This window comes from Salvelinus fontinalis, chromosome 41 (genome assembly GCF_029448725.1).
Source record: "Salvelinus fontinalis isolate EN_2023a chromosome 41, ASM2944872v1, whole genome shotgun sequence".
Taxonomy (NCBI): Eukaryota; Metazoa; Chordata; class Actinopteri; order Salmoniformes; family Salmonidae; genus Salvelinus; species Salvelinus fontinalis.
Window position 1 is genome coordinate 7,561,606 of NC_074705.1, and position 141,725 is coordinate 7,703,330.

General features: G+C 44.9%; 9 protein-coding genes across 12 annotated transcripts; 6 read left to right on the forward strand and 3 right to left on the reverse strand.

The window, feature by feature from the left end:
* Positions 1–18,880: 18,880 nt before the first annotated feature.
* crlf1a (cytokine receptor-like factor 1a) lies at positions 18,881–25,256 on the forward strand. Its single transcript, XM_055908430.1, has 8 exons — positions 18,881–19,204; positions 21,713–21,991; positions 22,497–22,626; positions 22,847–23,016; positions 23,710–23,942; positions 24,097–24,190; positions 24,316–24,497; positions 24,655–25,256. The coding sequence occupies exons 1-8, from the start codon at positions 19,147–19,149 to the stop codon at positions 24,676–24,678; spliced, it is 1,170 nt and encodes a 389-aa protein (XP_055764405.1). The 5' UTR covers positions 18,881–19,146; the 3' UTR covers positions 24,679–25,256.
* An 885-nt stretch (positions 25,257–26,141) lies between these two features.
* odf3l2a (outer dense fiber of sperm tails 3-like 2a) lies at positions 26,142–28,863 on the forward strand. Its single transcript, XM_055908652.1, has 6 exons — positions 26,142–27,003; positions 27,230–27,340; positions 27,559–27,672; positions 27,818–27,944; positions 28,032–28,218; positions 28,391–28,863. The coding sequence occupies exons 1-6, from the start codon at positions 26,961–26,963 to the stop codon at positions 28,547–28,549; spliced, it is 741 nt and encodes a 246-aa protein (XP_055764627.1). The 5' UTR covers positions 26,142–26,960; the 3' UTR covers positions 28,550–28,863.
* On the reverse strand, positions 28,863–29,593 carry LOC129840317 (interleukin-27 subunit beta-like). Its single transcript, XM_055908119.1, has 3 exons — positions 29,568–29,593; positions 29,178–29,331; positions 28,863–29,024 (listed from the first exon to the last, which is right to left on the reverse strand). Exons 1-3 carry the CDS (start codon positions 29,591–29,593, stop codon positions 28,875–28,877), a joined length of 330 nt encoding a protein of 109 aa, XP_055764094.1. The 3' UTR covers positions 28,863–28,874.
* A 1,730-nt stretch (positions 29,594–31,323) lies between these two features.
* On the forward strand, positions 31,324–37,857 carry LOC129840491 (splicing factor YJU2-like). Its single transcript, XM_055908408.1, has 8 exons — positions 31,324–31,468; positions 31,920–32,020; positions 33,814–33,958; positions 34,058–34,192; positions 34,313–34,494; positions 35,559–35,706; positions 35,791–35,962; positions 37,362–37,857. Exons 1-8 carry the CDS (start codon positions 31,445–31,447, stop codon positions 37,481–37,483), a joined length of 1,029 nt encoding a protein of 342 aa, XP_055764383.1. The 5' UTR covers positions 31,324–31,444; the 3' UTR covers positions 37,484–37,857.
* Positions 37,858–41,686: 3,829 nt separating this feature from the next.
* LOC129840729 (SH2 domain-containing adapter protein F-like) lies at positions 41,687–46,840 on the forward strand. The gene is made up of 9 exons (XM_055908856.1): positions 41,687–42,072; positions 42,873–43,119; positions 43,302–43,403; positions 43,565–43,817; positions 43,941–44,107; positions 44,179–44,284; positions 44,618–44,780; positions 44,898–45,017; positions 45,624–46,840. The coding sequence occupies exons 2-9, from the start codon at positions 42,877–42,879 to the stop codon at positions 45,808–45,810; spliced, it is 1,341 nt and encodes a 446-aa protein (XP_055764831.1). The 5' UTR covers positions 41,687–42,072; positions 42,873–42,876; the 3' UTR covers positions 45,811–46,840.
* Positions 46,841–46,931: 91 nt separating this feature from the next.
* On the forward strand, positions 46,932–51,682 carry LOC129840732 (testicular haploid expressed gene protein-like). Its single transcript, XM_055908859.1, has 7 exons — positions 46,932–48,689; positions 48,758–48,819; positions 48,943–49,009; positions 49,081–49,207; positions 49,323–49,479; positions 49,680–49,879; positions 51,116–51,682. Exons 1-7 carry the CDS (start codon positions 48,628–48,630, stop codon positions 51,122–51,124), a joined length of 684 nt encoding a protein of 227 aa, XP_055764834.1. The 5' UTR covers positions 46,932–48,627; the 3' UTR covers positions 51,125–51,682.
* Positions 51,683–51,885: 203 nt separating this feature from the next.
* LOC129840730 (phospholipid phosphatase 2-like) lies at positions 51,886–71,382 on the forward strand. Of its 2 annotated transcripts, XM_055908858.1 has the most exons (8): positions 51,886–52,136; positions 52,240–52,339; positions 65,085–65,236; positions 65,334–65,420; positions 65,551–65,726; positions 65,811–65,868; positions 66,004–66,180; positions 66,895–71,382. In XM_055908858.1, exons 2-8 carry the CDS (start codon positions 52,273–52,275, stop codon positions 67,048–67,050), a joined length of 873 nt encoding a protein of 290 aa, XP_055764833.1. In that variant the 5' UTR covers positions 51,886–52,136; positions 52,240–52,272; the 3' UTR covers positions 67,051–71,382. The 2 variants fall into 2 exon arrangements, with proteins under 2 accessions (XP_055764833.1, XP_055764832.1); XM_055908857.1 differs by having other exon boundaries at positions 51,886–52,339.
* A 3,410-nt stretch (positions 71,383–74,792) lies between these two features.
* On the reverse strand, positions 74,793–84,741 carry LOC129840362 (TLE family member 5-like). 2 transcript variants are annotated; one of them, XM_055908178.1, is made up of 8 exons: positions 84,043–84,741; positions 82,250–82,347; positions 82,020–82,083; positions 80,284–80,328; positions 79,712–79,774; positions 79,509–79,583; positions 79,258–79,431; positions 74,793–77,638 (listed from the first exon to the last, which is right to left on the reverse strand). In XM_055908178.1, exons 1-8 carry the CDS (start codon positions 84,067–84,069, stop codon positions 77,552–77,554), a joined length of 633 nt encoding a protein of 210 aa, XP_055764153.1. In that variant the 5' UTR covers positions 84,070–84,741; the 3' UTR covers positions 74,793–77,551. The 2 variants fall into 2 exon arrangements, with proteins under 2 accessions (XP_055764153.1, XP_055764154.1); XM_055908179.1 differs by having other exon boundaries at positions 79,258–79,428; positions 84,043–84,740.
* Positions 84,742–85,297: 556 nt separating this feature from the next.
* Positions 85,298–119,324, reverse strand: LOC129840361 (guanine nucleotide-binding protein subunit alpha-11-like). 2 transcript variants are annotated; one of them, XM_055908177.1, is made up of 8 exons: positions 118,176–119,324; positions 99,262–99,446; positions 98,939–99,093; positions 95,317–95,445; positions 94,647–94,775; positions 91,011–91,140; positions 90,571–90,724; positions 85,298–90,467 (listed from the first exon to the last, which is right to left on the reverse strand). In XM_055908177.1, exons 1-8 carry the CDS (start codon positions 118,309–118,311, stop codon positions 90,277–90,279), a joined length of 1,209 nt encoding a protein of 402 aa, XP_055764152.1. In that variant the 5' UTR covers positions 118,312–119,324; the 3' UTR covers positions 85,298–90,276. The 2 variants fall into 2 exon arrangements, with proteins under 2 accessions (XP_055764152.1, XP_055764151.1); XM_055908176.1 differs by lacking the exon at positions 95,317–95,445.
* Positions 119,325–141,725: the final 22,401 nt, after the last annotated feature.

Below are 141,725 nucleotides of genomic sequence, written 5' to 3' on the forward strand. Positions count from 1 at the left end.
ACTTTCTCAATTTTTATCGGCTTCAAGGGCCCCCTACGGGCTTGAACAACGAGGCTTCAGACCCTGTAAGCACCTGCATTAATCAGGCCCTGAATACACACTATGGAGCTGTTGCTAGAGCTCATTTCACAGGCTGTCCACTGGTGGCAAAAACAACGATTGATAGGCAGCTTAAACTTCTTCAATTCAACCATTATTGCAATGCAATTCAACGTCAGCTTTCCAGGCAAGTCTAGATTGAGATATATGAGCGGGAGTTAGTCATATGTGGAGCTCATCTGCTTTTTAATCAGTTTTCACTTCCTTTTAGACTGCAGTGCATTCAACAACAATAGGACATGTCAAAGGTAAAATATTACACACATCAGAGACTGATGTAGCCTAGCCCATCTGCTCAAATCAGTAGATACTCACCTCCCCTGCTATATTATATTTTAGGCTACAGGGATTTATTCCAAAATAGTAGTTTCCAACTAGTGTTCTTTTCGCGGTTAAGGACACAGAAAACAATGTGGCTACGACACATTCGGCTCACTGACTGTCAGTATGGAAATCAGGCTGTCAAACTGCCGATGCAGTTGTCCTTTGATGACGCAACCGCGCAGGCCTTATGTCAGCACAAAAATAAAACTTGCCACTTCACTTAATAAATGACATCGCACCTATTGAATAAAACGAGTGATATTTTTGGATACATTTTAGACACATTCAGATGAACAATACCTCGTTTGAAGATGGCTCCTGTGCTGTGTGCGCCTAAACGCGCATTGAATCAATGTCTATCCCACGTTGGTTCAACGTCATTTCAATGAAATGACGTGGAAACAACGTTGATTCAACCAGTGTGTGCCCAGTGGGAAGAATGACAATTTATTCTGAGAGCCACATACACAGAGTGTACAAAACATTAGGAACACCTTCCTAATATTGAGTTGCACCCCCTTTTGCCCTGAGAACAGTCTAAATTCATTGGGGCATGGACTCTAGAAGGTGTCAAAAGCATTCCACAGGGATGCTGGCCCATTCTGTCATCATGAAGTGCTTTGAGAGGCTAGTTAAGGATCATATCACCTCTACCTTGCCTGACACCCTAGACCCACTTCAATTTGCTTACCGTCCCAATAGTTCCACAGACAATGCAATCACCATCGCACTGCACACTGCCCTATCCCATCTGGACAAGAGGAATACCTACGTCAGAATACTGTTCATTGACTTTAGCTCAGCATTCAACACCATAGTACCCTCCAAGCTCATCATTAAGCTCAGGACCCTCGGTCTGAACCCAGCCCTGTGCAACTGGGTCCTGGACTTCCTGACAGGCCGCCTCCAGGTGGTGGAGGTAGGAAACAACACCTCCACTTCGCTGATCCTCAACACAGGGGCCCCACAAGGGTGGGTGCTCAGCCCCCTCCTGTACTCCCTGTTCACCCATGACCGTGGGGCCACGCACGCCTCCAACTCAATCATCAAGTTTGCAGACAACACAACAGTAGTAGGCCTGATTACCAACAATGGCGAGACAGCATACAGGGAGGAGGTGAGGCCCCTGGCGGAGTGGGACCAGTCAAACAGCCTCTCCCTCAACGTCAACGAAATTGAAGGAGCTGATCGTGGACTTCAGGAAACAACAGAGGGAGCACACTCATATCCACATCGATGGGGCCGCAGTAGAGAAGGTGGAATGCTTCAAGTTCCTCGGCATAGACATCACTGACAATCTGAAATGGACCAACCACACAGACAGTATGGTGATGAAGTCTCAAAAGCATCTCTTCAACCTCACTAGGCTAAAGAAATTTGGCTTGGCCCCTAAGACCCCCAGAAACTTTTGCAGATGCACAATTGAGAGCATCCTGTCGGGCTGTATCATCGCCTAGTATGGCAACTGCACTGCCCACAACCGCAGGGCTCTCTAGTGGGTGGTGCGGTCTGCCCAACACATCACCGGGGGCACACTGCCTGCCCAGCCAGGACACCTACAGCACCCGATGTCACAGGAAGGCGAAAAAGATCATCAAGGACATCAACCATCCAAGCCACTGCCTGTTCACCCCGCTATCATCCAGAAGGCGAGGTCAGTACAGGTGCATCAAAGCTGGGACCGAGAGACTGAAAAACAGCTTCTAGCTCAAGGCCATCAGACTGTTAAGTAGCCATCACTAGCTGGCTACCACCCTGTTACTCAACCCTGCACCTTAGAGGCTGCTACCCTCTATACATAGACATGGAATCACTGGCCATTTACACTGATCCAGCATGACAATGCTTTCAGCATGACAATGATCCCAAACACACCGCCCGGGCAACGAAGGAGTGGCTTCGTAAGAAGCATTTCAAGGTCCTGGAGTGGCCTAGCCAGTCTCCAGATCTCAACCCCATAGAAAATCTTTGGAGGGAGTTGAAAGTCCGTGTTGCCCAGCAACAGCCCCAAAACATCACTGCTCTAGAGGAGATCTGCATGGAGGAACGGGCCAAAATACCAGCAACAGTGTGTGAAAACCTTGTGAAGACTTACAGAAAACGTTTGACCTCTGTCATTGCCAACAAAGGGTATATAACAAAGTGTAACAGTCCTGACCTATTTATGTTAGTTTTTATGTGTTTATGGTCAGGGCATGTGTTTTGGGTGGGCAGTCTATGTTATCTGTTTCTATGTTGGTTTCGGTTTGCCTGGTATGGCTCTTGATTAGAGGCAGGTGGTTTGCATTTTCCTCTAATCAAGAGTCATATTTAGGTAGGGCATTATCACTGTGTGTTTGTGGGTGATTGTCTCCTGTGATGTCTTCGTGTCGTTATCGATGTATATTCACAAACGGGACTGTTTGGCTGTTCGTTTTGTTTCGATGTCGTCTGTTGCCTGTTCGTGAGTTTACGTTTCAGTTATGTAAGTTTATGTTCAGGTTTTCGTTCTACGTCGTTTTGTTATTTTGTAGTTTGAAAGTGTTTTGTTTAGTTTTCGTGTTGCCATCTGCATCGTTGTAATTTATAATAAAGATGGCATATTTCCCAGACTCCGCATTTTGGTCAGAAGATCCTTCTCTCCTCACCTCATCCGAGGATGAGGAGAGCGACAGCTATTACAGAATCACCCACCAAAATACAGAGACCAAGCGGTATGGGAAAAATCGACGGAGCAACAAGGATTTTTGGACTTGGGAGGAGATCCTGTCTGGTAGAGGACCCTGGGCGCAAACTGGGGAATATCGCTGCTCTCGTGAGAAGAGTGAGGCAGTCACAGCCCAGGAGCGCTGGTATGAGGAGGCAGCTAGGAGACGTGGATGGAAGCCGGAGAATCAAGCTCGTAACCGGAATTATGAGGGAACGCGTCTGGCACGGAAGCCGAGAAAGCCTGTGAGTAACTCCCAAAAATTTCTTGGGGGGGGGCTAAAGGGTAGTGGGCCAAGGGCAGGTAGGAGACCTGCGCCCACTTCCCAGGCTAACCGTGGAGAGCGGGAGTACGGGCAGACACCGTGTTACGCAGTAGAGCGCACGGTGTCTCCTGTACGTGTGCATAGCCCAGTGCGGGTTATTCCACCTCCCCGCACTGGTAGGGCTAGATTGGGCATTGAGCCAGGTGTCATGAGGCCGGCTCAACACGTCTGGTCTCCAGTGCGTCTCCTCGGGCCGGCATACATGGCACCTGCCTTACGCATGGTTTCCCCGGTTCGCCTACACAGCCCAGTGCGGGCTATTCCACCTCGCCGCACTGGCAGGGCGACCGGGAGCATTCAACCAGGTAAGGTTGGGCAGGCTCAATGCTCAAGAGAGCCAGTACGCCTGCACGGTCCGGTATTTCCGGCGCCACCTCCCCGCCCCAGCCTAGTACCTACAGTGCCTACATTACGCACTAGGCTACCAGTGCATTTCCAGAGCCCTGTTCCTCCTCCACGCACTCTCCCTATAGTGCGTGTATCCAGTTCAGTGCCTCCAGTTCCGGCCCCACGCACTAAGCCACCTGTGCGTCTCCTAAGTCCTGTACACACTGTCACTTCTCCCCGTACTAGTCCTGAGGTGCGTGCCCTCAGCCAGGTGCCACCAGTGCCGGTACCACGCACCAGGTATAGAGTACGCTTTGAGAGTTCAGTGTGCCCTGTCCCTGCTCCACGCACTAGTAGGAAGGTGCTTATCATTAGCCCGGTGCCTCCAGTTCCGGCACCACGCACCAGGTCTACAGTGCGCCGTATCCGGCCAGAGCCATCCGTCTCCCCAGCGCCATCTGAGCCATCCGTCTCCCCAGCGCCATCTGAGCCATCCGTCTCCCCAGCGCCATCTGAGCCATCCGTCTCCCCAGCGCCGTCTGAGCCATCCGTCTGCCAGGAGCCTGCAAAGCCGCCCGTCTGCCATGAGCCTGCAAAGCCGCCCGTCTGCCATGAGCCTACAGAGCCGTCCACCAGACAGGAGCCGCTAGAGCCGTCAGCCAGACAGGAGCCGCTAGAGCCGCCCGCCAGACAGGATCTGCCAGAGCCGCCAACCAGACAGGATCTGCCAGAGCCGCCAACCAGACAGGATCTGCCAGAGCCGCCAACCAGACAGGATCTGCCAGAGCCGCCAACCAGACAGGATCTGCCAGAGCCGCCAATCAGACAGGATCTGCCAGAGCCGCCAGAGAGCCATGAGCAGCCAGAGCCGTCAGAGAGCCATGAGCAGCCAGAGCCGTCAGAGAGCCATGAGCAGCCAGAGCCGTCAGAGAGCCATGAGCAGCCAGAGCCGTCAGAGAGCCATGAGCGTCGAGAGCCGTCAGCCTGCCATGAGCGTCGAGAGCCGTCAGCCTGCCATGAGCGTCGAGAGCCGTCAGCCTGCCATGAGCGTCGAGAGCCGTCAGCCTGCCATGAGCGTAGAGAGCCGTCAGCCTGCCATGAGCGTAGAGAGCCGTCAGCCTGCCATGAGCGTAGAGAGCCGTCAGTCTGCATGGACCTGCCAGAGCCGTCTAAGCAGGACCTGCCAGAGTCCTTCAGCCGGGATCTGCCCCTTGTCCCGGTGTTGCCCCTTGTCCCGGTGTTGCCCCTTGTCCCGGTGCTGCCCCTTGTCCCGGTGCTGCCCCTTGTCCCGGTGCTGCCCCTTGTCCCGGTGCTGCCCCTTGTCCCGGTGCTGCCCCTTGTCCCGGTGCTGCCCCTTGTCCCGGTGCTGCCCCTTATTCCAGTGATGGTCCTTATCCTGGTGCTGCCCCTTGTTCTGGTGCTGCCCCTTGTCCCGGTGCTACCCCTTGTCCCGGTGCTGCCCCTTGTCCTGGTGCTAGCTGTTTATTTAGGGGAAGGTAGTGTTAGGGTGGGCATTAGAAGGGGTAGAAAGAAGAGGGGAGTGACTATGGTGGTGCGGGGACAGCGTCCTGAACCGGAACCACCACCGTGGTCAACTGCCCACCCGGACCCCCCCCTGGACTTTGTGCTGGTGCGCCCGGCGTTCGCACCTTGGGGGGGGGGTACTGTAACAGTCCTGACCTATTTATGTTAGTTTTTATGTGTTTATGGTCAGGGCATGTGTTTTGGGTGGGCAGTCTATGTTATCTGTTTCTATGTTGGTTTCGGTTTGCCTGGTATGGCTCTTGATTAGAGGCAGGTGGTTTGCATTTTCCTCTAATCAAGAGTCATATTTAGGTAGGGCATTATCACTGTGTGTTTGTGGGTGATTGTCTCCTGTGATGTCTTCGTGTCGTTATCGATGTATATTCACAAACGGGACTGTTTGGCTGTTCGTTTTGTTTCGATGTCGTCTGTTGCCTGTTCGTGAGTTTACGTTTCAGTTATGTAAGTTTATGTTCAGGTTTTCGTTCTACGTCGTTTTGTTATTTTGTAGTTTGAAAGTGTTTTGTTTAGTTTTCGTGTTGCCATCTGCATCGTTGTAATTTATAATAAAGATGGCATATTTCCCAGACTCCGCATTTTGGTCAGAAGATCCTTCTCTCCTCACCTCATCCGAGGATGAGGAGAGCGACAGCTATTACACAAAGTATTGAGAAACTTTTGTTATTGACCAAATACTTATTTTTCACCATAATTTGCAAATAAATTCATTAAAAATCTACAATGTGATTTTCTGGAGAATTTTTTTTCTCATTTTGTCTGTCATAGTTGAAGTGTACCTTTGATGAAAATTACAGGCCTCTCATCTTTTTAAGTGGGAGAACTTGCACAATTAGTGGCTGACTAAATACTTTTTTGCCCCACTGTACATAGCAAACCTAGCTAAAAAAAAGTCTGAAGAAAATCAGGTGGCACTAACTCTGAAAGCTCCCACCATTGAAAGTGAATGCTACTGTAATGTTACCAAAGGATATGCGTACTGTAAGTTGTTTACATCAGTGGAGGCTCCTCAGAGGAAGAAGGGGAGGACCATCCTCCTCAGTGAATTTGATAAAAATATATTTTTTAAGTTATCATTTTCATATCAAACTATACTAAATATATTCACATGTCACCAAATAATTTATTAAAACACACTATTTTGCAATGAAGGTTTACAGTAGCATCAACAGCACTCTGTAGGGTAGCACCATGGTGCAGCCAGAGGACTGCTGGCTTCCGTCCTCTTCTGGGTACGTTGACTTCATTACAAGGCCTAGGAGGTTCATGGTTTTCACCCCCATCCATAGACTTACACAGTAATTATGACAACTTCCGGAGGATGTCCTCCAACCTATCAGAGCTCTTGCAGCAATTAACTAACATGTTGTCCACCCAAACAAAGGATCAGAGAATGAATCTATTACTGAAAGCAGAAACTACAGCTAGCTAGCATTGCAGTTCATAAAATGTGGCGAGTAGTTTACTCAAATAGAGAGAAAGACAATAGTTGGACAGTTTTGAACAAATTAATTTATTCCAAAATGAAGGAGAAGCAAAAGAGAGAGAGTATTTTTTTAGCTAGCTGGCTATGACTATCCAACACAACACTGGAACTCTTCCAAGTCAAGGTAAGCTTTTGGTTTTACTTATTTATTGCTACCATGGCCCGCCGGTGTAAGGGCTAAACGACTTACTAACTGTAGACAAACTTTACTGAATGATTGTAGGGGGTTTCCTAGTGTGTTAGTTCTATCAGCTATGTTGACTATGATGTTACTTTAGCTAAAATTGTGACAATGATGTAGGCAGTGTCGTGACTTTACTTTCATTAATCTGATGACTGTTATTTATCTAATCAACTAACTATGTTTAATTGTTACCTGATTAAATTAATTATGTAACAATTAACTCATTAGGATTTGGGGCACCACGAGAGTGGTTCATTAAAAAGTTTCCATCTCCCGAATTAAACTCCAAAGGTCTTAATCTATTACATCCATAAACAGTCAATTTATTAATCCTAACCTCGTATCATATCATCATTCTGAACAGTCGAAACCTCCTGCATCTACAAAAACCCCAGTCTTACTTATGATTCAGAACTACACAAATTGGTTTAATTATTTATTTACTAGCTAACTAAATGGTAACACAGGATAAACATACACACTTAATACATTAGAAACAGGTCCCTAGTGGACTGACACAACATGGTGGCTTGTTACAAAAGTCAAAAGGGAGAGAGAGAGAGAGAGGGACAGAGACATAATGTTTTGGTACATCTAGAAACTGCTCTCACAGTAATCATATACTTTGCACATGAACCACCACCCGTTTGAAGTAAGAAATCAAATTATGTATTTACGTGTAAATGTCTTGGCTCGTCGTGGTTTTCTGTCAGAACTAGGCCTTCTTGGAAAGTGTTTTGGGCATTTTTTCTGCATGCTTGTAAGGCTCTGATTGTCCAAAAGAGGTCCCCACCCATCTTCTATTGTTGTTCTTCCATTCCTTCTGGAAGATGATTATTTGAATATAGGCTAGCCAGCCTTGCCAATGGATCCCAGTGGGGTGATGAGAGGAGTATAATACGATGGTTTGAAGAGAGTAATAGAATAGTCCCACTTAAATTTGCTTATCTAGATACTTTACTTAGGACAGTTAATCAGCCGTACCAGTGATTGTCCGCGAGGTGACGTTATCGTCTCTACCTCGTGTTGAGATTGAGTTCGAACCACTTTGGACGTGAGCTGCAGCTACACGTCTCTCTGGTCTGATATGTTAAATTCTCAACCCATTGTTTTATACAGTTCGTTGAAAAGGGGCGGTTTGTGAGGCTGACCGCAATCAAGGGGGCAGTGACTACTTACTTGTACAAAGTTATAGAAACAATTTCCTCTAATACTTTCTAAGATCACACCCCTCTCTTAACAAAAACACTTTAATATTTTTTTCATATTTCATACACAACATTGTATGAAACCTTGTACATATATTGTATATACTGTTCAAATTACAGTATTTTCTTTATAACATTTTAATGCAACAAGAAGAAAAAATAACAACCGAAGTGACATTATTATTCTTTAGATCGCCACTGACCATTCCTCACATTCTATGTTAGAAAAATTGTTCCAGTATTCGCTTTAGAACATGTTAGGGTTTTGGCGGGAAAATGTCTGTGAAACAAAGGCACATTCCTGTGTGAATTTGGAGAGGGAGATAGCTGAATGTTCTAATCCTTGATTTACAACAGAGTGTGAACTGTCAACCCTCCACCAGCTCCCTTTTCCACCCTCTGCGGGTGAGAGGGGGTCTGGCTGAAGTTATTTATTGCAAAGCTGATCTGACATATCTGGATCCCTACAGGACAGTCATGACAGATGGGTGTAGTGGTTATGATATGGTTTGGCTTAGAAAGGTTTTTTCGCCTGGTCAAATCAAATTAAATTGTATTTGTCACATACACATGGTTAGCAGATGTTAATGCGAGTGTAGCGAAATGCTTGTGCTTCTAGTTCCGACAATGCAGTAATAACCAACGAGTAATCTAACCTAACAATTCCACAACTACTACCTTATACACACAAGTGTAAAGGGATAAAGAATATGTACATAAAGATATATGAATGAGTGATGGTACAGAACGGCATAGGCAGGATGCAGTAGATGGTATACAGTACAGTATATACATATGAGATGAGTAATGTAGGGTATATAAACATAAAGTGGCATAGTTTAAAGTGGCTAGTGATACATGTATTACATAAAGATGGCAAGATGCAGTAGATGATATAGAGTACATAGTATATACATATACATATGAGATGAGTAATGTAGGGTATGTAAACATTATATTAAGTGGCATTGTTTAAAGTGGCTAGTTGTCACGTTCCTGACCTTATTTCCTTTGTTTAGTCTTGTTTAGTTGGTCAGGACGTGAGCTGGTTGGGCATTCTATGTTATGTGTTTCTATGTTTGGTTTAGGGTTGTCAACTAGCCTGATATGGTTCTCAATCAGGGGCAGGTGTTTTACGTTTCCTCTGATTGGGAACCATATTTAGGTAGGCTGTTCTCACTGTTTGTTTGGGGGTGATTGTTCCTGTTCATTGCGTTCTTCGTTGTCTGTATGTTCACATGTTCAGGTCTGTAGCGTTGTTAGTTTCATCTTCTGTTTATTGTTTTTGTTTGTGTTAAGTGTTTCCAATAAATATGGAAACATACCACGCTGCGTTTTGGTCCTCCTCTCTTCCACCTAACGACGAGCGTTACAGAATCACCCACCAAAACCGGACCAAGCAGCGTGGTAACAGGCAGCGGCAGCAGGAGCAGCGCAAGGAGGAATGGACATGGGAGCAGAGTCTGGACTACACTACGTGGGAGGAGATCGACAGGTGGGCGATCGACCCAGGGAGAATGCCGGAGCCCGCCTGGGATTCTCTGGAGCAGTGTGAGGAGGGATACCGGCGAATGGAGGCAGCACGGCGACGCGGTAGGAAGCCCAAGAGACAGCCCAAAACATTTCTTGGGGGGGGGGGGGGGCTAAAAGGGAGTGTGGCGAAGTTAGGTAGGAGACCTGCGCCAACTTCCCGAGCTTACCATGGACAGCGTGAGTACGGGCAGACACCGTGTTATGCGGTAAAGCGCACGGTGTCTCCTGTACGTGTGCTTTGCCCGGTGCGGTACATCCCAGCTCCACGTATCGGCTGGGCTAGATTGGGCATCGAGCCAGGTGCCATGAAGCCGGCTCAACGTATCTGGCCTCCAGTACGTCTCCTCGGGCCGGCATACATGGCACCAGCCTTACGCATGGTGTCCCCGGTTCGCCAACACAGTCCAGTGCGGGTTATTCCACCTCCCCGCACTGGTCGGGCTACGGGGAGCATTCAACCAGGTAAGGTTGGGCAGGCTCGGTGCTCAAGGGAGCCAGTATGCCTGCACGGTCCGGTATATCCGGCGCCACCTCCCCGCCCCAGCCCAGTACCACCAGTGCCTACACCACGCACCAGGCTTCCAGTGCGTCTCCAGAACTCTGTTCCTCCTCCACGCACTCGCCCTGTGGTGCGTGTCTCCAGACCGGTACCACCAGTTCCGGCACCACGCACCAGGCCTACTGTGCGCCTCAGCCGGCCAGAGTCTGCCGTCTGCCCAGCGCCGTCTGCGCTGTCCGTCTGCCCAGCGCCATCTGAGCTTTCTGCCTGCCCAGCGCCATCTGAGCTGCCTGCCTGCCCAGCGCCATCTGAGCTGCCTGCCTGCCCAGCGCCATCTGAGCCGTCCGTCTGTCCCGAGCCGTCAGAGCTGCCCGTCTGTCCCGAGCTGTCAGAGCCGTCCGTCAGTCAGGAGCCGCTAGAGCCGTCCGTCAGTCAGGAGCTGCCAGAGCCGCCCGCCAGACAGGAGCTGCCAGAGCCGCCCGCCAGACAGGAGCTGCCAGAGCCGCCCGCCAGACAGGAGCTGCCAGAGCCGCCAGCCAGCCAGGATCTGCCAGAGCCGTCAGTCAGCCAGGATCTGCCAGAGCCGTCAGTCAGCCAGGATCTGCCAGAGCCGCCAGCCAGCCAGGAGCTGCCAGGAGCTGCCAGAGCCGCCAGCCAGCCAGGAGCTGCCAGAGCCGCCAGCCAGCCAGGAGCTGCCAGAGCCGCCAGCCAGCCAGGAGCTGCCAGAGCCGCCAGCCAGCCAGGAGCTGCCAGAGCCGCCAGCCAGCCAAGAGCTGCCCCTCAGTCCGGAATTCCCCCTCAGTCCGGAGCTTCCCCTCAGTCCGGAGCTGCCCCTCAGTCCGGAGCTGCCCCTCAGTCCGGAGCTGCCCCTCAGTCCGGTGCTGCCCCTTAGTCCGGTGCTGCCCCTTAGTCCAGTGGGGTTAATATGGAGGGTCGCCATTAAGAGGAGGCCACGGAAGCGGGGATTAACCACCTTGGGGGGGGGATGGTACTGTCACGTTCCTGACCTTATTTCCTTTGTTTAGTCTTGTTTAGTTGGTCAGGACGTGAGCTGGGTGGGCATTCTATGTTATGTGTTTCTATGTTTGGTTTAGGGTTGTCAACTAGCCTGATTCTCAATCAGGGGCAGGTGTTTTACGTTTCCTCTGATTGGGAACCATATTTAGGTAGGCTGTTCTCACTGTTTGTTTAGGGGTGATTGTTCCTGTTCATTGCGTTCTTCGTTGTCTGTATGTTCACATGTTCAGGTCTGTAGCGTCGTTAGTTTCATTTTCTGTTTATTGTTTTTGTTCGTGTTGTTAAGTGTTTCCAATAAATATGGAAACATACCACGCTGCGCTTTGGTCCTCCTCTCTTCCACCTAACGACGAGCGTTACACTAGTGATACATTTTTACATCAATTTCCATCAATTCCCATTATTAAAGTGGCTGGAGTTGAGTCAGTATGTTTGCAGCGGCCACTAAATGTTAGTGGTGGCTGTTTAACAGTCTGATGACCTTGAGATAGAAGCTGTTTTTCAGTCTCGGTCCCTGCTTTGATGCACCTGTACTGACCTCGCCTTCTGGATGATAGCGGGTTGAACAGGCAGTGGCTCGGGTGGTTGTTGTCCTTGAGGATCTTTATGGCCTTCCTGTGACATCGAGTGGTGTAGGAGTCCTGGAGGGCAGGTAGTTTGCCCCCGGTGATGCGTTGTGCAGACCTCACTACCCTCTGGAGAGCCTTACGGTTGTGGGCGGAGCAGTTGCCGTACCAGGCGGTGATACAGCCCGACAGGATGCTCTCGATTGTGCATCTGTAGAAGTTTGTGAGTGCTTTTGGTGACAAGCCAAATTTCTGCTGCTGCGCCTTCTTCACAATGCTGTCTGTGTGGGTGGACCAATTCAGTTTGTCCGTGATGTGTACACCGAGGAACTTAAAACTTACTACCCTCTCCACTACTGTCCCGTCGATGTGGATAGGGGGGTGCTCCCACTGCTGTTTCCTGAAGTCCACAATCATCTCCTTTGTTTTGTTGACGTTGAGTGTGAGGTTATTTTCCTGACACCACCCTCCGATGGCCCTCACCTCCTCCCTGTAGGCCGTCTCGTCGTTGTTGGTAATCAAGCCTACCACTGTAGTGTCGTCCGCAAACTTGATGATTGAGTTGGAGGCGTGCATGGCCATGCAGTCGTGGGTGAACAGGAAGTACAGGAGAGGGCTCAGAATGCACCCTTGTGGGGCCCCAGTGTTGAGGATCAGCAGGGTGGAGATGTTGTTACCTACCCTCACCACCTGGAGGCGGCCCGTCAGGAAGTCCAGTACCCAGTTGCACAGGGCGGGGTCGAGACCCAGGGTCTCGAGCTTGATGATGAGTTTGGAGGGTACTATGGTGTTAAATGCTGAGCTGTAGTCGATGAACAGCATTCTCACATAGGTATTCCTCTTGTCCAGATGGGTTAGGGCAGTGTGCAGTGTGGTTGCGATTACGTCATCTGTGGACCTATTGGGTCGGTAAGCAAATTGGAGTGGGTCTAGGGTGTCAGGTAGGGTGGAGGTGATATGGTCCTTGACTAGTCTCTCAAAGCACTTCATGATGACGGAAGTGAGTGCTACGGGGCGGTAGTCGTTTAGCTCAGTTACCTTAACTTTCTTGGGAACAGGAACAATGGTGGCCCTCTTGAAGCATGTGGGAACAGCAGACTGGGATAAGGAATGATTGAATATGTCCGTAAACACACCAGCCAGCTGGTCTGCGCATGCACTGAGGACGCGGCTGGGAATGCCGTCTGGGCCTGCAGCCTTGCGAGGGTTAACACGTTTAAATGTTTTACTCACCTCGGCTGCAGTGAAGGAGAGCCCGCAGGTTTTGGTAGCGGGCCGTGTCAGTGGCACTGTATTGTCCTCAAAGCGAGCAAAAAAGTTATTTAGCCTGTCTGGGAGCAAGACATCCTGGTCCGCAACAGGGCTGGTTTTCTTTTTGTAATCCGTGATTGACTGTAGACCCTGCCACATACCTCTTGTGTCTGAGCTGTTGAATTGCGACTCTACTTTGTCTCTATACTGGCACTTAGCTTGTTTGATTGCCTTGCGGAGGGAAGAGCTACACTGTTTGTATTTGGTCATGTTTCCGGTCACCTTGCCCTGGTTGAAAGCAGTGGTTCGCGCTTTCAGTTTCACGCGAATGCTGCCATCAATCCACGGTTTCTGGTTTGGGAATGTTTTAATCGTTGCTGTGGGTATTATGTCGCCGATGCACTTTCTAATGAACTCTCTCACCGAATCAGCGTATTCGTCAATGTTGTTGTTGGACGCAATGCGGAACATATCCCAATCCACGTTATCGAAGCAGTCTTGAAGCGTGGAATCAGATTGGTCGGACCAGCGTTGAACAGACCTGAGCGCTGGAGCTTCTTGTTTTAGTTTCTGTTTGTAGGCTGGAAGCAACAAAATGGAGTCGTGGTCAGCTTTTCCGAAAGGAGGGCGGGGGAGGGCCTTATATGCGTCGCGGAAGTTAGAATAACAATGATCCAGGGTTTTACCAGCCCTGGTAGCACAATCGATATGCTGATAGAATTTAGGGAGTTTTGTTTTCAGATTAGCCTTGTTAAAATCCCCAGCTACGATGAATGCTGCCTCACATACAGCTGATGTGTTGTGCATTGAAGTCCACAAGCGAATGGAAAAGGTGAGAGGAGGGGAGGGCATATTTGCAAGAAGGAATACAACGTGGCTGTTATGAAAGTGAACCGTGTTTACGTGTGATCAGGGGTGTATTCGTAAGTAGTCGATTCTGTAGATCTTTTTTTTCTTAAATGGAAGCAAATGGAACAGGGATAAACATACCAGAATTTGTCCAATACTAACTCTCGTTTGCAAATGTTGGACTAATGATTACACACTAGATCAGCTAGATGCAGGAAACGTTGTGCAAGGCGCTATTGATGTGTTACTGTCTGTCACCTCAAATTTTTCTCTCGACCTGTATGCACCTACGTTGTAAACTTTCATTCATAGGCTAGGTTGTAGCAACCTCACGATAGGTATTGGGAAAATTTGAGAATCATGTAGTAGCCTTAACCTATTGCTGTTACATTCAACTGGGTGAATGGAATATGAATGACAGTCATCCGATATGTAGCCTCTGAATTCAATGTATGAAAACCTTATGGTAAGAAAACTGTGAAAAACTTTAAAAATCACATCAAAATGAATCCAAATCATTAACATGTGATGTAAAATCTTGTCTAATGTTAGATAGTACATTTTAGCTAGATAGTTAATGAAATTTGCTAGCTGAATAGCATTTACTAAAATGGGCAATAACTTAACCTTGGTAATGTTAGCAGATTGCATGATATTTTAGATCTCAAAAACGTTGACAGTTCTCTTACCTATGCTAGAGCAACTGTACTGTAACTTTACTGAAACGTCACCGTTAACGTTACCATGCAGGCTAGTTAGCTTGCCAGGCATCTAAGCTTCGCAGCAACTATTGATAGCCACAAGTATGCAGCTGCTACATAAATTATACTGTTGGAAAACACGTTGGCTCTGATTAATATCACAATTGCAGTATCATTCATGTTTTTAATCTTACCTCGTGGTATGAAAAGTTGATATTTCAGAAGGTTGGCTAGCTACAGTTCTGTCTCAATCGTGCACTCTCTGGATGCCGCTCTTTTTTCCCAGGTGGTTGTCAACCTATAACTCCTCCATCTTTTGCACCCCTCCATAGGGGGGCGACGCTATAGGCTGTGTCCTTCTCCCAAAGAATGAGAAGCTATACATTGATTGGCTTTTTGAACATGGACATGGAGATGGTGATTGGACATGGTTGACAGCCTAACGTGAGTAGAATGGCGCCAACGCCATGCTCTCTCAACTGAGCTACAGAGGACCACGCTGAGTATGATATGCACTGTTATAAACTGGGTGGTTCGAGCCCTGAATGCTGATTGGCTGACAGCTGTGGTATATCAGACTGTATACCATGGGTATGACAAAACATTTATTTTTACTGCTCTAATTACGTTGGTAGCCAGTTTATAATAGAGATAAGGCACCTCGGAGGTTTGTGGCATATGGCCAATAACTACGGCTAAGGGCTGTGTCCAGGCACTCCACGTTGTGTCGCGCTAAGAACAACCCTTAGCCATGGTATGTTGGCCATATACCACACCCCCCCGGGCCTTATTGCTTAAATATACAGCCATTGACACATACAGAACAAGCTTGTAGGTACTGCCCTCCAATGGATAGAAATGGAGCAGCAGGCCCTCCCAGTCGTACTGTAGCTCCACATTATTGGGTTGGGGTGAAAGCCTACGGGGGAAAGCAGCCAGTATCCAATCTATCCAACCCAGCTAGTTCAAATGAACATGCACTTCACATGTACTTGTAATTCAGGCCATAAAACCAGAGGGATTTACAGACAAAACCTTGATCCCCGTCTCCTCAATGTAGTGTTTTGCTTTTTTTGATTGTTGATGGCATAGAGTAGACCAACACATTGGGTCCAGATGGGAACAGAGGGAGAGAAGCTGAGAGAGAGACGTAGGGAGACAGAGAAGGAGAAACATAAGTTACGTTGGCATGTTTTAGAGGCCCTGCCATAAGAGAGACAGACAGACAGACAGAGGGAGAAGAAAGAGGTTGACATACATCTGTCATGCATTATTTCGAGAGAGAGAGAGAGAGTCTGACTGGTTCTCTCTCTTACTTTCCATCTCTCCCTTTCTCTCTCCAACTCTTTGTCTCTCTATCCCCTTCACTTTCTTGCTCCATCGCTCTTTCTTCCTCCCTCTTGTTCTTTCTGTCTCTCCCCTGGTACATCATCTTGTACTCAGATAGAGTTGGAGTGGTTCCCAGTCCTGATTAGAGGGCTCTAGCTGCAACCTCTCCTAAAACCTCCTGCGGGGTCTATACACAGAGGAGAATAATACACGTATCATCACAATATATTATACTCTATTGTACTGGAATCTACAGTACTGGATTCATTTTGATGTGCCCCTTAATGGAATCATCTGTCCCCTGTGAGACACAAGCATAGAACCAAATGAGGACAGCATGTTATTCCCCTTCAGAAATACTTGTAATAGTTGTAATTAAATACTTGTAAATAGTTGTAATACTTGTAATTTTCAAGTTTATAGAACAATTTTCTGGAAACTTTGCAAAAAGCCACATTGGGCTTCAATGTATGAAAACTTTACGTTAAGAAAACTGTAAAAATCTATAAAAAATCACATTTAAATGAATCTAAAGCATTAACATGTGATGTATTATGATATATGAATCTGAAATTAAGTAATTTGATCTAAAATAGCAAATTTGAACATATATTTTTGAAAGGATCAACTATTTAGTGTTTTTAGTATGTATGAAGAACATCTAACCTACTTTATTTAGTTGTCCTTTCTGGCTGAACTTGGAGCGATAACCTCCTATCTTACTCCTTTACAACAAAATTAATGGTTGTCAACGGCAGTATTTTGACCTCATCAACCACACCTTTTGGTTTGTCTGTTCTTTTGATGTGTAGAAGGAACATCAAAGTAGCTATTGAAGTTTTTGGTTGTCCATATTTTTAGAATTTGGAAGAGAAACAATCTATCATACTTTTCTGTTACTAAACTGAACGCAGCCCTATGTCTCAGGTTTGTAACCCTTTAAGCCCAATGTTGCATTTTTGCATCACTTGCAAAACTACCTTTATCTCTGGCTCAGAATGTTTGTTTCTTGATTTATTTATATATATTTTTTACAGAATCAGAACACAGAAAACAATATTTCAAGTAATGTACTTGCATGGATGGCTACCAACATACACTATGCTTGTGTAGGGGACCAGTGTGGTCTCAGTCGAGTGGACAGGTTTCTAGTGTTTCAGAGGCTACTGATGCCACAACGATGCTACTGACACAACAAATACTAGTACGACATGAATCTGGGTCTAAGGAGATGCACTAGGTAGTGTTTGACATCATTGTTTTAGTTTAGGACCTGTACATGCTGCAATTATTTTTTTCAACCACATGCCACATGGTTTTGCCATCTGCCATGTTCCCATCAGCGTGGTCTGGTTTAAAGGGAATACGCTTGTCTTCCCATGTCTGTTACAGTAGTACTGGATTGAACCATCTCCATGTGTGTGTACGTGTGTGTGTGTGTGTGTGTGTGTGTGTGTGTGTGTGTGTGTGTGTGTGTGTGTGTGTGTGTGTGTGTGTGTGTGTGTGTGTGTGTGTGTGTGTGTGTGTGTGTGTGTGTGTGTGTGTGTGTGTGTGTGTGTGCGCGCGCATGTGTGCCAACTAACAGACCTTTTTTTTTTTTGCATTGATGAGGAACATTCTCCTTTCAGTCCCTTCCGATCAATCGACACCCCCTTTAGCAAATCTGTTTCATTCTTACAGTCTTAGAATGGCGTATAAATGACACAACACGGGGTTCTTGTTCATTCAACAACAACAAATCACACTTACGGGATGCCCGGACACAGTCGCCACACCACGAGCGGGAATCACCTCGAGAACAACGGGCGCCTCCCGGAGTCGAGAGAAAGCATGGCATTGTGGGACATTTGCCTCTGAATCAGTTAACATTCTTAGTCTCTGTTACACTAACTGACTCAAAAAAGAGAGGGAGAGAAAGAGAGAAAGCAAGAGAGAGAGAGCCAGAGGGGGGAAGAGACAGAGAGAACGACTGAAAGAGAGAAAGAAAAAGAGGGGGATGCCAACTTCAAACATTAGTCATAGTCATAGTGTCATAGATGTTCAACTTGAACAGTGTTTTTTTATCCTACAAGACAATGCAGTAGGATTGAGTAGACTGGATGTCGTGACTGTAGTCTGCCTTACATCACCGTCTCTCTCATGTGAATTAAGACATCTAGTGAGTTATCCAAAGCATCAGATGACACCCACTGTCACCAATCCTACAATGTCAAATCAGTGATTACTTCAAAGGGAAGGAATGTAGGAATAAAAGAAGAACTGAAGGAAGGAATGACTGATGGAAATATTGATGAAATATTTAATATAATTGGGAAAAGTGACAAGTTCCAATCACAGCTAGTTGGTGGGGGAGGGAGGGGAGGGGTGTAGACTCAGAATGTACTACTGTAAGACATAATATGTATTGTTCCCTGCAGCCCAAGGCATTGGGTATGGGTTATGCAAGATACCACAATACATCCCTTTCTCCACCTGTCACCATAACGTCAAAACAAACACAAACACAAATCCAACCACCAAACCATCTCAGATATCACACACATGCACAAGCATGCAAGCATAGACACACAGACACACTGCATGTATGCACATACACACAGACACACACACACTGTGTGGGAGTCAAAGTCATCATGAGGAAGTTTCCTATAATAATCTGTGACTCAACACTCAACAGCCCCCCAGGCAGAAAAGAAGGAGGGAGAGAAAGAAAAGAGGAAAAGAAAAAGGAAAAAAGGAAAAAGAAAGAAGAGTGATTCGGTGAAAGTGAATGGATCTGACTCCTTGACGCATCACAGGCCAAGAGATGGGGAGGGGAGGGGGGATGAAAAAAATAGGAAAATACTGGGGGAAAGAAAAAATGACTGGCGTTTGTGTGGGAAGAGAGAGGAGGAGCTTGAAAAGTATGAACTTGTGTGTGAAGACGCAGACAGACAGAAGTTGAAGCACTAGAATACTAAACGGAGGTTGGAAAAGCTCACGACTACCGATGGACTCTTTAGAACCGGAGATGGTTTGCTATCAACTGATCAAATAATAGGTTTGGACCGAGCTTGGGCATGAAAGACTCCTCTTCTCGCATCTTCAGACTGCGGTGCAATTCAACTTGAACCTGTGCAGTTTCTCCCCTCCTAACCTGTGTAAATTATACTCTATTAATAGAAGCGTACAAAGTGGAGAGTTTACCGACTGAACGAAAGAAGATACAAGTTGCCATAAAATGTTGTCATTCTTCTTCTTGATTCTGTACATTCCTGCTGTTATGTCCTCATCGTCACGTAAGTACAGCAGCTCTTCCATGTGATAACACCCGTTGTCTGTAAATCTGGTTTGGTAGGATATATCCTACTGTTAGATAATAGCCTACTGTCCTAAACCTTGTTAATGGGCTAAACGGTATTGTTTATGCGGGTTTCATAGGGAATGAGTGTACAAAATAATTGCTCTAACAATGGCAAGTCCTACATATTTTGAAATGATTATCCATAAAATTGTAATAATAATTTGAGGTAAATATTAAGTCATTTGAACGCAGGGAATTAGATTTAGTAGGCTACTTTATTTTTCTAACCATTTCAAATTAAATGAACAGGCTAAACTTAATTATAATGCATTTCATAAATAAATAAAATAACATTTGAGATCTGTATCCAGCATCAAACATTATGTAAAATAATGCAATATTGCTTTATGTAAAATATTGCAATATTAAAATAAAAAGTCAGTTCCATGAACATTCACTAGCCCTTCTAGATTTGATGAAATGGTGAAATATTAGTCCTAGCTAGACACAGATCTCGGTATTCTTGACCATGCTATTGAAAAACGGTGTCCCAAGATGGATTTCAACAGGTCGGCTCTTAATTCGTTTAACACATGTAGCACTGGGCTTTACAGAGGCAACACCACGGTGACATCATATGGTCGGGTCTCATGGATATTAACCGCCAGCTTAATACAAAGTCAAGTAAATCAATCACAGTGATGTGCTGCGGTATGTCGGCTAGATTTTATGTCTGTGTCCAGTTTATTTGTATAGGTGAGGTCATAAAACTACGTAGGCTAGATTATTATTGTCCAACCGTGAACTTTTTATGTATTTTCAGTTGTTTCGATTAATGAAGAAATGAATGTATGCGACAGTAGTGAGCTACTGCCTCTATAGCAAGAAGTATTGGACTTTTATGACACAGGAGATTGTGCATTGCACTTTCCACAGAGTTGCTGGTTGAAGAGCAAGACCCACTGCTGCCATCCCCCCAATTACTCCAGTGATAGATTCATAACAAAGCAATACACGTTTTCTGAAAGGTTATTTTTCCTGGTTTGGATGTGCATCAGCATTCTCCTCATCACTGAAGACCTTTAGGTTGCCTTGTGAACGGGTCTCTCACCTTCCTTTCAATGTCATGTTGATGCTCTCTAGTTGAGGTTCTGTTCTTGTTGTCAAAGTTTCCAGTGAAAACCCCCACTCACTCATCATAGTCAAAGTAACTGCCATTCAGAAAACATCACATGGCTCGATATGGCTAAATGTTGCATGACTTCTTGTTTCAATTCACTCACATACAAGGCCTCCATCAAATGTTCCATATGTGGCTCCTTTGTCCTGTAGACGGACAGAAACACAGACTACCTTTGAACTGTTCCGTGCAGGAGCGAAAGGTAAACAGTGTTTTAGAAACCAGGGGATTAGTCGCTTTCCAAGCATCCTTGAAGACTGTCGTCCAGAACCAGGAGGGTCTAAAACCAGAGGCCATTTTTCATCTTCACAACACCAGTGCTGTAATACAGGGCTTTAGCTCGGCAGCTTGTGTGTTTACTTAGATTCAAAGCAATGCTTTTCACCCCTGAGAAACAAACAGGGTGTTGCAGACTTTTCTTCCATCCAAGCATTAAGCACACCTGATCTAACTGACCACCATCTTGGCTCTGTGCCTGGATGGAAAGAAAACCCTGCAGAAATGGTCAATGCTCAGTCTCAGACATGAACGAAAACAAACATTCTGTACAAGCCGTCTAATCAGTGCACAGAACACTCTTACCAGAAAAAAAACGCATTTGCACCTTTAAACCATCATCTATATGAGCAGCCTTACCTCAGGGGACCTCCTTTCTAGAAACAAATACTATTTTACAGCCCATAGTTACTTCTTCAGAACCCATCAGGAGAGTAAATACACAAGTGTAATTGCAATCTGTCGTTGAGGTCTTTAGAATGAATGTTCTGCTGCTTAATTCAGGGGCATTCCCTCTGCCTAGCCCTTCCTGTAATACTGCGGTGATGAGACCATGATTGTTATGGAGCTGGATCGTTGTTTGATTGGCTAATCACGTCCTGGCTTCCTTTCCACGATGATACATTTATAGCATCAGCGTTGCCAGTGTTTTGGTGTAAATAGTGTGTGTGTGTGTGTTGTCGAGGAGGAGTTTTGGTCAAATTAACGTCTTCATAAGAGCTTCCTCAAAGCACAACACAGCCTTTATCTGACGCAGCTGTTCAACACTCGTGGCTTGAGGATGAGACTTATAGAGGTCTGACGACGTGATAAACACTCTGGGTCTATGGAAGTGGAAATCTGGGTTCACCACTGACCTGGGAGTTACTGCTGTGTTCTAGAATACAGTAGCCTATTTGTCGGATATTCTCTTCTGAATCAGTAAAAACACATCTCTCTCTCTCTCCCCTCTCGTCTGTCTCTTTCCCTCTGCTTACTGGGAATCAACAGTTCAATCAACCATTCTTTAATCCATGTGTTCACTCATCCCATCTCTCTCCCCTCCAGAGATGGCAGGGATCTTACCCCAGGACCCAGCCCTGCCCATCGGCTCCACCCTCACTGCCACATGTTCAGTCAGCCCTGATCTGGGCCTCCACGCCAGCTCTCTGTTCTGGAGCCTGAATGGCCGCCGGCTGCCCAGCTCTTCTTACAGCGTGTTGAGCCCTACGGCCCTCAGTGTCACCCTGCCGGGCCTGCCAGCCTCTAGGCAGAGGTCAGGGGACAACCTGGTGTGTCACAACCATGGAGGACATGTTCTGGCCGGGTCCTGTCTCTACATTGGGAGTAAGTGGAGCAAAACACACACACACACACACACACATCTAGCAGCAGCATCTAGCTCACACACATAGCTAAAAGTTAACAGTGTTATACCAGTCTTATATCAGAGTACTCTGGTGGATGAGTAACTGTAGGGTCTTTAGTGCTGTTAACTCCTGTGTTATTACACCATGTTGTGGTGCATTACTCCCTTTACTACTCCCTGGACATGGAGTCTGACACACACACACATACACACACAGGTCTGACAGACACACACACATAAGCACACACACACAAGCACACACACACATACACATACAGGTCTGACATACAGACACACGCACACAAACACACACACACAGTGTTGTCACAGTGCCCTAATCTCAGCATGACGTTCCTGTTCAACACCTTGTGTTCAGAAAGGGCTGGAATCTTGGCAAAGTCCCAGAATTTGAACCCCAGACAGACAGAAGAACATTCTGGACTAAAATATATCCTCTCTCCCGCCACCCACCTTCTCCCTCAGTGCCTCCAGTGAAGCCAGTCAACTTGACCTGCTGGTCCAGAAACACCAAAGACCTGACCTGTCGATGGGCACCGGGAGGACAGGGAGAGACCTTCATCAAGACCAAATACACACTCAAATACAAACTCAGGTACACACTCCTTACACACACTTAATACACACACATACACACACATTCTCATTCTAATACAGTCTGAGTCTATTATACGTGTGTGTGTGTGTGTGTGTGTGTGTGTGTGTGTGTGTGTGTGTGTGTGTGTGTGTGTGTGTGTGTGTGTGTGTGTGTGTGTGTGTGTGTGTGTGTGTGTGTGTGTGTGTGTGTGTGTGTGTGTGTGTGTGTGTGTGTGTAGGTGGTATGGCAGAGAGAGAGAATGTGAGGAGTTGAATGCCGCCCAGCCGTACTCTTGCTACATACCTCGTGACCTCGCCCTCTTCACGCCCTACGAGATCTGGGTGGAAGCCACCAATCAGCTCGGCTCAGCCACCTCTGATGTCATCACCCTGGATATCTTAGACGTGGGTGAGTGTGTGCGTACGTGCGAGTGTGTGTGTGTGAGAGAGACAGAGACAGATAGAGAGACAGAGAGAGAGTAAGTGCCTGAACTTTGACCCTCTGGCTTTAGAGCTTTACATCTTGCCCCAGTTAAAAGTTGCCCTGGGGCACATATCCAGGATCAGCTTACCTAGCCCAAGACCTAACAGTAACCATTAATGGAGAATTGTAAAACTGACCTAAGATAAACATCTAGGACCATCTTCATCCTACTACTTAGATCCCAACCCAGGATTTTGGGGGTGAGGGTGAACACACACACACACACACACAAATGGGGGAGGACGGGCATTTTGTAGAATGGAAGACCAGACACACCCTTCCTTTTGATGAGCTCATTTTCCTTTTACTCACGCTGGGTGGTCACACACACACACACACACACACACACACACACACACACACACCCTGCGGATGGGGCAGGGCTAGGAAGGTGGGCGATTGACGCTTTACACCACTCGAGTTACTACTCGCTGCTCCCTCATTTCCCTCCACACTGAAACTAATAACACACACTAACAGTACCTGTGCTGTATGACTTACTCTTACGGTCAGATCCAATTAACTCAGAGAAGAAAGAAATAACCATTATTTTAGACGGATCTTGCTGTTTTAAAGTAGTTCTGAGTTTCGCTACCTCTTTCCCCTCCCCGTCCACAGTAACAACGGACCCGCCGTCAGGTGTGAGTGTGAGTCGTGTGGGTGACCTGGAGGACCATCTGAGTGTTCGATGGGAGTCTCCCCCAGCTCTCAAAGACTTCCTGTTCCAGGCCAAGTACCAGATACGCTACCGGCTGGAGGACATCTCAGACTGGAAGGTCATGGATGACGTTGGGAACCAGACATCATGTCGTCTGGCAGGCCTGAGACCGGGTACTGTGTATTTTGTCCAGGTACGGTGTGTGTGTGTGTGTGTGTGTGTGTGTGTGTGTGTGTGTGTGTGTGTGTGTGTGTGTGTGTGTGTGTGTGTGTGTGTGTGTGTGTGTGTGTGTGTGTGTGTGTGTGTGTGTGTGTGTGTGTGTAGTAATCCCGGTGTGTTCTATGCAGGTGCGCTGTAACCCAGTAGGGATCTATGGGTCTCGTAGGGCTGGTATCTGGAGTGAATGGAGCCATCCTACTGCTGCTTCTACACCTCATAGTGGTGAGGACGCACACACACACACACACACACACACACACACACACACACACACACACACACACACACACACACACACACACACACACCCAAACACACACTCTAACCCCCTTTCTCCCCTCCTACAGAGCGTGTGTTATCAGGTTCGTGTGACTCCAAGTCTGGAGACTCCAATTCTACGTTACGTCGAGAGCTGAAGCAGTTCTTCGGCTGGGTACGGAATCATGCGTATGGCTGCGGCGGCATGTCAATCAAACTCTACGACCAATGGAGAGTCTGGATGCAGAAGTCCCACAAAACACGCAACCAGGTAGGTAAGGATCTAAGTAGAACTCACCAGCACTCGCGTACAACAACCACACACACAGGCATGCACACAGGTCTCATTGAATCATTTGTATCATCATGTTTGAATCGTTCAGCTTTTCTTGTGCAGGGAAATCCTCATAAGTTTTTCTCTCTCTCAGGTCCTACAAGGGGATAAGTCATAATACGCATCACCCCTGCCTTTAAACAACCAGCAACAAAGTCAAGACAACATGTGTGTGAAAAATGGTGTCCCCTAAATGCTGTGGTTTTGCATACACCATTCAGCGACAGAAGAAGGGGGCAGAAATACAATTTTGGGGACAGTGTCTCTACAACAGCTGCCCTAGATAGCCAATGCTGTAATTATTTAACAAGACATGGAGGAATAAGACATGGAGGAATAGTGATCTTCTTCCTACTGTGGGAATACTGGCAGCTCTGAAAAGCTAGAGATCCACAGCACCCTCTAGTGGAAGCTAACATACTGGGAGGAACAGTAGAGATGGAGGACCATGGTAATGTTTCTAGTCACATCCCAGTCTTAAACCATGACGACCCAATCGGAACTGTCTGTGACTCACTATTTGGGAACCCTGGTCTGCAGGGGGGGGCACCGTTACAAGACTATAGACTGACATTGTTGTCTGTAACAGTGTGGAGATCTGTCTTAATAATAAGTAGGGTCAGGAGTTTTCCCTGATCATATGGCTCTGCCCAGGAAAACCTCCTGACCATAATGCTAATGTATTTTTCTACAGAATTGTACTATCATATTTAAACTATTATGTTTTGTTACTAAGTTATGTTTGGTTACTGATAATGTTATTGACTTAATTATGAATTATAGTTTGGTTTGAAAGAGTTTGGAAGTCATTCTATTCACACACACTCGCACACACCCCCATGACCCCCCCCCCCCAGACACCCCCTCCCGCCCACACACACACACACACACACAGACACATAACCCAGACACACAGCTGTGTTCCTCTATGCACTTCTAGCCTGTCATGTTTATGTTACTGATGTTTCACTGGGGGAGCAGGAATGATGTTCTCTATATGTCATCTATACATGACTCCATTAACCCAGTTTATACATGGCTGGTCTTACATCACCAATGACTCCTGTGCCCTGTTTTATTCTAAAAGTACTTTGTAACAGAACATTTTACGAGTCCAATTTTCATGTTCACTACAGTGGCAAGCTTGTGGTGATACATAATCGGTAGCAACCCGACTCTGTTTACCCAGCATGTTTAGGGTCAACGCCCGTGTTGTCTGTCTGATTTTGATGACATGGCTGCAGGGTCCCGTTACTGCCGCCTGCGGTTGCCTGTTAATAATTAACCCGTGTTTGTTGGTCAGGGCTCTGCTCACAGTCTTTAGTTACCTCTCTCTGCCTCCCAGCACCCTTTATGTAAAGATACCCTATACAGTAACTTAAAGCAAGACTCAGCAATATGACATCATTATGCACTGCGGGTCAGATTTCTGCTTACAGAAACAGCAGCAATGCAAATTAGGAAGTGACAATAGTGGCAGTCTTGGTAAATCTGAATTCTGTTGTTGTTTATGTATGTATGTTATGCGGGAAGTTGCCCCAATATGTGCGATGATATCATATTGCTGAGTCTCCCTTTGAAGGCTCAGACTTGAAATACCTCCTGCAACACAGTGTGTACCAGAAAGACAGAGGGGCCATGTGACGATTGCTGCAGGTGGGAAAAGTGTAGCCAATTGTCTATGTGTGACTAAATGGGTTTAAACCTCGGTCATCTGTGTGCCACAACGTTGTTAACCAGCTGAGCTAAAGCCTGGAATAGCTGCCGCAAATCTTCAGTCGCCAGGGAAGCGTACTCATCACATGAACATGGAGTCACGTCTATGACACATGAACTCTAAGAAGAGAAGTGAGATGGTGATTTAGGTGTACCCAGGGCTGCAGAATGGAGATAACGTTTCCTCAGCTTGTAAAGACCATCTATAATTCAGCCTTTGAGGCTGTGTTTTTCCTGAAGAGGCTGGATGGTGCCGGGAGTGAATCAGTGACAGAACAGCGAAGAGAAGGAAGAAGAGAGGAAAGCGAGAGAGAGAGAGAGATCTGTGTGCACGGAGTAGAGTTGTCAATTTATTCTGGGATACCTTTTGAGTGAAGTGGTCTAAAAACGTTTTGTCTATAGACGTGGAGCAGGAAGGACAGAGGATATGTTTGGACTAACAGACGATCAAAACCAGACCAAATCTCTTCTCCTGCTTGTTATTGTTGTGCTGATTGGTGATTGCATTTCTAGCTGCCAGCGAATCACAGGGCTGCCCACACAGACACAACTGACTGCTCTAGGAGAAAGTCCCTCAGCATTCTCTGAGGGTTGGCAACACTAGCTGGGAGTGACAGAAGAACAACGTGTAAAATAGGAAGAGAGGAGGGGGTTGGAAAATAGAGAGAGAGAGATCGACAAATCATGGAGGTTAAGAGACGTCCGATAATCGCTGGCAGGGAGAAAGGTTTGTTGAAGACATCTATTATGTAACATGTTTACATTAAAACATTTATTTAGTTGGCAGGGACAGTATTCAACACTGTCATATTTCTGTTTTAACATCAATGAAAAAGTGAAATGTAGAAGCTCTAGAAACGAGTAGGAGGTGTATGGGAAAAAAAAATATTTTTGTTTTACATGACTGGAAAATAAACATGATCATTATCATCACCATCATTACTTGTTGCTAGGGCCAGGCCCCGGTCGCTATGCTCTCCCTCCAACCATTGGCTACATCAACCATGACCTCACCAAGCCCAGTAGCCCCGCCTACACCTTCCACAGACGTATGAGCAGCAGCAGTAAGTCTCTGAGGTCAATCTCAGTCTCTTTGCCTATTTCTCTTGTATGGTGAGTAGTAGACCTTATTCACACCGTTTCCATAAGGATTCACACTCCAGGCTAGTAGGGCAGGAAGCAGAAGTCTATGGAAAGTACTGCTGACATTTTCCTCAAGTTTGACCTTTAAATTCACCTTTGATCTTTGTTATTATGAATTATTGTGTGTTCTTCTCCACAGTGGTCTCTGTGGATTGCAGTCCAGGACCCCAGTACCACATCGATGCCAAGATGACCCGGTTCGGCCGCGTCGGTACCCCTTCTTACTCCATGCTAGGCAGGGCAAGACGCGCCGGTGAGACTAGCTATTCCCTGAATCAGAAAAATTGTTCAATCAAACTCTATTACCCCAGTGGGCATTTGTTGCTGGACATTCTTTACATTCTCTCTACCTCACCCCCCCTCTCTCTGACCCCTCTCTCCATCACTCTCACTCCTAGCTGAACTCTTCCAGACTCCAGGTCCAGGTGCCTACAGCCCAGAGAAACCTCATCTCAGACCTCCCTCCTACACTATTGGCTCTCGGTCACGCTACCGTATAATGGATTCTGTGCCCGCCCCTAACCGGTATAAATGAAAGAGAGACAGTGAGAATAGGGAGAGGGGGTAAAGAGGGACCCTATATCATTCATATCATTCTAATCATCCTCCCAGGTACACCCTCCCTAACCTGCTGGGTTCCCAGGTGCCCCACAAGCCGTCCAGTGCCAGCTACAGCCTGGCGGGACGCAGACAGGTTGGCGCTCCATCAGAAGACCTGTCCATGACCCCTGGACCAGGACGCTACAACAGTACTGACCCCAGCGTCTACCTCACACGACAGCCGTCCTTCTCTATGCAGGTTTATAGCTTTATCTTATATTTATGTAGGTATTTAATTCGCTTTTTAGCTATTTGTTTATTTACAATTGAATATTTTGTATAGCATTTTCTTGCATATATCTTCCTCTAAACTAGAGTATTGGGATGTTTCCCTTAAAATAAAGTTGGATGTGATTTTAATTTTGATTCAGAGCCGGACCACCCGGCCCAACGATCAGTCTCAGAAGCCTGGGCCAGGGACCCACAGCCCGGAGAAGGTCCTGCTCCACCTCCCCAGACCTCCTGCCTTCTCCCTGGGCATCAGACACTCGGAGTTCATTACTCCTCTGGTGGTGGTTGTTTCCGACTGATTTTTATTGTTTGTGTTTGTGGAAATGCTGGAGTCAGTTCTGAGTGAAATACCACTGTGTTGTTTTAATGAGCACATTTAGCACAATGTTGGAAACATGCTTTACAAATAGAGTGTTTTTATTATCCTTGTTAAGCCAAGTTGTGGATCTATGGGTGTGACCTGTGTTGATCTCTGTGTGTGTGTGTGTGTGTGTGTGTGTGTGTGTGTGTGTGTGTGTGTGTGTGTGTGTGTGTGTGTGTGTGTGTGTGTGTGTGTGTGTGTGTGTGTGTGTGTGTGTGTGTGTGTGTGTGTGTGTGTGTGTGTGTGTGTGTACATGTGGTTGTTCAGTGTGCAGGCATAGTGACAGTGATAGGTAGGCTCCAGTCACTGCTCTGTCCCAGCCCCATCAGTTCCATGGAACACACCTGAACTAGATAAGACCTCCCAGGAGACAGGCCTGGTAGAACTTTCTTGGTGTCCTCAAACGGATCGAACTACAGAGAGAAGGAGAGAGAGAAAGGGAGCCAGAGAGATCGAGAGAGAGAGGGGGGAGGAGAGAGAGAGCGTGAGAAAAGGAGAGAAAGACAGTGTCACACACACACACACACACACACACAGACAGACACATTATAAGAGTCTGCACTCACAGTGATCTCATGTGGGGTATCCTTGTTGTTCCAGTGGTATCTGACTTGGTACTTCAGGGGGAAGAGGGTGTGGTCAGACCAGGAAGGGGGAGGGGCCCACTTCACTAACAGCTTCCCTGGAACGGCTTGCAAGGTCACATTCACGGGGGTCTGGCTTCACAGCTGGAGTTTGATACCAAAGACTCTATATTCTATCCTCCCTGTGTAAATAGTGACTTGGATTAGGGGGACCCACCCCAGCCCTCACATCTTGACCAAACCCAAACTGTGGAGTACAGGGAGATGAACACTCTACCTATCATCATAACTGAAGAAATCAAAACAGAAGCTGATGGAGAGGGCTACAGAGTACCAGAACCAACTAGTGACTCACAGCCTGTCAATAAATACAGACTGTTCTGCAAGGGAGAAACCATGTCGATGTAAAGACTGTGGTAGAGGCTTCTACAATAATATAGGCTTGACTAATCATATGAGGATACACACAAGGGAAAAATTGTTTCGCTGCGAAGCCTGTGGCAAATGTTTCAATAACAAAGGAATCTTAAATTGGCCATGCAAGATCTCACACAGGGGAGAAATCTTATTGGTGCAAAGACTGTAGCAAATGGTTTGGCAACAAAGGAAACTTGACCATGCATATAAAAAGTACACACGGGTCTAGAGAGGAGAAGTCTTATCAGTGTAAAGAATGTGGCAAATGCTTCAACAAGAAGGCAGAATTTACTAGACATAAGAAATTACATGCAGCGAAAATGTATCGGTTTAAAGACTGTGGCAAATGTTTCAGCACAAAGGTTTACTTAGTCAGACATACAAAGCTACACTCAGGAGAAAATCCTTATCACTGTAAAGACTGTGGCCAATGTTTCAACCGTAAGAAAAACTTGACCCTCCATACAATGTCTCCCACGGGAGAAATCTGACAGTTGTAAAGAATGTGGCAAGTGATTCAACAAGATGGGAAATTTGACCGTGCACATGAGATCTCACACAGGGGAGAAATCACATCAGTGCAGAGACTGACAAATGTTTTCCTTAAAGGACAGGCTTGATAATGCATACCATGATACACAAAGGGAAGAAATCATTTTGCTGTAATGACTGTGGCAAATGCTTCAGACAGACAGCAGCTCTGGGGAGACGTATTAAAGGTTGTCACAGCAAGTAGAGAAAATGTTTTAACTGTAAGGATCACTTGACTGACCGTACAGTATTGCACACACGGGTGAAATCATATGGATGCATAGTCTGTGGATAATGCTTGAATCACAGTGTGTTCTTTCGGGCTCCCGAGTGGCGCAGTGGTCTAGGACCTGCATCTCATGCTTGAGTGTTTTTTTTTACAGCAATACAATTCATTTCCTGTATTTAACATCATATGCTTGGTCAATTTTATTTATTTGGTTCGATTCCAGGCTGTATCACAACTGGCCGTGATTGGGAGTCCCGGGTTTGGCCAGTGTAGGCTGTCATTGTAAATAACTATTTGTTCATAACTGACTTGCCTACTTAAAGTTTAAATAAAAACATGTAAATAAAATTGACCAAGCATATGATGTTAAATACAGGAAATGAATTGTATTGCTGTAAAAAAAAACACGCTGGCAAATGTTTCAGTTGCTCATTAGCTTTCAGGTATCCTGTATGAAATAAAAGCCTTATCACAATGAGCCATTTAAAAGATCTTCAGGTTTTTATTCACGCTATAAACAACATTTATATTGTATTGCAATCCTCGCTAATGAGCCACCTTACAATTCCCACCAAGTAGGTTAACCCTGTTGGAAAAATGCAGTAGCGTGATTGCCTTTCACGCCAGCAACTCAGGTTCTATTCCCGTTCCCTCAGTTCACAAAAATATTTTATTACGTTTTTCTTATTAATGGATGTCATTCTGAAATCCTCTCTCTTATGATGGCAAATGTAATCCATAATTTATAATATTGCTGTGATGCAGATCCATGTTGACACTCTATTCCTTAGATAACGTAGTAGGGACTCAACCCCACGTTCATGGACACAATAATATTTTTACATTAAAATATAAATCATTAAACAATATTTATAGATTGAGTAATATTAAATGCGTGTTTTTCTACATGAGCGACTTTTATTATGAAGGCTGGAGCTACCCCGGAAGCGGAAAGGATTTTTTGCTTTTCTCAAACATCGCTTTACAGCAAGCTAGCGATCTCTTTAGCTAACATTATCACAGTTTATCCTTCCATTTCGTCGCTAAAGTCAGGTTTTATTTCCAATTAAGAATGTCAGAAAGAAAAGTTTTAAACGTAAGTACAATTCTTATTTACTATGTCTTGATTTATTCTCAATTCGCTAAAAACGGGCAGTTGTTTAGCGAATGCAATGTTTGCTAGCAAGCTGCGTGTTGCTAATCAGGCTTGGCCATTGAAGCAAACACTTTTTGCTTCAATGTTACACAATAGTAGTAGCACAATAGTAGTAGCTAGCTCAATACGCTTAGCTAGCTATGTAGCTAGTAGTCGTACTCATTGTAGCTAACTAGCTATGTTTCCTGTCTATCGTTCCTTATGAGGATAAACTGATATAGAGCAGGCTCTTTCTGTAAACGTTGAATGTTGTCATCTCTTTATGTGAATTGTGTTTGTCTAATTGTTGTATGTTTTCCTCTCGTTGTTGTAGCTACTGACTGATAAAGGCAATGTGAATCAGATATTTCGTAGTTAAATTACACTGCTGACTGTGTTCGTTCTCCTGTAGAAATACTACCCGCCAGATTTCGACCCGGCTAAAATACCCAAACTCAAGCTCCCTAAAGACAGGCAGTATGTGGTCCGGCTGATGGCTCCCTTCAACATGAGGTATGTCAACACTCTACAACCCTGCCCAGAAACAGCTACCATGAGGTGTGAGTGAATGAATGCGTGTGTGTGCTCTGACCCTGTCCCTGCGTGTGTGTGTGTGCTCTGACCCTGTCCCTGCGTGTGTGTGTGCTCTGACCCTGTCCCTGCGTGTGTGTGTGCTCTGACCCTGTCCCTGCGTGTGTGTGTGCTCTGACCCTGTCCCTGCGTGTGTGTGTGCTCTGACCCTGTCCCTGCGTGTGTGTGTGCTCTGACCCTGTCCCTGCGTGTGTGTGTGCTCTGACCCTGTCCCTGCGTGTGTGTGTGCTCTGACCCTGTCCCTGCGTGTGTGTGTGCTCTGACCCTGTCCCTGCGTGTTTATTTTATTTTATTTATTTCACCTTTATTTAACCAGGTAGGCAAATTGAGAACACGTTCTCATTTACAATTGCGACCTGGCCAAGATAAAGCAAAGCAGTTCGACACATACAACAACACATAGTTACACATGGAGTAAAACAAACATACAGTCAATAATACAGTGAAAATAAGTCTATATACAATATGAGCAAGTGAGGTGAGATAAGGGAGGTGAAGGCAAACAAAATATATGTATAAATAAATAAAATAAAAATATATAAAAAGGCCATGGTGGCGAAGTAAATACAATATAGCAAGTTAAAAAAATAACACTGGAATGGTTGGTTTGCAGTGGAAGAAGGTGCAAAGTAGAGAGAAATAATGGGGTGCAAAGGAGCAAAATAAATAAATACAGTAGGTAAAGAGGTAGTTGTTTGGGCTAAATTATAGATGGGCTATGTACAGGTGCAGTAATCTATGAGCTGCTCTGACAGCTGGTGCTTAAAGCTAGTGAGGGAGATAGGTGTTTCCAGTTTCAGAGATTTTTGTAGTTCGTTCCAGTCATTGGCAGCAGAGAACTGGAAGGAGAGGCGGCCAAAGGAAGAATTGGTTTTGGGGGTGACCAGAGAGATATACCTGCTGGAGCGCGTGCTACGGGTGGGCGTTGCTATGGTGACCAGCGAGCTGAGATAAGGGGGGACTTTACCTAGCAGGGTCTTGTAGATGACCTGGAGCCAGTGGGTTTGGTGACGAGTGTGAAGCGAGGGCCAGCCAACGAGAGCGTACAGGTCGCAGTGGTGGGTAGTATATGGGGCTTTGGTGACAAAACGGATGGCACTGTGATAGACTGCATCCAATTTATTGAGTAGGGTTTTGGAGGCTATTTTGTAAATGACATCACCGAAGTCGAGGATTGGTAGGATGGTCAGTTTTACAAGGGTATGTTTGGCAGCATGAGTGAAGGATGCTTTGTTGCGGAATAGGAAGCCGATTCTAGATTTAACTTTGGATTGGAGATGCTTGATGTGAGTCTGGAAGGAGAGTTTACAGTCTAACCAGACACCTAGGTATTTGTAGTTGTCCACATATTCTAAGTCAGAGCCGTCCAGAGTAGTGATGCTGGACAGGCGGGCAGGCAGGCGGGTGTGTGTGTGCTCTGACCCTGTCCCTGCGTGTGTGTGCTCTGACCCTGTCCCTGCGTGTGTGTGCTCTGACCCTGTCCCTGCGTGTGTGTGCTCTGACCCTGTCCCTGCGTGTGTGTGCTCTGACCCTGCGTGTGTGTGCTCTGACCCTGCGTGTGTGTGCTCTGACCCTGCGTGTGTGTGCTCTGACCCTGCGTGTGTGTGCTCTGTCCCTGCGTGTGTGTGCTCTGACCCTGTCCCTGCGTGTGTGTGCTCTGACCCTGTCCCTGCGTGTGTGTGATCTGACCAAGTCCCTGTGTGTGTGCCTTGCAGGTGTAAGACTTGTGGGGAGTACATTTACAAGGGGAAGAAGTTCAACGCCCGTAAGGAGACTGTGATGAATGAGCTCTACATGGGACTGCCCATCTTCCGCTTCTACATCAAGTGTACACGATGCCTGGCCGAGATCACCTTTAAGGTAAATTTGTTTCTGCACGTGTGTCTGTAAACTGAGTCATAAAACACAAACTACGTCTTAGAACAGTGTGTGTACTCACCCAGTGTGTGTCGTCTGCAGACTGATCCGGAGAACACAGACTATGCCATGGAACACGGAGCCACAAGGAACTTCCAGGCGGAGAAACTTCTAGAGGAGGAAGAGAAGAAGATAACTAAGGACAGAGAGGAGGAAGAGTTGAACAACCCTATGAAGGTAGATCTCTAGAAACAGTGCTGGAGAACCTGACAGACTGATGATATGTTCTCTACCAGGTTTCTGGAGAACTGTACCGATGTTGTGTTGAAGAGCCATGCTGATGATGTTACGTTCTAGGTGTTGGAGAACCGTACGCGGGACTCTAAGATGGAGATGGAGGTTCTGGAGAATCTTCAGGAGCTCAAGGAGTTGAACCAGAGGCAGGCTTCGGTGGACTTTGAAGGAATGCTGGGAACATACAAAGAGCTGGAGCAGAGGACCAAAGAGCAGGAGAAGGAGGAGGACGAAAGGGAGACACGGTGAGTACAGACAGAGAGAGAAGGAGGATGACGAGAGGGAGACACGGTGAGTACAGACAGAGAGGGAGAAGGAGGAGGACGAGAGGGAGACACGGTGAGTACAGACAGAGGGAGAAGGAGGAGGACGAGAGGGAGACACGGTGAGTACAGACAGAGGGAGAAGGAGGAGGACGAGAGGGAGACACGGTGAGTACAGACAGAGGGAGGAGAAGGACGAGAGGGAGGCACGGTGAGTACAGACAGAGGGAGGAGAAGGACGAGAGGGAGACACGGTGAGTACAGACAGAGGGAGAAGGAGGAGGGCGAGAGGGAGACACGGTGAGTACAGAGAGGGAGGAGGACAAGTGGGAGACACGGTGAGTACAGAGAGGGAGGAGGACGAGTGGGAGACACGGTGAGTACAGACAGAGAGGGAGGAGGACGAGTGGGAGACACGGTGAGTACAGACAGAGAGGGAGGAGGACGAGTGGGAGACACGGTGAGTACAGACAGAGAGGGAGAAGGAGGAGGACGAGTGGGAGACACGGTGAGTACAGACAGAGAGGGAGAAGGAGGAGGACGAGAGGGAGACACGGTGAGTATAGAGAGGGAGGAGGACGAGTGGGAGACACGGTGAGTACAGACAGAGAGAGGGAGACACGGTGAGTACAGAGAGAGGGAGGAGGACGAGATGGAGACATGGTGAGTACAGAGAGAGTGAGAAGGAGATGGATGAGAGGGAGACACGGTGAGTACAGACGGACGAGAGGGAGAAGGAGGAGGACGAGAGGGAGACACAGAGAGAAGGAGGAGGACGAGAGGGAGACACGGTGAGTACAGACAGAGAGGGAGAAGGAGGAGGACGAGAGGGAGACACGGTGAGTACAGACAGAGAGGGAGAAGGAGGACGACGAGAGGGAGACACGGTGAGTACAGACAGGGAGAAGGAGGAGGACGAGAGGGAGACACAGTGAGTACAGAGAGAGGGATGATGAGGAGAAGAAAGAGGGAAATTGTTAAGCAATTTATTTTTTGGAATAGTTCAAGTATAGCAAAATAACAAAATGGTTATGTATGTGTTACAGGGAGATGCTGGAGAGAGCTCTAGTGAAGAGGTTAAGAGACTCCGACTCTGACTCAGACCAGGAGAGCGAGAGCAGCAGCAGACCAAAGAAACCCAGCACAGACAGACCTACTGACATCCTCACCACAGACAGACTCACTGACACACAGGTAACACACACACCAAACACACACAGGCCTCACAATACATGTTAACCAACATGCCTACTTATGTCCTGTGTATTGTTTCTGCAGGGCATGTCAGTGGGGGGGGTGAAGAAGGCCAAGGTGGAGAGCTGGGAGAGAAGTGTGGGGGGGCTGGGAGGTGGAGGGGCACTGGGATCACTGGTGGTGAGAAAGAAACCAGTGACCTCTGTCCCTAAACCTGATACCACAGTAACTCCTGCAGGCTCTAACACACAGACAGGTGAGCTATGGAGGCTTTAACAGAAGCTTTATGGCAGAAACTGCAATATCGAAATGACTTCGTATACACCGAGGTGATTTCCTGCTTAAGGCGTCAGCATGCTTCAGTTCAGGAGGCGCCTAGCCGAACTAGTGTGCTTGCATACATACTCCTTTAAAAGACCTTCGCTTGAAAAATTAGAAAAAAGCAGTAATAGTACTTTGTGCATTTTGAGACATTGTAGCCAGTGTACACTTCCTCAAAATAGAACTCAAGAAATCTGGCATACATTTTTTATTTTGTTGTACTTTTTCTCCCCAATTTCGTGATGAATCCAATTGGTAGTTAGTCTTGTCCCATCACTGCAACTCCGTATGGACTCGGAAGAGGCAAAGGTCGAGAGTCATGCGTCCTCCGAAACACGACTCCACCAAGCCTCACTGCTTCTTGACACGCTGCTCGCTTAACCCGGAATCCAGCCGCACCAATGTGTCAGAGGAAACATTGTACAGCTGGCGACCAAAGTAATTTTGACGAGGAGATCTTAGTCGCGCAATTTTTTTATTTATTTATAATAAATTATCCCCTTTTCTTCCCAATTTTCGTGGTATCCAATCGCTAGTAATTACTATCTTGTCTCATCGCTACAACTCCCGTACGGGCTCGGGAGAGACGAAGGTCGAAAGCCATGCGTCCTCCGAAGCACAACCCAACCAAGCCTGCACAACCCAACCAAAACTGCTTCTTTAACACAGCGCGCCTCCAACCCCGACGCTAGCCCAATTGTGCGTCGCCCCACGGACCTCCCGGTCGCGGCCGGCTGCGACAGAGCCTGGGCGCGAACCCAGAGACTCTGGTGGCGCAGTTAGCACTGCGATGCAGTGCCCTAGACCACTGCGCCACTCGGGAGGCCCTTAGTCGCGCAATTTTACATCTAACTAAGATGTTTGGTGCAGTATTTCTCAATGAAAACATTTGCATTAAAAAACGAGTCGTCTCTCGTTGAATAACAACAAAAACTTTATTGAAGAATCTCTACTGTTGACCAATCACTGACGAAGGGGCGTAGAATTAGGCTCTGAACCTCAACTGTTCGGGCGCACACAATGTTTTCCTGGGGGCAACCCTCACTGAAAACAGACCAAAACATAGCCATAATATATGCAAGAATTCTTCCAGCTGTAAAGCATGCGGACGCCTTTTACAGCAGTCAATAACAACAGGATTCATTACTGTCAACGCTGTCATTATTGGCTCTTACCAATGCCTCAATGGACAGTGCAGCCTGAGAAGAGACAATTGTAGCAGTATTTTATCTGTTAGCACCGCAGGAAGTCACTCTGCTCTACGTGTTGTATGGGTTGAAGATACTTTTACTGCTATTTCTGTCAATATAACTTCGGTACTTCCTGCTTTGCAGTTTCAAAGGCAGCTGCTATCGTACTGACGGAGGCTAAGCCAATCACAGCACAGAATGGGTCGTCGTCGCTGAGCCTCCTGGGGGCGTATTCCGACAGTGATGACAGCAACAACAGTGAATGAGAGAAAAGCTCAGTCTGTCTGAACTTCGTGATATGGAATTGTGTTGATATTATGTTGGGCAATTCACCTGTTACACACAGCCCAGAACAGTTTGGGATTTTCAAGATCACAACACAAGGATGGTTATTAGGTGTAAGAAAGGGGTAAGCAATTTGATGCCTGTGATTTAAAACTACTGTATTTGTTTCAGGGTATATAGGAGAGTTAAAGGGCTGAATTCATTCTGCTTTGTGACCCTACCCCCAATGTAATTAGTTTTCACCTGTGATTTTAGAAAATACATTTTGAAATGTCCATCTACCAACTACCCTCCTCCAACTTTGTAAAGGTGTATGTCATGTTTTGACTTTTCATTAAATACATATTTTACTCTACATCAGTGGTTCACTAAATGTTTTCTTGCACTGTGGCACATTCTAAACTATTTTCTTTTGTGCCCTACCCAATCTGGGAAAAAAAACGGATTTGAGTACAATGTCTGACTTTTCTGGAGTCATAAAAAGGTACTTTAGGTCCTAGCTAAGTGTTTTTTTTTTTACAGTTGTGTGTTATTGGGCAGGGGTCACTGAACTGGTCCTGGAGAGACACTGGGTGTGGAGGTTGTAAATGTAGGCCTGTACAAAAATACAAATGTTTATTTTTATTTAACCTTCATTTAACTAGGCAAGTCAGTTAAGAACAAATTCTTATTTACAATGACGGCCTAGGAACAGTGGGTTAACTGCCTTGTTCAAGGGCAGAACAACAGATTTTTACCTTGCCAGCTCAGGGATTCAATCTAGCAACCTTTCGGTTACTGGCCCAATGCTCTAACCACTAGGCTACCTGCCACAAAGAATAGTTTACTTGATCATTTCATGTACACACGACTTTACCCAAAGACCAAAATTCTCAGCTGTAGTAGGCTGCTTTTGTGAGTTTTTAGAACATGAAATCAATGTGACAGAAGCATAACTTTTCCTAAAATGCTCCTTGATTGAACTTCAAGGTATCACACTAAATTGGCTACTAAACAGGCACTGGTGTGTACTTGACTCAACAACAATCAAGTGATTGTAACAATGGCAACAACAACAAAAACTGCTCTCTCACACAGTCATACTCCCCACTTGTCCTGAGGAACTAGAAAATTCAGATGTTCTCTTCCACCTCATCTGGCATGGAAAAGGAGATCTGGCCCCCGTCTCCAATGCTGTACAGCATGTCAACTCTGCCTGCACATTCATTGTGACACGCTTGCATCGTGCCGTGGCTCTGTTGAAACGGATGTGGTTGGGGCAGTTCAAATGTATTGCTGGCTACTAATGCGTTTGGAATGAAAGATGACACTCCATGCCAGATCAACATTGTCATCTGCCGGTATGGTAGGGTACATTTCCGAAAGGGGCTTGGCATGCTCTTTATTTGAGCTGCTGAGCTCTCCTGGCAGGCTGGCACGTTCCCTGTAGGTGGAGTTTTTGTTAAATGTGTATATATATATATATATATTTAGCTAAAACATTCAAAGACAGCCTGCGTTAAATATTAGAAATATACGGCAAAGTTTTTGTTTTTTTGTCAGTAAAGAAAATATGAAATGTTGGCCCATTCATTCTCAGTTTCGCTCAGATATCACTTATCACTATGTGGTGAAGATCTCTGAGCCCTTGCCTCACACTGATTGTCATGATAAAGATGATTCTGGTCCAGTAGAAGTGACATTTTTGGATAAAGTGGACCCCTGCCTTTTGGCTGACCCATATGTGGTTTCTTGTTGGGTGAAAATGGAATTGGGTACTGTTGAATCAGTGAAGGTAACCCGAAGTGGACTTGTGATGATTTTTTTGTGTTTCTTCCACCCAGAGGGAGCTGGGGACAAGACTTGTTACTAGTTTTGCTCTCAGAAACAGGGTGTCGTTGAAAGGTGTGATTACTGAGGTAAGGGCGGAGGTGGAGCAACTGAAATAGATGATTCCCGGTGTCTGTGACGCCTGCGATTTGGTGCAACGCAGACCGGTGGCGAGCATGGTGAAACAGAAGAGTCACTGTCTGTCCTTTTGAGTTAATTTTGAGTCGTTACCCGACAAAGTCATGTTAGGCTATATCAGTTATCCCGTAAGAGCTTTTGTGCCGAACCCACTACGGTGTTTCAGGTGCCAAGCTTATGGTCATGTTGCAGCAGTGTGGAGAAGGGAGATTCCTATGTGTGCAGGAGGGCATGGGACAAAGGACTTTGTAGCATTAGTAAAGCAGCATGTGTTAACTGTAGGGTAGCCCTTGGTCATGACTATCAGTTCCATTACACATAAGTCATTAGACAAAGGAGTCTTCTGTAGGGGGGAGTTTTGTTAAGGACGACAAAGCTCGGTCTGAACATTAACACGCGTCGCTTGCGGTATGGTTTTGGAAGCATTATCTTTCATATTAAAAAAAAGAGGTTTAATTGATACAACTTTATAGAGCTAGGGTTAAGATTCCCACATGGCGATGTGATACAGCTCTTGTTTATGGAAAACAGACAGATGACAGAGTGGACTACGAACACCCGTGTGTCAACAGAAGACACAAATACTGTCAGCTGCAACTGTGTTAAAGATACTTTTTTTTTTTTACCTTTATTTAACTAGTAAAGTCAGATTAGAACAAATTCTTATATTCAATGACAGACTAGGAACAGTGGGTTCAGGGCAGAACGACAGATTTGTACCTTGTCAGCTTTGGGATTTGAACTTGCAACCTTTCGGTTACTAGTCCAATGCTCTAACCACTAGGCTACCCTGCCGCCCCACACAGGACAATTGTATGGTTAAACAGTACAAATACGGCATACACTCAAAAAATTAGGGGTTCAACAAGGGTTCTTTTAAGATCCTCAAAGTTCTTGGAAGAACCTTTGGGTTCTTGGAACTCAAAATGGCCCCCAATAGGTTCTTCCAAGAACCCCATAGGAGGTCGGGTTCATGGTGGAACCTCCTTGTTGGTGGGGGTTATTGCAGGAACCTAACTGCCCAACAACATTTTTAAGATTTCCTACATTTTTAGGTAAAGTTTGTCCCTGTATGATCTAAATTGATATTGTTTTATGATGATACCATCTATCTTTTCATATTTGTGCAAATCTTTATAAAACAGAAAATGGACACAATTCAATGGATATCAATCCACAGAGGTAAGAATATGTAGTCTATAAGAATATGCTGAATATAAAATAACTTTTGATAATGCTTTTCACACACATACCGTGTCCATAATGTAGAGGCCTATGGGATATTTGTTGAAGAAGTAAGGGAGGAGGATGGTAAATGTGATCTGCACAACATACCAACACCAATTGACATATCTTTGTATGCCTCCTTGTCTGTATACTTACAGACACAAAAGTGAGCATTTCACTGTACCCTGCAATTACAAATGCGACCCTGTGCATGTGACAAAAAATAATAATCTAACTGGTAAAACAGTGGACAGTAAGTGTATATTTTGCATTTGTGATATGAAAGTAGAAGTATTTATGTTTCTAGAACAATACTGCAATTGAGAATCGATTCACATTTAGATGGAGTATTTGTCTGTTTTGGCTTCCAGAGCCAATTCACCAATTTAACAGAACATGTAAGGTCCTTGTACTAATGAGTAACGTGAGGCTCCTTTAGTCCAATATTGGGCTAACTGTAGGGGTGCTCATGTTACTGGGGATCAGAAGTCTCCAGTGTCAGAGAGGCAGGTTGAAGTTGCCAGGGTCAGAGTTGTACAGAATGTGTCGTATGCTGAGGCAGTGAAGAAAGTAGAGGAAGATGCGTCAAGGGTAAGGGATCCTAAGAGGCTCCAGGTGAGTTGTAGAATTTTGCCAGTGCAGAGTGATAGGCCTACGAATGCAATGTGCTTCAGTAAGGTTGGCTTTTTAGTGTTTATTGCTATGGTTGTCAACTGTCCTGCAGGAATGGAATGGAAAATCACAGAAAATAGGTGTTGTGGTGGCAGCTGCAGAGACATACTTGGGTTTACAAGATTTTAAAGCAGAAGAGGGTGTGTTGAACGGTAGTGTGGCGTCCTCCCAGACCATCTGCCTGGTATAGGATCAGATAGGTTCAAAATAGTGGAATGGAGTGGTGGGTTTTTAATGAGTGAAGGGTTGGTTGGCAAGACTTTTTTTGTATTACGAAGTATAATGAATTTATACTCCAGTCCATTTGGTGGCGGTAATGGGCCATTAATATTGGATGCCAACCGCCGTTAAACCCCACAGAAGAATACTTTCTTGTAGCTAGCTAACCGTTGTTTTTGTAGCTTGGTGAGCTAACCATTTCTGGCTAAAATAGTCGAATTAGTTAGCTAGATAGAAATTGTAACGTTAGCCAACTAGCTAGCTAGCTAGCTTGTTAACTGAAATACTATCCTACAAAATGCATTTAATCTTTGTTTTAAACGGACTGACTGACGTAGTGTAGTTAATTTACGTTCGTGGCAGGCAAACTTGTTTTATTCAGCTCAAGACGAGGGAAGTTAACTAGCTAACGTTAGCTAGCTACAATGACATTTCTGTGAATTCATGGGGGGTGGACACACAATTAAATACGTCATTGGCTAACGGCCCCGATTTCCATCAAAACGTAAGTATTGACAGTGTATCGTTTTTTATTATGCAAATATAAGCTGCATAGCTAACGTTAGCTAGTTAACGTTATGTCTTCAATGTTGCACCAAACATTACTAACGTTAGTAATAATGTTAGCTAGCTAACATCAGCTGATTATAGCTAGCCAGACAATAGCCAAACATTCGTAGTAGGTAACGTTAGATCCATGACTGACTAGCTTGTCTGTCGCTTTCCAGGTTCAAACGACATATAGCCTTGTAAATAAAATTATCTGGAAATACAGTACAATATCTAGCCAGCTAACAGTTGCTACTCTCTCAAACGTTAGTTTGATGAATGCATTCCAGTTCGGCTACCTAGCTTTATCTAGCTCCGATCCTCCTGTCACAAAGCAAAGGTTACATAGGTAACGTTAGCTAGTGTGATTGAAAAAGTCATTTATTTTGCTCAATATGTTATATATATATGGGCCTTTAAACAACTAGGGTCCAGAGTTTTTCCTGCTCAGGTCTATCATGCCAGTCTTTCCTCCTTTCATGTCCACTGCACCCATACCAAGCAAGTTATGTAATTAGTTACATTAGAACGTTAATATTCCTCTTAGATAAATTGTCTGACCTACCCTGATCACTTACATTGTCCAATGACTGACTGCCAGACCCAGTGTTTTATTCCCTCACACACCCAGCCTGATACGCGTCCACTGAATGCCAGTGTGTATTGTTTTTACTGATTCCATTGTCACAGTAAGCACATTATTGGAAGTGTTAGTTAGATATGATGTAATCTTCTGCTTTATTCTCCTTCCCTCAGACCCATGGCAAAGTGGTTAAAGGACTACCTGAACTTCGGCAGCCGTCGTGACGCCCCCCAGCTTCCGCGTCCTGACTACACAGAGAGTGAGATCCTGAGGGCCTACAGAGCCCAGAAAGACCTGGACTTTGAAGACCCCTACCAGAGCGCAGAGAAACCACAAAATGGCTGCTACGGTGGCTGCAGGGGGACAGTAAGCCTGCATGCATTTCCCGCCTTCGCTTCTGTCCTTCCCAACGATGCAGAGGTGGGAAATGTTATATCTTCTGCTGTTATTACAGCAGAGGGGGCTGGTTGGCAGAGATATAGGAGGACTGGCTCAATGTAATTGCTGGAATGGGGTGGATCTAACAGTATCAAACACATGGCTTTACAGGTGTTATGACCATGTTATTACAGGTCTTTAAAGGTTGTTATAATGTGTTCCAGGTGAAGGTGGTGTCTCCCAAACACAGGCTGATCAAGGTGGATTCTCAGGAGTTCAGTCGCAGTAAGATCCCCCTGAGCCCCGTCACCATCCACCAAGAACCGGTATGGCTTGACAGTTGTTGTTTTTATTGTTGATCTCCCTCTTTCATGTTCTTTGTATCCACATGATTCTCCTCATTATGGCTTTGACTCTTTAGTATTTTTTTAAATTCTTTTTACCCTTTTTCCTCTCTAACCCACCCACCGTCCATCACTCTCTCCAGGTGCTTCCCTCTGCTCCTGCAGCAGTAGGGAACTCCGACACTGACTACTCGGACCCGTTTGATGCCAGACCAGTTCCACGGCTTAGAGCAGATTGGGAGCCTAACCCTAGCCCACACCTTATCTTGGGCCTCAGCCCCATCACCAGTCCTACCCTGGTAGCCTTCAGCCCTAACCCTATCCTAGGTCTCAGTCTCCGTCCAGGGGACAGCAGCAGCTACATGGAACCCTTTGAAGCCCAGAGGGTCATCACAGGTTGGTTCCTTTTAGCTGTTGCCTACACACCCACACATTGGACTTCACGCCTGGCTGTCTAAAATGACTGACGTACTACTGAGATGCATAGACTCACAGTTAATGAATTGATTGTGTGTGTAGAGCTCCAGCAGGGCCCAGAGCGGGGCCAGCCAGGAGTGGGCAGTGAAAGGGTTGTGGTTGGGATTGGAGATCAACTCTATGATGACCCCTACGATGAGAGGACTCGACATCGCCACCGGGGGGCGCCACCGCAGCAGCAGGGGAGAGAGTTCCTCAGGGACAAACAGGTAACAATCTTCTTCTTCTCTGTTTTGATTTCATCATCCTCCTACATCCTCTCCTCCTCCTCCTCTTCCAGATTGAGGTCAGAGAGAGCAGGCTGCCCCAGGACGATGAGAGACCAGCAGAGGAGTACGACCAGCCCTGGGAATGGAAGAAGGACAACATCTCCAAAGCTCTAGCAGGTAGATATCTAATAGAGGAAAGCATCACTGAATTGTTGGGCTCTAAAATACATCTCTAAAGCTCTAGCAAGTAGACCAGTGCTCTGATCTATTCTGTTGTAGGAGGCACTCAGTAGATGCTGCAGTTTGACATTTTATTCATTTAGCCGACGCTCTTATCCAGAGCAATTTACAGGAGCAATCAGGGTTCAGTGCCTTGCTCAAGGGCACATTTTTCACCTAGTCTGCTCGGGATTCGAACCAGCGACATTTCGGTAACTGGCTCAACTCTCTTAACCACTACCTGTTGCCCAGGTATTTAAGTAGTTGGCTAATAAAACTCTCCATTTGTAGTGAAGTTTGAGGGGGCAGAGTGGGAGAAGTCGTTAGCCCAGTCAGACCAGGCCAAACTACCCAGGACCAGCCCCACAGCCCCAGCCAGCCTTCGGAGGCCTGGTGACACCCCCCCTATCCTGGGTGAGAGAGTGGACCCCTGCCTGCCCCTGGAGAGACAGGTGTAAGTTCCTCCCCTCAACCACTGACTCTCAGTATAATTTAAGAAGCTCCCCCTGGCCGTGTGTCACAATTTTGTGTCCCTTGCTATGCGTCACACAGTAATATGTCCCCCTTGCAGGTGGTACCACGGTGCTGTGAGTCGTGCGGAGGCAGAGACTCTACTGACGTTGTGCAAAGAGAGTTCCTACCTGGTGAGGAAGAGCCAGACCTGCCCACAAGACTACTCTCTCTCCCTCAGGTACCTTTACACACTCTCCCTCTCTCATTCTCCTGGTGTTATCTTTTTGGTTAGTTTGTTTTTCTCCACAATTTTGTGGTATCCAATTGGTAGTTAGTCTTGTCCCATCGCTGCAACTCCCATACGGACTCGGTAGAGGCGAAGGTCGAGAGCTGTGCGTCCCCCGAAACCCAGCCAAGCCGCACTGCTTCTTGACACAACACCCGCTTAACCTGGAAGCCAGCCGCACCAATGTGTCGGAGGAAACACCTGGCGTTTCAGCGTGCACTGCACCCAGCCCGCCACAGGAGTCACTAGTGCGCGATGGGACAAGAACATCCCTGCCGACCAAACCCTCCCCGAAAACGGACGATGCTGGGCCAATTGTGCGCCGCCCCATGGGTCTCCCGGTTGCGGCCGGCTGCGACAGAGCCTGGACTCGACCCAGGATCTCTAGTGCCTTAGACCACTGGACCACTCAGGAAGCCTTCCTGATGTTCTACATTATACCAATCACATCATCGTAAATGTGTTTTCCATGGGTTTTCCATATTTATCTAGGCCCTAATAAGGTGTTAAGGATTTTATAACGCTGCTCTCTCTTTTTCTCTCTCCTCTGTCTTTCAGGAGTTGTCAGGGCTTCATGCATATGAAGTTCACTCGGAGTTCAGAGAGTCGTTACGTCCTGGGAGAGAACAGTCCTCCATTCTCCTCTGTACCAGAGGTCATTCACTACTACACCAAGCACAAACTACCTATCAGAGGAGCTGAACACCTGTCTCTGCTCTACCCTGTCATAGTACAGACCCTCTGACCCTTCTCCACTCATTAGTTGCATCCCAACTGGCACCCTATTCCCTATGTAGTGCACTCTGATCAAAAGTAGTGCACTATATAGGCAATAGAGTGGGACACGGCTATTTGTGATACTAATACAGAAGGTGCTGTCGTCTGCGGAGATGCTGACAGGGCTGCTGTGGAACTGTGTGATGTTATTCTTAGCGCGTCAACATGGTTCTGGTGGAAACCACAATGGTTACTGTATTATATGGCCAAAGGAAAATGCTGTAACAGAGCAGGTTACTGTATGTCAATAGAGTGTTATCGATCATCCGTCTGGCACATTGATTAGCTAGCTGTACCAGGGTGGGAGTTTCATCCAATAGTGCTATACAGTAGAACGCTACATCGCTATAGTGGAAAGCTATTATAGAAATGTGTGCTTGAAAGCTTTTTCAGTACTTATATGAATGAATGCTGGTATTATACCCTGAGTGTACAAAATATTAGGAACACCTTCCTGATATTGAGTTGCACCCCATTTTGCCCTCTGTACAGCCTCAGTTCGCCGGGGATACTGGCCCATGTTGACTCCAATGCTTCCCACACTTCCCAAGTTGGCTGGATGTCCTTTGAGTGGTGGACCATTCTTGATACACACAGAAAAGCATTGCAGTTCTTGACACACTCAAACCAGAGTGCCTACTACCATATCCTGTTCAAAGGCATTTAAATATTTTGTCTTGCCCATTCACCCTCTGAATGGCACATATACACAATCCATGTCTGAATTGTCTCAAGGCTTAAAAATCCTCCTTTAACATGTCTCCTCCACTTCATAGACACAGGTGACATCAATAAGGGATCATAGCTTTAGCCTAGTCGGAATGTAATGGGAAGAGCAGGTGTTCCCAGTGTTTGTGCACTCAGTGTAGTTGTGTGTTAAAGTGTGAATGTTTTTTGGACTTTGATCATGAAAGCTAAAGAATAATAGGTAGGTTTGTTACTGTGGTGCTGTTTGTAAGGTTTTCTCGTGTTCTCTGAAAATAAAGTGTGATTTTGTTTTTAAAAAACTTATGTCTAACCGCATATACACAGGTAGAGGGAAGGGATAAGGGTTGTTCAGATAAATATATTTACTACTTTCCATTGTCCATACAAATATCATTGCTTCGTTCTAATTGGTATGCTAGTGTTTAAATTGAAATTGCAAGAGAAATCGAAAAAATACCAGCATGTGCGTTCAATAATGTCCTCATTATGAAAGGCTTTCACATCACTCTGCGTGACATGACGGATGATATTGACGCTGGCGTCACCATAGCAACCACCAGGGGTCAGTATCAGCGCAAACAAGGATAAACATCAAGGGTGCGTTCATAAATTCACTTTGGCTAGTTAGGGTCTGGTTGTAAATTCAATCTGGAGTGCCAGTGGGCGCTCAGACTGCGTTCTGGGCGTTCATAAATTTGTTTCGCTCTCGGAGTGTCCAGAGCTCACGCTGGACGCTTTGGCTAGCTTGGGTGCTTGACTACTAACAGGCTAAAGTTGGCTAGATTGCTAGCTACTTCCAGACACATGAAAGAACACCTCACTCGCCATAGCAGAGCAAATTACGTTTTTTAGATGTCATCTCGAGCGTTTGTGACTAACTGCTACTGGCAACAATTTCATAGTTTTTTTTGCCAACGTCTACCAACCGGTAATATTCAATGGGTGTTGCGCGTTCGTAAATTCATCAGTTATTCAGTGCGCTGGCACAAACGAGAGTGCTCTGAAATTGGAGTAGATAGCCAGAGTGCATTTACAAACGCACCCCTACTCAGATTTCAGCGCACTCTAGTCTGAGTGTATCAGAGCGCAGAATAACTAGCAAAAAAGTTCTTAAATTGTTGCCAGCAGCAGTTACAGTCACCAACTCTCTAGATGACATGAGCCTAGCCTGCTCTGCTTGGGCGAGTAAAATGGTCAGAGTGAGGTGTTCTCTCATTTATGTCTGGAAGTAGCTAGCAAGCTAGCCAACTTTAGCCAGTTCGCTTGGGTGCTCGACTGCCGTTGTGAGGTCAGAACGCTCGGATCAACCCTACTCCTCCGCCAGAGTGTCAACTGTGCGCTCTGAATTTACGAATGGACAATCTGACATTTCTCGAAATTTACGAACGCGCACTCTGGCACTCCAGAGCGATTTTACGAATACACCCCAAGTTGATCGCGTGGCAGCGGCAGGTAGGCGACGTGATAAAATAACGTGATGTGTGCAAATATTTTAGGCTGCTAATCGTGGATATTGCGTTTACTTTATAAAAACGTATCTGATTAATACTGTGTACTCATGAACTGACTCACTAGCCTATAGTATCATTGTTCAAGGTGAATTATTCCTACTGTAGTAGTAAATAAAGTCGTTATAGCAACTTGGCATCCAGTGCATAGTTGACAGCATATTTGAGAGAAAGTTGAAAATATTTTCTTACTAGTGGTCATGACAGCTCTTATGTCATGTTTATGCCATTGTTAGCCTATTTACATGTCATAATGAGGTGTTATTGTTATCCCTTTGACTTTGTACTTGTCTCCCATTGAAGAAAATGTGCTGTGTTCAGAGACATTTAAAGGAAAATACAATCAACCAGTGGAGGCTGCTGAGGGGAGCACGGCACATCATAATGTCTGGAAAGGAGCTAATGGAATGGCATCTAACACATGGAACCCATATTTGATGTATTTGATACCATTCCACCTATGCCGCTCCAGCCATTACCACGAGCCCGTCATCCCCAATTAAGGTGCCATCAACCTCCTGTGCAATAAACAGCCATCTTTTTGTTAAGGTTCAGCAGCTCAAGTATCCATGACTTCCCGGATGGTGCAACTCGCTCAGCCCAAACCCAACCTGCTCCGATTCCCTGACCGGTACTGCCACACAAACAAACACACACACACACACACACTGACAGACTGACTGATTCTTTTCCTTCCAGACGGTCAGTCTACTGGCTAGATGAACTCCCACCTGAAAGAAATGGCTCCACCACCACGTTTGGTAAGATCACCCCATTCTCTTTCTGTCCCTATCCCTTTTTCACTCTCTCTTTCTGTCTCTATGTTTGTGTTGTGGATAATTGACTTCATAATGACCTTTTTAATGTTACTGTTTTTCTTGTAGAGTTGACGCCCCACTGGTCCCAGCTGTGTGGTAGGAAGCAGCTTCATTCTGGGTTCGAACAGAGCAGGTAACACTTCATAACGTTGTACAGTATGTTAATGATGTGTATAATGCATGATGACTCTCCTCCCTCTCCAGATCATCTCCCCAATGGGAGGTCAGTGTAGCAGCTCTGAGTGCCTATCCATCCAATAGAGTGTGTTCTCTGGCTTTGCCCCGCCTCCCCACCGCAGGCTGGGAATATGACCGCCCCCTACTGGCCTCCGTGAGCACCACACACACACACACCTCAATGTATAATCCTCTCTATCTGTCTCTCCATATCTAGCTATCTCTCTTGTTTCCTCTCTTTGTGTGTGTGTGTCTCTCTCTCTCTCTAGCTGAGCACAGCGGTGCAGACTGCAGTAGCCAGTCCTAGGGTCTGCCAGTTGGCCTGTCCCAAGCGGAGGCAGGGTCTCTATTCGCCCCATTCATCCAAGACCTCACTGGCACCCCCCCACCCAGCTGCAACCTCCTCCCGACTACAGCTCCTTGCCAGTAAGACACTTAAGATACCTCGTATTTACCTCAGACAGTAACGTTTAATAACGGCCATCCAACTACATTGCAAAGTAAATGTGTTCATTTTTAGACTGAAAATTGTTGCTACTCTATCTACCTGTCTCGCACACACGCTCTCTTTTTCCATTACTCTCTCCGTCTCCTTCCTCCTCCCCATCCCACCTCCCCTCTCCCAGTCCCTAAGTCTGTCCACCCCCAGTATGCCCAGGACCGTCCAGTCATCTGGCCAGTGCCTGGGCCAGTGAGGAAGGCAGTAGCCAGTGAGAGGGTGCAGGTCCTCTCACAGCCCAACCAGCGGAAGGCGCTGTTCCAAGGCTACAACCCGTACACGGTTACGCTAGCTGCACGCTCCGCTAGCGCCTCGCCGCGCCTACAGGTGAGCTGTGTTTCTCTTATTTACTCATTCATTTAAATAATTTAATAAAAATGTCATTAGTTTGTTTATCACAGGAGCTTTGTCTGCCCCTGCCGCGGAAATGCAAGGGCAAATAGACGAATGCATCTCATCTCACACCTCTGCAGTACCTCCAGCCGCCTCTTCTTCAGATACTCTGTCTCCTATACAGCATGTCCCTGATCACCACTGCTCCATAATAAAACCCATCTACGATATCATTGAGACATGTTGCTGGGTCTTTGTTCTGGTCCAGTGGGACCGCTGGCTTTAGAAGGTGGATTGTTTAGTGCTGTGACGTTCAACAGCGGGCTGTTCATTCAACTGAACTGAAGTGACTTTTACTATCACCAAAGGGGAGTTGTCACGGACCGAGAACATTACAACGCACATTACAAACATAAAGCGAAAACCACCTGAATGTAAAAGTCTACCTTATATCTTTTAGTGTGCAATTGTAGTAGGTGACAGATGTAGAAAACCTGAAAAAGGATGTGATATCCTTAATGAATATTCCCTCTCCTGTTAACCCTCTACTGCACATAGTCAGGCAGCAGAAAGCCGTTTTGCCCCTACAACCTCCCATGTGAATTCTTTTAAATTCAACAATCCAATGAGGTGCAGAGGTTGGTATGGTGTATCAATTTGGGCAGGGAACTTCTTCCAGGAAACAACAAAAACATGTGAGCACATGGTAAGAAACATTTCTTCTTTTTTTACCCCTTTTTCATGGTATCCAATTGGATACCATGAGTTGTTACAGTCTTGTCTCATCGCTGCAACGCCCGTACAGACTCACACAGGGACATTCTATGAGCAAAGGGAGCCTAATGGAGCAGTTGGATCATACCCTCTGATAGTAAGGACAATCAGCTTGAGGACAGTGACAGCGAAGAAGAATGGATCCCAGAATCTGGTTGGATAGGCAGTGAAATACCCAGGTTATGCCCAACTTGTATTTTCTTTGGAAAAGAGTGCTCTACTATATTTCACTTAATACATGTTCTGTTTCTGATTTTCCTTTGTGTTTTAGCCTACCTTTATGGCACAGCATTGCCCTGAGGAAACAAAAACAATGATTCATTTATGCTGCAATAGTTTGTGTCGGGGGGCTAGGGTCAGTCTGTTATATCTGGAGTATTTCTCCTGTTTTATCCGGTGTCCAGTGTGAATTTAAGTATGCTCCCTTTAATTCTCTCTCATTCTCTCTTCTCTCAGAGGACCTGAGCCCTAGGACCATGCCTCAGGACTACCTGGCATGATGACTCCTTGCTGTCCCCAGTCCACCTGGTAGTGCTGCTGCTCCAGTTTCAACTGTTCTGCCTGCGGCTATGGAACCCTGACCTGTTCACCGGACGTGCTACCTTGTCCCAAATCTGCTGTTTTCAACTCTCTCTCTACCGCACCTGCTGTCTCTAACTCTGAATGATCGGCTATGAAAAGCCAACTGACATTTACTCCTGAGGTGCTGACCTGTTTCACCCTCTACAACCACTGTGATTAGTATTATTTGACCCTGCTGGTCATCTATGAACGTTTGAGCATCTTGCCAAGGTACTGTTATAATCTCTACCCGGCACAGCCAGAAGAGGACTGGCCACCCCTCAGATCCTGGTTCCTCTCTAGGTTTCTTCCTAGGTTCCTTCCTTTTTAGGGAGTTTTTCCTAGCCACCGTGCTTCTGCATTGCTTGCTGTTTGGGATTTTAGGCTGGGTTTCTGTACAGCACTTTGTGACATCGGCTAATGTAAAAAGGGCTTTATAAATAAATGTGATTGATTGATTTATATGGGTGCGGGGGTAAAAGTCGTTTATTTATACATTATCAGAAAGCCTACATCTTCAATGACCCATCTCAATTATCTTGCATGTTTTTTCATTGTTTTCTGGATGTTGCTGCAACACTGCTTTATCTCTTCATCTCTTAAAAAAATCTGTTCATCCTCTGACTCCTCCCTGCGGTCTGGTTCACTTTTCTTTTCACAAAACCTCTGACGTCAGCTCTGGGTAGTGGAGAGTGTAAACGCACACACGCCTTTAGTTGGGAAAAGTAGCCCATCAACTTTCCGTAGAGGAAACGATTTCAGACGTTTTTTTTTTCTTCCGTTATCTCTGCTTGCGAGTGGACAATGCGCGACCCACACATGTCCGTGTGTTGACAGCGCAGGACACTCCGTGTGTTTAGTGTATACTACAGTTGTGGTTTTGCCTGACTCACCTATAGAACGTAGGCCTAAACAGGTAGGCTACGGGAGCGAAATCCGGAAGAACAAGCACATCTAATTGTTCACACTATTTTCCTCTTACCTCTGCAACTGAACTTCTCCCAATAACGTTTATGCAGTTTTGATCATTCTTCGGAGAGAGAAGTGTGAAGATGACGGAACTACCAGTTCACAAGAAAAATATGCTGATTCTAGTTGATGTTCTCTGTGTGTTTGTCGGTAAGTGCCTTGTTTCTCTCTCCAACAACATGGCTGATATAACACTATTTTTTGTATTACCCAAGGACCCAACTCGCGCTCTCTGCCGTCTATACATGCTCAAAGCAATAGGGTAGCACTAGCCACCGATAAATCAATAAAATAGTTTATCTATAATTGTTTATTGGGTAAATGCTGGATAAGACTGAGATGGTGGGGGACTTTGTAAACAATGATAGGCAGGCTACACACACACACAAGTCACAGGCCAAAGCCCAACATGCAGGACACTTTCCATGGAAGGCCAGTCACACAGACAGACACACCGCAATAGTATTGTAATAGGAAGAGAGTCAGCATTGCTCGTGTTATAGCTTGTTTAATGGATTCTTTCATTGTCAGCACATTACAGGTGGTCACAGTGCCTGGTGGAGTGGTGTAGCATTGATCTTTATTGATTCAAATACTGTAGATTGTAGGTTAGTCATCAGTCAGCATGGGTTAGTAACACAAAATGCATAATCACATTTACCATGATTTTAAGTTCACTATTTCACAGTTACAATTAATTTATGATGACCATTTAAAAAAAGAATCTGAGTGTGTGGTGTGCACTTGTAACAGAACACCTGTTCTTTTGACTGACATTCCATGGAAAGTGTCCTGCTTGTTGGGCTTTGCCCTGTAGCTTCCAGTGTGGTTGCTGTGTTTGTGTGTGTGGAGCCTAGGTTTGCATGTTCGGACTTGTACTGGACTCTCAATACTACAGGATCTGTAGTTGAGAATAGACATTTGGGTGGACAGTCTCCTTCCCCCTTTATCTCCCACTCTCTCCACCTCTTTGTCCCTTTCTTTCTTTCTTCCCCCTATCCCCCACTCTTTATCTTCCTCCCCCACTCCGTTGCTCTCGTGGTATTTAGTGAGTGAGTAGAGTTGTTTAACAGTTAAGTGGAGGTAAGATGGTCCTTGTTAACAGACGACATCACCTTGTGGCATAACCATGTTTGTTGACAGTCTCAGAGGGCTGCGTGTCTGGGTCTGACGACAGTAACCATGTTTGTTGACAGTCTCAGAGGCCTGTGTGTCTGGGCCTGGGGTCTGACGACAGTAACCATATTTGTTGACAGTCTCAGAGGGCTGCGTGTCTGGGCCTGGGATCTGACGACAGTAAAATCACTCTTTATTCTTTCATTATTTCCTCCCTCAATCTCTCCAGTTGGTTATTTTTTCTTTCATCTCTCCTGCCTCCACCCTCTCTCTCCTCTCTCGATAGTTAGATAAATAGATAGTGGTCTCTGGGGGTAGCAGTAATTAGCGACAAGAAAACTACTGGGATTTTTTAATTCCCAGTTCAGATAAGAGTGATACAGGGTTGTGTGTGTGCATACTTGTGTGTTTTGTTAGCGTGTGTGTGTGTGTGTTAGCCCAGCTTCCTCACTGTGTCATTAATATAGTAGGAATGTGCCGAGTCGACAAACTGGATCTGATCTGATCTGACAAAGCTTTTCCTCAATCCTCTTTCTTTCTCTCCCTCTCTCCTCTTTCTTTCTCTCCCTCTCTCCTCTTTCTTTCTCTCCCTCTCTCATTCACCCATCCCTCTTTTACTCACTCTCTCATTCTCCTATCCCTCTTTCTCTCCCTCTCTCATTCTCCCATCCCTCTTTCTCTCCCTCTCTCATTCTCCCATCCCTCTTTTACTCACTATCTCATTCTCCTATCCCTCTTTTACTCACTATCTCATTCTCCTATCCCTCTTTTACTCACTATCTCATTCTCCTATCCCTCTTTTACTCACTATCTCATTCTCCTATCCCTCTTTTACTCACTCTCTCATTCTCCTATCCCTCTTTTACTCACTCTCTCATTCTCCCATCCCTCTTTCTCTCCCTCTCATTCTCCTATCCCTCTTTCTCTCCCTCTCATTCTCCCATCCCTCTTTTACTCACTCTCATTCTCCTATCCCTCTTTCTCTCCCTCTCTCATTCTCCTATCCCTCTTTTACTCACTCTCATTCTCCTATCTCTCTTTTACTCACTCTCTCATTCTCCCATCCCTCTTTCTCTCCCTCTCATTCTCCTATCCCTCTTTCTCTCCCTCTCTCATTCTCCTATCCCTCTTTCTCTCCCTCTCTCATTCTCCTATCCCTCTTTTACTCACTCTCTCATTCTCCCATCCCTCTTTCTCTCCCTCTCTCATTCTCCTATCCCTCTTTCTCTCCCTCTCTCATTCTCCTATCCCTCTTTCTCTCCCTCTCTCATTCTCCTATCCCTCTTTCTCTCCCTCTCTCATTCTCCTATCCCTCTTTCTCTCCCTCTCTCATTCTCCCATCCCTCTTTCTCTCCCCCTTTCTCCCCTCTCTCCCTCTCTTTCTCCCCTCCCCCTCTTTCTCCCATCCCTCTCTCTCTCCCTCTCTCATTCTCCCATCCCTATTTTACACTCTCTCTATCCTCTTTCTCTCTGTTTTACTCCTCTCCTTTGCCTCTTGTCCTTTGCCTTGTTATCACTGCAGATAAAGAAACCTCACACACACACACACACACACACACACACACAGGGGCACATTGAGTTTTTTCTGCAACACACTCCTTTAACAAAAATACCAACCAAACTCCACCCAAACCAAGCACTCTGCTGTTATATGCATAATAACAAAAGGGCCTAACATATCCATAATTTCATTTGGACCTTTAGATCGTTCAATATTGACTGGTGATTGTGTGAATGGGACAGATTACTGTTGTAAAACCTGTACACACCCTCTGGAAGAATCTGATTGGCAGACAATGATCATGTTCATTCTAAGGTTCATTCTAAGGCAGGTGCCGTTGCTCTAAGTTCTTACTGTTATTTATGTGACTTGGGGTTAGAAGAGCATCTGCATCAAACTATAGACTGATACCAACTGTTGGGTTAGTTTGTTATTTATCTGTTTGATTTTCTGGGTTTTGCGCACAACTAGTTAGAGAAGATAGTCTGCTGCTGTTTTACTGTCTCTCACACACACACCATCTCTCTGTGTGTGTGTGTGTGTGTGTGTGTGTGTGTGTGTGTGTGTGTGTGTGTGTGTGTGTGTGTGTGTGTGTGTGTGTGTGTGTGTGTGTGTGTGTGTGTGTGTGTGTGAGAGAGAGAGGGAAGGGGGGGTTGACCTTTCCTGTGTGGAAAATAACCAGGATTCTGACAGTACAGCGGGATTACTACAGCCATAGAGTACTGATCCTCTTCCTGCACTGTCTCCCTATTGGCATCTCTATTGTCTAGATTTAATCAGTGTGTGTGTGTGTTGTAGCTTTTGGATGTGACAAGTAGGACAGTGGAGTTTTTTGGCGTCTAGTCTGGAGAATAACAGGAACACTTCTTAGGTTCCTCCTTCCTGTGAGGTCAGAGGTCAGGAGGAAGTTGATCATGTGTCATATCTCACCAGACATTCCTCCATGTTTGTTTTCTCTGGGAGGAATCTGGGACTTTCTGTCAACCAGATGAGATTGTGAAACAATGTTATCCCCTGTTCTTCTTTCTCTCTGACCGTGCTGTCCATTCTGTTACTGAAGACCGACCCCCCTCTCGGCCCAGATAAATGTGTGGCGGGGGTTAAAGAAGACAGACTATGGACTCTGCTTCCTGTATCTGCAACTGAACACACAAACGCACAGCCCTCTGAGTCTGTGCAACACCGCTGTTCTTTCTACATCTCTGAGGAAGGTCAGATGTGTGCTACAAACTAACCTCTTCCCGAAGATACTGAAGAGAAGTCTTGAATCAGTTTTCCTTTGGGTTCATTAAAACATCTCCAGTACCACTGGATCCCAGGTACGGGTCGTCACCAGTTCTGTTACAATATATGCCATTCCGCAAGGTTCCAGATTCACTGTTACCACATTGTCTTAATAGTGTTGGTTTTCAATCTATTTATTTATATCTATTTATTCACACACTCCCCTTTCTCCTTCCTTGTTTTATCAAATCCAGCTCAGCCCACTCTCTGGAGAGAGGAACAATAATGATCTTGGTTCAACTCAACCCTTGGCTACAATAACACTGTAGCAGAAACCTTACTGGAATAAAACTGGAGATTACTACAATTCTATGTTTCTGTGTGTGTTTATTTCTCTGGCACTGCAGCAGAGTGCTACACACATGCACACCTCATCCTCACCCTAACCACTACTCTCCAGAGAGCTGTCTTATCTAACTGTTATCCTAGCACCCTACAAAGTCAACATGACTTCAAAGTAAATACCAGTTAGCACACTTCAAAGTGGCTGAGTGAGTGCTTGCCCTAGCGAATTAAGGTTGACCAAATAGTCACGATGTTCATAAGCCGCTAATGAGTGACAATTAGTGGTGGGTCGTTCGCGAACGAGTTGGCTCTAAGAGCCGGCTCTTGTAGGTGAACGTTGGGTGCCGGCTCGCATATCAGAAGAGCCGAATCTATTTATAAAAATATACAAAAATTAAGAAATGAATAATCAAAAGAATTAAATGAATATAATTAACTAATTCAAAGAAGGAAAAATATACATAATAAAGGCCTAAATGCTCAAGCGCACACATTCGTTCTGACTGTCTACTCAGACTAACAGCCTCACCTGTTGTTCATGTCAATCAGACACGCAGTGTCAACCAATCAACCAAAAATGTGTGAGGGGGGGCTGAGCCAACTCACTCAGTCACACACTTAGCAGCCGATGAGAGAGAGGAAGGACAGCTGTGAAAACAACAGCTGGAAAATGAGTCGGAAGCACAGTAGCATTTGGATGCATTTTAATAATGTAGACAATGTTAGAGTACAGTGTAGAATTTGCCAAAACAAAATCTCATATAAAGCCGGTTCTACGCACAACCGACACTGGCATATGAGAACTGTGAAGCTAGCTGTAGCGGAGCTTTGAGAAACTAGCGGGCCTGCTAGTGATAGTGGTGGAGCCAGAACCTCCACACGTGGAGATGTAGCCACTCAGTCAAGTAGGCCTACTCCGCGACCCACAGCAACACAGTCTTCTATGGACCAGTTTATGCCAAAGTCTATGTCTGTAGCAAAACAAGGCCAAATTGATATTGAATTGGCTAAAATGATTGCCACCGATTTCAAGCCATTTTCGATCGAGGAGGAAAAAGGTTTTAGAAATTATAGCAATAGTCTAAATCCAATGTACACAATTCCAATCAGGAAAACACTTTCAAAATCACTTATTCCACAACTTTACGAGAGCACACAGGCTTCAGTGCGGGAAAGAGTCCGAAAAGCTAGTGAAGTTTGCCTTACCACTGACTGCTGGACATCACCTCTTACATGTCGGTTACATGTCACTTCATTGAAGATCTTTTGATGTCTAGCTGTCTTCTGGGCTGCTTTAAGTTCAGCGACAGACACACCTCAGAGAACTTGGCAGAGGAACTGTTGAGTGGTCAGAGAATGGCAAGGAGATGGAAAAGTGGTCTGTTGTGTTTGTGACAATGCAGCTAACATAACCAAAGCCATGAACATGTTAAAATGGACCCATCATCCATGTCTTGCCCACACAATCAACCTGATTATAAGAGATGCTCTGAAGTGGATGAAGCCCACCGTGGACAAAGTGAAAGCAGCTGTGGAATACTTCCACAGGAGCACAGTAGGTGCTGAAAAACTCAAGTCTACACAAAGCCAGATGGGGATGCCTGAGCTGAGGCCTAAATAAGACTGCACTACAAGGTGGAATTCAACATTTTATATGTTGAAGCGGTTTCTTGAGTCAAAGGATGCCATCATCTCTACCCTGGCCATTGTTAATGCACCTGTTGATGCTCTGACCCAAGAGGAATGGGAGGTGGTGGAGGAGGTGTGCAGAGTCCTGGAACGCTTTGAGCAGGTCACTGTGGAGATCAGTGGAGCGAGGTACAGTAAGCAGTTATTACTACATCATTATTTAATCCAGTATTATATATGTATATGAGCAGTAGATGAGAATGTAGTATCAGTCGACAAAACATGAACCTGAACTAATAAGTTACTGTTCTGTCTTTTCAGCTGTGACAGCCTCAATAAGGATACTCCTGTGTAAGGGTCTGCAGCGAATCACAGCCAGCCGCCAGAGAGAAGCAAATGTAACCACAGGACATGTGACAGAGTTGATGGACACCCTATGTTCATCAACGGACAGAAAGCTACACCGAATAGAATATAATTACGTGCTAGTAGAAACCACTGCACTTGATCCTAGGTTTAAGAAGTTACACTTCAGTGATGCCAGAGCGATTGGTGAGGCTCTTCACAGAATAACATCAGCAGCAGGGAGGGACAGCCCCAGCAGTCAGCTGGCTCAGGCACCAGGGCAACAGGAAGAAGAGGGATCAGATGGAGCAGAAGCACCAGCAGTAGTGCCACAAACGTCTGCTGTTTGGATGCTGTTTGACGAGAGAGCAACTATGGATGCAACACGAAGGAATCCCTCAGCAGATGCCATAATGGAGGTCCGATCCTATTTGGAGGAGCCCCTCCAAAGATCTACAGATCCTCTGAGCTGGTGGAAGAACAAGGCCTCTGTCTACCCACGGCTTACTAAAGTCATGACACGGAGACTGCATAGTAGCCACCTCCAGTCCCTCTGAGAGGGTCTTCTCGAAAATGGGACAAATAATTACTGAGAGAAGAAACCGCATCAGCCCCTCGAAAGTGAGGCAGCTTGCATTTCTGAATGCAAATCTCTCATAAAAGCTAAATATGGTCAGCATTGCTGTGTGCTTGCTGCTAGATATAACATGGCAATAAAGAAGAGAGAGAAAAGAGGAATGAGTTTAATGTTTTAAGTGGGATGCTGCAGTTTTGCACATTGTTCTTTATTTTTCATTGATATGGTGCAATATTCTATTATTATGCTGTTCAGATTGTATTGGTTTTGAATTGTTACATTTATATGCACTTTGTTTATATACATTAAAAAGTTATACTTTAAATGCACATGTGTAATAGCATCCTTCTTTTTTACATTTATTTAAATTTATGTGATGCTGCAGTTTTGCAAATTCCTATTTTAATTTTCTTTGATATGGTGCAATATTCCATTATGCTGTTCAGATTGTATTTGTTTTGAATTGTTACATTTATATGCAGAATTGTTTTAACACCAATCATAGTCAAACTATCGCAAACTGTTTGACTTGAAAAAATACAAAACATATTTTTTTAAAGAGCCGAAAGAGCGGGCTCACCGAAAAGAGCCGGAATGCCCATCACTTGTGACATTGTGAGCAGGGCGGGCGCCAGAAGGAATCAGTTGGACTGGCGTTGGATTTTTGTAGGCGGGCCCGTTTTTTTCACGGGACCTCCTGTGTGCACGCACTTGCGCCTTCACACATTTTGATAATGGGTGTTATGATAAAGACAGCTTGTGAGTTTCAAGTTTGGGGAAGCTTACAAGTTATCCTACCATTTCTACCAGTTCTGCATATTTTAATACGGTGTACATTTTCGTGGAACAAGTTTCATTTCAATAATAACGTTTTTCGTTTCTCTAAAATTATTGTCACATTCTCAATTTAAATAATACAAATCTAGAAGTTAAAATTAAATTAATCCAAGAGCACCGGCCTTTGCATTATGGACATAGCCTACACCGTGATCCATTGGAATACATGAGCGCATGGAACTAAGAGTGAACCTATAGGCCAATGCTGCAGTAGGCTTATTTTATTTAACTAGGCAAATTATTTAATTACAAATTCTTATTTACAATGACGCCCTACCCCGGCCAAACCCGGACGACGCTGGGCCAATTGTTCGCCGCCCTATGGGACGCCCAATCATGTTCGGATGTGATGCAGCCTGGATTCGAACCAGGTACTGCAGTGACGCCACTCGGGAGCCCCTATAACTTCCATCATCAACTAAGTAAAATACAGAAGCCTAAATCTGACAAAGAAAAGTAGTATAAAATATCCTGATAAATTCAGGTTATTTCAATTGCATTGATCTCTACTCTGCCTGTCTGCCTCCCTTTCTATCTGTCTTGATTTGTGCTATGGGTAATGAAGTGTAACGTTGTATCAACTCAGCATGTTGGTGTGCTCAGGCGTGCACGCTCCCTCCATTATCAGGACAGAAAATCAGCATTGCTCACAAAGAGCACTCAAAACAAAAGACAATGAAAAAATTGAAAAAACTCCTAAATTATGGTTATGAAATAAACCAAAACTTGTTTCTCACTGCCTTGGTGGAAGAGTGGGGTAACATCTCACAGCAAGAACTGGCAAATCTGATGCACTCCAGTACTTAATGCAGCTGGTGGCCACACCAGATACTGACTGTTACTTTTGATTTTGACCTCCCCTTGTTCAGGGACACATTATTCCATTTATTTTAATCACATGTCTGTGGAACTTGTTCAGTTTATGTCTCAGTTGTTGAATCTTGTTATGTTCATACAAATATTTACACATTTTAAGTATGCTGAAAATAGACAGAGTTGACAGAGTTGCTGAGTTTATATGTAGTGGTAAATTGATACAAATAAACAATCGAAGGGCAAACAATTGTGGAGAGCTGATTGCATGGATTCTGGAGAGAGACCTGGGGAAGGGTACCATACCTCCGTCACACACTCCTCCCCTTCTTCTTGTCTCAACATTTGAAATTATACTCAAGACACATTATAGATGCTTTACGCTAAGCCTATTGCCACACGCGCTGCCCAAATTGCTTGCTTCTGAAATAGGCATTGGCCTATGCACTTGGGATGTGAAACAATCCACTGTTGTTTAAAAATAAAATATTATCATCATCTATGGCTAAGTCAAGCTGTCTGGTAAAGTATTTTGAATTATTTTATTTAGACAGAAGTAATTATCATTTTACTTTAGGGGAAGCCAGAATCTGAGCAGTGCGCTGTGCACCCGCCAATTTCCCCTTCTAATTCGCAAGTGGATGAAACCAGATATCTGAATATAATGACGAGATGCTCGTGTTTCCGTCCTAACAATTTGAGTCATTGTCCCAAATGCAGGAATGCAGGCTCAGCTAAGTCTGCATAATACAGAAAGTATTCAGACCCCTTCACTTTCTCCACATCTTGTTACATTACAGGTTTATTCTAAAAATTGATTACATGTAATGTTTTTCCTCATCAATCTACACACCATAATGACAAAGCGAAAACAGGTTTTTGAAATTTTTGCAAATGTAATAAAATTGTTTAAAAACACTTTTTACCTCCAAATTGAGCTCCGGTGCATCCTGTTCCCATTGATCATCCTTGAGATGTTTCTACAACTTGATTGGAGTCCACCTGTGGTAAATGCAATTGATTTGGACATGATTTGCGAAGGTACACACCTGTCTATATAAGGTCCCACAGTTGACAGTGCATGTCAGAGAAAAAAACAAGCCATGAGGTCGAAGGAATTGTCTGTAGAGCCCCGAGACAGGATTGTGTCGAGGCACAGACCTGGGGAAGGGTACCAAAAAATGTCTGCAGCATTGAAGTTCCACAGGAACACAGTGGCCCCATCATTCTTGAATGGAAGACGTTTGGATCCACCAAGACTGTTCCTAGAGCTGGCTGCCCGGCCAAACTGAGCAATCAGGGAAAAAGGGCCTTGGTCAGGGAGGTGACCAAGAACCCAATGGTCACTCTGACAGAGCTCTAGAGTTCCTCTGTGGAGATGGGAGAACCTTCCAGAAGGACAACCATCTCTGCAGCACTCCACCAATCAGGCTGTTATGGTAGAGTGGCCAGAGGGAAGCCACTCCTCAGTGAAAGGCAAATGACAGCCCACTTGGGTTCAGAATCTCTGGTCTGATGAAACCAAGATTGAAGTCTTTGGCCTGATTGCCAAGCGTCACGTCTGGAGGAAATCTGGCACCATCCCTACGGTGATGTATGGTGATGGCAGCATCATGCTGTGAGGATGTTTTTCAGTGGCAGGGACTGGGAGACTAGACAGGATCGAGGGAAAGATGTATGGAGCATAGTACAGCGAGATCCTTGATGAAAACCTGCTCCAGAGTGCTCAGACTGGGGTGAAGTTTCACCTTCCACCAGGGCAACAACCCTAAGCAGACAGCCAAGACAACGCAGGAGTGGCTTCGGGACAAGTCTCTGAATGTCCTTGAGTGGCCCAGCAAGAGCCCGGACTTGACCCTGATCGAACATCTCTGGAGAGACCTGAAAAAAAAATTGTACATTTATTTTACCAGGTAAGTTGACTGAGAACACGTTCTCATTTGCAGCAACAACCTGGGGAATAGTTACAGGGGAGAGGAGGGGGATGAATGAGCCAATTGTAAACTGGGGGATTATTAGGAGACCATGATGGTTTGAGGGCCAGATTGGGAATTTAGCCAGGACACCGGGGTTAACACCCCTACTCTTACAATAAGTGCCATGGGATCTTTAATGACCTCAGAGAGTCATTACACCTGTTTAACATCCCATCCGAAAGACAGCACCCTACACAGGGCAGTGTCCCTAATCACTGCCCTGGGGCATTGGGATATTTTTTAGACCAGAGGAAAGAGTGCCTCCTACTGGCCCTCCAACACCACTTCCAGCAGCATCTGGTCTCCCATCCAGGGACTGACCAGGACCAACCCTGCTTAGCTTCAGAAGCAAGCCAGCAGTGGTATGCAGGGTGGTATGCTGCTGGTAGCTGTGTAACATAGCTGTGTAGTGACGCTCCCCATCCAACCTGACAGAGCTTGAGAGGATCTACAGAGAAGAATGGGAGAAACTCCCCAAATACAGTTGTGCCAAGCTTGTAGCGTCATACCCAAGAACACTTGAGGCCCTTTATCGCTGCCAAAGGTGCTTCAACAAAGTACTGAGTAAAGGTGATATTTCAGTTTTTTAAATATTTAATACATTTGCAAAAAAAGAAAAAATAGCTGTTTTATGCTTTGTCAGTATGGGGTATTGTGTGTAGATTGATGAGGAAAACAACTATTTAATCAATTTTAGAATACGGCTGTAATGTAACAAATTGCGGAAAAAGCCAAGGCGTCTGAATAATTTTCGAATGCACTTTATTATACCCATAGAAACACAGCCATGCGATCTCCATAGACAAACATTGGCAGTAAAATGGCCTTACTGAAGAGCTCAGTGACTTTCAATGTGGTTCCAAAAAGTCAGTTTGTCAAATTTCTGTGCTGCTAGAGCTGCCCCGGTCAACTGTAAGTGCTGTTATTGTGAAGTGGAAACGTCTGGGAGCAACAACGGCTCAGCCGCAAAGTGGTAGGCCACACAAGCACACAGAACGGGACTGCTGAGTGTTAGAGGCATAAAAAAATGGTCTGTCCTCTATTTGCAATACTCACTACTGAGTTCCAAACTGCCAGCACCAGAACTGTTTGTCGGGAGCTTCCTGAAATGGGTTTCCATGACCGAACAGCTGTATTTCTGTCTGTAATAAAGCCCTTTTGTGGGGGAAAACTAATCCGGATTGGGAGGCCACGCATGGCTGTTCCATTGCCCACTCTTGTGAAATCCATAGATTAGAGCCTAATTTATTTATTTCAATTGACTGATTTCCTTCTATGAACTAACTCAGCAAAATCTTTGAAATTGTTGCATGTTGCGTTTTATATTTTTGTTCAGTATATGACTGGTGGAAGTTCAGTTTGCATCAGGGGAGCATGTTGTCTAGTGTCAGGGTTCATGAAAACAGGGGGAAAAAACATCAGGGTGTATAAAACCATTGTCCTGTCAGATTTGAGTGTGTGTGTTTGCACACCATTGTGTTGTCAGTTGAGACAGTTTTATAGTCTATCCTGGTGCCAGTCTCTGCTCCAGTCTGTGAGTCACTGAACTATGGGGAGAGAGCGAGGGAGTGAAAGAAAGAGGGAGTGAGGTTTGAGTGCGGTAAAGAGGAGAAAGGTTAAAAGAAAAGTCCATGGTCTCTTCTGTGAGAGATCAGTTTAAGGGAATTTCTCATGGTAACTTTGGGACATTCATCTCTCTGTGTGTGTGTGTGCTTGTGTGTCGTCCGGGTAGTCCGCTCCCTTGTCAGCAGGGCTCAGTGGGGAAAGTTTAAGGCTGTTACGCTGTTAGGCGTATCTATGGTGATGGATGTGTGTACGTGCATGAGCATCAGAGCGCACACAGTATCTAAACCCAGAGGCCCAACGACGCAAAACTTCCAGGAACGCTTCGTGAAGCAGACTCGACAGACCAGACAGGGGTTTGGGAAGTCAATAGAAGTGAAAAATTCTTCCTTTGCTGCTAATATTCTCTAAATCGAAAGGCACAACCTAGATGTCTTAAGTAGCTGAACATGTTACTCCAACCTTGTGTGGAAGTGACAAACTGACATGTTTTCATTTTGGTGTAAAATAACTTTGTCTGAGGAGGGCTTTTGATTTGACGGCCTGCTCATGCGCAGTTCGGAGCGAGACGATCGTTAGACCCGATGAAGTTTCTGAGCTTAGCTAGCCAACGTTGCCATGACATCGCCTACAACCGTGATTTGGGATTTCTATTGGAGAAGCAGTTTCTAGGCATGGTCAACTATACAATCTTTGGAGCGTGTGTGTGTGTGTGTGTGTGTGTGGCGATAGCAAGCAGCTTCCTCCCCAGGGGACGGAGGTCACTGATATACTGCTGACCAATAAGTGCCTAGATGTGCCTTCACATGCCCATGTATTGTTCACAGTTCCTGTCCAGCTGATAGATTTAAACTTGTCGGTCAGAGCCTGTTCAGCACCATGTTGATACTGTCTCCCTTGACCCACTCCGACACCCCTCCTCTCTCTCCCTCTACCTTGCCCCTTCCTATCGCTCTCCCTCCTTCCCAGCGGCCCTTCCGTCAGCGGTCTTGACGTTAATGTTCAGCCCGTACCAGAGGGGTATCTACTGTGATGACGAGAGCATCAGATATCCTTACAGAAGAGACACCATTTCCCACAGGGCAATGGCTGCAGTCACCATCCCCTCCTCCATAGTCATAGTAAGTTTGATGAACAACTTGATGGTTATGTACAAAATGGCACACTATGGTATGAGTTTACCTCTGCTATGCTATGAGTTTGCCTCTCTCTCCATAGATAACTACAGGAGAAGCGTATCTGGTGTACTCCAAGCGTCTCCACTCCAACTCTAACTTTAACCAGTACATGTCAGCTCTCTACAAGGTCAGTAGGAACACGGGCCATAGGTTTGGGCTGACAATATGTGGTCTTAGCTCGGATAGGCTAGCTGCCTCTTCCCAATTTCATTGGTTCAGGAAAGGGGTTAAATTGGCCTGTGCTGTGCCTCTACTAGGTGGTGGGGACCTTCCTGTTTGGAGCAGCTGTGAGCCAATCACTGACTGACCTGGCCAAGTTCACCATTGGCAGGCCACGCCCTAACTTCCTGTCTGTGTGTAATCCCACGGTGTGTTCTGGGTACATGCTGCAACTCAACTGTACCGGCAACCCTCGAAACGTCACTGAGTCCAGGTGTGTGTGTCTTTCTGTCTGTCTGTCCGTCTTTCTTCTCTTGCTATGTGATGCAATGTCAACATGTTTCTCTCTGTGTTCCAGATTGTCGTTTTACTCCGGACACTCTGCCTTCGGGATGTACAGCATGCTGTTTCTAGCAGTGAGTGTTTTTTATTTGTGTGAGTTTCATACACACGTGAGATGACGATTAATGTGTGTGTGTGTGTGTGTGTGTGTGTGTGTGTGTGTGTGTGTGTGTGTGTGTGTGTGTGTGTGTGTGTGTGTGTGTGTGTAGTTGTATGTGCAAGCACGTATGCAGGGGAAGTGGACTCGTCTGGTCAGACCCACAGTGCAGTTCTTCCTCGTGTCGTTTGCGGTGTACGTTGGATACACACGGGTTAGCGACTACAAACACCACTGGAGCGACGTACTGGTGGGACTGCTGCAGGGAACTCTCATCGCTGTGCTCAACGTGAGTTTGTGTGTAGGGGGTTGTAGGAGGTGTGTGTGTTTGTTCATGTCTGACTATTAATGCTGAGCAATTAAACCGAAATGTTTGTAATATTTCGGTTTAGGAACAACTAATTGACCGATGTCAGTTCAATTATTTTAATTCCAATTCGGGGTGTTTTCTGTGAGCTCAATGCGCACATTACTCAGTTTCTATAGAGATAAATCAGATCAAGCCCGAACTGTGCGATGTAGTAGGGAGTTGTAGTTTCCAGAAAATACATTATCTAAGTGATTGATAGTTGGTATTAAGCAGTCATAAAAGTATGCCTTCTTAACATTGATGAACTACTAAAATAGTGATTTTGTCAGACAGCATAGGCAGCAGCTCTATAGAGATGAGATGATGACTTGGCATAAAATAATAAAGTAATAAAATTAAACAAATGTAATATACACAACAACCAAGATATTTTATTAAAGTAATGTGAATAAATGATGGTTAATAAGTGATGAGCAGTAATGGGCAGTCACTAACATCATGGGACTTGTATTGTTTTATTCTGTGTAATAACATTTAACCCACAATGCATAATGCATTTTATGTAAAATAATAATAATTGTGACCGAAATCGAAAACACATTTTTTTTCTTCATAATCGAACTGAAACAGAATCGACCTCAAAAAGCACTAATCGCTCAGCACTACTGACTATAAATTAACCTTTTCTCTCAGGTTTGCTACGTCTCAGATTTTTTTAAGCTCCGCCCCCCTCCTCGCTGCCCACGATTGGAGGCGGCTGAAGACGAGCACCTAGAGGCCAAACCTGGCCTGGATCCAGACACACAACTACACGACAATCACTACAACTACACAACTACTTCAGCCTGAACACAGACTAACAACTACAAAACAACCACTGCAACTACACAACAACCTCTACACAACAATCACGGTAACTGTGGGGAAGTGGCGTAGACAGTAATTTGTTGGTGGGTGAGCCTGCAGAAATTTTGGTGGGCAATTATTATTATTTTTTTTTATGTTTTTGTTTTCGGGGAAAGGAGCTAACTTCCTGCAATGTTGCCATTGGGCCAAGAGAGAAATGTACAGTTTTATAGCTGTCTATGAATTCTATCTGATTATGTTTGCATGTTTAAGTAAAAAGACGGCAAATAATTATAGCCCGACCCGTATTGGATTTTTGGGTCCGATACCGATTTTGAGGGAGGGAAAAGTCACAGATTACCGATATATCTGCCGATATATTGTTTTTTAGAGGTTGAATGAAAAACAGACCAAATTGTGCTTCAAAGGATCAACAGATACTCTAAATGATGATTTATTAACTAAATATTATAGTTAACATTATTTAAGAACATTTTATTTCTGGTTACAGGAGATCCACGAAAAAGCAATTATATTCTCTATAAATACGACAGTGAATACAAAGCTTGTTTAGTTGACCTTCTTAGGTGCAACTTAAAAATGTCTATGGCAGTGGAAAAGAGGTATGAAAAAGTGTTTGTGCTAAACAACCATAAGGGTGAGTAGATTTACTAGTGTTTTACAACAGTCAAAGGTCATGTAAACAAACACTTTATGGCAACCTTGCAATGAGAGTACGTTATGACAAGCACAAGCTAGCTGTTCATTACGACAATGTTTTCTTACAGAAACCATATTTACATAACACTGTTATTCAATACAAAATGTATTGGCTATACATTTCAACTGCAAATGGCATGCGCTGATGACTGAAAATGTTTATGCATGCAAATTCTTGCTGCACTGGTTTTTGTCACACGTTTTAATTTCGCGAGCTAACTAACATTCGCTACTTATCTCATAATGAATGCAAGCGCGTGGCCTGAATGATAGACCTGCGCCAACTGTCTTGTTTATTGCAGATTGCATATTTCGGAAAACAAACTAAATTAGCCCACCAGCTAACATAATATGCCCTGACAGTATCGGTCTTCTTTTTGTATCAAGGACGAGTGTTCACTTTGGTGCCAGTCCAGTGTTGGCACATACGTAGCACAGATTGCTAGCTAGGTAGCTAAGTTTACTACCTTGCTGGCTAGATAGCTAAGCTAACTACCTTGCTGGCTAGCTAGCCAGCTAACGTTACAAAGTGAGAATGTGATGAGGACAGGGCTGCTTGCTTGGTGAAGTGTACTTTTGATTATTTACTCATGCTGGCAAGCTACTCACCGTCAAACCACCATGTCTACTTTCTCTCACATTGTGGACTAGGGCTGAATGATGTTCAATGAGCAGCTGGTAGAGTGCCCTCTTTAGGCAACCATTGAAAATGGAGCAGACATATTTGTTTGTTCTATGTATATAATATGGGCACTTTATCCGTGGAATAAAGGCAGATAAAAATATTTCTGTGCAAGGCTAATATCGCCGATAATATCGGTCTACCGATTTATCGGTCGGGCTCTACAAATAATGTCCCATTTGGAACACTGACAAGGAAAGAACAGTAAAAATAATATCTAGAAAGAAAATAGGTTTTTGCTCCCAGTGGGGGGGCCCACCCATGCCTACGCCCCTGCCGTGGAGCTGTCTGTGTGAGAAGTGTGTATATCAGTGTAGGCTCATTGTATTGGTTGGAATGGAATAAATGAAACGGTATCAAACACATGTTTGACTCTGTTCCATTTATTCCAGTCCAGCCATTACAATGATCCCGTCCTCCGATAGCTTCTCCCACCAGCCGCCACTGGTGTTTATGAGAAGATGTGTATAACCACTCACGTGCACATGCATTTTAACTTTGCATTTTATTTTAATACAATGTACTAAAAGTATGGCGGATGAAACAGTTTTAGCAGAGAGAAAGACTTACTGTGTAGTTCCCTAGATTTCAATTATGCTAACAGGAAACACTGAAACAACAGTTTTACATTTTTTTATGATTCATTTATATTTCCTTTGTGCAGCAGCATCAACCAGGTCTTCCTGGGGTTTGTAGTTTTTTGAGTGTCCCGTAGTTCTTTTTAACACCCTCTATTCTAGTTTGTATTTGTAAATGAGTTTTTTTTTTGTGTTTGTAATGCTTTGATCCCTTTGTTACCTACACTGAAGCTAACCTTCTCACACTTCATCCATCAAGACAGCGGTCTCCAAGCCTCGTGCTGGGGAGCTACTGGGCTGCGGGCTTTCGCCCACCACCAACCTACCTGATTGAACTAGTTGTTAAGACCATGAATAGCTGAATCGGGTGGGTTAGTGTGCTCACCCTGTAGTTCTCCAGGAGGGGGGAAGACCAATGGTCTGTGGAGTTCAGTGTTAGGCCTACTGATACATAACATGTCTGTAGAAGACATGCATGTACAGTATATGGAATGTAAAACACAGTGTTGCATAAATAATTACTTTCTAACTGTTTATTTCTGTCGTATCTCTAAGAATGTAATACCACTACTAGCCCACTGTGATGTTTTTTTAATGTTATTGACGCAACTTGTATTAGTTACTCCAGTTTATTATATATAAAGCTGTGTATAACCTGCCTACCTGCATGCGCACACAATAGGTCCTGTGAGATCATGATGCCATGTGCTGCCTTTGAAATGTTATTGATAATCGTCAGTGTGTCAATGATCGAGTCACTCACTGAGATGTTCTCTGAAAAACACATTACACTTCTGCAAAGGGTTAATATATACACTATATGTCCAAAAGTATGTGGACACCTGCTCGCCGAACATCTCATTCCAAAATCATGGGCATTAATATGAAGTTGGTCCCCCCTTTGCTGCTATCACAGCCTCCAATCTTCTGGGAAGGATTTCCACTAGATGTTGGAACATTGCTACAGGGACTTGCTTCCATTCAGCCACCAGCATTAGTGAGGTTGGGCACTGATGTTAGGCGATTATGTCCGGTTTACAGTCGGTGTTACAATTAATCCCAAAGATGTCCGATGAGGTTGAGGTCAGGGCTCTGTGCAGGCCAGTCAATTTCTTCCACACCGATTTCAATAAACCATTTCTGTATGGGCCTCGCCTTGTGCATGGGGGCATTGTCATGCTGAAACAGGAAAGGGCCTTTCCCAAACTGTTACCACAATGTTGGAAGCACAATCGCTTAGAATGTCATTGATTTCCCTTTACTGGACCTAAAAAAAACAGCCCCAGGCCATTATTCATCCTCCACCAAACTTTACAGTTGGCACTATGCATTGGGGCAGGTAGCGTTCTCCTGGCATCTGCCAAATCCAGAATCTTCCGTCGGACTGTAAGATGGTGAAGCGTGATTTATCACTCCAGAGAACGCATTTCCATAGATCCAGAGTCCAATTGCGAGCTTTACACCACTCCAGCTGACGCTTGGGATTGCACATGGTGATCTTAGGCTTCGTGTGCTGCTGCTCGGCCATGGGAAACTCATTTCATGAAGCTCCAGACAAACAGTTATTGTGTTGACGTTGTTTCCAGAGGTAGTTTGGAACGCGGTAGTGAGTGTTGCAACCGAGGACAAGCAGTCCCGTTCTGTGAGCTTGTGTGGCCTACCACTATGTAGCTGAGCCATTGTTGCTCCTAGACATTTCCACTCACAATAACAGCACTTACAGTTGACTGGGGCAGCTCTAGCAGGTCAGAAATTTGATGAACTGACTTGTTGAAATGGTGGCATCCTATGACGGTGCCTTTTCAGTACAGGTCATTGTTTGTCTATGGAGATTGCATGGCTGGGTGTTCAATTTATACACGTGTCAGCACGGGTGTGGCTGAAATAGCATAATCCACTAATTTGAAGGGTTGTCCACCTACTTTTGGCCATGTAGTGTATTTTATTGTGTTTGTATCCACACTGTATTTCTTAATAAGCTTCTCTATAACCGAAACTGTAGCTGCAATCAAATGTGTTTCTTCTTAAAGGAACAGGGAACTTGAGTTTATGGAAGTGTTTTTCCTTTATAATCTGACAACTCCTGCTGAGACGAAAGTGCATGCAGAACCACAGAGTTACTGCTGTGGAGGGATGGATAAACAGATGGAATGAATGGATAGGACGCCTTCAACTTCATGGATTCATCCATGTCATTCACTAGGACTTTCCCAATGTTTGTTGGGGTGATGGCACACCAGACCCAGTGATGAAGACATTGCACATGTTGTCATATCTTTATTTCAATTTGTTTTATTTTATTTCTCTGTGTTGCTTTTTTTGTAGTTTATGCATAAAGATGAACTAATATGCCCATTGTGCATCTGACTGATTTTTGAAAATGTTTATTAAAGCATGTGTGTTAGTTGATTCTGTAGCCTAATGAGGGAATAGTTGCTGAAAAAGGTGCAGGTATAAATTCCCTGTACCTCAACCACGGTTGATATAAAGCCCTGGGCATGATTCCATTTTTTTTGTTTGGGTGGTCCTTGCAGACAAAGACCCTCTTTGCAAACCCTTTCGCTGTATACTCTATGCGCTTCCTCGTAAGAACAGACAATGTTATGTTACGGATGGTTTGTACGTTTGTGGCTACCAGTGCAGCACCTTCTAGTTGTCACATTGGGGATAACAGTTGTTGACAACTGTAGCATTTTAGCTAGGCCTAACCTTAACCTAATTCTCCTAACCTGCCTAGTTAATTATCCTAACCTGCTATGTTAGGTATTCTAACCTGCATGTTAAAAAACATCAGTATTGCCACAGCGACATGTACTTGGATGTACTCAGGTGAAACACTATCCTGTTGACAACAGTGGAAGTCCCATGATGCTGCAGGCCTGTCCAGACTTGTCTGAGTTGTGGGATAACTCTTGTCAGTTGTAAAACAAACTCCATAGGGATATACTACAAGCAGAATCAATGAGTTAGCCAGCTAATTTGCCTAAATATTCTGAGGTTTATTTTTTTTAAAGAAAAGGTTTGAAATGGGAATGGTGCCTTCAGAAAATATTCATACCCCTTGACTTATTCCACTTTGTTAAAGCCTGAATTCAATATGGATTTAATAGTTTCTCACCCATCTACACACAAGACTTTGTGACTAAGTAAAAACATGCTTTTAGAAATGTTTGCAAATTTATTGAAAAATTAAGTACAGAAATATCTAAATTACATAAGTATTCACACACCTAAGTCAATACTTTGTAGAAGCAAGCACCTTTGGTGGCGATTACATCTCTGAGTCGTCTTGGGTATGTCTATCAGCTTTGCACATCTGGATTTGGGATTTCTCAAGCTCTGTTAAGTTAGATGGTGAACAGCAATCAAGTCTTTCCACAGACTGAAGCCATTCCAGCATTGCTTTTGGTCATTGTCCTGTTAACATATATCTTCACCCCCAGTCTGTCATTTGCACTCTGAAACAGGTTCTCATCAACAATTTGCCTGTATTTGGCTCCATTTATTGTTCTCTCTATCCTTACCAGTCTCCCAGTCCCTCCCTCTGAAAAACATCCCAATAGCTTGATGCTGCCACCACCATGCTTCACAGTAGGGAGGGTGTTAGATGGGTAATGAACTGTGCCTGGTTTTCTACAGACATAACATTTTGCATTCAGGCCAAATAGTTACATTTATGTCTCATCACACCACAGAATCTTTTGGCTTATGCTCGGTCTTTCACGTGCCTTTCTGTAAACTCATGTGCCCTTTTCTCAGGAGTGGCTTCCATCTGGCCACTCTCCCATGAAGCCCAGATGGGTGAAGTGCTGTAGAGACTGTTGTCCTTCTGGCAGGTTCTCCCATCTCAGCCAAGGAACTCTGTAGTTCTGTTAGAGTGGTCATTGGGACAGCCAGCTCTAAACAGAGTCTGGGTAGTTCCATATTTTTACAATTTCCACTCTATCATGCGCTGTCAACTGTGGGACCTTATATAGACAGGTGTGTTTCTTTTCAACTCATGCCCCAAAAAATGAATTGGCCACAGGTGGACTAAGTTGTAGTGACATGCAAGGATGCTCGAAGGAAATTGGATGCACCTGAGGGGTGTGAATACTTATGTAAATTAGATTTCTATTTTATTTTAATACATTTGTGAAAAGTTCCAAAAACATGTTTTCCCTTTGTCGTTATGAGGTATTGTGGGTAATGGGTGAGAAAAAATATATATTTTGAATTCAGGCTGTAACAATATGGAATAAGTCAAGGGGTATGAATAGTTTCTGAAGGCACTAAAATTGACTCAACCAAAAACACAGTGCCTTGCAAAAGTATTCTGACCCCTTGGATTTTTTTGACAATGTGTTAAAGTGGGATTAATGTCATTTTTTGTCAACAATCTACATAAGATAAATATAGTGCTTGCATAAGCATTCAGCCCCTTTGTTTAGGCAAGCCTAAATTAGTTCAGGAGTAAAATTTGGCTTAACAAATCACTTGTTACATGGACTCACTGTGTTAAATAATAGGGGTTGTCATGATTTTTGAATGACCAACCCTTCCTCTGTCCCCCATACATAAGGTCTCGCAGTCAAGTATTGAATTTCAAGCAAAGATTCAACTACAAAGACCAGGGAGCTTTGAAAGCCTCATAAAGAAGGGCAGTGGTTGATAGATGGGTCACAATAACAAATCAGACATTGAATATCTCTTTAAGCATGGTCAAATTCATAATTCTGCTGTGGATGATGTATTAAACCACCCAGACACAAAGATAGTCGTCCTGAATTGAGCTGCAGGACAGGAATGAAACTGCTCAGGGATGTTTCCATGAGGCCATTGGTGATTTTACAACTGCTTCAATGGCTGTGATGGGAGAAAAACATAAATATACTAAAAATGCATGCATCTTGCATGCAACAAGGCACTAATGTAATACTACAAAGAAACACAACAAAGGCCTAAATGTAAAGCCAGCACAACACTGAGTAACCGCCTCCTTACTTTCAAGCATGGTGGTGGCTGCATCATGGTATCGGTATGCTCGTCAGTGGAAAATACTGGGGAGTTTTTCTATATAAAAATCAATGGGATGGAGCTAAGCACAGGTAAAATCCTAGAGGAAAACCTGCTTCACACCGGAGAATGGGAGAGGAATTCAGCAGGACAATAACCTACCACAAAAGGCCAAATCCTCACTGGAGTTGTTTACCAAAAAGACAACGTTCCTGAGTGGCCAAGTTAGTTGACTTAAATCACCTTGAAAATCTAGTGCAAGACTTGATAATTGGTGTCAATAGCTGTCATAGCCATGGTCCCCAACATCATAAAGAATAATAGGCAAATATTGCACAATCCAGGTGTGGAAATCTCTTAGTGACTTACCCAAGACTCACAGCTGTAATCAATACCAAAGTTGTTGTAACATGTATTGACTCAGGGACCTGAATACTTATGCAATGACTATGTCACTACATTTTTATGAATCTTTAAAAAAAAAAAAACTTCCACTTTGACAAAGTATTGTGTAGATTGTTGACAAAAAATGACAAATCAATTTTAATCCCCCTTTAACAATTACATGCGAAGAAATCCATGGGGTCAATACTTCTGTAAATTAATTTAAGCTTTCTTAATAAACCAGAAAATCAGCAATTATTTCTGGTTGTTCATCCAAGTTACCTGGCTAACTCATTGATACTGCTTTGTAGTATACCCACAGGCATTCATGTATGCAAACAGGCAAGCAAATACAGACACACATACAAAAACCACTAGAAACAGTCTCTCCGTTGAGTCATTTATTTGTAAGGCACCATAGACATTTCCTTACTGCCGAGCGCTTCTTTCAGTCATGTTGTGTAGTCAATGTTTCAGTTTGGTTGGTTTACATTGTGTGACTTTTCCCCGCCACGTCTCTTCTTTTAAATGAAGCTATAAGTATTGGTTTTTCATAACACAAATGACATACATTATCGCCAAGTACACACTTATGAAGTTTCACATACAATGACAAAAATTAAGAGTTTTAAAAATTACATTTACAAAGCTCAACAAGGAGGCGACATTTCCTCAGCATTGTCAAGGGGGCAGGAGAGGGGGGGGGGGGGGTATTGGATAGTACCTCTTTCCATAGCACATCACATAATACACACGCTGCATTGAAACGTCATCTTCCATCACACGCATACACACTAAAAGCAGCTTTGAAACATACAAAAATGCTTAAAAAAGTATATGTATATTGATATAGTTATATAAATGGGCCCTTCACAACAGAAACACAAACCATTCATGTCCAAGTTTTTCTCTAAATTCAATCAAACCTGCCATAGCAAAGTTCACAGTGTCTTGGTTTACAAACTACTTCCCAAAAATGCTCTTCTTATTCTGAACATTTAGACATCTCCCTGTGAGGGGAGTCTACCTGGCAGCAGTAGTAGGTTTTTAGGGTTCTGTGATTTTAATTAACCCATTGGGGGGGATAAAGTCTGTAAATACTGTAATGGGTGTTTGATTGAATATAGCCCTGGGTCTGGTTTGGCTTTGCTGCCACCTACTGTCCTGGAGAAGAACTAAACCTTTTCGCCTCGAATTAGAAAAACAGTTATGCATCCGAGGGTAGGTTATAGGTTAGTGCGCTACGGCTGTGTTCAATGGTTTGACAACATGCTCGCTCACCACACATTCTAGCTCCAAGTGCTATGCTAACCAACATAACGACATATGCAAATGTATTCCTCTCCCTTTCCACCAATAGGATCTGATCTGAATGAGCACATGATTGATGTGAAGTTTAGGTCCCGTTAAGATTTAGGCCCCGTACAGGATCAACCCTTACCCCTTGGACACTTCCTCTGTCTAGGGGAAAGTGCCTAGGGACTGGACCATAGACTTGGTCAGTTAAGAGAGTGGACAGACAGAGGCGGGAGGGTGAATACGAAAAGGTGGTTCGTAAAAATAAAACTTAAGTTTGCGCACACACACACACCCTAGCTCCTGACTTTTACACTTGACTGTCTTATTCAAGTGGCCCTTTCAGAACACTGTCTGTGAGATCAGTGTGCAGAGTTAGCAGTAACTCTGCAGCCAATCAGCAGAGACCTACAGGAGGAAGTTGTCCCTAGACACTGATCAAAGGTCAGTAATGTTTTGATCGTTTAAATCTGAGCTTAAGGGCAACTTCTACTAGGAGAAGAGGAACAAAGGTCAGGGGTTAAAGGGTTAGAGCTGAGATGGGACCAAGTCACAATTTTGCAAGTCTCAAGGTTAAGCTTTGAGTCAAGTCCCAAGAAATAACGGGCAAGTCCCAAGTCCCAGCTCCCACAGCTCAAGTCAAGTCAAGTCACAAGTCCCTAATTTTGGGTTTCGGGTCCTCAAGTCAAAGGCTAAGTGTTTTTTTTTGCCAATTTCATTGCAATCATTTTGGACCAACGCGTTTTACAAACTGACTAACAGGGGTTTCCTCTACAGACACAACAATTGGACAATACAACTCACAGGGCTTGCTTTATGCAGGTTTGCATAGTGTAGGCCTCTGCAACTTTAATTCAAAAGTAACTCACACAGTCCATGTAAATCAGTAGTGTTTGATTAATTTCAGTTAATAGTTTTGGATTGAAAAGGTCAAGGTAGCCTAGCCAGTTCAAGTTTGAATTTAACTTACACCAAATTTGATCACATTCACATTTTCTCCTGACACAAATAATTGGTCTAGAAAATAGGCTACATAACATTACCACCTGGTTGTTGTCAGTAGCCTAGTTGATCAGACAGAAGTCATCTCATTTTCTTCCCATACAGTTTAGGTGTAGGCTGCTGTAAGAGTTCTTGCTTTTGTTTGTTTGGAGTGATGTGTTATCACGTTTGCTAAATAAATACCGCAGGACAGTGGAGAGTGGCGCGCTTTGCTAGATGACGTGCTTTGTGCCCGGCCTGCGAGAGCTGTGATTTCCGTGAATATCATTGGTGAAGACAGAAGAAAACTCAAAAAACCTGCAGTACTCAAGATATGAAGGACAGAGAGGCCTACCGTGTGAGCAAGATGACAAACCAAGTCTCGACTCACATAGCTTGTCCAAGTTACGTCACCAGTCATAAATGCTCAAGTCAATGTCGATTGGCAAGTGTTCGTTTCTTTTTGCCAAGTCAAGTATCAAGTCATGAAATGTCCAAGTCACGTGACTCGAGTCCACATCTCTGGGTTAGAGGTCAGGGTAGTATCTGTTGGCAATGGGTTGTCAGCGGCAATAGTGAAGAGGAGGAAAGGAAAAGAGGAAGGAGTCAAACAGAGGAGACCTGTCCAACAGGCTTGGTGACAAACTGATTTGATGATAATAGAAGATGAAAAAGGATAAGAAAGCAATGGAGTGGAGGCCCAGAGAGTAACTCTAAAGAGCTGAACCACAGGGTGACACCTACTGTATGAACACTCAACTCACCACCCCCCTCCCCTTAGCCCTCCCACAGTAGATCCACTCCTGGTTGTCCATCAGTCCAACTTGTCTCACCCCTCTCTCCACTCCTTCCCATTCACACTCCACCATCAGTCGGACTTGTCTCCATCCTCTTCCCTCTGTTCTCTCTCTGCTGCGTCTCTGGCCTTGTCTTCTTTAGCCAGCTGGGCCTGAGCCTGGTGGGGAGGAGACCAGAGAACAAAACACAAGGAAGAGAGCCGTGAACTGTCATGTGTGTGTTACCTGGTGGGTGGGGGGGGGGGGGGGTTGAATGTCAGGGTCAGGGCTCTACGCTGGCATTTTATACAACGAAAACATGTGCGCCTAAATAGAAAATGTAGGTGCGCACACAAATAAATGCAGGCGCAAATTGAAAAGTAGTCGAGGTAGTGTTTTAATTGTCTCTAGGGCTGGCACAATGATCTGTTAACAGTGTCTGTTTCAAAATCTCCAGCACTACATCAACAAATGTGAAAACAGTGAATTTCTATGTTTTGTAGTCAAAAAGACAGGGAGATAAGTGTTTCCAATGACATCAACCAATTCTTAGACAATTTAGTATGGAATGCCTACTCCTAATTGGTTAAAATTATAAGTAGGCATTCCATACTAAATTGTCTAAGAATTGGGTAATGATGTCATTGGAAACACTAATCTTCCTCTGTCTTTTTGACTACAAAACATAGAAAAGTGTTGAATATGAAGTAAACATTTTTATGACATGTCCATTTAAGTGAGGATTCCACACCACAAAGCTAGAATGCTGGCTTGCAAGTATTGGTTCGGCCTTACAATACTTGCAAAACATAAGTTTTCATTCACCTTCAAACTCTAACCTCAAGAAAGCTTTTTCCTCACTGTTGGATGTTCTTGTATGCTTCCCGCTGGCAGTGGCACTGGCTAGCAGAGCAACATTGGCGCCAACGTCACTTAGTGCTAGCGAAAGCTTCATCTTCTTGTGTTGCTGGTGACTAGACAATCATAGACTCAGCCACATCCACATCACTGGCAGACACGTCGGTCTCCTGTTGTTGATCTTGTCGCTTAAAGCTGCAATATGTAACTTTTTGTCTGGCCAGGCCAAATTAACATAGAAAAGTGGAGTTATAGATCTGACATTCTCATGGAAAGCTAGTCTAAGAAGAGGTAGATACGTTCTATGTCCACTATTTCTATGCTTCTCGTTCTTAAGTTTATTTTTTGCGTCTTTTACGTTCAGTTTTGTACACCAATTTAAAACAGTGAAAATACAATATGTTTGGTTATGGAAAATATATTTCACCGCGGTTTAGATTGTACAATGATTCTGTACACTACCTGCTTGTTTTGTCACAAACTGAAATGAGGCGAACGGTTAACATTTTTGCAACCAAGCGGAGCGATTTCCTCATAGTACACCTTTAAAATAAAATGTGATCCTCTTCATCCTTCTCCTGACAGAAGCGAATGCAGATCCTCTCAAGGTAGCTATTCAAAGGCTTGCGTCTCCAGCCTACTGAGGTAGTTCCAGCCTCTGACTACATTAGGCTACGATTGGCTCGTTGAGCTGCATGTTGCATTATGGTATTCGTAGTTCTTCGTGCGATTACCAACCATAAAAAAGCAGAAATACTACAACCACGGCAGTATTGGTTTTGGGGGTATAAGTCCCTACTTGAATATATCACTTTTGCTATTAGCGCACATTTATTTTTAGTCACATATGCGAGTGAAATGGTCACACTGTAGAGCCCTGGAGGTGTGTGTTGCCCGTGTAAGGTGTGTGCGTCGCTCGGGTCCGGTGTGTGTCTGTTACCTGTGCATGTGCTGCCTGTGAGTGAGAGTGCGAGGCCAGGATGGAGGACAGGGACATCAGTCCGGCGCTGGAGGTTGGAGGGAGGCTGGGAGCAGACAGGCCCATGGGGAGAGAGGCCATCGTGGGGAGGCCCAAGCCCTGGAGCTGAGACAACTGGTGCACCTGGAGCTGCTGCTAAACGCACAGACAGATACACATGGTTATATACACACACATATTCATACACAAGTCACACACACACACCAGCCTACCCGTATGATAGAGTTCATCTCAGGAGGAGTGACCTGCTTGGCTCTCTCTATGGCCCCTAGGACCTGCTGCTGGTGCTGCAACACACACATCCAAACACATTTAGCTATTGTACAGAATTAAATACATTGACATTGTACAGCACGTTGATATGGGATTATGTTATCCTAAAGGAAAAGTTTGTGTAGAAAGGAGAGTGTAATACCTCTTGAGATAGGTAGGGGAGCACCTGAGCACAGATCCCGTTTAGTCTCTTCACGATCTCAGCCTGGGGAGAAGAGACAGACCGACAGTCAGAATCATAGAGAGAGGTTTCTAGTGTCCAAAGCCCGTTTTAAAATGGGCAGCACCATTGAGTACACTCACCATTTTGAAGTAGTTAACTGAGTGTTACTTCCTATGGGTTAAGGAAGGATCACATAATTCCATCCAGATCATCGGTAGGGATCAGCCAATGACTTATACTCGTGAGGAAACATTCCATAACTGCAGATGGCAGTAAATAGCCAACCTTGGCTGTATACCAGTTGAAAACAGCACACTTTAGTTGGCCGTGTGCACCCTTTCAGTTTGTTAACCAACTCAGTAGTAGAAGAATGTACTACTTCAAAATGGAGATGGCCTCAATGGTGCCAATGCTCTCACAGATGCCATAATGGGAAAGATACAATGTTGCGTCCTCTAAAGATCTCTATAGTCAGAATACAACACTGGCGTTACAATATAACAAAGTACCAGAGGGAGAAGAGAGAGCAAAAGAGATAGAAAATAAGCTACCTGTTTGTGCATTTCAATGTTCAGTCCATAAGACATCTCGTAGTACTGCAAAAAGAAGATATGGGGGTTTGTGACATAACACTAACATACTGCAGAATTCCAAATCAATCCCTAGCCCTCAATACACTTGTGTACAGTACCAGTCAAAAGTTTGGACACACCTACTCATTCAAGGTGTACTTTATTTTACAATTCTCTACATTGTAGAATAGTGAAGACAAACTATGAAATAACCCACATGGAATCATGTAGTAACCCCCCCCCCCCCAAAAAAGTGTTAAATCAAAATATATTGGATATTTGAGATTCTTCAAAGCAGCCACCATTTGCCTTGACAGATTTGCACACTTGGCATTTTCTCAACCAGCTTCATGAGGAATGCTTTTCCAACAATCTTGAAGGAGTTCCCACATATGCTGAGCACATGTTGGATGCCCTTCCTTCACTCTGCAGCCCTACTCATCTCAAACCATCTCAATTGGGTTGAGGTCGGGTGATTGTGGAAGCCAGGTCATCTGATGCAGCACTCCATCACTCTCCTTCTTGGTCAAATAGTTCTTACACAGCCTATTGGTGTGTTGAGCCATTGTCCTGTTGAAAAACAAATGATAGTCCCACTAAGCACAAACCAGATGGGATGGCATATCGCTGCAGAATGCTGTGGTAGCCATGCTGGTTAAGTGTGCCTTGAATTGTAAATAAATCACAGTGTCACCAGCAAAGCACCCCCATACCATTACACCTCCTCCATGCTTCACTGTGGGAACCACACATGCGGAGATCATCTGTTCACCTACTCTGCGTCTCACAAAAACAAGGCGGTTGGAACCAAAAATCTCCAGTTTGATCTCATCAGACCAAAGGACAGATTTCCAACGATCTAATATCCATTGCTCGTGTTTCTTGACCTAAGCAAGTCTCTTCTCATTGGTGTCCTTTAGTAGTGGTTTCTTTGCAGAAATTCAACCACGAAAGCCTGATTCACGCAGTCTCTTCTGAACAGTTGAGTTGGAGATGTGTTTGTTACTTGAACTCTGAAGCACTTATTTGGGCTGCAATCTGAGGTGCAGTTAACTCTAATGAACTTATCCTCTGCAGCAGAGTTAACTCTGGGTCTTCCTTTCCCGTGGCGGTCCTCATGAGAGCCAGTTTCATCATAGCGCTTGATGGTCTTTGCGACTGCACTTGAAAAAACTTTCCGGATTGACTGACCTTCATGTCTTAAAGTAATGATGGACTGTCGTTTCACTGTGCTTATTTGAGCTATTCTTGCCATAACATGGACTTGATCTAATAGGGCTATCTTCTGTATACCAGCCCTACCTTGTCACAACACAACTGATTGGCTCAAACGCATTAAGGAAAGAAATTCCATACAAATGTACATTTAACAAGGCACACCTGTTAATTGAAATGCATTCCAGGTGACTACCAAGAGTGTGCAAAGCTGTCATCAAGGCAAAGGGTGGCTACTTAGAAGAATCTCAAATATAAAATATATTTTGATTTGTTTAACACGTTTTTGGTTACTACATGATTCCATATATGTTATTTCATAGTTTTGATGTCTTCCCTATTATTCTACAATGTAGAAAATAGTATAAATAAAAGAAAAACTCTGGAATAAGTAGGTGTCCAAACCTTCGACTGGTACAGTATATCAGAGAAATGCAGTAATGGCCAATGTGTATCCTAGGTAGGCTAAAAGTAAAAGAAGAGGTGATGATGTCACTCACCATGATGTAATGACGCTGCATCTCTGACTTCTCACTAGCTAGCTTGTCACACTCCATCTTCAAGCTGATTGGATATATGACAACATTTGGTTACGGACATGTCTGTGTATATGAGTGAGTGCATGTTGGAATCTGAGTGCATGCAGTGTGCGTGACTTGAGTGTTTGTGGGTGTGTGTGTAGGTGGGTATTTTGAGTGTGTGACTGAGCATGTGTGTGTTTCAGTGTTACCTATGGTATTGTGCTTGTAGGAACTGAAACTCGTCCTTAATGCGGTCGCAGGAGTCGGAGGTGGTGAACTTGAGAGGCTGGGAGGACTGGGAGGAAGCCTGGGGGACAACACAATAGCAAACATACAACAGTCAGAATCCCCAAGACAACAACAAACAGTTAGACAATCAACAAGATAACAACAATCAGTGAGAAGCTGCGTTTCCATCCCCTACCCTTCTCACTGACGTGTGCATTTCTTCACTCCCCCTGTATGTGGGACTGTATGGGTATGTGATAGAAAGGGAACGGGCACGGTTTGTGACTGTGTGTATGTGTGTGAGACACATGGGGGTGATATTGAATGTTCAGTAACAGAGGGATTGACCTCTGAGATGAACCTTATAGCAGGGGGTTTTCTGGGCTTTTACTGGGGGGGGGGGGGGGGGGGGGGGGGGGGGTGTTAGCGCAGGCTGAGAGGATGTGTGTGTCTGAGTATGGTCAGGGTTAGATGAGTTTCCAGAGGTGACCAACTGACAATAATGACGCCAGGGTGAGTCAGAGCCATAATCTAGCGTTAAGCTTCCCACCAAGGCCTCAGACTGGTAGAAGGATGCCACCACCCAAATTACACTAGGGCTCTACAACTACCATCCTGTAGACTTACTGACTGTGAATGCTTTTGCTCCGGCCCCTACACAAACACACTTGATTTAGCTAATCAAGGTCCTGATGAGGTGATTAGTAGGGCTAGAGCAAAAGCCTGCACACCCAGTAGCACACACACAAACAGCTCTCCAGGAGGGGCTGGTCATCCTTGGAATTGAGAGAGGACGGGTTAATGCAGGGGCAAACCCTGATAGTGTGAACTAGGATCCCGGCCTAGGGGGTAGTAGGACGCTAAAGAGAAAGAAGAAGCACAGAAATAGGCTCAACCATATCAAATCATGTACATTCTTATTTCCCAACCAGTATCATCATTAGCACACCAGTATTCAATTGAAAGACCTTCAGGCCTAAGTTATATAGCTACAACATCCTGTATAGCTCAGTTGGTAGAGCATGGTGCTTGCATCGCCAGGGCTGTGGGCTCGATTCCCTGGGCCACACATACCTAAAATGTGGGCATGATTAAGTCGCTTTGAATAAAAGTCTGCTAAATGGCATATTTTATTGTATATTACATCCACCTCTGTTGTGATGGCATAGGGGCTGGCAGTATTTGGGACTTCAATGTAATCAAGGATCCAAATTAAAGACACCCTTGATTGAGGATTCAATTGATAGTTAACTTTTAATTATGATTGTATGAATTGACTTAATTACACATGCCCTTACGTGTTAGGTTTGACTGAAAGACTGCCAAGAAAAAAAGTTAGCGAATTTGTCTCCGCAATCTAGTTAGCTACGTTTTATTAGCACATGTCACTTTGCTGAGATATCCCTGTTCAAATATGTCACATTACGTTACTAATGAGTGGCAAACGTTTAGTATAATATTATAGACTAGCTAAAAGGTAAACACCCATTTACAAAGCTTAATGAAAACTGCTGTAGTTAGTAATCTTGGTAGCTAACGTTAGCTAGCTAAGAGGGAGCTAGCCTGGAATGTAAACAAATGCCGGGGGCGCGTGACAGACAAGCGATTGAAACCATCATCAACAACACAAATGAAAACATACCACGGCGTTATGGCCATCGTAGATGTCCCCATTTATTCTTACATGTATAAAAGCTTAATTGCTTCTGTAGCTAGCTAGAATAGCTCGAATTTTGCTATCATCTAGCTAGTTATGCTAACGTTAGCTACTTACCGAGTGTCTTGATTGTGGAAACATCATGTCAATGGATTTATCAGTGTTCCTCAGCAACCAGGATAAAAATATATAGACCCCGTTTTTGGACAACTATAGCGTCTTTCTTTTTAGACAGCTACGTTAACATTAACTGGCTAGCTATTTATCTTAACGTTATCTAGGACACCAGTTACCCGGTCTCGCGTAGTGATTGGTTTTTTTCTCCAACGTTGTTGGCTAGCTAGCGTTGCTTTTAATTTGGTTCCTTGTCAAAAAATTAACAAATGGCACCAAAAAAGGCTGAACACCAAGACGTGCAACGTTAGATAATATGGCACCGATTGAAGAATCTTAAAATAAATCTGGGCTAGGTAGATGTTGACTAAGTAACAGCAATATCCTTTCGTGTTAGCTAACTAGCTAGCAAATCTTAGCAGAGAGAAGCAAGCCAACGTAAGCTTAGGTAGCAGATTTGTATATTGTCCAATTCCTCGTAGATATTATAGCTGTCAAGTGGGGCAATCGTGTCGAAAATCTGTTCTTGAAAACCGTCTTCAATTCCACAATGTGTTAGCTAGCTACCGTTAGCTGGCTGGCTAGCTAATGTCCACACAAGCCTTCACTAGCTGAAACCACCCCTTGCGCTACAAAATGTACGAGTCATCGATGAGCGGGCGTTGCATGTGATGAGAGAAAGAGGTGGCGCTCCGAAGGCCCATTTTAGATGTCAAATGTATAAAATTACAGTTTGCGGAAGTGTTGCTGCTGCCGTGTGCCCCCGGTGGAAGGTGTGCAGAACTGTCCCCTGATGATGCACGCAAGTGTGAGATGTGGTGGTTCCCTAACACTCATAATAGCCTTCTCATTTAATGTATAATAACCCCAATCCCATAACTTCGTAATCATGATCCTCAATGTAGACGAAATATGTCCATCACTGATTATTTCTATTCTGTGACACTCCCATCTATTTCACTAGCAGAAGTCACAGAATGACAACGGACAATTCAGAGAAATGACAGCATCTCAATAACACCAAGAGAGGATGCAAAACCTCTATATAGAGCCAAGCCATTTGTATAGACTCTCTTTGATGGAACAATGGCCAGGTCCAGAAACAACCCCTGTTGTTCCTAACCATAGGCACTTGAAGGCCTATTTATCAAATCCTATGAGAACTACACAAGTGCATAGTGGCTAGAAGAGAAGGGCTTGGGTCGTTTCTAGACATGACATATGCCAGACTAGTCATTAACCACACACACACACAAAATCAGCAAGTATACGAACAAATTTATTTCAATTTAAAACAGATACCTTGTCATTATGTTCTCTCTTAGAAGGCGACGATGATCGTAATAAATCATGTTCATGTTTGAATGAGGATCAGGCAACAGTGGTTGAAACAAATGCATGAAAACACACAGAAAAATAAGAAATATGGCGAGAGTAATGCAAATCAATAATCCATAATAACCAACCGATCAATCAATAACCGATTCCACCCTTTCATAAAGGTCTCTGCATCAGCCAATACATTTTTCTGAGCCCTCACCTCCTCCCAACACTAAATACATGCAATTATATAATTACACAATTTTAAAAAAAAATGTGTATTTATAGTTTTTGTTAGGGGTGGCGTAGTCGAACATGCCACGTGTTTAGGTCTCTGGTGTTCTTAAAAATGGGACCATCCAAGATGGCTGTCCCCTGATGATGATGTCAGCATTGGCACTTAAGAGAGAGAGAGCCTGGCTCTAGAGAGTTGGGTTGGCACACAGTATAATACATCATTTACATTTGGTTTACATACAAAATAAAGAAAAACAAAAACAGCATTGTATATTTTATACACCAACTAAAACATTTAACCCTCAGGTTTCCTTAGATTAAAAAATAAATCAAGTGGTCCTAAATACAATAGTGTTCCGGTAATGTTTTTTTTATCTTACAAAAAAGATTTAAAGGAAAGAAGTCAAGCTAAGTTCTCAATATGCACCATGTCCATGTTAATCTGACCAGGTAAAACTCTGTGTCCTAGTTACAGCCTAGGAACAACTCTGGGCCCTAATGTGCAGACACTTCAGGAGTGCCAACCAATTAACCCACAAGAAGTGGAAAACAAGAGATTAGTAGTGTTTCCTATAAATATGACTGATTAATCACCAAGTCAGATGATTGTAGTTTGGGCTGTTTTCACCCTGCATTGTGGAGGCAGTACAGGAGCCCAAGTGCTTGTCTGTTTGGTATGCAAGTTGTATTCAACACATTGTTTGTGGGCAGATCAACACTGAATGAAATACTGAATATCATACTTGGATAACATCCTCTAATACTGGCTGCAGTGTACAGGCTTTAGTTCCAGTACAACACTAACACACTTGGTTCAACTAGTTGCGGTCTAAATCCAAGACCATGATTAGTTCTCAATCAGTTGACTGGGGTGTTAGTGCTGGTATGGAACAAAAGCCTGCACAGGTGTGCTAGAGCTGTGTGTTGTGCAGCTATGCTTTAACTTGGAATAGCATTTTAACACCTGGTTTACCACCCTGCCTCTACTGTAGGAGTGTCTATTGACAATGTGCAAAATCTCCTCAACAAGCACAAAGCACACCCCCGGATGGTAAAACTAGCAGTAGGACAGTAGAAGGAAAGTTCCCCTTAACACTGATCTAAGGTCAGTTTTGCATCCCCCCTAATGGATAAAGGCCCAATGCAGACGTTTTTACCTCAAAATCAAGTCATTTCTGGGTAACAATTAAGTACCATAATGCGATTGTTTTCACTCAAAATTGTCAAAAAAATAAACCAAAATAGCTTCTTGGCAAGAGTAATTTCTCAAGCATGAATTTTGCTAGGACTGTCTGGAAGTGGTGGTCTGAGTGGCGAGGGGAAAACTGAAAACTAGCTGTTGTTGGCAGAGAGGTTTGAAACTTTTTTTAAAATTGGTCTATTAACTAATTTACCACATGGTGATATCAAACAGACAAACCAAAACTCAAACCCACCAAAAACAGGCAGAAATTTCAGGCGGTCTTTTCAAACAGCTCTTACACTAAAATAGCATTATCACCATTTCTCACAGTATTATTCCAACCTTAGTGTGGAAATCTATACAAAACACAGGAAAAATCACATTTGACTGCACTGGGCCTTTAAGGTTAGCATTGAGGGAGGGTAAGCTGATCCAGGATCACACCCCTGATGATAACACATCAAACAGTGCAGTAGGGAACTTGGGGCTTGACAGATTCCCTCATTTGGAGCTGGAAGCTTGTCTGATCCACTGTTGATCCAGAGAAAGATAAAGTAAAAAAATGAATGGTAGTGTTGGTCATGTATCCTACCACAGCTGCATTCACACGCGGTCTTTGTTGAACAAAATGATACCCACAAACACTCATGAGTGAATGGCTTAGTCGACTGTGAACCTAAAACCAGGGGTGCACAACCCAGTGCTTCGAAGTCTGCATTCCTGCTGGTTTTCATTTCTCCCCGACATTTACTTGATCAATGAATGTTACCAATTGGCTGGGGATTGCAAACACCTGATTTCACAGGTAGAAATCCGTTTTTGGTTAGAAGGCAACAGAAAAAACCCAGCAAGACTGCAGCCCTTGAGAACAGAACGCAACCGTGTACCCTTGTCCTCTACTGCCCATCGCTTTCTAGGATTTTTGAATTCACTCATTGAATTTCCACTCACTTCATGAATTGAAAACCGAATTGAGCCCTGTCTTATACTAGTTCTCCCACATCTGCCTGTCTGATGCATGGCGATAGCCCTTAATGAGAATAATGAAGAAAAGTTGCCTGTAGAAAGAGGTTCAAAAGTAGATCTGCAACGTCACTGGTTCTATCAAAGCAAGCCTCGGAACTTGAACTAAAACAACTCAAACCAACGACAAAGCAAACTGTGTTTAAATTACAACGACAGAGCAAGCATAGACCGTACTGGTCTCCAATCACTGGTTATAAAAATTCACCTACGTTCATATGGTACATTTCCTATGTATGCAGTTACAGAGCTGTGCCTATTAGAAACCCAAGAGGAGAAATACAAGTTTTCATCAATGAAACGAAACAAAGTGACTTAATGTGAGAAGAAAACCATAGAATTTAACATGGATATAGATAGAATGGCAAAGTACATCTGGAATTGTCTTAAGAGAAAAAAGAAAGCAGAGATTTAGTACATACTATAGTAGACGTTTGTTTTGTTACAGCAGTTTAGACTCAAGTCTAGCCCCGACCGCATTTCAACATGATAGAAAAAAAAAGCAGTCAAATTATCAACACCTTCAAACCTGGTTCCATAAATTATTAGATAAATTAAAAAAAAAAAAATCTTTATTTAGTTACTCTTTTAATATCATGTCTTTTGTCAACATATTGTGAATAACTAATCTGCTCTAGTGTTAGTAGGGAGAAGCTGCAGAAGAGAGCCGAGGATCTAGAACGTTCTGAAGGTTCTAGACTAGAAGGCTCCAGATGGTTAAGAACCTCTGTTCTGAGACCGTTCCTTTCCTCTCACTGCAGCCCTCTATGTGTGTAGTCCTCTTATAATCAACTGATTATCAATAATCAAAGAAATCCAGAATCACAGTATAAATACTAGTAAATTCATAGGAAAACAAAAAAACAGTACACTATCGGGGAAAAAATGGATTTTCTTCTCTTTTTTCTGTTGTTGCCAAAGATGGTGTACTGTACCACAGAGTGTTTTTGTACAGGAGCGTTTCTGTGTACATATATTTACAAACAGAAATATACACAAACAATAACTTTTTGACTTCAGAGTATGCTTGCCTGGCCATCTGGGAGACAGGATCTTACGTCTCCTGCTCCCACCAATCAACAACCACCTCTCATCAACAAACAAAAGTGTCTATACAGTAAAAAAAAAAAAAAAGAAGGTAAACAACATATAGCTTCCTTTGTGTCTGGAATAATGGATGCCACCGTGTCATTTGTGGGGATGGATTGTCCAGAATCTCCAGAGCACATCTAATTGGGTCGCTGGGCGACTTAACACGTGATGTCATTCTTTCACAGACTGATGTACCGTACGGTGATGACATCATATCCATACATGACTCCCTCCCCCTCAGCAACTGTCCAATCAGAACATAGTAGCGAGTATCGGATGTTCGGTAATCTTAATGTAGCGTGTATCAAACAGAACGTGGTACTGCGGATGTCAAACGGAAGGTTCCGGTGTATCAGTCAGTAAACCAGTGAAGGAGGGAAGCGATGTGATCAAACCTAAACATGAACAACCACAACCGTCTGTAAAGGATACAATTAAAGTCCGTTTCTGATTACCATCTTGTTTTTGTGATATTCTGGCTATTTTTCTATTTTTTTTTAAATACAAGATTTTGTTTTGTTAACCGCTTCTATAACTTTTCAAACAACTTCTTTGTCATCGGATAGAAGTTGACATAGCAACAAGTTACTATTATTAAAAACTATTTGTAAAAAAGCTCAGCGATACACAGATTTAATCGATTTGCTTTTTCCTCTCCCTCTGGTGCTTTCAGTCTTAGTGTATTTTGTCTACATACGTAATTACTTTATAACATATTTAATTTATTTTTTTGCGTTTGCGATCCTCACTCGGAGTATACATTCATTGATGCGAGGTGGAAACAGAATCCTTGGTCTGCCCTCTCACTTCTGTGTGACATCACTTCCTGCTCGCGTCCTGGTGTCTCCACCCCCCTCCCAGTCTATAGCCCCTCCTTTATAGAGTGAAAAACGTCACCCCCTCAAGTGTTTTATGTCTTGCGGTTGGGTCACTCCTTCCGCAAATCAGAGGATGTGATCTCAGGTCAGTTGACTGAGGGTTCAAGGGTTAAAGACCCACAGTTCACTGACCGCACTAGTCTTCTTCCTCACCTTCTCTCTCACACAGACACACACACACACACACACACACACCCCCCTCCCGTAGTCATGGCATGTGTGTGGAGAAGAGGAGACTGACAAGCTGCTGAGAACGAGGGAGAGGACAGGCTTATGGCAAAAGGGTAGAAAAAAGGAATGAATGGGAGAGCGAATGGGAGGAGAGATATTGGAAGAGGGGGGTCTTAAATCGCTGGACTGAAAAGCAGGGGGGGAAAGATCAACTAGATGTGTAGGTGTGTGTAAGCTTCATAAGTGTGTGTGTGTGTGTGTGTGTGTATGTGTGTGTGTGTGTAGGCTAATCTGTGCAACTGGGAAGAGTGTGTGTTTGCGTGCAAGAGTCTTTCAGACCAGGTTGTATTCTTTGAGGTTGAGCTGCAGGATGGTGTCTTTGACGGCAGCGAAGACGAAGCGGATGTTCTCGGTGTCCGTGGCGCAGGTGAAGTGGGAGTAGATGATCTTGTCGCTATCCGGGTTCAGGTCCACAAACATCTTCAGGATAAACTCCCGGCCTGCCTGGGCATCTCGCTGGGGACCTGGGGCGCACACACACACACAGTGAATCCCGCATCACAGTAGTCAGGAACCATCAGTCACGCGGTACATCACTAAGGTAACTGTAGACAGACACACACACACCATCAAACTCAGGGAAGTAGTCGACCAGGTGGGAGTATGAGATCTTCTCCTCCAGCAGATCCTTCTTGTTGAGGAACAGGATGACTGAGGAGTTCTGGAACCAGGGGTAGGTGATGATGGTCCTGAACAACGCCTTACTCTCCTCCATACGGTTCTGACAGAGGGACAGAGGACAGTTAGTAAGGGTGTTTGATGTGTGTGTGTGCCGTGATGTGTGCGGGCGAGTGTGTGGTATCTTTGACATGATAACCACAGATCTAGGATCAGATTACCTAACCCCAACACCAAAAATGAACCATTAGGGGATAAAGGCATATCAGATCCTGGATCACTGGAAAGAGTCAAATTCTACCTAGTGCACCAATGTTTCACTATGGGAAACCGGGTAGACAAAAAGGCGAACCATCTCTCCCATCTTTCCCTAGTGCGTGTGTACACACCTCGTTGTCAGATTCCACCAGTACTTGGTCGTACTCGCTGAGCGCTACCAGGAACATGATGGAAGTGACGTTCTCAAAACAGTGGATCCACTTCCTCCTCTCTGACCTTTGACCCCCTACATCCACCATCCTGGAGCATGGACGGAGGGAGGATAGGTGCCAGGACACAGAGGACGAGAGAGAAAAGATGTTAAACAGTGTTGTTGTGTTTGTAGAACAACTAATAAGACTGTCTAAAAACTCTAAAATGGCTTCCTGAATCCATCCATGCAGAAGGGTTGGTGCCAATCAGTCCTCATTGATTTTCTATGTCTGTGATTTAACTCCACGTACAGTTAGTGTATGGATGGATTCAACAGCTACATGAAGACCTAGCCCAAAACCACACACATATACAGAGGATGGTGGAAAACTTGAGAAGGTTCAAAGTGAACTTGAGATGTAGAATCCTAATGACCGCCATTTTGGCACCTAACGTTCCAAGACAATCCCATTCAACTGAGACTCTAAACGAGAACGTTTGGTGGCAACATGGAGGACAGTTTGTTCACTGAACTCGGTCTCATCTATGGCCCTGAGAGGTCACAGTTAGGAAAGCCTACGGTGGAAAACACACAGATCATAAACTGACATACAGTACCAGTCAAAAGTTTGGACACACCGACTCATTCCAGAGTTTTCTTTATTTTTTACTATTTTCTACATTGTAGAATAATAGTGAAGACATCAAACTATGAAATAACACATATGGAATCATGTAGTAACCACAAAAGTGTTAAACAAATCAAAATATATTTTAGACTTGAGATTCTTCAAAGTAGCCACCCTTTGCCTTGATGACAGCTTTGCACACTCTTGGCATTCTCTCAACCAGCTTCACGAGGTAGTCATCTGGAATGCATTTCATCTAACAGGTGTGCCTTGTTCAAAGTTAACTTGTGGAATTTCTTTCCTTCTTAATGCGTTTGAGCCAATCAGTTGTGTGACAAGGTAGGGTTGGTATACAGAAGATAGCCCTATTTGGTAAAAGACCAAGTCCATATTATGACAAGAACAGCTCAAATAAGCAAAGAGAAACAACAGTCCATAATTACTTTAAGACATGAAGGTCAGTCAATGCGGAACATTTCAAGAACTTTTAAAGTTTCTTTAAGTGCAGTCGCAAAAACCATCAAGCGCTATGATGAAACTGGCTCTCATGAGGACTGCAACAGGAAAGCAAGATGGTGTGGGGGTGCTTTGCTGGTGACACTGTCGGTGATTTATTTACAATTCAAGGCACATTTAACCAGCATGGCTACCACACCATTCTGCAGCGATACACCATCCCATCTTGTTTGTGCTTAGTGGGACTATCATTTGTTTTTCAACAGGAAATGACCCAGGCAGTCTAAGTCTATTTGACCAAGGAGCGTGATGGAGTGCTGCATCAGATGACCTGGCCTCCACAATCACTCGGGGGATGAGTTGGACCGCAGAGTGAAGGAAAAGCAGCCAACAAGTGCTCAGCATATATGGGAACTCCAAGACGTTTGGAAAAGCATTCCTCATGAAGCTGGTTGAGAGAATGCCAAGAGTTTGCAAAGCTGTCATCAAGGCAAAAGGGTGGCTACTTAGAAGAATCTCAAATATATAACATATTTTGATTTGCTTACTACATTATTGTGTCCAAACTTTTGACTGGTACTGTATGTAACATACAGTGTGGAAACAAATGTAGGTAACACTTTACTTCTTGAAGATCTGACTTGAAACTGCTTATTATCATTAAATAATTTAGATTATGTAGGCCTATGTTGTAGGCAGTTTATAACTTTATCTATGCATAAAGTGTTACCCAGTGAATGGATCATCAGTAAAGAGTGAGCGGTGCCCAAAACCATTCACAAGTTGCCCCTAACCTCAGATCTAGGATCAGATAACCTTACCCCAATTCCAAATATTAGCCATAAGGGGGATGAAGGTATATCAGATCCTGGATCAGTGAATGGAGGAACATTCTACCTAGTCCACCCCTTGGCAAGATGGGAGGGCAAAAAAGCAAACCAGCTCTCCCACCGTTCCCTAGTGTGTGTGTCTGTGTTCCTGAAGCATTAGCCAAGCGCAATAGTGCAACCCTGGTGGAGGTGAGATAAAAAGAGGAGAACGAGAGAGAGGAGGTAGAGGACTAGGAACAGATGAAGACTGAGGAAGGGATGAGAATACAAAAGGGAAGAAGATGGAGGGATACAGAAGGCACCTCTGATGATGGCAGGATTCCTTTGCTGGGTGAACGACAGGAGTGTGTCCTCCGAGTAGTTCTGACTGGAGTGTGTGTGTGTGTGTGTGTGTGTGTGTGTGTGTGTGTGTGTGTGTGTGTGTGTGTGTGTGTGTGTGTGTGTGTGTGTGTGTGTGTGTGTGTGCATGTCAAGGTTTCTTCCTTCCGTTTTTCTTTGCCACTGTCTTCCTAGGTTGTCTTTTAGGTTTTGTTAAGCGTTCTTCTGTGTTAAACGATTCAAGTAGAAGTAAAGTTAAGTCATGTAAAATGTTAGTCTGTCTGATAAAGTTACATTATGTACCAGGAACTGACTCAGACCAGGTGAGACTTGTTCTAAGTCAGTGATCTTAATCAATGATTTAACATCCAGGGAAAAGGCAACCAGCAGTACTATGGTCTTTGAGGCCTAGATTTGCATAGTCCTGTCTTTGAATTAAACAGATTGTTTTTTTGTTTTTCCAGAAGTGAATGTATGTGATTTAATTTGTAATGAAACGCCCCCCTGCTGTAGCATGGGGTACTGCAGTCCACAGAGACCAAGAGCCAATCAGAGCCCTGCAGGACCCCAGGCCCGAAATAACATCCTTCACTGGGAGAGAGAGAGAGGACGACCTCCTTTCCTCTGCCAGGATGAACAGAGGGGAGGAGAGGAGAAAGAGGGTGACCCATTTTAAAAAGACGGGCGCCAGAATATAGGACTTTGGACTCACGAGGATGTGTGTGAGTGTATGAGTGGAGGAGGTTGGGTGTGTGTGTGTGTGTGTGTGTGGGAGAGATCAATGGTGGAGATCAAGCCTACAATAAAACACAGCTCTGTCCACTGCTGAATGAAGAGTTCAATGATAGTTATGGAACAACCAGAATGTATGACATGCGAGATGTACACGCACACATCGGTATGCCCTGTCCAAATACTGATAAGTGTATCCTTCCTTAATTTAAAGTAACCACTAATTAATGACATGACTGGATTGGTGAAAGCTTAATGTGGGACCCTAACTTTCCCCTATGCTCTCATGCCAAACTGTGATTACTTTGAGAAAAGGAGAATGCATTTTAAGAAGTAATGGAGCAGGGCCATGGGATGATTCACTGGTTAACATGACTGCACAAGGGCACTGATGCTGATGCTAGCATCCCCTTCCTGAATTATGCATTTGCTAGGCTAATGTTAGCACCTTAGCCTCTTCTACTTGTGAAAAGGATGCTTTTTCTAAGCTGACGTCAGTCGCGCCACCTGACTGATGCTTTTGCTAGGCTCATGTTAGCACGTTAGCATTGTCTACCTGAAAATTATGTATTTGCTAGGCTAATGTTAGCAACTCCATCTGACTATGGCATGTCTGCTAGGCTAAAGTTAGCACGCTAGCATTGTCTACCTGAAAATGATGCTTGACAAGTCGAAGGGGTACTCTATGATGCCGGTGGTGGGGATTCGCACCCTCAGAACATCTTGCTGTGTGGGCAGATAGTTGTTGTCTGAGATACGGTCCAGATCAGTTAGATAGCTACACACAGAGGGAGAAAGAGAGAGAGAGACAGAAAGAGACAGACCACAGTCATATAAAGCACAGTAGACAGTAAGCATTACCGCCACACCCCCCTACCAATCCAGAGAAGGTGGATCAGTCCAGTGTGGAAGGCTTGGGCGACCGTACCAAGTCTAGAACAGTAGTTTTGGTCCGTATTAGGCTTCCACCACCACCCCGAGCACCATACACAGACCCACTCACCCCCCAAAGCAACTCTGAGAACGGCCGTTTCAGGTCTTTACCTTCACAATAAAAGGCTTTAGTTTAGTTGTAGCCATTTTTGCATCAACCCAACAAGCCATTTTGATGCTATTTTGCATCATTTCTAGTTTGGGGTTCTGCAACGATTGCATAACAGTTGGGTTGTCCTGAGTGGGCCCAGTCTCAGAGAGGTGCTATGTGGGGACCTGGGTGTGTGTGTGTCAGTGTGTTGCAGGACAGTGACATAGTGAGGACGTCGGTGGCAGCAGCAGAGGCAGAGAAGGAGCAGTCCCTCGCTGCAGTACCGTGACGGTACCTGAAGATGCAGTTCTCCAGGTCAAACGGGTACTCTATGATTCCCGTGGTGGGGACCCGGACACGAAGCACATCCTGCTGAGTAGGAACATATCCCTCCGCGGTGACGCGGTCTATATCACTAAGATAACTGAAGACACACACAGACACACAGTCTATCACTAAAGAAACTGGATGGCTGCACATACGCACTAACATGCTGACCAGACTGCTCGTTTGTGCGCCATCGTGCGCATGTTGATTTTGTCCACCCACACCAGACGCGATCAGGACAGGCAGGTTGAATTATCAAACGAACTCTGAACCAATTATATTAATTTGGGGACAGGTCGATAAGCATTATATAAACATCGGGTTGTTATTTGACCTGAAATGCACAAGTTCCTCTACTCCAACAATGAATCTACTGATAAAAGGGTAAACGGAGTTTGTATCTAGTAATCTCTCCTCCTTCAAGTTTCTTCTTCTCCTTTGACTTTATATGGCGGTTGGCAAACAACTTTAAGGTGCATTACCACCACCAACTGGACTGTGGACCTGATTTCATCTTTCAAATCGCACACGTGGGTATATGCTCCTAAAAACCAATGAGGAGCTGGGAGAGGCGGGACTTGCAGCGCCTCAAGCATCACAAATAGAACCAAGTTCTATTTTAGCGCCTGGCTACGCAGACGCTCGTTGACTCCCGAAAGCAGTGGGTGCAATCATTAAATAACATGTACAGTCGTGGCCAAACGTTTTGAGAATGACACAAATATTAATTTCCACAAAGTTTGCTGCTTCAGTGTCTTTAGATATTCTTGTCAGATGTTACTATGGAATACTGAAGTATAATTACAAGCATTTCATAAGTGTCAAAGGCTTTTATTGACAATTACATGAAGTTGATGCAAAGAGTCTATATTTGAATATTTGCAGTCTTGACCCTTCTTTTTCAAGACCTCTGCAATCCACCCTGGCATGCTGTCAATTAACTTCTGGGCCACATCCTGACTGATGGCAGCCCATTTTTGCATAATTAATGCTTGGACTATTTGTGGGTTTTTGTTTGTCCACACGCCTTTTGAGAATTGACCACAAGTTCTTAATGGGATTAAGGTCTGGGGAGTTTCCTGGCCATGGACCCAAAATATTGATATTTTTTTCCCCGAGCCACTTAAGTAATCACTTTTGCCTTATGGCAAGGTGCTCCATCATGCTGGAAAAGGCATTGTTCGTCACCAAACTGTTCCTGGATGGTTGGGAGAAGTTGCTCTCGGAGGATGTGTTGGTACCATTCTTTATTCATGGCTGTGTTCAGGCAAAATTGTGAGTGAGCCCACTCCCTTGGCTGAGAAGCAACCCCACACATGAATGGTCTTAGGATGCTTTACTGTTGGCATGACACAGGACTGATGGTAGCGCTCACCTTGTCTTCTCCGGACAAGCTTTTTTCCAGATGCCCCAAACAATTGGAAAGGGGATTCATCAGAGAAAATGACTTTACCCCAGTCCTCAGCAGTCCAATCCCTGTACCTTTTACAGAATATCAGTCTGTCCCTGATGTTTTTCCTGGAGAGAAGTGGCTTCTTTGCTGCCCTTCCTGACACCAGGCCATCCTCCAAAAGTCTTCTCCTCACTGTGCGTGCAGATGCACTCACACCTGCCTGCTGCCCTTCCCGAGCAAGCACTGTACTGGTGGTGCCCTGATCCCGCAGCTGAATCAACTTTAGGAGACGGTCCTGGCGCTTGCTGGACTTTCTTGGGCGCCCTGAAGCCTTCTTCACAACAATTGAACCGCTCTGCTCGAAGATCCGATAAATGGTTGATTTAGATGCAATCTTACTGGCAGCAATATCCTTTCCTGCGAAGCCCTTTTTGTGCAAAGCAATGATGGCGGCACGTGTTTCCTTGCAGGTAACCATGTTTGACAGAAGAAGAACAATGATTCCAAGCACCACCCTCTTTTTTTACCCCCCTTTTTCTCCCCAATTTTGTGGTATCCAATTGTTAGTAGTTACTGTCTTGTCTCATCGCTACAACTCCCGTACGGGCTCGGGAGAGACGAAGGTCGAAAGCCATGCGTCCTCCGAAACACAACCCAACCGCACTGCTTCTTAACACAGCGCGCATCCAACCCGGAAGCCAGCCGCACCAATAGGAAACACCGTACACCTAGCAACCTGGTCAGCGCGCACTGCGCCCGGCCCGCCACAGGAGTCGCTAATGCACGATGAGACAAGGATATCCCTACCGGCCAAACCCTCCCTAACCCGGACGGCGCTGTGCCAATTGTGCGTCGCCCCATGGACCTCCCGGTCGTGGCCGGCTGCAAAAGAGCCTGGGCTCGAACCCAGAATCTCTGGTGGCACAGCTAGCACTGTGATGCAGTGCCTTAGACCACTGCGCCACCCGGGAGGCCCTTCACCACCCTCCTTTTGAAGCTTCCAGTCTGTTATTCAAACTCAATCAGCATGACCTGATCTCCAGCCTTGTCAACACTCACACCTGTGTTAACGAGAGAATTACTGACATGATGTCAGCTGCTCCTTTTGTGGCAGGGCTGAAATGCAGTGGAAATGTTTTTGGGGGATACAGTTCATTTGCATGGTAAAGAGGGACTTTGCAATGAATTGCAATTCATCTGATCACTCTTCATAACATTCTGGAGTATATGCAAATTGCCATCATACAAACTGAGGCAGCAGACTTTGTGAAAATTAATATTTGTGTCATTCTCAAAACTTTTGGCCACGCCTGTATGTGTACATTTATTTCGCAATGCTCGCAACGTGAGCACTGTGGTCAGCATGTAACACACACACACACACACACACACAAAGGGCAGAAGAGACTGATTAGCTGTAATACAACAGGGTTTTGACAGGGGGCAGCATTGGGAGCGATTCTTCAGCCCTGGTGCTGGAGATGCCCTGGGGTATGCAGGGGTTTGTTTTCCAGCCCAGTCCAACTCAAACACCCCCATTTCAGCTTATCAAGGTCCTCACGTCCAATCAGCTGGGTGTCAGCAGAGATGGTGTCCTCTCATAACATTAACAGGCAATCAACCAGGAATCAAAGATCAACATTACGCTCACACACACACAGAGTCACTATATTCTAAGGTTTGACTTGACTTAAATGTCAGCAATAGATTGTGTAAATGGTAAATGTGTGTGTAGTAGTCATTTTATTGAAGAATAAGTACTGGAAAATTATTTCCAGAACCTTTAGAAGGTAAAGCAATGGTGTAAGTTCAATATCAGCTTTCAATTAGCTGAGTGTGAGGGGTGGAGAGAGGAGTATATGAACTGTAGTGTGTGTGTGTGTGTGTGTGTGTGTGTGTGTGTGTGTGTGTGTGTGTGTGTGTGTGTGTGTGTGTGTGTGTGTGTGTGTGTGTGTGTGTGTGTGTGTGTGTGTGTGTGTGTGTGAGAGTGTGTGTGAGAGAGAGAGACAGTCGGTCTCTCACTCTATTTCTATCCATCAGCTCTCCGGAGTGGGGGCAACCGGTCGAGAGGCACTGCAGTGAACCACACACACACACTAAAACCCACGCGCAAATGCCTTAACCCCAACACACACATCCAAGTGCGCTCACATCCACCCGAACAACCTCTTACACACAGAGACACACCGGGACATACTATTTAGTGGAGTCTGACAGCTGGTATTCCCTGCGCCTGTCGTAGGCCTCCTGTATCCCAGGGTCAGCCCACAGGGTCTTGATGGCGCTGATGTAGGGCTGGTCGAAACCACAGATCTTCTCTATGTCCACCTCCTTCACTAACATGGCATTAGACTGGGGAGGGAGGGGAGAGACAGACAGAGAGACAGACAGACAGAAGAGTGAGTGCATTGGAACTATATTGTGTTTGTGTGAGTGACTGTGGACGTGTTCTGACCAAGCCAATTCTGGTTGTGTGTGTGGAAGGCAGTGTTTTTTTATGGTTGCGTTAGTACTTCCTACCCGGTTCTGTTCGTATTTGAAGGGGATCTTGAGGTTCTCTGTGGCTTTGATCATAGACTGCATGGAGGTGAAGATGTTCTGGTACACCAGCCTGATGAAACCCCTCTTGTCCTCCTCTGTGTAGCCCGCCCCGTGGATGATCCTCATCTGCTTGATGAATGTACTCTTCCCACTCTCTCCTGTACCTGGACACACACATAGAACACCCACTGTTAGCACCACTCTCTCCTGTACCTAGACACACACATAGAACACCCACTGTTAGCACCACTCTCTCCTGTACCTAGACACACACACATAGAACACCCGCTGTTAGCACCACTCTCTCCTGTACCTAGACACACACATAGAACACCCACTGTTAGCACCACTCTCTCCTGTACCTAGACACACACATAGAACACCCACTGTTAGCACCACTCTCTCCTGTACCTGGACACACACATAGAAAACCCACTGTTAGCACCACTCTCTCCTGTACCTGGACACACACACATAGAACACCCGCTGTTAGCACCACTCTCTCCTGTACCTAGACACACACATAGAACACCCACTGTTAGCACCACTCTCTCCTGTACCTGGACACACACATAGAACACCCGCTGTTAGCACCACTCTCTCCTGTACCTGGACACACACACATAGAACACCCGCTGTTAGCACCACTCTCTCCTGTACCTAGACACACACACATAGAACACCCGCTGTTAGCACCACTCTCTCCTGTACCTAGACACACACACATAGAAAACCCACTGTTAGCACCACTCTCTCCTGTACCTGGACACACACACAGAACACCCACTGTTAGCACCACTCTCTCCTGTACCTAGACACACACACATAGAACACCCACTGTTAGCACCACTCTCTCCTGTACCTGGACACACACACACAGAACACCCACTGTTAGCACCACTCTCTCCTGTACCTAGACACACACATAGAACACCCACTGTTAGCACCACTCTCTCCTGTACCTGGACACACACACATAGAACACCCACTGTTAGCACCACTCTCTCCTGTACCTAGACACACACATAGAAAACCCACTGTTAGCACCACTCTCTCCTGTACCTGGACACACACCTACAGTGAGCTCCAGAAGAACTTGTTTTGACCCTGTAGTCCAGTACTTAGGATTTGAAATGATACAATGACTACTAGGTGAAAGTGCAGACTGTCAACTTTGAGGGTATTTTCATCCATATTGTGTTAACGGTTCAGAAATTACAACTATTTTTATACATAGAGAGCAACCCAGAGACAGAGAGACAGCCAGAAAGACAGAGAGTGAGCCAGAGAGCAAGACAGAGAGTGAGCCAGAGAGCAAGACAGAGAGACAGAGAGCGAGTCAGAGAGACAGAGAGCGAGCCAGAGAGACAGAGAGCGAGCCAGAGAGACAGAGAGCGAGCCAGAGAGACAGAGAGCGAGCCAGAGAGACAGAGAGCGAGCCAGAGAGACAGAGAGCGAGCGAACCAGAGAGACAGAGAGCGAGCGAACCAGAGAGACAGAGAGCGAGCGAGCGAGCCAGAGAGACAGAGAGCGAGCGAGCGAGCGAGCCAGAGAGACAGAGAGCGAGCGAGCGAGCCAGAGAGACAGAGAGCGAGCGAGCGAGCCAGAGAGACAGAGAGCGAGCGAGCCAGCCAGAGAGACAGAGAGCGAGCGAGAGAGCCAGAGAGACAGAGAGCGAGCGAACCAGAGAGACAGAGAGCGAGCGAACCAGAGAGACAGAGAGAGAGACAGAGAGAGAGACAGAGAGAGAGACAGAGAGAGAGACAGAGAGAGAGACCGAGAGCGAGCGAACCAGACGAGACAGAGTGCGAGCGAACCAGAGAGACAGAGAGAGACAGAGAGCGAGCGAACCAGAGAGACAGAGAGCGAGCGAACCAGAGAGACAGAGAGCGAGACAGAGAGCGAGCGAACCAGAGAGACAGAGAGCGAGCGAACCAGAGAGACAGAGAGAGAGCGAACCAGAGAGACAGAGAGCGAGACAGAGAGCGAGACAGAGAGCGAGACAGAGAGCGAGACAGAGAGCGAGACAGAGAGCGAGACAGAGAGCGAGACAGAGAGCGAGACAGAGAGCGAGACAGAGAGCGAGACAGAGAGCGAGACAGAGAGCGAGACAGAGAGCGAGACAGAGAGCGAGACAGAGAGCGAGACAGAGAGCGAGACAGAGAGCGAGACAGAGAGCGAGACAGAGAGCGAGACAGAGAGCGAGACAGAGAGCGAGACAGAGAGCGAGACAGAGAGAGAGACAGAGAGAGAGACAGAGAGAGAGACAGAGAGACAGCCAGAGAGACAGCCAGAGAGCGAGCCAGAGAGCGAGCCAGAGAGCGAGCCAGAGAGCGAGCCAGAGAGCGAGCCAGAGAGACAGAGCGAGCCAGAGAGACAGAGCGAGCCAGAGAGACAGAGCGAGCCAGAGAGACAGAGCGAGCCAGAGAGACAGAGCGAGCCAGAGAGACAGAGCGAGCCAGAGAGACAGAGCGAGCCAGAGAGACAGAGCGAGCCAGAGAGACAGAGCGAGCCAGAGAGACAGAGCGAGCCAGAGAGACAGAGCGAGCCAGAGAGACAGAGCGAGCCAGAGAGACAGAGCGAGCCAGAGAGACAGAGCGAGCCAGAGAGACAGAGCGAGCCAGAGAGACAGAGCGAGCCAGAGAGACAGAGCGAGCCAGACAGACAGAGAGTGAGCCAGAGAGCGAGCGGGCGAGACAGAGAGCCAGCGGGCGAGCCAGAGAGAGAAAGCGAGGGAGGGAGTTGTGTTGTGAGTGCCAGAGTGAAGGGTAATCCAGTGAGATCCGTTTCAACAGTGTCGTTCTTTAACACAAACAGCTACGACAACAGCTTCCACCAGAAGGAACCAGATGATTGTCAGATCGCCACAGCCATGTTCTCCTCCTCAGACCGACACCCCCACCAGAACCACCCAGAGCTCCATTCAACCCAGCCTGCACTGCAGTATCCATTCACACAGTGGCTCGTTTCACCCCCATGGTCAACTACAAAGCATAGGACGGTTTGGGGTTACTATGAAATCCTACTGCTGTACGACCAACTAGTTAGACTACCCTCACAGTTTCCATAAAGTAGTACTTGCTCACTCCCATCTCATGAATTTAAAATCATTGGCTTGGTGTAGGTATGGGCTACAGGGAGTTTCCACTGGCTTCGCATTCCTTCTTTCACCAGTCCTTTCCTTTCCAATCCATGAAGAGGAATGAATGAGTGCACTTCCGTGAGAAGAGTAATAATCGTAAACAGAGGAATGAGTTCAAATAAGGCTCCATCCAACCAATGACATACACTGAACAAAAAAGAAAACGCAACATGTAAAGTGTTGGTCCCATGTTTCATGAGCTGTAATAATAGATCACAGAATTGTTCCATCTGCACAAAAACTCTCGCTCAAATGTTGTGCACAAATTTGTTTCATTCCCTGTTAGTGAGCATTTTTCCTTTGCCAAAATAATCCATCCACCTGACAGGTGTAGCATATCAAGAAGCTGATTAAACAGCACGATCATTACACAGGTGCACCTTGTGCTGGGGACAATTTTTAAAAAGGCCAATCTATAACGTGCAGTTTTGTCACAACACAATGCCACAGATGTGTTAGGTTGAGGAGCGTGCAATTGGCATGCTGACTGCAGGAAAATCCACCAGAGCTGTTGCCAGAGAATTCAAATGTTGATTTCTCTACCAACATCATTTTAGAGAATGCATTTTAATCGATGAACCTTTGAATGCACAAAAATACAGTGACGAGATCCATTTTTTTTTTTTGTAAAGGTGTCTGTGACCAACAGATGCACATCTGTATTCCAAGTCGTGAAATCCATAGATTAGGGCCTAATTTATTTATTTTAATTGACTGATTCCCTAAAACTGTAACTCAATAAAAATCTATGAAATTGTTGCATGTTGCGCTTCTATTTTTATTACGTATATAATCGAGGGGAGGCAGGGGATTGGTTCAAACAAAACTGTCACATGACCTGACTGCCAGAAGTAGACCCTCGTCTTTCCTGCAGAAACACGGGACCCTGCCATACCCTCATCTCCTTTAGCTAATACAAGCCTCTCCAGGGCCCAGCCAGACACCATGCATTACAAAACAGTACTGGGAACAGGTCTAATAGATTACGCTAAACTGTTTATGCTCTCAGATATGTCAAAGGTTCTTTGTCCCAATACTACAGCCATCTGTGAGTGAGTGAGATATAAGGGGGGGGGGGGGGGTATGGAAGACAATAACAGCCATATCATTGAGTGAGATTAAACAACTTGAGCCGCTTGTCTTTTAAAGGAGTGGCGTTCCCTTCCAGGCCTACCGGTCCACAACACCGATGCTTCTCTGTTCTCCCTGGTAATTCATTGATTTATGTCACCAACTGTCCTCACCTGGGTCGTGTCTAGCACGCACGAGACGGAAAGAAACGGTGAGGTACCATCTGAACTTGTCCAAATCAGAAATTCACAAAGTAACCATTTTAGCTAGATTTACTTCAGCTAGCTGGCTAAACCCTCACTAGCCAAGGGGGCTGCTGGTAACCCATATTTCTCAGCCTCTCTGCACCATATTCACAGAAATACACATATACCCTGAGGCAGGCTACCAACAGGCTACTGCCATGTCAATCCCTAAACACAGATCTGCTATATCTGCAAACTGAAAGAGCTGGAGAAATAAACACCAACACCTACATTCAAGGTTTTTGAAGAGCAGCCATATCTCGGTTGCCATGGCAACCCCTCTTCTCTCCCCCTGCAGTTGTTCCTCTTTCTTTCCTAGCGGATAGTAAATATAACTGTGCCTCAGGCTCTCTCTCTGCTGCTATGTAGAAGGGCCCTGCTCCTCTCTTCAGTCTGATACAATACTGAGGAGGAGGATGAAGTTGTTCCTAGACAACTGTTGTGCTGCTGCCATGTTGTGTTGCTACCATGTTGTTGTCATGTGGTGTCGCTACCATGCTGTGTTGTCATCTGTTGCTGCCATGCTATGGTGTTGTCTTTTGTCTCTCTACATGTAGTGTTGTGGTGTCTCTTGTCGTGATGTGTGTTTTGTATTATGTTTTTAATCCCAGCCCCCGCCCCCGTAGGAGGCCTTTTGGTAGGCCATCATTGTGAAAAAGAATTTGTTCTTAACTAACTTGCCAACATAAATAAAGGTTAAATAAAAAAATATATAGATTACCAGTCAAACGTTTGGACACGCCTACTCATTTAAGGGTTTTCTTTATTTTTACTATTTTCTACATTGTAGAATAATAGTGAAGGCATCAAAACTATGAAATAACACATATGGAATCATGTAGTAACCAAAAAAGTGTTAAGCAAATCAAAATATATTTTAGATTCTTCAAAGTAGCCACCCTTTGCCGTGATGACAGCTTTGCACACTCTTGGCATTCTCTCAACCAGCTTCATGAGGAATGCTTATCCAACAGTCTTGAAGAAGTTCCCACATAAGCTGAGCACTTGTTGGCTGATTTGCCTTCACTCTGCAGCCCTACTCATCTCAAACCATCTCAAATGGGTTGAGGTTGGGCGATTGTGGAGGCCAGGTCATCTGATGCAGCACTCAATCACTCTCCTTTTTGGTCAAATAGCCCTTACACAGCCTGGAGGTGTGTTTTGGGTCATTGTCCTGTTGAAAAACAAATGATAGTCCCACTAAACGCAAACCAGATGGGATGGCGGATCGCTGCACAATGCAGTGGTAGCCATGCTGATTAAGTGTGCCTTGAATTCTAAATAAGTCACTGATACTGTCAACAGCAGAGCACCACCACACCATCACACCTCCTCCACCATTCTTCACGGTGGGAACCACACATGCAGAGATCATCCGTTCACCTACTCTGCGTCTCACAAAGACAGTTTGGACTCATCAGACCAAAGGACAGATGTCCACTGGTCTAATGTCCATTGCTCGTGTTTCTTAGCCCAATCAAGTCTCATCTTCTTATTAGTGTCCTTTAGTATTGGTTTCTTTGCAGCAATTTGACCGTGAAGACCTGATTCATGCAGTCTTCTCTGAACAGTTGATGTTGAGATGTGTCTGTTACTTGAACTCTGTGAAGCATGTATTTGGGCTGCAGTCTGAGGTGCAGTTAACTCTAATGAACTTATCCTCTGTAGCAGAGGTAACTCTGGGTCTTCCTTTCCTGTGGCGGTCCTCATGAGAGCCAGTTTCATCATAGCGCTTGATGGTTTTTGCGACTGCACCCTACCATGTCACAACACAACTAATTGTCTCAAACGCATTAAGAAGGAAAGAAATTCCACAAATTTAACAAGGCACCTGTTGAAATGCATTCCAGGTGACTACCTTGTGAAATTGGTTGAGAGAATGCCAAGAGTATGCAAAGCTGTCATTAAGGCAAATGGTGGTACTTTGAAGAATCTCAAATATAAAATATATTTAGATTTTAACAATTTTCTGGTTATTACATGATTCCATATGTGTTATTTCATAGTTTTGATTTCTTCACAATTATTCTACAATGTAGAAAATAGTTAAAATAAAGAAAATCCCTTGAATGCGTAGGTGTGTCCAAACTTTTGATTTTGTGTGCACACACACACACACACACACACTACTCAAGTTCAACACAACGTCCAGATTTTTTTGCTGACCGCATGCTATCTTTCTGTTTCCCTGAAGAATTGTATGTTAAACAAACACATTCAACGTTTGTGTGCATTTACCAAATCATTTTTCCAATGTAGTGTTAAGTGTCCGCTAAAAATCAGTGCTGTGTGTTTCTGTTTGCTGAGGTATTTGCGCAAGGTTCCCCTATTACTCTGCTCTCTTGCCACCATCATATCTGATACCACATACACCCCTCTCTTTACCAGACGTGTGTGTGTGTGTGGGCTGTGTGTTTCACCCTGCGCTGTAGCCTCGTGGGCGTTTTTCTAAGCACTGCTGTCTTTCTCGCGCTGCAGCCTGGAAAGACCCAAGTAGTGTCAGCTAGTAAAAGGTGTGAGAGTGTATATGTAAGCGTTGCTCTGGTTCGCTCTCTCTCTCTCTCTCTCTTTGCCGACTGGGAAGGAAAGCGTTATCAAACCCAGCAGTGTGATCTATTAAAAGGTGACCTCCGTTTTTTTAGGTCGCCACCAAAAAAGAATGGACAGATTCTAGTTCTGAATATCCCAAATGCTTGACAGGGAGGAGAATGAGGGACGGGAGAGGCGAAGGGAAGAGAGAGGAAGGGGGGGGGGGGGGGGGGGGTGATAATGGTGGAGATGGTTTCCAGCCAAGGGGAGTGGGAGGAAGACAAAGATTAGGGGCATGAGAGGAGAGCTGGAGTAAGGGCGAGGCTGGGTGAAGAGAAGGGGGGAGTGGGCTGAGGGAGAGGAGGCGGGAGTGGGCTGGGGGAGTGGAGGCGGGAGTGGGCTGGGGGAGAGAAGGCGGGAGTGGGCTGGGGGAGAGGAGGGAGACAGAGGCTGGTAGTGTGCTCTAGAGGAGAGGAAGTGACAGAACAGAAGCGAGATGGAGGGAGAGATCTTATGATAGGGTCACGAGAAATAAATCAGACCTCAGACTGATCTTTCACTGAGGACACAGGCCGTGTTCCAGTACTGTAACACAGCCTCTTCTCTCCTTGGGCAATGTCCCAACACTGTTACAGCCTCTTCTCTTTTTGGGCTGCATCCCAATACTGTGAAGGGGAAATACAAAACTGACCTTACATCAGCAGCGTATTTTGTATATTATACGGTACCAGTCAAAAGTTTGGACACACCGACTCATTCCAGGGTTTTTCTTTATTTTTACTATTTTCTACATTGTAGAATAGTGAAGACATCAAAACTCTGGTGACACTGTGATTTATGCAAAAATTCAAGGCACACAGCATTCAGCAGCGATACGCCATCCCTTCTGGTTTGCGATTAGTGGGACGATCATTTGTTTGTCAACAGGACAATGACCCAACACACCAATAGGCTGTGTAAGAACTATTTGACCAAGAAGGAGAGTGATGGAGTGCTGCATCAGATGACCTGGCCTCCACAACCACCCGACCTCAACCCAATTAAGATGGTTTGGGATGAGTTGGACCACAGACTGAAGGAAAAGCATCCAACAAGAGCTCAGCATATGTGGGAACTCCTTCAAGACTGTTGGAAAAGCATTCCAGGTGAAGCTGGTTGAGAGAATGCCAAGTGTGTGCAAAGCTGTCATCAAGGCAAAGGGTGGCTACTTTCTAGAATCTAAAATATATTTTGATTTGTTTCAAACTTTTGGTTACTACATGATTCCATATGTATTATTTCATAGTTTATGTTTTCATTATTATTCTACAATGTAGAGCATAGTAAAAATAAAGAAAAACCCTTGAATGAGTAGGTGTGTCCAAACATTTGACTGGTACTGTACATAGTAGATTTCCGATTTAGAAACAAATAAAAAAACACTGAACCCCAACAAACCAGACCAAAGTCTGCACATGCAGACACAACCTGTAATATCTCAGAATGGATTTCCTCTGCTGACAGTTCAGTGCAATTTAACTACTTTTCTAATAAGTTCAATACATTTTTTTATTCTGTTTCTATGTCTGGATTTCGTTTTTATAGGGCCCTACCTAGTGACTTATGTGTGTGTGTGTGTATATATAAGTGTGTTTGCAAATCCAGAGGTAGACATTTGCATTGTGGTAAAGCAGACTGCTGATAACAGGTTAGGTGAGGTTAACCAGTGGTGAACTGTGGTTGATTATCTATGTAGCTCATTTCTGGATTTCCCCACTGTGGGATGGGAACGTGATCATAGACCGTGTCGATGCTGCCCAAGCTTCGTCAACAATGCCTCACACCTAACAAAAACTACAACTACTACGTATTTTTCGATTCGTTTTTCCCCAAGGTGGTTTTGTTGTACCCTGAACCTGTTGTGGAAACGTAGGATGTGTGTGTACGACTTTAGAAAGGAGAAGAAATAAAGGACTAATCAGCTAATCATAGTTAACACAGAGACATTTGGAGTGAAGAGACAGGAGCATGCCTGCTGGGCGACCCAAAGTATACGTATCTCTCTGGCAGCATTTAGGAGACACACACACAAGTGGCAGCCCTAAGGCATACAACACACACCAGCTGCCTACCAACTGTGGTTATAGAGATCCTGTGGTCAGCACCCCAGGCCAGTCAATGTTACCTATGTTACCTGTGACACCCCACCTTCCTTAGTTGGCCTACCTAAAAACACACACACACACACACACACACACACACACACACACACACACACACACACACACACACACACACACACACACACACACACACACACACACACACTTATCCTCAAGCTTAGGGAAAGAAGGGGGAACAAACCAGTGTATCAGTTCCAGTCTGACATCAACAGGGGGGAGGGGATATAAAGAGACAGAAAAAAAGGAGTGATGAGGGGGGTTGCAGAGAAATAGGGATACAGAGAGGGGGAGAAAGAGACGTGGGGGTCTGACCACTGGGGTATAAGAACTGGAGACTGCGTCCAAGATGTCCACCCTGTTGTTTTCAAGGTAATCTACTCACGTTCACCAATTCATGGACCGTCTATATCCGGGTTGCACCCGGTTTATACAGACCAGCATCACATGTGCACTACCACTCAGTGCGCACAGGGAGCAACGGGGCCAGCCACAACAACGTCATCACCTTAGACATCTGATGAATATATAAATGTTAATATCTTTGGCTGTGAGTGACAAATTAAGCTCCTTTTTGGGGGGGTGAATTTTCAGCCTCTGCTACAATTATTTGACTAATTCCGATTTTTTTGTCACAGATGTGATGACTAAAGGGTCTGGATCTTCTTAGGGGCAAGGCCATTTGGCCTTCAAGAGGAGCCCAATGTGCCAGGGCACCGAGGCCATCTGCTAGGGCTACCAAGGCCATCTGCTAGGGCTACCAAGGCCATCTGCTAGGGGTACCAAGGCCATCTGCTAGGGCTACCAAGGCCATCTGCTAGGGCTACCAAGGCCATCTGCTAGGGGTACCAAGGCCATCTGCTAGGGGTACCAAGGCCATCTGCTAGGGGTACCAAGGCCATCTGCTAGGGGTACCAAGGCCATCTGCTAGGGGTACCAAGGCCATCTGCTAGGGGTACCAAGGCCATCTGCTAGGGGTACCAAGGCCATCTGCTAGGGCTACCAAGGCCATCTGCTAGGGCTACCAAGGCCATCTGCTAGGGCTACCAAGGCCATCTGCTAGGGCTACCAAGGCCATCTGCTAGGGCTACCAAGGCCATCTGCTAGGGGTACCAAGGCCATCTGCTAGGGGTACCAAGGCCATCTGCTAGGGGTACCAAGGCCATCTGCTAGGGGTACCAAGGCCATCTGCTAGGGGTACCAAGGCCATCTGCTAGGGGTACCAAGGCCACCAAGGCCATCTGCTAGGGGTACCAAGGCCATCTGCTAGGGGTACCAAGGCCATCTGCTAGGGGTACCAAGGCCATCTGCTAGGGGTACCAAGGCCACCAAGGCCATCTGCCAGGGCACCAAGGCCATTAACCAAAATAGTCAATTTAAATCGATTTGAAAACTGAAACACTTATGTTTTTCGTAACAGAAGTTATGTAAATGTGCAGAAATAATTAGCCTACATGACGAAGTGCAGGTGATAGCCTATGCGTATTGGCAAGAGCATATCATGTCCAGACCGATGCTGACATGAGGGAGGCGCCTGAAAATGTAGCCAAACTTTAAATGAGACTTTTAATTACATAGAAACAGGCTAAACGCCAGTCATGTTTGATAAATATAAAGTAGGATCATTATTACCATCTAAAGGCTTGATTCTGTCCACATACTTGAGGGACTGTTCGTTCCGATAGGAAAGAAAGGCCAGTGCCTGATGTGCTCTTAAACATCACCCAATCTGAATGGAGGGAGTCAACATTTTGAAACTACTTAACCATAAACGTAATTGGTTAAAACCTGGAAGTTAATCATTTTATGAGGCATGTCTTACCATGTTCTGACCATAGGAATGTTAAGGGGATTATTTTATAAACACTTCCTCATATGCCATTGAAACCAGTGTCTCATGTTCTCAACTTTATTTTGTTGTCCAGCAGCCAAAGACGCAATCCTAGTCATTAACAACCCATGCATCTTTAGGTCTTCCCTCTTTCTAACGCCTCGATCACACCGACAGCATCATTGCATTTTGTACACCAGAAGTACATTCATTTCCAATGGAACGCTGCGTTTGCCATGCAGCATTGCGTTGCAGTGCGTTCTGTTTGATTCATAGGTTGGATTTATCAAATGCAGAAATGGTAGCATAAGGCGAATGTTGAACTTTTGTTGCACGCACAATGACAATTTAGGTGTAATGGAGGTATACATTTCTGAAGGGTATTTTTCATCTCTGTCATATGAAACCACTCGCATGTGTGGTGCACTTTTGCTGCTAATTGCATTTTGGAATATTCATGCTTATAGCCTACTGCCGCGTGCGCATTGCTGTGCTTAATAAATGTGAAGAAATAGCCTAATAGTTCATCAACATTTTCAGCTTAACTTTCTGATCTGTTGCATCAGCCTCATTGCTTTATAAAAAAATAAAATAAAAAAAAACTTATGTACAGTGGTTGTATTAATTTGGGTTCCGTCGCATCCCACAACTGTCCCAGAGTGTTTGGGATATTTATTTCCTGCACAATAGAACGTCTCAACCTTTGTACTATGGGGCATAGTAGATTGACATAGGCTAGTGCTTTTGCTGTTCATTAGGCATACTCATCTTGTTGATGCGCCTCGGAATAATTTAACTAAAATTGGTTTGTTTTTTTATTCCGTTTCTGTCTGGATTCCGTTTTTATAGGGCCCTACCTAGTGATTTACGTGTGTGTGTGTGTGTGTGTGTGTGTGTGTGTGTGTATGCAAATCCAGAGGTAGACATTTGCATTGTGGTAAAGCAGACTGCTGATAACAGGTTATATGCACATCAGAATTCAGATAAGAATGGCCCGCGATTGCATCCCTGATGAGTCCGTCTTCACTTGTAGCCTACTTCGGAGCAGCGATGCCAGTGAGAAGGACCCAATCACGTGACAGGCATTGGTTAATAAGAATTTAATTATCTGAGAAAGACATGTGAGCGAGAGGTGCTTCGGAGCAGGGTGATTAGCTGCTGGGAGAAGAGAAGAATAATTATTGTATTCAGCGCAAGGTCACAATGGCCACTTTGGCTGCAAGGCATGGATTTTTTTTGGGGGGGGGGGCATTACGGCCATGGCCGTCGATGCCACCTGAAGATTCGAGAGCTGCTTATTAGGAATTTCTAATCTGACTTCTCTATGTGGCAATTATCTTTCTGGGCTGGGTGTCAGTTAAACTGCAGTACCGAAGCAAAACTGTAGGAGCAGTCGAAACAGTGCTTCTAGAACGGAGCCTTGGCCCCTTGGGACTGACAAGGGGGTAGTAAATGTGACAATTTTCCCCTCTACCCTCACAAGGATCAAAACTGCAAAAAAACTAACATTGCATTTGCAACCACTTGACTTGGCAGTACGACACTATTTTTTTTATTGGTCGCTAGGGTACAAGTGAAAAAAAAATGTAGCTGGTCACGTTAGTCTTTGGTTCACAATTAGCTTTTCAAAACAGCAATGGGTAAGTAAACCAGGTATTCAAAAATGTTGGTTCGAAGTCTTGGTTGAATCTTTGCGATGCGCAATTCAGTCATCATGCAATGTTTGAATTAACTTTGTTGTAATTTTTACCCCCTTTGTCTCCCCAATTTTTGTGATTACGATTTTGTCTCATTGCTGAAACTCCCCAACGGGCTCGAGAGAGAGAGAGGCGAAGGTCGAGTCATGCCTCTTCCGAAACATGACCCACCAAACCGCGCTTCTTAACACCTGTTCGTTTAACCCTGAAGCCAGCAGCAATGTGTCGGAGGAAACACCGTTCAACTGACAACCGAAGTCACCCTGCAGGCGCCCGGCCCGCCACAAGGAGTCGCTAGAGCACGATGAGCCAAGTAAAGCCCCCCGGCCAAACCCTCCCCTAACCCGGACGATGCTGGGCAATTGTGCACCGCCCTATGGGACTCCCGGTCACGGCCGGTTGTGACACAGCCTGGGATCGAACCCCAGGCTGTAGTGACTTCGCAACACTGCGCTGTAGTGCCACTTGGGAGGCTGAATGAACATTTCTAAAGGCATTCCCCAAAAAAGCTTCCCAATTAAATTACTGCAAAGTAGGTCTACCTGGCAGAATGATATCAGGATGATTTGTATCAATCGCAGGACATTTGTTTAGCAAACTGCCATCAGATGTAGCCTACAGTGACATTGTAGCCTACAGTAAAAACACAACTAGCCAAACAATGGTCTCTTGCTAGTTTACACAAATTAAAGGGCAACTACACCCTCCAACGTTGCTTTTGTTCTCCTGGTGTGGTTTAAGCATTGTTGTGGACTTAAATACAGAAATGGAATGTTCTTTTGAGAGTGAACCTGAAAATTTTTTGAGAGTGAACCTGAAAAAAAACTCTGATAACTCAGAAGCCTGGAAAAATAAAACCGCGCAAACTGAATTTACCAAAGGATAAAAACTGATTTTATAGAACCCTACAAAGTGACTTCAAAAATCTTTTAACACCCTTTTCAGATAAAATTAAATATTTGCACAATTTTTTTCTCTCCAAACAATCAATATAAATTATATTGTCAAGTTAAAATGTAATTTCTTTGTGTATGGAGGGTAGGTCATTATAGACTATAGGCTACTTGCTCAGCCCGCAAGCGAAAGATAACATTTAAATGATGCGTGCATCATCCGCTTACCCTGGTCAGTATTATTTTAATTCGGGCCAGTAGCTTCCAGTTGGCACTGACCCGGTGTGCCAGTGGCAAATGTACCTGAATGTCAAGCTCTGCTAGGGCATGTGAATATAAAAGACAGCTAGTCATTACTAGGTTCTGTATGGAATGCAGGCACATTACGAGACACAGGTCAGGTCATTATCGCTGAGCAGAGGTGAAAAACCGGGATGACCAAATCATGTGCTGGCGCCATCAACTGAAAAAGTTGGGAGCACCAGAGCCACTAGAATTAAAGTTAGTCTAGAACTCTGCCTCATAACCCCCCTACATCTCCAGAGAGAAATGCATGACCCCGTTTGGGCTGTGTGTGCGTGGTGTTCCATGAGGATTGGCGGCTGTGGGACACACACTCGATTAAAATGCTCTTCATTAACAAGGTGAGCACCTGGGAAAGTAGGCTGACTTCTGAGTGTGTGTATATGTGTGTGTGTTTGTCAGACTGTGAACCAGCCAGTCAGTCACAGTGGGTCAGAATCCTATAAAAAGTTTAGTGAACCTGAAAACCGTGTTGATGACCTAGGAGGTAAAAAAAATGGAATATAGAATTATGCAATTTTTTTGTAATAGTATTTATGTAATGCAAGTCAGATCATTATCCCTAAACCTGACCCTTGGCATGGAGGGATTTAACACACACACACGGCTGTCAAGTCTAGCTCAAGAAGCATGACAACATTCCCTTATATGACCAAAATAATGAGAGAACACCTGAGTCTTCTCTCCTCCAGGCTATTTCTGCTCTGACCGTCACCAGGGTTTAGAACTAAACCCCTCAGCCTGCCCCTGGCTAGTGAGTGACCACCCAAATCGAACTTCATCTGAGCTAGTTTCTTCTCCATTGGGAGAGTCTGAGCCCTGCTAGCCCAACATGGAAACCCCTCCCATTTGGAGCGAAGCAGCAGGGCAAGAAAGTGACTGAGTAGGCAGCAGTTCATTTAGCCAACAGCCCAGGTCACCCAGGCCACAGATACACAGCTCCAAGTCATGCTGCAGCAGCCCCCAGCCCAGCCCCCAGCCCAGCCAGCCAACACAGCCCAAATTCAGGCAACAGCTGCCCCCAGCCCAGCCAGTCCCAAGTCAAGCAACAGCAGCCCCAAGTCGAGCTGCAGCAGCCCCCATCCCAGCCAGCCAGTCCCTAGTCAAGCTACAGCAGCCACCAGCCGAGCCAGCCTAGAGCCCTCTCGGTGTTTTGACCAAGTAGAGGAAAACGCCACCAGAGCTGTGGAGCATGGCTGGTCCCATGACCTGATATGGCCCTCAGCAGCACATGTTACAGGGGAGATGGGGGGGGGGGGGGGGGGGGGGGGGGGTAGAGAGTGAGTGAGGTCTCCATGGCCTGTCCCATCTTCAGGCATCGAAACTCAACTTTGGTCATACAAGCACTTCAACCAACCGAGCCATAGGAAACCACAGTATTTGCATGTACAATCAACTCCTGATAAATGCAACAGCCTGGGACTCTGGTACTCGTAACATCATGCATTGAACAGGAGAGTGTAGAACTATGGAGCTTAAAAACAAGGTAATTGACCTGGAAAACCACACACAGCCCTAGTGAGACGTGTGACTAATAGGAGTCAGTGACATATCAGTCTAAGCTTTAGCCATGTTTAACAAAGCCTATTATAGACCTGGACTAATCCTTCTTTACACCTCCTTATCCCCGCTCAGACACACAAATGCACAGCCTTAACTCACTTAGAATAGTCTGTGTACAGCATGACTGGTCACAAAGAGGCACAGGCACACAGTGCCTCTCAAAGAAGACCCACTGACAGACTAAAATCTGAAAATCTGATACAGGAAGTAGACTTCTCCACTAATCAGGGGTAGCTGATCCTGCAGAACTAGTACTGGCTTTAGTTCCAGCCCTGGTCCTAGACTCACACAGCATTGCATCACAAGAGTAGGAATAGTCAGTAGGTATAAACAGAGATATATTGATGATGAAGTGAGCAGTCCCAACCCACACATCCATCATCTCTGTGCTCCACTCTGAAGCAGTAGAATTGAGAAATGGAAGTGGGGAACAGTAATCCAACTGAGCCTACTGGGTACAGATAGTGTGTGTGTGTGTGTGTGTGTGTGTGTGTGTGTGTGTGTGTGTGTGTGTGTGTGTGTGTGTGTGTGTGTGTGTGTGTGTGTGTGTGTGTACACACCAAATATATAAAACGCAACATGCAAGAATTTCAAAGATTTTACTGAGTTACTGTTCAAAGGAAATCAATCAATAGAAATCAATTAATGATGCCCTAATCTATGATATTCACATGACTGTGAATACAGATATGCATCTATTGGTCACAGATACCTTAAAAAAAAAAAGTAGGGGAGGGGATCAGAAAACCAATCAGTATCTGGTTTCAGCACCATTTGCCTCATGCAGCGTGACATCTCCTTCACATAGAGTTGATCAGGCTGTTGATTGTGGCCTCTTCAATGGCTGTGTGAAGTTGTTGGATATTGGTGGGAACTGGAACACGCTGTCGTACACGCCAATCCAGAGCATCCCAAACATGCTCAATGGGTGACATGTCTGATGAGTATGCAGGCCATGGAAGAACTGGGACATTTTCAGCTTCCAGGAATTGTGCATAGATCCTTGCAACATTGGGCCATGCATTATCATGCTGAAACATGAGGTGACAGCGGTGGATGAATGGCATGACATTGGGCCTCAGGATCTCATCATGGTATCTCTGTGCTATCAAATTGCCATCTCTTAAATGCAATTGTGTTCATTGTCCATAGCTTATGCCTGCCTATACCATAACCCCACTGCTACCATGGAGCACTCTGATCACAACGTCTGCCATCTGCCCAGTACAGTTGAAACCGGGATTCATCCATGAAGAGCACACTTCTCCATCGTATCAGTGGCCATCAAAGGTGAGCATTTGCCCACTGAAGTCAGTTACGATGCCGAACTGCAGTTAGGTCAAGACCCTGGTGACGATGACGAGAACCCACATGAGCTTCCCTGAGATGGTTTCTGACAGCTTGTGCAGAAATTCTTTGGTTGTGCAAACCCAGTTTCATCAGCTGTCCAGGGGGCTGAAGAAGCCGGATGTGGAGGTCCTCGGCTGGCATGGTTACACGTGGTCTGCAGTCGTAAGGCCGGTTGGATGTAAGGCCAAATTCTCCAAAACGACATTGCTTATGGTATAGAAATGAACATTAAATTCTCTAGCAATAGCTCTGGTGGACATTCCTTCAGTCAGCATGCCAACTGCACACTCCCTCAAAACTTGAGACATCTGTGGCCTTTTATTGCCCCCAGCACAAGGTGCATCTGTGTAATGATCATGCTGTTTAATTAGCTTCTTGATATACCACACCTGTCAGGTGGATGGATTATCTTGGCAAAAGGAGAAAGTCACTAACAGAGATGTAAACAAATTTGTGCACAGAATGAGAGAAATAAGCTTTTTGTGCGTATGAAACATTTAGAGATTTTTTTATTTCAGCTCATGAAACATGTTACCAACACTTTGCATGTTGTGTTAATATTTTTTGTTCCGCGTGAAAGAACTTTTTTCAACATGACCTAGGCCTAATATGCTCCCCACAGGTTCAAGTCAAGAATACAATACAGTAGGATAAAATGTGATAAAATAGAGAAAAAAATGACTAAATAGCCTACAATAAAATAGTATCTCTCTCTGTGTGGTTTGGTTTGGCCTACTTCTCAGAACTGAGCCAGGGTCCACAGGGAAACGACTGGAGAGAGGGGCAATCACACGTGTCAGACAACCTGGGATATGTTTGTAAGTGTGAAACGGGAGCAAACGTTTCTGAAACAGAGCTAGTCTACTGCCCGAAATGAGCTTGTCCAATAGAAACATAATGCAATTTTTTTATGTCTAAAAGACTGGTAGACACTGGCAATCTAAGGCCAGTTATTTTTCTCCTGTGGCTAAGGTTAGGATTTAGGAACGCCAAACTGATCCTAGAGACCTGTGTCTAAGGACAACTTCTACTGCCAGGAGCGTTTAAGAGTTTCTCCTGATTTTGCCCCCATGCTCTCAGTCGTGGGGGTCTGTAAAAGCACAGACACCCACAAGTATCTACATGCTTCTGACGGATGTTGGGAAGCTGCACCCAATGTTTCATATATACATTTAATTCAGAGAGCACACCAGAACTCGTTCCCATATAGAGCCTAGGCCTAGCTATAGGAATTGCATCTGCCAGGTTGTGTAATGTGTGACCCCCTAGTCCTATTCATCCTTTCAGCTCACCTGTATTCTTTATTTAGAAGTACAACTGTTACAATCTATCACCTTCCAATGGATCATTCATAAAAATAGACGGGAGGGATTTGTTTTCTGCAATACAGTACCATTAACATGACCATATGTGCTTAAATTCTTTTCAGCATCAGATTCATTCTGAAATGGACCTCTCCAGTCCTTGTAGTAATAGTATTAGTGGTAGTAGAACTTGGATTCAGTACTAGTCAGCAGATATAACAATATGGTGACACTAACGTTACTCATCTAATTCATAGTTAGCATAACCACTTGATTTGATTATGAACCATTCCCCCGTTCTAAGAATGAAATTGAAGCCTAGCACTTAGCTAGCTAACTGAACGTATATATACTAATTGACTAGTTAAACCAGGGGTGAGTTGATGGTAAGCAAGATACACAGTTAGTTAGCTAGCAAGCATGCAATGACAGCAAATAGCTAGATGCCAACGTTAGGTAGCTAGTTAGCAAGCACTAGTAGCACCAACAGCTAAAGTGACAAGATGTTGGCCAAGTGGCTTGGTGATTTAGCTAGCAACAGAAGGTAGCTTGCTACCAACCCATCTGACTAACTAACAAACTCGTTTGCTAACCAAACACATATCTAGCTAGCTAACGTGAACTAACTAATACATATTTACTGGTTAGCTAACATTAGATAGCTAGCTAGCTCACTTGGGGGAAAAATGGAGGCCTGAAGCTAGCTAACTAACCTATCTAGTTAGCTAAATTGATATTTCACAAAACGGCAACTAGCTACCTATGGTTCAAAGAAACCCCAAAATATGGATGACAGTTTGCGTTACCGAGAAGGAGTAATTTCAGTTCTCTCCTCGAGTCCCGCTTGTCTCGCCGGAGTTGTTTGTCTATCTCCGCATTGATTCGTTTCGATTCCTTCGCCTCTTCGCTCAGGCAGCAAGCCATCATCGACTCCAAAGTCATCCCTCCTGGTTTTGGCAGCCCGCTGGTTAGAATGGACTAGCTGGTTGGGTTAACTTTAGCTAGGTATCTAATATCACGATCCTCGCTTCTAATGTCTGGCGAGGAGGTGGACTGGAGGGTCTTGGATGGGAATGGGGGAGGGGAGCTAGGGGCCTCGCTGTCAAGTTGTCCCCAACCGAGAACTGTCCGACTTCACCCGTGTACAGATCTCAGCAAATCACGGGAGGATCGACGAAGAGGGGGCAGTGTCGGTGCGAGGGGGTGTGTTGAGGGCCTCTCTCCGTTGATGCGCGCTTCAAGCCTTGTTTAGATTTCTCACGTTAGCTAGCTAGTTGGACAACTAGCTAGCTACCTGGCTAGTTAACTATCCCTATTACCCGCCTCGATTGCGATACCCTGTGTTCACTGACTTGGGTTCGTGCGTCCCCTGGTTCTTGGCCTGACACAACGAACGGGGCTAACTGCACTGTCGCGACATCCAACAAGCTAGTTAGCTAACGTAGCCAACTGTCCGCCTTCTCAGCGACGTCCGCCCCCTAGCTAGAGCCAAGCCACAATTGTCAGTAAAATGCACACAAAGGCAACGCATCCATATGGCCAGTCTTGCAATTGCACAGTCACCACTCCCCAGCAAATGCTCGTCCTCTTTTTCTATCCAACTAAACGCTAGCTAGGTTCCAGCGTTATGTCTCGCTAGCTGAACGACTTCGTGATGTGTCAGAGCTGTGATGCTGGCAAACTGAGAAATGACCATTCCCCAGTCAGATTTGGCTGACTAGCTAGCAGTGCAGCATTCGATTGAATCTCGCATCATTTTTGGCGCAGTTATCGCGCTATCTGACGTTAACTTGCTAATACATTTCCCATGAAAACACAGCTGCTAGTTAAATAAACAGAAAACAAAATGCGTATTGATGGCCTCGCTAGTAACTAGCAGTTCCATTTATTAGCAGATCGTTGCGTTTCTGTTGAAAACCGTGGGCATGGCACACTCTAGCATGATGCCAGGAGGGTACTAGGCAACCAAAGTGAGTGACAGTGGGTTTTCACGTTACATGAGCAGGAAAAGGGGCGGGACGTCTTTTAATTCTGGAGGTGGTTTCTGAGAACCACTCAAGCTAGGTCGATGCATTCAACAAACGGCATACATAAAATGCAGCTAGAAGGCAACGACAAATAATTCAGATTTTTGCCATATTGCTTTATGAGTTCATAATGGATCTATTTGGGGAGATTACCGGTATTGGTTTTTGAATGGCACAGGGATCAGCGGATTAATATCGCAGTTCCCACCCACTCATGATCTGCGGGTTTGCGCTGCAAATGCACGCTATTAGATGATGGAGTTTATGGACGTTAGGGTACTAGGGGGTAACTAGCCCCCCCCCCCCCATAACAATGTCTAATTGCTGATTCAAATAAGCAACATTAATATCCGCACTGTGAGGAGATTTGATGTAAAGTTCCTCTTTTTAATTCACCTGCACATTTATTGTCTCTGTTGTTCCTTTTCCATACAATCCATTATGTACAATTACACTACATATTAATTGAATAATACAAGATTTTAAATCACAACAGTTTATAAAATGACATTCAGGAGCAAAAGGGTTTCAATAGTTGTTTTTAATTGAGAAAATAATAAATAATTGGAATATAATATTGAAATGGAATATGAGTAATAACATTGGAATATAACATTTAATAAAAATAACTCATAACTTAATTCATTCAGTGTAACATTGATTTGGCAACTCTCTTATGCTCTGCTATTGCACAATTCTAATTTGTACATAGGTCGCAAATAAAGCTATCCCCAGTAAAATTGGAACACAACTCATAAGCCCACCTGTGACTAAAAACAGGGAGAGAGATGCCAATTTAAATGCTCTTTCTTAAAAACCTAGCTAGCTCTCTGGCTATATCAAATCAAATCATATTTCTCACATGCCCCGAATACAACCTTACCGTGCAATGCTTACTTACAAGCCTTTAATCTTCTTAGACCCTTTTTTCTCAATTTCCTCCTGACATGTGACGTGCCCAAAATAAATTGCCTGTTGCTCAGGCCAACCAGATTGTTTTTTGAGAGCCCATGCTCTTACAATGAAAAGTATAGGGGCGTACTGAATTCTAGCTCCCAGGATGCAATTCCTATCGCTTCCACAGGGTGTCAGCAGTCTATGTTCACGTTTTCAGGCTTGTAACTTCAAAAACGAATAAGAAAGATCCGTTTTAGTACAGGGACACAGTCTTGGAAATTCGTGTATTGAACATACTTCTTTCCGTAAGAAATATTATAGTTTGATTACATTTTAGGATATCTGAGGAGTAAATAGAAACCTATTATGACCTCAGATTCCTTTCTCTGCATGTTGAACGAGTGGATTACTCAAATCGATGGCGCCAACTAAACTGACTTTTTGGGATATAAAGAAGGATTTTATCTAACAAAACGACACTACATGTTATAGCTGGGACCCTTTTGATGAGAAATCAGAGGAAGATTTTCAAAAAGTATGTGAATATTTCATTGCTATTTGTTAATTTATGAAACCTGTGCCAGTGGAAAATGATTTTGATGTGGGGCGCCATCCTCAAACAATCGCATGGCATGCTTTTGCTGTAATGGCTACTGTAAATCGGACAGCGCAGTTAGATTAACAAGAATTTAAGCTTTCAACCGATATAAGACACTTGTATGTACCTAAATGTTTAATATCCATCATTTTATGAATATTTATTTTAATTGTGCGCCCTCCATTTTCACTGGAAGTTGTCCCACTAGCAGGATGCCTAGCCCTAACTAACAATGCAGTTCAAGAAATAGAGTTAAGAAAATATTTACTAAATAAACTCAAGTTTTAAAAAATTAAGAAAAAGTAACACAATAAAATAACAATAACGAGGATATATACAGGGGGGTACCAGTACCGAGTCAATGTACGGGGGTACAGGTTATTCAAGGTAATTTGTACATGTAGGCCCCAGTGATGTACTGGGCTTTATGCACTACCCTCTGTAGCGCCTTACGGTCAGATGCCGAGCAGTTGCTATACCAGGCGGTGATGCAACCGGTCAGGATTCTCTCGATGGTGCAGCTGTAGAACTTTTTGAGGATCTAGGGACACATGCCAAATCTTTTCAGTCTCCTAAGGGGGAATGGGTTTTGTCGTGCCCTCTTCACGACTGTCTTTGTGTGCTTGGACCATGTTAATTTGTTGGTGATGTGGACGCCAAGGAACTTGAAGCTCTCAACCTGCTCCACTCCAGCCCCGTCGATGAGAATGGGGGCGTGCTCGGTCCTCCTTTTCCTGTAGTCCACAATCATCTGTTTTGTCGTAATCAGGTTGAGGGAGAGGTTGTTGTCCTTGCACCACACGGTCAGGTCTCTGAAACACCCTTTTCAAGGTGGCGAGATGATCAGTCCAAGTAGACGAATGAATTACCACATCGTCAAGGTAAGTAGTACAATTTGGCACATCCGCGAACACAATGTAAACTAGGCGATGAAAAGTAGCAGGTGCATTACACATTACAAAGGGTGACACAGTATATTGTACGAAGTTATCAGGCCGAGATGTCAGAAGCTTGGGAGGTCAGAGGCACCTGCCAATAACCTTTTGGCAAATCTAACTTACTAACATAAGCAGCAGAACCAATTCTATCAATGCAGTCATCTAAGCGAGGTAGAGGAAAATAATCAGATTTTGTAACGGAATTTATGTGACAATAGTCTGTACATAAGCGGGACGTACCATCAGGCTTAGGAACGAGAATACATGGGGAACTCCAGGAGCTGTTACTGGGATTTGCCATGTCATTCTGTAATAAATAAGCTACCTCACTTTTCATTACTTTTCCAATCTGGCCCTCAAACCATCATGGTCACCTAATAATCCCCAGTTTACAATTGGCTCATTCATCCCCCTCCTCTCCCCTGTAACTATTCCCCAGGTCGTTGCTGCAAATGAGAACGTGTTCTCAGTCAACTTACCTGGTAAAATAACGGTAAAATAAAAAAATAAAAAATAAAATAAAATTACCTCCCTTTTCTTAGCGTTAACCCGGTACGGATGCTGACGAATAGGAGCAGCGTTCCCCACATCCACGTCATGTTCCAAGATGGACGTGCGACTTGGAACGTCCAGAAACACATTGAGAAAACTATTTATCAAATCGGATAAGATAGTTAGTTTGATCGTTATCCAAATGTTCCATTTGAGAGGGTAACTTTTTCAGCATCTCCGAATTACATAAGCGTTCACACTGCTGTAATGTATGGCGTAACTCCAACCCATCCTCCTTATCCTCCTCTAGGTCCCAGCCAGGCTTCAGCACCACGTAGCCATACTGGAGACGGCGGGCTGGACTGGCTTACCAGAGGTGCTGTCTGGAGAGTCACGCATATAATATATAATACGCTTTCAGCATGTTAACATGACACACACGGGAAGAACGCCTACGATCTGGGGTCTTCATCACATAATTGGTGTCACTGGGTTTCTTTTCCACAAGATATGGCCCAGAAAAACGTGCCGACAGAGATGAGCCAGGGATTGGCAACAAAACTTAAACTTGATCCCCTGGTGCAAAAGAACGATCAACAGCCTTTTTGTCATAATGTAATTTCATGCGTTTTTGAGACGAGGAGAGAGACTTTTGGGCTAACATGAATGCGGCGTGCAGTCTGTCCCGCATCTTACTGACATAATCCAACACATTTTTAGGGGACCTACTGGATGTAGGAGATAGGATATGCTCCTTCAAAACTTTTAGCGGACCCCGTGGGGTGTCCAAACACAAGGTCAGCAGGGCTGAACCTTAAGGACTCTTGTATTGTTTCCCTAATAGCAAATAGGACAAATGGCACCCCCTCATCCCAATCGGTACTGGCATCCATGCAATACTTGCGTAGCATCATCTTTAGTGTCTGATGCCAGCGTTCGAGTGCCCCTTGACTCTCCAAATGATATGGACTGGAGACCTGATGGCAAATACACAGTGTTTTTAACACATTGTTGGTTCCCTGATCAGTTTGGATTACTTTAGGGAGTCCAAATGTAGAGAAGAACTTCACTAGTGCCTTCACCACAGTCTTAGCCGTTATAGTACGGAGAGGGATAGCTTCTGGGCATCGAGTAGCATGTCACATAATTGTTAGTAAGAACTGATTACCTGACCTGGTTTCGGCAACGGACCTACACAATCGATTATCACTCGTTCAAACGGTTCCCCCACCACAGGAATCAGGCAGAGCGGCACACGAGGAACTGTTTGATTTGCTTTCCCAGTGAGTTGACAAACATGACATGTTTTACAAAATTGGACAACGTCAGCCTTCAAACCTAGCCAGAAAAAAATGTTGAAGGACTAGGTTATAAGTCTTCGTGATCCCTAAATGTTCAGACCACGCCTGGTCATGGGTGAGTGGCAGCACCTGCTATCTTAACAGTGTAGGAACCACTTGAAGCACTTCACTCCAGTCACTAACTGTGTTATGAGCTGCCCATTTACGCATCAAAACTCCTGCTTCCATAAAGTACGCGCTCTCCCTAGTTTTAGCTTCCTCAATGGGAGTTACCGAAGCAAAACATTTGCGAAGACTGGTGTCTCCTATTTGACATTATATCACCTTCTCGGGGGTGACAGACAAAAGAATGTCATGTAGTTGGGGCGCGATTTCGCTTTCCCCTAACTTAGTTTTTAGGGGGGTAGAAACCGTCAATACTCGGTGCATTGTCTTCTACCCCAATATGCTCAAAAATGGAACTAGACAAATCCACCACATCTCCCAGCTTGCAAGATTGTGTCCTAGTTAATACACAAGCAGGAAAATCAGGGGGAAATGCTTGAACCAATTTATCATCTACAGTTTTGATTTCTGGGTTGTCTACTACTTCTAACACAGGAGTCACGTTACCACCAGCGATATTGTTCCCTAGTAGCAATGTGACTCCTTTTACTGGCAGTGTAGACATGACACCTACACAGAAATGTCCTGTTACCAAGTCTGACCGTAAGTGGACCCAGTGTAATTGTACAGGTATGGTTTTTGTCTCTATACCCTGTCATATGACATGCGAGCTACAATACGTTTCAGGAGACCAGGGTAAAGCATCAGTAAAGATTACTGTTCCGCCCCGGTGTCTCGTAAGATTTGTATGGGCTTTTGATCAGCTTGTTCTCCAGTTAAGGAAACACAACTGGTAGAGATAAACGGAGCATAGATAGGATCCGGTTTCCCAAATGCTGAATTAAGTCGGTCCGAGCCGAATCAATAACGGACAAGCTACGAGCTGGACTAAACCCACGCTTTTTAATTTAGGGGATTGTGATAGGGACTGTTTGTAACGTTCGTCGAGAGGCGAGAAGGATCAGACCAATATGCAGAGTGGAAAGTGGTAATCTTTAATTAACGTAGACTGAACACTTATACATAACAAAACAACAAACGTGACAAACAGTCCCGTGTGGTACAGACACGAGATACAACCACCCACAGCCACCACGTGAATCACAGGCTGCCTAAGTATGATTCTCAATCAGGGACAACGAATGACAGCTGTCTCTGATTGAGAATCATACCCGGCCGAACACAAACAACCCAACAAGAAAATAACACCTCGACAACCCACCCCAACTCACGCCCTGACCAACTACATAAACACAAGAAAAAGGAAAAACAGGTCAGGAACGTGACACTGTTTCGGTTTATTTTTCAAAACATCATTACTTGATCAAATACTTATGTCATGCAATAAAATGCAAATGAATTACTTAAAAATCATACAATGTGATTTTCTGGATTTTTGTTTTAGATTCCGTCTCTCACAGTTGAAGTGTACCTTTGATAAAAATTACAGACCTCCACATGCTTTGTAAGTAGGAAAACCTGCAAAATCGGCAGTGTATCAAATACTTGTTCTCCCCACTGTATGTCCAGAATGTGAGCAGTTTATTTTTGGATGCAATGTTCAGACAGTCACAGAAGTATCTACAGCGTAACACAATCATCCAAACAGGAAAAATGTAGGCTACATTTGTCCTAGCACTAACTGAGGAAAGATTGACATAACACAAGCGGTCATATTTGTATAACTCTCAGCTGACAAACTACAAAATGAATTAGCTAGTAGAAATGACTATTTATAAATTAATCACATCCCGAGTGAGCTCACCATTGATCGAAATAATTGAGTTAACTTCTTATGGCTGCAGGGGCAGTATTGAGTTGCGTGGATGAAAGGTGCCCAAAGTAAACGGCCTGCTCCTCAGTCCCAGTTACTAATATATGCATATTATTATTAGTATTTGATAGAAAACACTCTAAAATTTCTAAAACTGTTTGAATTATGTCGGTGAGATTAATAGAACTCATATGGCAGGCAAAAACCTGAGAAGTTCCACTTTCTGTTTGGATTTTTTCTGAGGGTGCCATATTTTCAACCAAGCTCTCATTGAAAATACAGAGAGATATGGATGGGTTTTCACTTCCTACGGCTTCCACTAGATGTCAACAGTCAATAGAACTAAGTCTGATGACTAATGTGAAGGAGGGTCGAGGGAGACAGAAATTAGTAATCACTGCCATGAGGTGACCATGCATTCAACACGCGCGTTCACGTGAGAGGCAGCTCCGTTCCATCTCTCAATTGAAGTCGATTTAATTCTCCGGTTGGAACGTTATTCAAGATGTATGTTAACAACATTCTAAAGATTGATTCAGTACATCGTTTGACATGTTTCTACTGACTGTAACGGAACGTTTGGACATTTCATCACGTTATAATGGTCGCGCTTTGAGACTTTGGTTAGGGTCTTTGGTAAACAATTCGAAAGTAGCTAATTTGACATAAATAACGGACATTAACGAACAAATCAAGCATTAATTGTGGACCTGGGATTCCTAGGACTGCATTCTGATGAATTCATCAAAGGTAAGGAAACATTTATCATGTATTTTCTGGTTTCTGTTGAGTCCAACATGGGGGCTAATTTGGCTATTCATCTGAGCTCCGTCCTAGATTATTGCATGGTTTATTTTTCCGTAAAGTTTTTTTGAAATCTGACACAGCGGTTGCATTAAGGAGAGGTATATCTATAATTCCATGTGTATAACTTGTATTATCATCTATATTTATGATGAGTATTTCTATTGAAACGATGTGGCTATGCAAAGTCACTTGATGTTTTTGCAACTAGTGAATCTAACGCCTCAAGGTAAACTCAGATTTTTTTATATAAATATGAACTTAATCAAACAAAACATGCATGTATTGTGTAACATGAAGTCCTATGAGTGTCACCTGATGAAAATAATCGAAGGCTAGTGATTAATTTGATCTCTATTCTGTTTTTTGTGAAAGTTATCTTTAGCTGGAAAAAATGGCTGTGGTTATTGTGGTTTTGTGGTGACCTAACATAATCGTTTGTAGTGCTTTCGCTGAAAAGCCTATTTGAAATCGGACACTTTGGTGGGATTAACAACAAGATTACCCTTAAAATTATATAAGACACGTGAATGTCTGAGGAAATTTAATTATGAGATTTCTGGTTTTTTAATTTGGCGCCCTGCACTTCGACTGGCTGTTGTCATATCGATCCAGTTAACGGGACTGCAGCCATAAGAAGTTTTAAACACCCTCTAGAAAACGAAAGTAATCCGACGATGGGGAAGTTCCTGCCGCTGCCATGCTTTTCCCCCCCTCTCACAGAAACCAAAGACAAGATGAGTTGTCTGTTTATAGTATGCATGTTGAAGGGGGTGTATCGTCTACATCCCACCATTCATTTCCGAAAGTAAAAAAAATAAAAATGAACCCTTACTCTTTTTTTTTTATAACATCTTTTGTCCGACAGACGATTATGTGAAACCTAGAATGCAATTTGTCAACAAACATGGCTCCACACAGCTGGAATTAGCTTATCGCATCATAATCAGTACAGCCTTCAAAAAATTATTTACACACGTGCCCATTACAATCTATGCAAGAATAGGAATGCATGATTTGTCACCGGTAATTGAAAACATGTGAATAAAACAGTAAATATAAATAATTACAAAACATTTTCTGATAGTGATTGATACAAGTGGAGCATGCCGGCAGTCAATCACATAACCGCTCACTCCCACTGAGCCATTCAGTGTTGTTGTTTATGTATGTAGCTACTGAGCTAAGCTGTATCATTAGCAATGTCTTTCAAAAGGAGACAACACAAATGTGGAAATTCTGGATACATTTAGTTAATTCTGACAATGAGTCTGAAAGTCAGAAATCAGATTCTGACAGTGAGGAGCTGCCCCCCAACCTTGTAGACATTGAGAACCCTGAATCTGAGGACTCCTTGTCCACTGATGAAGTCCCAGGTCCCTTTGAAGATGCTGGTGGTGATGGAGGCAGACCGACAGTGGATGAAGTACAGGAGTTCTGTGGTATCTGGAAGGCCGCCAGCCATTTTAAATTGCCAAAGACTCCAGCTACCCTAGTCATAGACTGTTCTCTCTGCTACCGCACGGCAAGCGGTACCGGAGCACCAAGTCTAGGTCCAAGAGGCTTCTAAACAGTTTCTACCCTGAAACCGTAAGACTCCTGAACAGCTAATAAAATGGCTACCCAGACTATTTGCATTTCCCCCCTCTCCTCCCCTTTCTACTCTGCTGCTACTTTCTGTTACTATCTATGCATAGTCACTTTAATAGCTCTACCTACATGTACATATTACCTCGACACCAGTGCCCCCACACATTGACTCATTACCGGTACCCCCTGTATATAGCCCCGCTATTGTTATTTACTACTGCTCTTTAATTATTTGTTACTTTATTTCTTATTTTTTTAGGTATTTTTCTTAACCTCATTGTTGGGGGCTTGTAGGGAAACATTTCACTGTAAGGTCTACACCTGTTGTATTCGGCACATGTGACAAATAAAACTTGATTTGATTTAGAGACGGGTTACCGAATTGCCGACGAATCCTCACAAGGCACCCCGATGGCCGTCCCCTGTACCTCTGTCTTTTCCTCACGCAAATGATTTGGGCCTGGTCTCGGAGAAACAGCATATCCTTTGCATCGGACTCATGGAAGAAAAAAATCTTTGTCCAGTTCGAGGTGAGTAATCGCTGTTGTGATGTCCAGAAGCTCTTTTCGGTCATAAGACAGTGGCAGCAACATGTACAAAATAAGTGACAAACAATGCGAAATTGGTAGTGACGTTGCTCGCTAGCACTCCTAGCAGCTAATGCTAACTAACTAGCTGGCTAGCATTTACTGATAGTGATGTTGCTAGTTAGCAAGTTAGCATAAACTAACGCTAACTAGGCTAGTCATTGTCTAAATGACAGGTAGAAACCCATTCATAACCATAAAGGGGTAATTAGCCCCCAGGGGTCAGTTACCCACACTCATCCAACATATTACTACTTTACAAAAAATTATCTACATTTTTCTCTCTAAACAAATTGATTATTCATCTTAAGCCGTTCCTACTTGTATATTTTAAAAAGTATAGTTCTAACTTCCTTAGAATATATCTACAACCTTTTCAAAATTAAAAAATAATAGATAAACTTACCACAAAATAATTTTGTTGAAATATCTCCCAAAGTTTTGACGACACAGAGGGAATCACAGAGGGACTTGCCTAGTTAAATAAAATAAATAAAAACAATGTGCTGAGCAAGAGCAGCGGCAGCCAGGAAAGTGTTGGGGAAATAATTTGGGGGGGCAAGATACCCCCTAGTACCCAATTTTTAATAAAGGTTTTAACACTGATGACAATTTCCATTACAGCATATTTAAAAAAAAAAAAAAACCACACAAATAAATAAATAAATAAACAGAATCACAACGAAGATAAAGCAAATGTAGTGGGCAAAACCTTTGAAGAAGTGTAATGACATCGTGTGGCCATTTTACATAATTGCATAATTACAGTCTCAAACGGGGCAGGCCCTCGAGAGCTTTCGGGGTCCCTGAAAAAGCTGAGATAAATATCAAATTGAAAATAACAGCAGGAGCCTTAAAATATCAACCACACATTTGAGTCAAGGGAACACACCCCCACACACATTTGAATCAAGGCCAAGGGAAAGACACAGTGTTTATAAATCTATCAATGATGGGTATGGGACCTGGGTATGATGGGATACACATCACTGGAAAGAAGCGGGATTTTGAGTTTCCCTTTCCAAGCGTAGATCACATTCCCTTTCCATTCTGAGGCGACTGTTGAGGGGTTTCCACTAGATAGCACAGCCACAAAGTATATATCTGGCTATAAGTCTGTAGTTTGGTTATACTGTAAAAATGTCTGAAAACTAAAATAAGCTTTTTGGTCTTAATTTATGTTTAGGCATACGTTTAGCAGTGGGGTTAAAGTTAGGTTTAAAATCACATTTTAATCAGAAGAGACATTTTTGAAATAGGCAGGATGGTAACTAGTGACGACCCTATTGAGAGGGAGGCTACAGCTAGAGAGGACAAAGTCAAACAACACAGAGTCAATAGGCTCAGTCAGTAGTCTGCTCACTTCACTACAAGCCTACTGCAGACATAAACAAGGTAAGACATTCAGGGTACCGGTATTATTGTTTCTATATAGTTTATATGTCTTTATATATTTGTATAAATTGTAGCAACCCTCTAGGTCTAGGACTATCATGCAGGGCCTCATGGGCAAAGGAGTTGCACCTAGTTCAGCTCTGATAGGCCACTAGGTTTGGGGGTTGAGGGGGTTAGAGCAATGGGAGATAAGAGGACGTAACTCAACCACATACCCATAGTACACTATCGCAGAAATCTCTCATCGAGTTGGTTTCTTTCCACCATTGGTGGCCAAACATAAAGGCCTGAAGAGCAGCTGATTATTAGAGAAGGTTTGGAGCAAAAGCCTGCACACCCAGTAACTCTAAAGAAGGAGTGTTTGCCAAAGTTATATGACTTAGACATAAATATGGCTGGTTAGTTCAACCGTTTCAGCTTACACTTCACTTTTGACCCTGGAAAGAGGAATCCTTATCTGCTCAATCTAATCAGAGACCCGATGAACATAGACTTTGGTTGGCCTTTCCCTCGCTACGGCCTCAAGCTGCTGCACTTGTTCGCTCACAATATTGCCTTCGACAACAATGGCAACATCAGTAGTCCCCCCCTTTGAACCAAACAGGGGAGACTACAGCTTTCATCACTATTAAAACTATGAACGTATGTTACCTTATCCAGACGGGGATGAATACTACACACTGGGAAATCTCAACCACAGTGGCAACCACAACAATGCACTTCCTGCTTATGTCACTGAAAGCTTCCACAACTCCCTGGATTCTAGGGACAACAACACCTATGAGGTCACGCACAACCCCCTCAGAGAGATCCAAAGATTCTGGGCGCTCCCTGGAATGACGCCAGGTGAAATCTGAAGTAGCTATAAAAGAGATGTGAGTCAGCTGGGGTGCCTCAGCAGGGATAGCACTGCTGATGATTTTTGTATACAGTGGAGAGGATTTCATTCGTCCGTATGGTGGACTGCATGGTGTTGGGGTAATGAGCAACAACACTGTCAGGATGAATCTGGAAATAAAGAGCACACAGAGAGTTTTAGAACTAAAAGTTTTTTTTCAACAACAAAAACAAAGAAGAAGAATCATTCAATCAATTCAATGATCCGTTTAACAACAGAAGTTACAATGTTACAACCTTAATTGAGGTAAGACAGTAATTCTGAACTACACATTGACACATCCAGCCCAAAGAGGGAGATTTAAAATAAATTGAAAGTGGAGAAAGTGGAGAACATGTCTGTCAACGATTCTTAAGACACCATCATCATTCCTATCCTTAAGCGCTGTTGGAAGCTATTTTTCCCAAATCAGATGGGCGGACATCCCCGGAAGGCTCCTGGACTAGTGGTGCTTCATAAGAACAAGAGAGGCTGGACTCCCCTGGGAGCTACGACACCTCAGTGCTCCTGAATCCCGGCCTGCAGGCCAGGCTGCACCAGGAGAACTCTCATTGGTTCTGGTGGGCCTGATATGGAGGGGTCCTGAGTTTCACAACGCCAGTGGGGAGGATCCCCTTTATTTATCGCTCTGTGAAGCCAGTCTGCAGCTTGGTTATAGATGGAAAGGCCTGCGCTCGACTTTACATCAGGAAGTACTTGATCAATGGAAGGACGCTTTCTATTACTCCTGGATTGGCTTCCACTCCAAAGGCAAACTTGTCTTTATGGAGTATGAGACCTACCAATAGGCAGTGAAATTCTCCAAGGAGGTTTGGGGGGGGGGGGGGGGGCATACCAAACTATGACACCTATGTGCATCAGTCTAGTTTAACCATGTCTCCTTGGGTCGAAGCCAGATTCATGCAGGAGAAATATAATAGACGAATATGCTGTACTCATTGCTGGACGAGAGATAGATTAGAGACTATAGACCTTATTTAAAGCTTTGGGGCAGCAGGTAGCCTAGCAGTTAAGAGTTGGACCAGTAACCGAAAGGTTGCTGTTTCGAATCCCTGAGCCGACTAGGTGAAAAATATGTCGATCTGCCCTTGAGCAAGGCACTTAACCCTAATTGCTACTGTATGTCGCTCTGGATAAGTGTCTGCTAAATTACTAAAATGTAAACTGTTGTAAAAAGGTCTAGTTTAGGTGTATAACGAGTGTTCGGCACAGAAGGGAAATCATGTTCATTACAACATACATTTAACAGCAGTAGACCACAATCAATTCAAATCACCAGCACATACGGAAAGTATTCAGACCCCTTGACTTATTCCACATTGTTACATTACAGCATTATGAATGAAATTATTTTCTCTCCTCATCAATCTACACAATTTTTTATTTTATTTTACCTTTATTTAACCAGGTAGGCTAGTTGAGAACAAGTTCTCCTTTGCAACTGCGACCTGGCCAAGATTTTTATTTTTTTATTTTATTTCACCTTTATTTAACCAGGTAGGCAAATTGAGAACACGTTCTCATTTACAATTGCGACCTGGTCAAGATAAAGATAAAGCAAAGCAGTGTGACACAGACAACAACACAGAGTTACACATGGAGTAAACAATAAACAAGCCAATAACACAATAAACAAGTCAATGACACAGTAGAAAAAATAAAGTCTATATACAGTGTGTGCAAAAGGCATGAGGAGGTAGGCAATAAATAGGCCATAGGAGCGAATAATTACATTTTAGCAGATTAACACTGGAGTGATAAATGAGCAAATGATGATGTGCAAGTAGAGATACTGGTGTGCAGAAAAGTAAATAAAATAAAAACAGTATGGGGATGAGGTAGGTAGATTGGGTTGGCTATTTACAGATGGACTATGTACAGCTTCAGCGATCGGTTAGCTGCTCAGATAGTTGATGTTTAAAGTTGGTGAGGGAAATAAAAGTCTCCAACTTCAGCGATTTTTGCAATTCGTTCCAGTCATTGGCAGCAGAGAACTGAAGGAAAGGCGGCCAAATGAGGTGTTTGCTTTGGGGATGATCAGTGAGATATACCTGCTGGAACGTGTGCTACAGGTGGGTGTTGTTATCGTGACCAGTGAACTGAGATAAGGCGGAGCTTTACCTAGCATAGACTTATAGATGACCTGGAGCCAGTGGGTCTGGCGACAAATATGTAGCGAGGGCCAGCCGACTAGAGCATACAGGTCACAGTGGTGGGTGGTATAAGGTGATTTGGTAACAAAACAGATGGCACTGTGATAGACTGCATCCAGTTTGCTGAGAAGAGTGTTGGAAGCTATTTTGTAGATGACATCGCCGAAGTCGAGGATCGGTAGGATAGTCAGTTTTACTAGGGTAAGTTTGGCGGCGTGAGTGAAGGAGGCTTTGTTGCGAAATAGAAATACGATTCTAGATTTGATTTTGGATTGGAGATGTTTCATATGAGTCTGGAAGGAGAGTTTACAGTCTAGCCAGACACCTAGGTATTTATAGTTGTCCACATATTCTAGGTCGGAACCGTCCAGGGTGGTGATGCTAGTCGGGCGGGCGGGTGCGGGTAGCGAACGGTTGAAAAGCATGCATTTGGTTTTACTAGTGTTTAAGAGCAGTTGGAGGCCACGGAAGGAGTGTTGTATGGCATTGAAGCTCGTTTGGAGGTTAGTTAGCACAGTGTCCAAGGAAGAGCCAGAAGTATACAGAATGGTGTCGTCTGCGTAGAGGTGGATCAGAGAATCGCCCGCAGCAAGAGCGACATCATTGATATATACAGAGAAAGAGTCGGCCCGAGAATTGAACCCTGTGGTACCCCCATAGAGACTGCCAGAGGTCCGGACAACATGCCCTCCGATTTGACACACTGAACTCTGTCTGCAAAGTAGTTGGTGAACCAGGCGAGGCAGTCATTAGAAAAACCAAGGCTATTGAGTCTGCCGATAAGAATACGGTGATTGACAGAGTCGAAAACCTTGGCCAGGTCGATGAAGACGGCTGCACAGTACTGTCTTTTATCGATGGCGGTTATGATATCGTTTAGTACCTTGAGCGTGGCTAAGGTGCACCCGTGACCGGCTCGGAAGCCGGATTGCACAGCGGAGAAGGTACGGTGGGATTCGAAATGGTCAGTGATCTGTTTATTAACTTGGCTTTCGAAGACTTTAGATAGGCAGGGCAGGATGGAAATAGGTCTGTAACAGTTTGGGTCTAGGGTGTCACCCCCTTTGAAGAGGGGGATATCCGCAGCAGCTTTCCAATCTTTAGGGATCTTGTACGATTCGAAAGAGTGGTTGAACAGGCTGGTAATAGGGGTTGCAACAATGGCGGCGGATAGATTTAGAAAGAGAGGGTCCAGATTGTCTAACCCAGCTGATTTGTACGGGTCCATGTTTTGCAGCTCTTTCAGAACATCTGCTGTCTGGATTTGGGTGAAGGAGAAGCTGGGGAGGCTTGGGCGAGTAGCTGCGGGGGAGGCGGAGCTGTTGGCCGGGGTTGGAGTAGCCAGGAGGAAGGCATGGCCAGCCGTTGAGAAATGCTTATTGACCTTTTCGATTATCATGGATTTATCAGTGGTGACCGTGTTACCTAGCCTCAGTCCAGTGGGCAGCTGGGAGAAGGTGCTCTTGTTCTCCATGGACTTTACAGTGTCCCAAAACTTTTTGGAGTTAGAATTTCTGCTTGAAAAAGCTAGCCTTTGCTTTCCTGACTGACTGTGTGTATTGGTTCCTGACTTCCCTGAACAGTTGCATAACGTGGGGACTATTCGATGCTATTGCAGTCCGCCACAGGATGTTTTTGTGCTGGTCAAGGGCAGTCAGGTCTGGAGTGAACCAAGGGCTATATCTGTTCGTAGTTCTGCATTTTTTGAACGGGGCATGCCTATCTAAGATGGTGAGGAAATTACTTTTAAAGAATGACCAGGCATCCTCGACTGACGGGATGAGGTCGATATCCTTCCAGGATACCCGGGCCAGGTCGATTAGAAAGGCCTGCTCGCAGAAGTGTTTTAGGCAGCGTTTGACAGTGATGAGGAGTGGTCGTTTGACCGTGGACCCATAGCGGATACACGCAATGAGGCAGTGATCGCTGAGATCCTGATTGAAAACAGCGGAGGTGTATTTGGAGGGCAAGTTGGTCAGGATAATGTCTATGAGGGTGCCCATGATTACGGATTTAGGGTTGTACCTGGTGGGTTCCTTGATGATTTGTGTGAGATTGAGGGCATCTAGCTTAGATTGTAGGACTGACGGGGTGTTAAGCATATCCCAGTTTAGGTCACCTAACAGAACGAACTCTGAAGCTAGATGGGGGGCGATCAATTCACAAATGGTGTCCAGGGCACAGCTGGAGCGGAGGCGGGTCGATAGCAGGCGGCAACAGTGAGAGACTTATTTCTGGAGAGGTTCATTTTTAAAATGAGAAGTTCAAACTGTTTGTTTATAGACCTGGAAAGTATGACAGAACTGTGCAGGCTATCTCTGCAGTAGATTGCAACTCCTCCCCCTTTGGCAGTTCTATCTTGACGGAAAATGTTGTAGCTGGGTATGGAAATCTCAGAATTGTTGGTGGCCTTCCTAAGCCAGGATTCAGCCACGGCAAGGACATCAGGGTTGGCGGAGTGTGCTAAAGCGGTGAGTAAAACAAACTTAGGGAGGTGGCTTCTGATGTTGACATGCATGAAACCAAGGTTTTTTCTATCACAGAAGTCAACAAATGAGGGTGCCTGAGGACACGCAGGGCATGGGTTTACCTCCACATCACCCGAGGAACAGAGGAGGAGTAGGATGAGGGTACGGCTAAATGCTATCAAAACTGGTCGCCTAGAGCGTTGGGGACAAAGAATTAAAAGGAGCAGATTTCTGGGCATGGTAGAATAGATTCCGGGCATAATGTGCAGACAGGGGTATGGTGGGGTGCGGGTACAGCGGAGGTAAGCCCAGGCACCGGGTGATGATAAGAGAGGTTGTATCTCTGGATAAGCTGGTTATAATGGGTGAGGTCACCGCATGAGTGGGAGGTGGGACAACGGAGGTATCAGAGGTATAATGAGTGGAACGAGGGGCTCCATTGTAAACTAAAACAATGATAACTAACCTAAACAACAGTATACAAGGCATATTGACATATGAGAGAGACATACAGCGAGACATAAAGTAATCACAGGTGTTGATTGGGAGAGCTAGCTAAGACAACAACGGGTGGGACAACAACAGCTAATCAGCTAAAACAACAACAGGTAAAATGGCGATGAATGGGCAGAGGGTCGGTTAACTACACACAGCGCCTGAGTTCGCTCAACTATGTAGCCAAGTGATCATAGGGTCCAGGGGGCAGCAATAGAAGGAACAAGGAAGCCGCGGAGTAGTCGTTACTACGCTAGCACTTTGGCGACACGGCGTTTAAAGTTAGTAGCCCAGGGCTAGTCAAAGCGTCTGCTCCAACGTCCGACTGAGGCCGGTTGAAGGCACAGCGGATGGAGTATTCGTCGGCCGACCTGTCGTGGTGGTGCGGCGGGGCGCCGTGTCGACTAAGGATCCAAGCCAGATGGCGAAAAAGTTATTGTAGTTGTAGTAATTTACAGACAGTTAGCAGGCCGATGCTAACATGCTAACAGTTAGTAGGCCGGGGCTAAACAAGCTAGCAGTTAGCAGACCGGGTTAGCAAGCTAGCAGTTAGCAGGGGCTAGCAGTTAGCAGACCGGGGCAGGCAAGCTAGCAGTTAGCCTTTGGGGGACGTCGCGATGGGGGTAAGTCTGTTTTTGCCTCTTCGTGCGCTGACGTCGATAGACCAGTCGTGGAGTTAGTAGGGTTCCAAGTAGCTCTAGGTAGCTAGTAGGCCTAGCAGGTTAGCAGAATGGGCCTTCAGCCGGCGTCACGCCTGAGGGGCCTGTTGGAATCCTCGGGCAGATTATGTCGGTATTCCAGTCTTTGAGGATCGGTGGGGTACCGTGCCCCGTATCGGCAGTAGAAAGGGTCCGGATATTGTAGCCCAGGAGTGAGCCGGGAGATGGGTCTAGCATGGGCTAGCCCCAGGTTAGTTGGTGCTAGCTCTGGGACTGAAACGTTAGCCAGGAGTAGTCAACTTGGGTTGTGGTTAGCTAGCTGTGATGATCCAGATGAAAAGGTTCAGAGTTTCTGGTAGGAATTTGGGGATATGGAAAGAAAAATAGGTCCGGTATGCTCTGGTTTGAAGTGCGTTGTACGAACTGGCGAGAGCTTTCCGAGCTAAAGGTTAGCTGATGACCGCTAGCAGTGGTTAGCTGATTGATAGCTGGTAGCTAGTTAGCTAGCTTCAGTTGAGGTATTCCAGTTCGGAGGTAAATTATAAATACTTTAGAAAAAAAATAAAAAAGATCCACACCACATTGGGTGAGGCGGGTTGCAGGAGAGTATTTTGAAGTTGAGGTTTAGGAAAAATATTAAAAAGAACACGAAAAAAAAGATATATACACATGGGACGAGACAAGACAAAGACGTCTGACTGCTACGCCATCTTGGAAATTAAACAATACGGGTTCAAATCCGGGCTCTGGCTGTACCACTCAAGGACATTCAGAGACTGTGTGCCTAGGGTCGGTGTTCTGTTGGAAGGTGAACCTTCGCCCCAGTCTGAGGTCCTGAGTGCTGTGGAGCAGGTTTTCATCAAGGATCTCTCTGTACTTTGCGCCATTCATCTTTCCCTCAATCCTGACTAGTCTCCCAGTCCCTGCCACTGAAAAACATCCCCACAGCATGATGCTGCCAACACCATGCTTCACCGTAGGGATGGTGCCAGGTTTCCTCCAGATGTGATGCTTGGCATTAAAGTCGAAGAATTGCATCTTGGTTTCATCAGATCAGAGAATCTTGTTTCTCATGGTCTGAGTCCTATAGGTGCCTTTTGGCAAATCTCCAAGCGGGCTGTTATGTGCCTTTCACTGAGGTGTCACATGGTAGAGTCTGGCCACTCTACCATGAAGGCCTGATTTGTGGAATGCTGCAAAGACGGTTGTCCTTTCGGGAAGGTTCTCCCATTTCCACAGAGGAACTCTGGAGCGTTGTCAGAGTGACCATCGGGTTCTTGGTCACCTCCCTGACCAAGGCCCTTCTCCCCTGATTGCTCAGTTTGGCCGGGCAGCCAGCTCTAGGGAGAGTCTTGGTGGTTCCAAACTTCTTCAAATTAAGAATGATGAAGGCTACTGTTCTAGGGGACTTTCAATTCTGCAGACATTTTTTGGTACCCTTCCCTAGATCTGTGCCGCGACACAACAATTCCTCGACCTCATGGCTTGGTTTTTGCTCTGACATGCACTGTCAACTGTGTGCCTTTCCAAATCACGTCCAATCAATTGAATTTACCACAGGTGGACTGCAATCAAGTTGTAAAAACATCTCAAGGATGATCAATGGATACAGGATGCACCTGAGTGTAACGATCTTTGTCTGGAGAAAGAGAGGAGGACCAAAGCGCAGCGTGGTAAGTGTTCATGATGAAACTTTAATAGAACAAACTGAACACTGAAATACAAAACAATAAATTGAACGAACGAAAACCGAAACAGTTCCGTGTGGAACACACAGACACGGAAGAAAACCACCCACAAAACACAACAGAAAACAGGATCCCTAAATATGGTTCCCAGAGACAATGACTAACACCTGCCTCTGATTGAGAACCATATCAGGCCAAACGAAAAACCCAACATAGAAACGCAAACATAGATATCCCACCCAACTCACGCCCTGACCATACTAAAACAAAGAAATAACAAAAGAACTAAGGTCAGAACGTGACTGTCACGTTCCTGACCTATTTCTGTTAGTTTGTTGTATGTGTTAGTTGGTCAGGACGTGAGTTTGGGTGGGCATTCTATGTTTTCTGTTTCTATGTTGGTTTAAGGGTTACCTGGTATGCATCTTAATTAGAGGCAGGTGTTTGGCGTTTTCCTCTAATTGAGAGTCATATTTAGGTAGGTTGTTTCACAGTGTTCGTTGTGGGTGGTTGTCTCCTGTGTCAGTGTTTGTCGCACCATACGGGACTGTTCGGTTTGTTTTTGTACATCGTCATTTTGTGTAGTCTATTTTCCCTGTTCGTGCGTTCTTCGTGTTTAATGTAAGTTCGTCGTCCAGGTCTGTCTACTCCGTTTGTTGTTTTGTTAGTTATAGTAAAGTTCGTGTTTTTTCGTCTTGTCTTTAAATAAATTATGTGTTCACAACCCGCTGCGCCTTGGTTCCATCACTACTCCTCCTTTTCGGTTGAAGAGGAGGAGAACCACCGTTACAGAACCACCCACCTCAATGAAGCCAAAACCAAGCAGCGGTGTAATCGGAGGAAGGGACAGCGCAAGAAGGAGGAATGGACATGGGAGGATGTTTTGGACGGTAAAGGTTGCTACACATGGGAGGAGTTCCTGGCTGGAAGGGATCGCCTCCCATGGGAACAGCTGGAGGCACTGAGGAGAGCAGAGGCAACCGGAGAAGGGAACCGGCGTTATGAGGGGACGCGTCTAGCACGGAAGCCCGAAAAGCCCGTGAGTACTACCCAAAAATTTCTTGGGGGGGGATAAGAGGTAGTGGGCCAAGGGCAGGTAGGAGACCTGCGCCCACTTCCCAGGCTAACCGTGGAGAGCGGGAGTACGGGCAGACACCGTGTTACGCAGTAGAGCGCACGGTGTCAACTGTACGTGTGCATAGCCCAGTGCGGGTTATTCCACCTCCCCGCACTGGTAGGGCTAGATGGAGCATTGAGCCAAGCGCCATGAAGCCGGCTCTACATATCTGGCCACCAGTACGTCTCCTTGGGCCGGCTTACATGGCACCAGCCTTACGCATGGTGTCCCCGGTTCGCCTACATAGCCCGGTGCGGGTTATTCCACCTCCCCGCACTGGTCGGCGACGGGGAGCATTCAGCCAGGTAAGGTTGGGCAGGCTCAGTGCTCAAGGGAGCCAATACGCCTGCACGGTCCGGTATTTCCGGCGCTACCTCCCCGCCCCAGCCCAGTACCACCAGTGCCTACACCACGCACCAGGCTTCCAATGCGTTTCCAGAGCCCTGTTCCTCCTCCACGCACTCTCTCTATGGTGCGTGTCTCCAGTCCGGTGCCTCCAGTTCCGGCACCACGCACTAAGCCACCTGTGCGTCTCCAGAGCCCTGTACACACTGTTCCTTCTCCCCGTACTCGTCCTGATGTGCGTGCACTCAGCCCGGTGCCACCAGTGCCGGTACCACGCACCAGGCATATAGTACGCTTTGAGAGTCCAGTGTGCCCTGTCCCTGCTCCCCGCACTAGGCTTGAAGTGCGTGTCTCCAGTCTGGTGCCTCCAGTTCCGGCACCACGCACCAGGCCTACAGTGCGTCTCAGCCGGCCAGAGTCTGCCGTCTGCCCAACGGCGCCTGAACTGTCCGTCTGCCAAGCGCCGCATGAACTGCCCGTCTGTATTGAGCCTGCAAAGCCGCCCGTCTGCCATGAGCCTACAGAGCCTTCCGCCAGACAGGAGCAGCCAAAGCCTTCCGCCAGACAGGATCAGTCTGAGCCATCCGTCTCCGCAGCGCCATCTGAGCCATCCGTCTCCTCAGCGCCATCTGAGCCATCCGTCTCCCCAGCGCCGTCTGAGCCATCCGTCTCCCCAGCGCCGTCTGTCCCGAGCCATTAGAGCCGCCCGTCTGTCCCGAGCCGTCAGAGCCGTTAGTCAGTCAGGAGCCGCTAGAGCCATTCGTCAGTCAGGATCTGCCAGAGCCGCCAACCAGACAGGATCTGCCAGAGCCGCCAACCAGACAGGATCTGCCAGGGCCGCCAACCAGACAGGATCTGCCAGGGCCGCCAACCAGACAGGATCTGCCAGAGCCGCCAACCAGACAGGATCTGCCAGAGCCGTCAGCCAGCCATGAGCGTCCAGAGCCGTCAGCCAGCCATGAGCGTCCAGAGCCGTCAGCCAGCCATGAGCATCCAGAGCCGTCAGCCAGCCATGAGCGTCCAGAGCCGTCAGCCAGCCATGAGCGTCCAGAGCCGTCAGCCAGTCATGAGCTGTCCCTCAGCCCAGAGCGGCTATTTATCCAGAACTGCCCCTCAGTCCAGAGCTGTCTCTCTGTCCGGAGCTGCCTTTCAGTCCGGAGTTGCCCCTCTATCCTGAGCTACCTCTCTATCTTGAGCTACCTCTCTATCCTGAGCTATCCCTCTGTCCTGAGCTATCCCTCTGTCCTGAGCTATCCCTCTATCCCGGTGCTGCCCCTTGTCTCGATGTTACCCAAAAGATTAAGTGGGTGTAATATGAGGGTGGTCATTTGTAGGGGGAGATGTAAGCTGGGATTGACTATGGTGGGGTGGGGACCTCGCCCTGAGCCTGAGCCACCACCGTGGTCAGATGCCCACCCAGACCCTCCCCTAGACTTTGTGCTGGTGCGCCCGGAGTTCGCACCTTAAGGGGGGGGGGTTATGTCACGTTCCTGACCTATTTCTGTTAGTTTGTTGTATGTGTTAGTTGGTCAGGACGTGAGTTTGGGTGGGCATTCTATGTTTTCTGTTTCTATGTTGGTTTAAGGGTTGCCCGGTATGGCTCTTAATTAGAGGCAGGTGTTTGGCGTATTCCTCTAATTGAGAGTCATATTTAGGTAGGTTGTTTCACAGTGTTCGTTGTGGGTGGTTGTCTCCTGTGTCAGTGTTTGTCGCACCATACGGGACTGTTCGGTTTGTTTTTTGTACATCGTCATTTTGTGTAGTCTATTTTCCCTGTTCGTGCGTTCTTCGTGTTTTATGTAAGTTCGTCGTCCAGGTCTGTCTACTCCGTTTGTTGTTTTGTTAGTTATAGTGAAGTTCGTGTTTTTTCGTCTTGTCTTTAAATAAATTATGTGTTCACAACCCGCTGTGCCTTGGTTCCATCACTACTCCTCCTTTTCGGTTGAAGAGGAGGAGAACCACCGTTACAGTGACACTGAGTTCAATTTCAAGTCTCATAGCAAAGGGTCTGAATACTTACCGTAA

Coding starts and splice junctions, on each gene's coding strand:
- crlf1a (XM_055908430.1), top strand. CDS start 19,147: ATGTTGTCATTCTTCTTCTTGATTCTGTACATTCCTGCTGTTATGTCC. Junction 21,992..22,496: donor GTCCTGTCTCTACATTGGGA/GTAAGTGGAGCA, acceptor CTTCTCCCTCAG/TGCCTCCAGTGAAGCCAGTC. Junction 24,191..24,315: donor TGCTTCTACACCTCATAGTG/GTGAGGACGCAC, acceptor CCCCTCCTACAG/AGCGTGTGTTATCAGGTTCG.
- LOC129840317 (XM_055908119.1), bottom strand. CDS start 29,593: ATGGTTTCTCCCTTGCAGAACAGTCT. Junction 29,332..29,567: donor TCTCCCTTGCAGAACAGTCT/GTATTTATTGAC, acceptor CCAGCTGTGAAG/CCAGACCCCCGTGAATGTGA. Junction 29,025..29,177: donor ATACCCCACATGAGATCACT/GTGAGTGCAGAC, acceptor TTCTCTCTGTAG/TTCGATCCGTTTGAGGACAC.
- LOC129840732 (XM_055908859.1), top strand. CDS start 48,628: ATGACTTCCCGGATGGTGCAACTCGCTCAGCCCAAACCCAACCTGCTC. Junction 48,690..48,757: donor CTGCTCCGATTCCCTGACCG/GTACTGCCACAC, acceptor TTTTCCTTCCAG/ACGGTCAGTCTACTGGCTAG. Junction 48,820..48,942: donor TGGCTCCACCACCACGTTTG/GTAAGATCACCC, acceptor TTTTTCTTGTAG/AGTTGACGCCCCACTGGTCC.
- LOC129840491 (XM_055908408.1), top strand. CDS start 31,445: ATGTCAGAAAGAAAAGTTTTAAAC. Junction 33,959..34,057: donor TGGCCGAGATCACCTTTAAG/GTAAATTTGTTT, acceptor TGTCGTCTGCAG/ACTGATCCGGAGAACACAGA. Junction 34,495..35,558: donor GAGGACGAAAGGGAGACACG/GTGAGTACAGAC, acceptor TATGTGTTACAG/GGAGATGCTGGAGAGAGCTC.
- LOC129840730 (XM_055908857.1), top strand. CDS start 52,273: ATGACGGAACTACCAGTTCACAAGAAAAATATGCTGATTCTAGTTGAT. Junction 65,237..65,333: donor TCCCCTCCTCCATAGTCATA/GTAAGTTTGATG, acceptor CTCTCTCCATAG/ATAACTACAGGAGAAGCGTA. Junction 66,181..66,894: donor CTCTCATCGCTGTGCTCAAC/GTGAGTTTGTGT, acceptor CTTTTCTCTCAG/GTTTGCTACGTCTCAGATTT.
- LOC129840362 (XM_055908178.1), bottom strand. CDS start 84,069: ATGATGTTTCCACAATCAAGACACTCG. Junction 82,348..84,042: donor TTCCACAATCAAGACACTCG/GTAAGTAGCTAA, acceptor GTTGTCCCCCAG/GCTTCCTCCCAGTCCTCCCA. Junction 77,639..79,257: donor CACAGGCAGCACATGCACAG/GTAACAGACACA, acceptor CCTCCCCACCAG/GCTCAGGCCCAGCTGGCTAA.
- LOC129840729 (XM_055908856.1), top strand. CDS start 42,877: ATGGCAAAGTGGTTAAAGGACTACCTGAACTTCGGCAGCCGTCGTGAC. Junction 43,120..43,301: donor TCCTTCCCAACGATGCAGAG/GTGGGAAATGTT, acceptor AATGTGTTCCAG/GTGAAGGTGGTGTCTCCCAA. Junction 44,108..44,178: donor AGTTCCTCAGGGACAAACAG/GTAACAATCTTC, acceptor CTCCTCTTCCAG/ATTGAGGTCAGAGAGAGCAG.
- odf3l2a (XM_055908652.1), top strand. CDS start 26,961: ATGGAGGTTAAGAGACGTCCGATAATCGCTGGCAGGGAGAAAG. Junction 27,004..27,229: donor AATCGCTGGCAGGGAGAAAG/GTTTGTTGAAGA, acceptor ACTTGTTGCTAG/GGCCAGGCCCCGGTCGCTAT. Junction 27,341..27,558: donor CAGACGTATGAGCAGCAGCA/GTAAGTCTCTGA, acceptor TCTTCTCCACAG/TGGTCTCTGTGGATTGCAGT.
- LOC129840361 (XM_055908177.1), bottom strand. CDS start 118,311: ATGACTTTGGAGTCGATGATGGCTTGCTGCCTGAGCGAAGAGGCGAAG. Junction 99,094..99,261: donor TCAAATACGAACAGAACCGG/GTAGGAAGTACT, acceptor CTCCCTCCCCAG/TCTAATGCCATGTTAGTGAA. Junction 91,141..94,646: donor TTGTCAAGCATCATTTTCAG/GTAGACAATGCT, acceptor TCCATGCTCCAG/GATGGTGGATGTAGGGGGTC.